The sequence below is a fragment of the Pantherophis guttatus genome, chromosome 8 (assembly GCF_059756535.1).
Source record: "Pantherophis guttatus breed Tessera chromosome 8, ASM5975653v1, whole genome shotgun sequence".
NCBI lineage: Eukaryota > Metazoa > Chordata > Lepidosauria > Squamata > Colubridae > Pantherophis > Pantherophis guttatus.
In genome coordinates this window covers 24323799-24445694 of record NC_142070.1, presented here as the reverse complement: position 1 = coordinate 24445694, position 121896 = coordinate 24323799, and the positions used below count along the sequence as shown (strand labels likewise).

The 121896-nt window shown below is 34.8% G+C and overlaps 1 protein-coding gene across 1 annotated transcript; it reads left to right on the top strand.

Annotated features, from left to right (window-relative positions):
* Positions 1-3065: 3065 nt before the first annotated feature.
* On the top strand, positions 3066-115751 carry COL25A1 (collagen type XXV alpha 1 chain). The gene is made up of 35 exons (XM_087875551.1): positions 3066-3079; positions 30615-30641; positions 30793-30819; positions 44916-44987; positions 46460-46567; positions 49100-49135; positions 51298-51324; positions 53275-53319; positions 59664-59708; positions 60106-60132; positions 61011-61055; positions 62828-62860; positions 62987-63022; positions 63584-63628; positions 71706-71768; positions 72452-72520; positions 74444-74488; positions 79344-79388; positions 80752-80829; positions 83614-83637; positions 86526-86570; positions 87242-87286; positions 88057-88137; positions 90779-90841; positions 91589-91639; positions 92188-92214; positions 94265-94345; positions 95923-95958; positions 96798-96851; positions 98577-98630; positions 101486-101512; positions 102432-102485; positions 108996-109082; positions 113405-113443; positions 113789-115751. The coding sequence occupies exons 4-35, from the start codon at positions 44916-44918 to the stop codon at positions 113789-113791; spliced, it is 1590 nt and encodes a 529-aa protein (XP_087731677.1). The 5' UTR covers positions 3066-3079; positions 30615-30641; positions 30793-30819; the 3' UTR covers positions 113792-115751.
* Positions 115752-121896: the final 6145 nt, after the last annotated feature.

The window sequence follows — 121896 nt, the reverse complement described above, 5'->3', positions numbered from 1 at the left end:
ATGTCTTTGGAGATTCTCAATTATCCAGGTCATAGTTATTCTATTTGTTTGGATTATTTATTTGCTCATTATTTCTTTTCAATACTTTCCAAATCATCGAGCTATTGGAGATTTACAATCATAACCAAAAATACATCAAAGTTAAAAAGTCCTAATACAAGTTCCTAATAAAATATTAATGTAAATAATTTTAAATAATGTACTACTGGAAAATATCAACTCTCTGGAGCTCTCTGGAATAGATTTAGTCCAGTCTGGTCTCCAAAGGAAGATTATTCTGTAAAATAGTGTCACCAGAAGAAAATATAGTCCTTGTTAACAACTATAATTGGGAATGATAATTAAGCAAAGTGGTCACTAAATGAAACTGTATCTGGGATTATGAGTAGTGAAAGCAGAAAATGCAAGCTTTGATTGTACAGTTACTTTTTTATCACCATCATAATTACAAAAAAATCACTTTATGTAATTAAGACAAGGCAATCCCTAAAAGAGGATAATCTCTACCACTTCTAAGCTCCCATATACCTCGTTTTTTGTAATTCAGAAACCCTTAACGTATTCAATGAAACAGGTAAACTATATGGGCTATTTCTATGTCAGGAATCAGTTCAGCGAATACCTAGGAAACTACCACATTGGACCTGGAAACCTATTGGAAGCCAGTGAGGTACTTTCAATGAGGGTGACGTGACTGAAGTGCTCTCACTTGCTAGCATACAGGAAACTTCCTTTTTATCAATTGCAGTCTCTGCGGGGTATTCAAAGATAAGCCAGTGTAGAACATGTTTTGAATGTGGCAGAAGAAATATTCATGAAAAGAAGTTAAATGCATATCCTGACTCCACAAAATTGTTTTTAAAGAATGTCAGTGAGGTCTTTGATGCAAAACAGTTACATGAATTTCTTGGCCTGAAAGTTTATTTTATTTATTTTATTTTATTTGTCAAACATGTATGAGAAAACAGGTATAAGTATTAACATGGACATGAACACAGGAAATGAGTACGAATAAATGGGGCCAGACAATGCCAATGTGTAAGACAGAGCATTTGTTGGTTGAGATTTGAAGTTGTCAATTGTTTGATCATTCTGACACATAGTCAAGGTCATTTTGTAGGGCAGCAGTATTGTCAGTGGTGTTAAATAGCTTTATGTCATCAGTGAAGAGGATGCAGCTGCTTATAATATGATCGCAAAGGTCATTTATGTAAATTAGAAAGAGAGTGGGTCCTAAAACGCTGCCTTGGGGGCCACCGTTGTTAACTGGTGCAGGATTTAACAGTAACAGGAAGGGACCTTGGAGGTCACCTAGTCCAACCCCCTGCTCACCCAGGAGACCTGTACTAGGGATTCGAACCACCGAACTACTGACTTTCTGATCAACAAGCTCAGTATCTTAGCCACTGAGCCACCTAGTCAAAGGCACTCCTTACTTTGACTACTTGTTGCCTGTTTGACAGGAATGCAGCTATCCAGAAATGCCATAAGAGCTTAGTTTTAACAGTAGTTTGCCGTGTACCACTGAATCAAAAGCTTTGCAGAAGTCTATGTAAATTGCATCTATTGCTTTACCCTGGTCGAATTGTGTAGTCCAAATGTTTCTGCAGTGTAGGAGCTGCAGATTACAGGAAATTTTTTTCCTGAAACCAAACTGTTTGTTAGAGAGTAGGTTGTTTGTCTCTAAGTGGAGGGTAATGGATTGGTTTATAATTGATTACATGACTTTGCAGGAATCAATTATAAACTCCTTTTATTATATTATAAATTAAAAATTCCTCTAATGCATTGATATTGCCATGTTTGGGAAAGTTGATGCAATTATGCAGATAGTTTCTTTCTACCTGAGCACTATGGTTAAAATCAAGGTAGAAACGGGCATCCATAGAAGGTAAAATATGTTCTTCATGATGCAAAATGTATGTCACTCTGCTCCTTACATACTTTCATAGAGCATTGTTAAAGGGCAGGGCTTCCTCATCCCACACATTTCATCATTTTAGTGTCATGGCGGTTAGAAATATTTGCTTATGTCTAGAAAGTGAGGTTTTTTTGTATTGAAAATAGCAATACATTTCAATTGCCATGCTCTGTACATTCCAACCATAGTCAACAATGCTTCCTGCGGATCTGAGCAAAAAATGAAAGAAACTAAGTAATGGAATCAACTAAGCCCATTTTGAAGAATGAGAAAAATGTGCAAAATTAAACTTCATTTTCAGAACTGAACTAATTTGAACATTGCAAGCGTCTTTGCTTTTTTTCCTGCTTTTGATACTTTCAAAGAAATGTATGATTGTCATAATATATTTGTATGCCCCTCAGATTGGAGCAGCCTATAGGTAACATAAATAAAATAAAAGTAACAGTATAGTATTCAAATTCAACAACATACTGTATGTAGTCATATTTTTAAAATTACAACATGAACTAATATGGAAAAAAACTATCACTTTAAAGAGACAATTTTGAAAGCAATGTATTTTGGATGGACAAAAATATTAACTGAAGGATGGAATAGCTGTTAAAAAAACTATTACCAGCAATTTGTTAGATCTGAAGAGTTGAAAAAGCCAATTAATATTTCTGCCCCCCCAAGGGCTGGAGTTTCTTTGAAGGTTAATTATTGTATTGTATTTGCAGTTAAGGATTTGGTGGTGGTTGTTTTTGGTTTTTGGATAAGGTTTATAGAGATTACTTTGAAGCTGGTCTACTGAAATCTAATTATCAAACAATAATGTTACTTTATTAATATGCTTCTATATAGATCATTAGCAGCACCTTGTGAAAATAACATGACCTTGTTCCTCCACACAGTACATTCCTAACTTGCACTAAAGAAGAAACTTAATTTGCTGAAATAATTTTGTCATTATGGTAGGGGATGTTTTACCTTTGATTAAATTTGCAATTGGAATTTCAACCAAATGTTTTTGAATAGACTCTCAAAATCATTGCATTGTCATCTTGTTAGAAAACTAAAACTCTTTATGCTTTTTTTTTTTTAAATGGGTTTGGTGTTTAAAATTGTTCTTTCTTTTTTTCTCTCTTTTCTACATAGGGTCAACCTGGTCCTCAAGTAAGTATCATCTTATGTTATTATTGTTAGTGAAAGAGAATGGAAAACAAAATAATGTAGAAAACTAGCACACGGGTATCAAACTCACCATGTCACGTTGCCGTCACGTAATGTATTGTGATAATTTTTCCCTTCGCAGAGCTGGATGGGCGTGGCCTGCATGTGATGCATCGGCCCGCTAGCTGCCAGTTTGACACCCCTGCAATTTCAAACTCTTTTTGAAAGATCCCATATCATTTTCTTTCCCCAACAGGTACAGTACGGGGGTGGGTTGCTATCAGTTTGTCCTGGTTTGGGTGAATGAATGTCGCCAGACATCATCAAAGACACTCTGCGCATGCACAGAAGTGCCATGCGCTCGCAAAGTGAGGGAGCGCACCCACACGCTCCCAATAGCAAACTGGTAGTGCCGGGATTTGAATCAGTAGTATGTGCATACATTGGAGTGCACTGGAATTCCATCTTCCCAACCATTTTCCCTATATTTATAGAATTTTAGGATTACCTACAGTTGCTTTTGTCTTTCTATTGTTTTCAATCATAAAATCCAACTAGGATAATTATTACAAAACCATGGAGCAGACAAATAAGCTCAATTGGGCTACATTTAGATTGCTGTTAACTGGCACAATAATAACATGACACAGTAAGCCATATTTATTTTCCAGAAGGAACAAATGGGCCCCCATATGTTTTGAATTCTATCAGCTGCTTGATGAGATAATACTTTTAAGAATGTATTGCTAAATGATAAATGCCTCTGAACTATGGTTTAAAACAATGTCACCTAACTTTGAACTAAGATAAAGTACCTTAACAAATGTATTACTAGAGCTGGTTTTCATTAACTGCTTATTAATCATATGTTAATAATGCTGCCATAAACCAGGAAACCTTTAGTTATTTAAGATAAAATTGGCCACTTTGATTAATTATTTGAAAGCATGAGAGTGATGTCTGCTTTATTTAAGAATAGCACAAGCCTAGGTCTTAATTAAATAAATGTGATCTCATCTGAAAGAGAACATATTTGAGGACATTCAAGAAAGGTGCAGAATTTGTAAAGCTTTTAGTAGAAAAACAGAACAGAGGAAGAAGTGATCACACCATACTGTTAAAAATTATTCATATAAGGTGTGACTTGTGATGATAACTGTACTGTTGAAACATGGCTATGGCTACTTCAGCTGCTTCACCAGCCTTGAGAATAAAATCATATATGAACATTTATTATGACGTGTAAGTTCCATTGTACTCAGTAACAAAGCTTGGTTAGTAACAAAGTAACAAAGGGAAAATGTTAGTACAGAATCAAAGGATCCTGAATTCAATTTTTTTAAATGTTGATATTTAAGTATCTGACCTTTTCTGATTTTTTTTAGCAATATGTTTTCTATTAAATATCTTTCTTTGTATAAAAAATTTCTTCTTGATTATATTCTTGGGGTTAAGCCATTTCACATTATTAGTGGGCAAAAGTTTGTGTTCTCTGGTTTATATTATGAGGTAGTTGAATGGAGAAACTTTATATAAACAACAACAAAAAGGAACTACAGTGTGTTAAATTAGTGCCAGAGCAAGGAATTCTGCAATTCTTCCAGTTTTCATTTAATTTTATGAAAGATAATGATCTTTTAAAACATTTCCAAGAGAACTTCTGATAAGCACTTAGAAGTGGAATGTATTCTTACACTTATATAGTTATGATATATTAATACCTTATCCTTCATTGTGAAATCATCTGTCCAATAGTTGAGATAACCATTGGTCTGTAGCCTCCTGGTTTTTCATATTTCCCAGGAGAAACCCTTATGAGAGAACTTCTCCTTTAGACATTTCAGTATTGATCTTTATACCAGTATGAAGGGATAATATTGCACTTGAGAATTTGTTGGGAGTTTTTACCTATGCTGAAAAATTCTGGGAAATCAACTATCTGATTTCTCTGTCCAAAATGTAGAGCAGAATTTTCGAAAGACATTTTGAATGGCTAAGTCAGTTTTAGGCATTTTCTCCTTTTCCTCTCTTTTCCTCTGCAAGTACTCCTTCCCAGAATTTCTGACATAATGAAGCCTTGGTACTGATATCAATCCCTTCCAACCAATCCTTTTCTTCTTAGAGCTTCCCTATAAGAAGCTAAATAAGGGACGTGGTAGCTCAGTGGTTAAGATGCTGAGCTTGTCTATCGAAAGGTTGGCAGTTTAGCGGTTCGAATCCATAGTGCCGCATGACGGGGTGAGCTCCCGTTACTTGTCCCAGCTTCTGTCAACCTAGCAGTTCGAAAGCACATAAAAAATGCAAGTAGAAAAATAGGGACCACCTTTGGTGGGAAGGTAACAGCATTCCGTGCACCTTTGGTGTTTAGTCATCCTGGTCACATGACCACGGAGACGTCTTCGGACAGCGCTGGCTCTTCGGCTTTGAAACAGAGATGAGCACCACCCCCTTGAATCGGGAACGACTAGCACATAGGTGTGAGGGGAACCTTCACCTTTACCTTATAAGAAGCTAAATTGAACTGTGCTCTTAGCTCCTTATCATCAAAGCAAGTATTAACTGTTATCTTTGGCTGCTTATGTGGATATATGAAGACAAAGCAAGATACTATAACTATGACATATTGGCTCATTTTAGAACTAATACTAAAGCTTTTATTCTAACACTAAGGAAGTTCTTATTTATCAAATCACTTTCTAATTTGCAATCATTTTGTCTCTTATATACGAGATTCTGCTGTTACTCTCAGTACTTTTTTTTTTAGATAGGTTAAGCCAACAAATATTGTTTGCTGCAAGATGTTCCAGTAATGGCCATGGTTAAAATGGCTTTAAATTTGGTTATCCAATCAAATTTATCCATATGTTGACACTGATCACTATGCTAAATCAGACATTATATGTTGCTCAATATTTATCTAAATATGTTTGTATATGCATTGACACTGTAACAATTCTGTATTTATTTATATATAAAGAAAGAGACAGTTAATAGAGTTAGATGAAAGATATATTAGAATTATAATAAATTAAAATTATGTCTAATATAATCTAACAATTCAAAAATTATAATGAAGGTTGGATTCTGTAAGGAAACCCTTTTGGAGCCAACATAATTTACTTCAAGGACTTACGAGGGCTGCATTTTATAAGGCGTTAAACTCTACATTTACATCATGAAGGAACTTTAGCTGCTAAAGTTTAGTGTAGTTGCTTAAGGACTTTCCAGATCTTTTGGATTTGTGTATTCTGGTATTTTTATGAACGCTCGGTCTTGGAAATCACTTCTGTCTAAAACTGGAGAACTGCTGGTGGGCATTTTAACTAACATAGCAATAACCTAGCTTAGACTAAGAACGTTTCATAATATGTGATACTTTGAAAGTACTGATAGATGTTGCAAAAATGTTACATTGAAAGATGGATGGGCAAAGTCTTCTGTTAATGGCAGAAACTTTTTCTCTAATCTTTTCTTTTTTTAATGAACCTGTCACATATCGATAAATTAATTAAAATAAGAGAAAGAAATAAAACAAAGGAAAACAAAATTTGGGAAAACTAGGGCATGGATATGTATAAATTTTTAAAGAGAAATACATCAAGATTTCTAAACATCAATATTCAGTATTTTCAGTCCCAAATCTCTCTTTATAAACTAAGATGGAAAAAGCTTATGAAAGATTTAAGACCAAATCTGAATAAAACAATCCTTCATTTAAGTGTTTTTCAATTCTCTTTTTTGGTCACATTAATTTTTCAGCCACACTTCTAAATAATTTTGAGCGAAAGACAAATATAGATAAGCTTTCCAGTATTTTGCTATGGTAAACCTAACAGAATCTACATTGAAGTTTTAACCACTTCTCTTGCAAAGTATATTGACCTAGATTTATTTCAATGATAAAATCTCTGATCCTAAAAAGCCTTCCATTTTCCCAGTCCTAGTCCCTCCCTAGTCCCATTATTGGTTGCCTTTACTTGCATATTCAAGTAATTTGGATCAGTAATTGTTTCCTCCTCTACCAAATATTTCAATGTAATTTTAGTTGTGAAATTATAATAGTAGATATTTATTGATTGAGAACAAAATTGATTTAATTTTTTCTTTTGCATTTGTGGATAAGACTTGGGAGATGCAGAAAATATACCTGCAGTAGGATTTATTCTAAGAAGCATTCCTTGAACAATTTGCCCCCTCCCCCCCAAAAAATTGATTACATTGAATAGCTAGCAGTCATTGCTTATGGCGATTGTCATACTGATGACAACGATCTTGTCTGCAGCTCTGAGAAATCTCGGTGATCTTGATTCAAGTCCTAACCAGACATTATCATTTTAGCATTTTGGGATTAGTTTGGGTAAGCTAGGGGTCAACTCTGAAGTGAACCTGGCTGAAGCCATCTTGTGCTGCCTCATAGTTGCCTGAGAGAGGGAAGGGAAGGAGGAAATAGATAGCCCAGTCTACAGTAAAAATGAAAAGTTTTCCTGTAGGAACCAAAGTCATCGTAACAGGTGGCTGGGGAAGGAGGAGAGGAGCCTGCCCTTTTTATTCATTGGACAATGTGACTGATGACACTGGGAAGGGAAAAATTTTTGCTCTTTTAATTAGGTGAAAACCACAGGAATTTTTAGAGTTAGTTTTCACTTGCTGTGCTGACATGATGTATCCAATAAAGATATTCTTTGAAGAATCTACCTGCCTTGGAGTCCTGCTTTCAATGGGTATGTTATTCGGAACACTGACACTAAGATTTATAAATGGTAATTTGATTTACTATATCTAAAAGTGTCTGCTCCTAAAAAGTCTTCTATGTTCCCATTATTGGCTACATTTAACTATATTTTCAAGAAATGTGAGAAAAAGGCAGGAATTCGAACCTTTCCAAATATTTTAATGTAATATGTAGTTATGGAATTCTAATGGATATTCATTCATTCATTCATTCATTCATTCGGAATAAATAGTACTCCCCTAACTAATGAAGAAGATTAAGATTTACAATTATAGTGTCATATTCTAACATGGTTTTGCTTATATTGTATGATTTGTTTGATGCTAGGTTTAATTGTTTCTGTATAAATGAAGAGAGAATTCTATGCTATAAGAGAACCAAGTGATAACAACAGGATTCAAAATGTTTTCAATGTTTTAGAGGTAGAATTTAAGAAAGAATATTTTTTTCCAAAGCAGCTCTTCTACCAAACAGTAATAAAGGAAGAAATTGCATTGCTCATAAATTACTGAGCAAATTACTGTGCACAAGAGGGGTGTATGATTTTATAAAGTATTTTCTGTATCTTCTGATACATTAAAAGTACTGAAAATAATGAACTATGATTTCCATTTGATTCTTTTTATTATACAGATTTTCTTACAAATGGCTTTAAAGAAAACCAGTATTAACAATAAAGTGAATATATAGATTATTCTAGACTTACTGGGTCTTTTAATTAACTTTTTGCTTCAAAGAAAATGACTTTTGTTTTTCAAATTATAGTCTTTTCAATAATCCAATTAAATTGCCGGAATTGTGAAGCAGAACACTACTATAGAAATTCTGCCAAAGTGTTCAAATAATGTAATACATTATTGTATGCTATGGCAGTAATAAAGATTGAGTTTTATTTGTCATTTGGAAAGGATTTATTTTTGATTCTTTGGGAATATTTTGTAAATGTAAAGATTTTCCCCGTTAATATGAAGCCAAGGCAAAATATTCCATATAGCATATGAGTTCACAAAATTGCATGTCAAAATAATTCTGATTCTAATTCAAACCACTCTATACTGCATACACATACCCATTCCAAATATATTGCTTGTGCTAAGTAGCTGGAAAATACAATTGAACAGCACAAATTAATTAAAAAATATGCACAAATTGAATTTTTTTATTTAGATTAACACTACAGTGCAGCAGTAAAATCAGAAAGAAATAAGAAACAAGTACATCTAACAAATTATTTCCTGAAATTTAAAGTAGAGATGCAGAATTTCCTTCAAATGATCTCACTGATCTTTGAATGGCAAATTTAGGGTGATATTCTACCCTGTTTTCCCCAAAATAAGACATCCCCTGATAATAAGCCCAATCGGGCTTTTGAGCGCATGGCAATAAGGCCAAGCACTTATTTTAGGGTTGAAAAAAATATAAAACAGGCTCTTATTTTCGGGAAAACACGGTAAAGGGGTTAGGATGGAATGCATTTTCTAAATGCTTATTTGCAGTTTCTTGTTTCTTGTTAACGGTTTGGTATTTTATTCAAACTGTAGTAACTAATAACTAAACTATTGTTAATTTAGCATGGATCTTCTGTATGGGAAAAGATAGCCCTTAAACCTCAGGAATCTCAGTGCTTTTCTGGTTAAAAAAAAATCACTTATGGAAAATAGAATTTCAACCAATGCAAAAACCAGTTTGAAAAACCTTTCACACAAGTTCATAGCAAGTTGTACATGATAATACATTTATCTGCACTACACTCAACAGCTAGAACTGAAAAATGCAGATGCTCATATGGTTTGTACAAACAAAAATAACCAGCCAGTTATCGGGGGTGGGGGGGAGGGGGGGAGGATTAACAGCAGCTTTTTCTAAACTTTAGTTATTCTGTCTTATTTCTACAGAAACCTTGTCATTAATTATACAAAGGTTCATTTCAGTAAAAAGGCTATATGGTCCCATCCCCCACCCATAGGCTGGCAAGACATAATTAGCAAGCAAGGAGATTCTTGTTTCAGTATGTGAAACCCTCTTTATCCATAACTCAAAGACAAAGGATAAGTATTGGATGCTTATAAATGTGCTAGCTCCAGATCACTACCATTGGCAGTCTTACAATTAAAGGGTCAATGTATACTAATTAAAGGACCTTCCCTTACAAAATAAGTCAACCTATGTCACCATGCACAATGCAGTTTGCAGAAAGACACCACATGCTTATGAAGTTAATGGGAAGCAAAAGAATTGCTCTCCTTTCTCCCTGTTGCTATTGCTATCATCATGTTTCTTCCTCCTTGCGGAGAAGAAGTAGGGCATACAACAAAAGCAACAGGATCTGAAGATAAATTTCTACAGCAGTACCCTTTGTTGTACAGGTAAGCACAGACTGACATACAGTATTATTTCTCTGCAAAGTAAATATTCCTATGGGGGACTGTCAGTTTGAGATGGAAAATTAACCTGAACATGCAGAATGGAAGAAAAGCTAAATCAACCTTTCTTAATTGTTTGGTATCACAGATCCAACCTAGGAACACTTATTTGCTAACCTTTGGCAATGACCGCAGGTTCATGTGGTTTTTAGTGACTAGACTTAACATTTTGAAGCATAGTCTGTGTAGAGAATTTGAGAACTTGATGTGGAATTTCATTGTTATGAAATTCCCTTATGCTTTTAACTGGCAGACAGTTAAAGTGAAAGGAAGTCAATAAGAGATGGAAAAGCAGAAAAATGAAAGGTTTCTCAGATAGGGAAGAAAACTTTTTAAAAGAAACAGTAGTGGCATTATTCTGGGACTTTTCAAATTCTGCAGAAACTTCTCATACTTGATACAGCAATTCTTCAATAAGAATTCTTATTGAAATAAAACTGCTATTAGGAGTGTAGAAAGACAGTGTAGTTTCTATTAAACGCACTACAGTTTAAAGGCAGTGCTTATTTTTCCTGATTTTCCCCTGGCTTAATACAATTTTAACCAACAGAAGAGAATATTTGTAGCTCAGGGTTGATCTATGAAGTTCTCGATGGTCTTTGAGTTTGGTTAAATGTCTGTGAAGATTCTCAATCTTCCAGGTCATGGCTGTCCCAAAGGTGATTTTTTTTGGGGGGGGGGTTATGTTTGGTTGTTTTCTTGCAAATGTTTCATTATCAAGTATTATCAGTGCTAGAACAGAGAAAGGTTTAAAAGTTTTAACTTTGAGCTTTTTTGCCATGAAATATTTGCTGTTAACACAACATCTGCTGTTCTGCTGTGAGAAACTTTGGCTCTTGATACAACTCTTATCCTAGACCTCTTTGGAAGAATTATTCATTGAAAGCCTGACAATTGAAACTATGGTGCCATATAATACCATCATTATGTGTTAAAGACTCCTTGGCTGGAGCAGAAAAAGAAGAATCCAATGGACTAGTAATATTCATGGGTAGCTATGAAGCAGTCAGCCATTTAGAGCAGTTCCTGTGTTACATAACTTTGACTCGGCACAGGTGGCTATTGACTCTGATACTGGACAGATGGAGCCCAGCCTTCCCTGTGCATAGCCCTAAGGCAGATATCAGTTAAAAACAGCAGCTAATTGTATAATTATTGTAAAGAAAAGGTTCAGCTCCATTAATGAGTTAAATATGAAGGCTCTTGGTGTAAAAAGAGATCTCTCAGGCTTCTATCTTTGTTGGAGATGGTTTCTTGTCATGCATTATACCAAGCTTCCTCTGGTTTTCTGTTCTGTAAACTATTGGACTGGTTCCTATGAATTCCACTGACTGGATTTTTTTGCCCAATAATTCGTGATACAGGTTTTCTTTTCTTGGCTGATACCATAAACTATCTTGCTGAGATTCCCATTTAAAGCTTTCAGAAACTTCATGAGCCATCTTCTGAGACTTTCAGTTGTTTACATATTATAGCAATATATGATTTACAATATACAGTGTGAGTATTATCTCTGTGCTGCTGTGTTATATTGATTTATGGGTAAGACAATAACCTCCAAGACTTCCAGTTACTGTTTAACTTTACCTGCTCTCATTTGTACCTTGAAACACCAGAGCTTTTAGGTTTCATCTAGCAATAAACCCTAATAAATCCCTTTATGGAAAGGAAATTATTAGTGTATTGGAAAGGGAACTCCCCGTCACCAGAATATAAGAATGTTTAATATAAAGGAACTCTCAAAATCTAAATTGCTTTATTGAAAATTTTAAAAGACATCCTTTTTCTAGCTTTCCCATTCACTCCACATACTGTAACATCATGCAATTCAAGTTAAGTATTTTGCAGTACCTTCAGTCTCGAGGGGGTATATGTAAGCACATGCTTATCTGTCTCGTTGAAATTAACAGGATTTCAGCATGTTTAACTTGGTTGAATTGAATTGTAGCCAGCATTTGTAAATGATTTGTAATTCATTTATATTGTATTTGAGACCTCAACGCAAGAAGGTGATAATATCACAGCTTGCAAATTTGCAAGATGAGAAAGAATATTGAATCCTTGGGGATAATTTAAAAACATATCACATTGCCTTACAGACTCCTAAATTTTGCATCTTTCCCCCTTCAAAATTCTGTGGGTGCTATTTTACCAACTAAAGTCCTTTATTAAATATTTCCAAGGAAAACAAAACATAACCTATATTTTGGAGAGAGAGCTTGGTTATGTTTTATATCACCACTACAGTAATTTTGGTGCCTTTGGGGAAATACCTTACACAACTATAGCTTTGTATCAACAGTTTACTACTACTTTTGCCTTGCAGACTATTTATGACTTTATAGAAACAATTTATCATGTCCTTTACAATCCGATTTTATAGTGGCATTTGTAGATACAGAAAGGGGAAACATAATTTTTTTAAAAAAAGCTTTGTAGCATATAGTGGGGTAATAAAAAAATAATAAATGGGAAGAATCTGCTCTGAAGTAGGAAATTGCACAGAGGAAAATTATCCTGTTTGGTGTACATGATAAATGCTTTCTATTTTAATATAGGGGCGACAAACCACAATACTAAAATTCATGTAATTAATTAAAGAAATTAAAATCCTCAAGCCTGTTAGGGTAAAAACGAGGAAGTTTTTTAAAAAAAGGAAAAAAGAAAAGGACAACTCACTTGTGCTGTTGAAAAACAAAACAAGACAAAAACCCTATCTGGCAATCCTTTTCGATTATTAAACACCAAGTTTGGAATGCAGGAGTCTTTATTTTTAATACAAAATAATAACAATATTTTATTTGGCACGCTCCAGTATTCAGAATACTTTCACACACTTGATGGAATCCAGTGTTGTGTGAATAGTTTTTCTCATACTTTCCTCCATTACCAATGTAGTGACAACATTTTCCTTGGCAGCCTGAATAAAACAATTCAGTTCTGTCTAGTTCATTTCCTGTGCCATTTCTCCTTATATTTATATATGAATTAGATGCTAAGCCTGAAAAAGAATGGCTTGAATCAGTGGGATATAGTAGCTACCTTGTTGGAATAGAACTGAGGAGAACCAGTTTCAAGTCCACTGTTAGACATGGAAATATATTGAATGTTAAGTCTCTTTCAGCCGACATATTACATAGATTTTTGTAAGTGTAATATAGATGTAATAAGTATATGGTGAATTCATCTATAAGTCAAATTCATAATAATTCATCTATAAGTCAAATTCATAAACGTGGACAAGATACTGGGCAGACTGAGCGCGGCCACATGTTTATTGGACCCGTGTCCCTCCTGGCTGGTGCTGGCCTCTCGGGAGGTTACACGAGGTTGGCTCCAGGGGATTATAAATGCTTCCTTGAGAGAGGGTGTCTTCCCTGCAGCCTTGAAGGAGGCGGTGGTGAGGCTTCGTTGCGAAGGTTGTTGAGAGTGTGGTAGCGCGACAGCTTCCTCAGTACTTGGATGAATCGGCTTATCTAGATCTGTTCCAGTCGGGCTTCAGGCCTGGATACAGCACGGAAACGGCATTGGTCGCATTGGTAGATGATCTCTGGAGGGCCTGGGACAGGGGTTGTTCCTCTGTCCTGGTCCTATTAGACCTCTCAGCGGCTTTTGATACCATCGACCATGGTATCATGCTGCACCGGTTGGAAGAGTTAGGAGTGGGGGGCACCGTGTTGCGGTGGTTCTCCTCCTTTCTCTCTGATCGGTCGCAGTCTGTGTTGACAGGGGGCAGAGGTCAACCCCGAGGCCCCTTGTATGTGGGGTGCCACAGGGGTCGGTTCTCTCACCCCTTCTGTTCAACATTTATGTGAAGCCGCTGGGTGAGATCATCCGTGGTTTTGGGGTGAAGTATCATCAGTATGCTGATGATACTCAGCTATACATCTCCACCCCGGACCACCCCAATGATGCCCTTAAAGTGATGTCCCAGTGCCTGGAGGCTGTAAGGATCTGGATGGGGAGGAACAGACTCAGGCTCAACCCATCCAAGACCGAGTGGCTGTGGTTTCCGATGTCCCGATATAGTCAATTGGTGCCATCACTGACTATTGGGGATGAGTCATTGTCCCCCACGGAGAGGGTTCGCAACTTAGGCGTCCTCTTGGACTCACGGCTGTCTTTAGAAGAACACTTGATGGCTGTGGCCGGGAGGTCTTTTTATCAGGTTCGCCTGATTCGCCAGTTGCGTCCCTTTCTGGATTGGGACTCGTTAAATACGGTCACTCATGCCCTCATCACTTCACGCCTGGACTACTGTAATGCTCTCTACATGGGGCTCCCCTTGAGGAGCACCCGGAGGCTCCAGCTGGTCCAGAATGCGGCCGCGCGGGTAGTTTTGGGAGCAGCATGGCGGTCCCATGTGGCTCCCCTCCTGCGCGAGCTGCACTGGCTCCCTGTGGTCTTCCGGGTACGCTTCAAAGTCTTAGTTACCACCTTTAGAGCGCTCCATGGCTTAGGACCGGGGTACTTACTAGACCGCTTCTGCCACCAATAGCCTCTCACCGCCCAGTACGCTCCCATAGAGAGGGGCTTCTCAGGGTGCCATCACCCAAACAGTGTCGACTGGTGGCCCCCAGGGGGAGAGCCTTTTCTGTGAGGGCACCCACCATCTGGAACGAGCTCCCCCCAGAGATACAGAAGATTCCGGATCTGCGCACTTTCCGCCGTGCCCTCAAAACATTCCTGTTTCAGCAGGCCGGCCTGGCCTAACTTTCCCTTTATATTGCTTTTTGATTTTATTTTAAACTGGGATGTTTTAAATTATCTAGGACCAGAGTGTTTAGTATATTTTAATTGGTTTTTTATTAACGTTTGTATTACATGTATTTTTATCGTTCGCTGTTCACCGCCCTGAGTCCCTTAGGAATAAGGCGCTATATAAATTTAATAAATAAATAAATAAATAAATAAATAAACTGCAAACAATTGTTTGTGGCATCCATGGCAGCAGTATTTAGATGGTCGTGCAAATTCAACATAGATGGCCAGTAGCCATACGGAGGAGCCTGGATCTGCGCACCTTCCGCTGCACTCTAAAGACCTTTTTATTTCACCAGGCGGGCCTGGCCTAACTTTCTCCCTCTTTTTAAACAATTTTAATATTTTAATATTTTTAATATCTTTTAATCTTCAAAGTTTAAATCTGTTTTAAATTGATTGGGGTTTTAATCTGTCTGGACCAAACTATTTAATTCGATTTTATTTCTGTTTTTTAAATTTTGTATGTATGTATTTTATTGTTGGCTGTTCACCGCCCTGAGTCCTTCGGGAGTAGGGCGGTATACAAATCAAATAAAAGTAAAAGTAAAGTAAAGTAGCAAAGGTTAGAATGTGACTGTTTCCTGGAAATCTTCACCTTTGACTACTTTGAGTAACCTGTGTTGATAATATTGCTGGGAATATATGCAGAAAGAGCAGGTATATGAAAATTTAGATATTTGATCATTTGGAGTGTACTTGACACAGACTGTAAATTTAATGGAACTTTGATCGAAAGACCAATCTCTTTCTTGAGTGCCAGGAGTTCCATGTGAGCATTGGCAGAAACTTTTCTGAGCATGAATGAAAAAATCTGGGATTTATTATCTTGGCTTCAGTCCAACTGAGAAGAGATTAGCATATCCAGAGGCTGGGGGCAGGGGGGGGGGAGGAATTCAAATGTCGTTTTCCTATACTTGGAAAATAAGACTTTGAAATACTTTTGCCATTGTGCAATATGTCCAGATTGATAATTGCTCTTCTTCAGTTAAGATTAAATAAGTGTTAAAGTCATCCCTGTTTCCCTCTTTTCTTTTTTCATTTTTATCAGTCTTTTATTTTTTGAAATAATCTTTGAAATTAACTTTACCTATTATACAGGTAGTCCTTCACTTGCGACCACAATTGAGCCCAAAATTTCTGTTGTTAAGTGAGATATTTGGTAAGACACTTTTGCCCTATTTTATGACATTTCTTGCCACAGTTGTTAAGTGAATCACTTCAACGGATAAGTTAGTGACATGGTTGTTAAGTGACTCTGGCTTCCCCATTGACTTTGCTCGTCAGAAGGTTGAAAGAGGGGATCACACAGGGGTGAAATGCTCCCGGTTCAGACCGGATTGCCCGATCCAGTAGCGATGGCAGCAGGTGGTTCAGAGAACCGGTAGCAAAAATCCCTGCACCCCACCCCCCACCACCATGCCAGCTGAGCTGCACGATCATCAGAGGCTTTTTTTTTTACTTTTAAAAGCATTTTTTCTACAACCTCTTCCAATGAAAAAATGCTTTTAAAAGTAAAAAAAAAGCCTCTGATGATCACGCGACTCAACTGGGATCGTCAGAGGCTTTTCAAAGCATTTTTTTCTGCAACCTCTTTCTTGGCTGAAGAGGTGGTAAAAAAAATGCTTTGAAAAGTCTCTGATGATCCCAGCTGAGTTGCCTGATCGTCAGAGAGGCTTTTCAAAGCATTAGAAAAAATTCTTTGAAAAGTTTTTTTTTAAAAAAAGTTGGCCACGCCCACCCAGTCACATCACCCCCCCTCACCAAGCCACGCCCACAGAACCAGTAGTAACAAATTTTACATTTCACCCCTGAGATCACATGACCCTGGGACATTGCAACCATAAGTATGAACCAGTTGGCAAGCATCTGAATTTTGATTGCATGATCATGGGAATGCTGCAAAGGTTGTAACTGAATAATGGTCATAAGTCACTTTTTCCAATGCCATTGTAACTTTGAATAGACACTAAAAGAATTGTTGTAAGTCAAGGACTATCTGTACTGATAACAGCATTCTTGGGGTAGTGATCAAAACAAGCTGTATAGCATTACTAATCATTTTTTCTCAGACTTAGGAACAAGACAGTAGCAAGCCACTTCTGAAAACCTTCCCAAGAAAAATGCAGAAACTTGCTAGGAGACAAGATGGACTTGAAAGCACATATACAGTATGCATAAAAATTATCCAATGTGCTTTTATGGTAAACTTTATTTGATTTTCCTTTTGTTGAGTCTATAAGAAGACATTAATATTTAGTTAAGATTTTGGATACAATTAAAAATAGGTTTGGCATTCCTTATCCTAGTGTTATATATGAAGAGGGACTGGAACATACCTGATGGAAAAGCCTCTCTTTTATGTTTTAAATATCTGAATCATCTCATACTGTAGTTGTTTAAACCGATGATATGTTTTTGCTGTTTGATCTTCATCCTGCAGCACAATACCCTGTGAAACTGCTTGGCCATAAATAATTGTACACTCCTAAGTTAAGAGCCATTCTTTGTTAGCTCATTAACACCATTAAAAACTTAGGACAAAATGAAAAAGACTTTGTGATGTCTCTCAGATGAGGCTATGCAGTGCAACCAGGCCAAAAGATACACAATGGGATATAATTAACACATGGCTGCAACTCCTTAACTAAAAGTGCCTTTTGTTGGATTCATTCTTTAGAAGCGGTGGGTGGATATGCAATCCTAAACCAAAATGCTTAGAAGTTGAAGGCAGGTTTAATGGAACCATCTCCACATTCCCAGAAGCTTCTTTTTACTTCAGATCTAAAGCACTGGGCACTCCTATTTTCAAGCATAATATAGGCTTTTTATATACTGTAGATGCTACTTCTCAGTTTGCTTTACAGGGAAGCCATTGATATATTATGGACTTCACTGAACTTTTTAAAGTTTCATTACTGCACAGGTGGAAGGCACAAGAAAAGAAATTCTTGCTTCATCAGGAAGTGACATAGAGAAGACTTAGTCTTCTAAATATATTAGCCATTCTATACTTTACTGGAACATGCTTGTGAATTTGAATCCAGGAGAAATATTTAACACTGGATATCCCTCTTTAATAGTCAGATGATTGTTATCTTATGTATGATTGCAATGTATTACAGCATCTAAAGAGAAGTCATACCAGTCATCAACTCAGAAAAGTCTTAAAATTGGATACAATAACAGGAATACACATCTTCAGATACAATAGTAAGGAAGTTATTAATCATATCCTTGTGACATTGAAATAGAATTGTGATCTTGGGCAAGTGACCAAGCCCCGAGCATCTGTTGATGCAAAAACTGCTTTTCTACTTTAGGCAAAAAATAATGAAAATTTCCAGTGTGATCTTAAGTTTTACTCAAAATAAATAAATAGAATATGACAATAAACAAAATGAAAATAGCATGGTAAGATCTATAACTGCAATGCTCTCTACATGGGGCTCCCCTTGAAGAGCACCCGGAGGCTCCAACTGGTCCAGAATGCAGCCGCACGGGTGATTGTGGGAGCGACATGGTGCTCCCATGTAACACCTCTCCTGCACGAGCTGCACTGGCTTCCGGTAGTCTTCCGGGTGCGATTCAAGGTGCTGGTTACCACCTTAAGAGCGCTCCAAGGCTTAGGACCCGGGTATCTTCGAAACCGCCTTCTGCCACCAAGAGCCTCCCGCCGGCCAATACGCTCCCACAGAGAGGGCCTCCTCAGGGTGCCGTCGGTCAAACAGTGTCGGCTGGCGGCCCCCAGGGGGAGAGCCTTCTCTATGGGGGCACCTGCCCTATGGAACGAATTGCCCCCGGAGATAAAGAGGATTCCAGATCTACGCACCTTCCGCTGCGCCCTCAAGACCTTTTTATTCCAACAAGCCGGGCTGCCCTAACTCTTTTAATTGAGTAATTTAGTTCTTAATTTGATTTTAAATTGGGGATGTTTTAATTGTCGTGAGCCAATACTATTTTATTTGTTTTAAAATATTTTTAAATTTTGTATTCTATGTATTTTTATCTTCGCTGTTCACTGCCCTGAGTCCTTCGGGAGAAGGGCGGTATATAAATTTGAACAATCAATCAATCAATAAATAAACATCCTTTCTGAGAATAGTGTTGCTGCTTTGATTGGCATAAGGGACTATTTTGTTATGCTTAACATTGCACGGCAAAGAATGCCAGTATTTTGGCAATCTTATAACCTTAAAAATCTGTTTGATTTAATCAGCCCTCCTTTTACACTTCCTCCCCTTCTTCCTTCTTTTTTGTTTTAGACTTGGACTACTTTAATTATTTCCACATGGCTAAATCTTGGGATTATCATCAAACTTCCCATACTCAATACCCTGATTTGCCCACATTTGCACTTATTGAAGAAAGCCCTCAGCGATAAAGATACCATCATAAAGTTTCTTCTAAAAAAGGAGAAAAGAAAGCAAACTTCTCCATGACTCTGACCTTCTGTGAAAGTACTGAGAGATTTGGCATTTTTGTATTTTTCCCCTCCCCCTCCCCCCTTCTTCCATTGCTTCACGGTCCCTTTAATATTCAGTGCAAAATGAAAGGCATGAAGTTATGAATCTGTTTATAGCTGTAACTCACTTCCTAAGCTTAGTAGACTTTGACATTATAATAAACACTGGTCTCTTGTAGAAATGTGGGACAGAAGAATCATCTCTAGCATCATCTCTAGTTCCATAATGACTGTTACAGGCAGACAGTTCTTTTCTCAGCCTCTTCCACATCATTTCTTACCCTGCAACTTTGAGGCTGGTGGTTGATTAATGGTTTTCCTTCCTGAATTTCAATTTCAATGTAGTCCTTTCTAGTGACTGCTATGAATATATATTAACAATAGTGCTGTATCCAAGTCAATTGCACTTCCTCCTGCGATCATATTGTATCAACATATTTTCTAATATCTAACAAAGACAAATAAGTGCCATTTTTAGGATTAAGAGTTTATATCTTAGCATTGAACTAGCTTACTGTATAGGTCACCTCATTGCTCTAGTAGCTGGCCTTGCCAAACATTTCACAAAGTATTATGAAGTTCGTGCCCACAGATTCAGTACGGAGTACTCAGTTATTCAGTAGCACATTTACATTTACATTCATGATAATATACTAGAAATAGCAGCTCTAAAATTCTTTGCTGCCAGAATTTTTAAAGATTCATCTATTTTATTTTATTTAAAACATTATTCAGTTCCATTTCCAATACTGTATTTACTTCCAATAATGTATCTTGGTTCCCTGTTGGACTCAATATAGTTTACCTAAAAAAAATATTTTCCTGCAAGTTGTATGTGTTTGTGGGTTTGTGTGTGTGATTCCCCTTTAAAGAGTGTATGTGTATATACTTGCTGTGTTGTGTGTTTCTGATGTTTGGATGTTTTCTCTGGTGTTTTGGGTAGGATTGATGCTCTAATTTCCTTGCTATTATTAAAATGAATAAATATTTTGACCTTGTATTTTTCTAATCAACTTTTTGCTTCCTCAGAGACTGGAGTTTTATTTTATGAGGCATATATCTGAATTGACATTTGGGATTTTAAATCTCCCCTCTGGGTTTAATTATTTATTAATGTTATTAATTATTGATTTCTTTTTTTATAGATCACCCATGAAATACTAGGTAGCTCTATACAATTAATTATTGGCCATGTTTTTAAAATCACTATAAAACAGCAGCTGAAACACAGCTGAAAGATATTTGAAATATTAAAAACATCAAGTAAATGTATATGAAATTTTATAGGCATTTCTAACATAGAAGATTTTTCCACTTGCCACTAAGTTGCTGCTAAGGAAGTGACTACTAATTATCTTCAACTGAGTTGCTTTTACAGTTATCAGAAAGTCCCTATCCCTAATGAATCCCACCAATTAGCTTAAATATTATCTTCATCATTTTCTGAATTTTTTTGCGAATGCTCCTTCTTTTTTGCCTGTTTTATCATTATCTCATATTATGGACTACTAAAAATAGTGAAAAGCTTCCATGATTAATGTGCTAAAGGTTATTTATTATTTAAAATGATCAAAATAGGCCATTTATTATATAAAGAAAATGGAAAGAAGCTGAGATTTCTCAAAAAATGCAATGCATAAAAAATAATAATTGCCCCTTCCAGACAATAAATTAAATTGGGAGCACAGCATTGTTTGTGGTTTGCAAAAGTTTTGGATGCAACCCTCAGAGTTAGATTATCCCCTGTAACATTTAGTATGATAGAATGTAGAAAACGGTCAAGAATATGAAGAAATAATGAAATGTACTCAGTTTAATTAAAACAAATCCAAGTTTTGTCATTTCCCCACCAGGTTTCTTACTATAGTCTGAAAGCAGCGACTTTTCTTTCTTTATGGACACCAGTCCACTGTTTTAAGGACTATCCAGTAGAAATGCAGAAGACATCCAAGATACATTGCTTTATCAACATTGGATTATGCCAGAATGAACTCTGGAATGCAATAAATATCACCAATGAAAAGATCCACTCCATAGATTTCCAAAGTAGAAATAGCCATTTGTTGGGAAAAAAATAATAATAATTCTGCTTTGTGATCTTTGGTGCTAGCTGAAGTTGGTTGATGCTTGCAGACATTGATGACTTGTTGTTCATTGCACTGAAGGTACTATCTAGTTTGGTAAGAAAATGTTTTCAAGCAGACAACCAAACTCAAAAAACACCAAGGGACTCCACAGCTACATATATTCTCTTATATTGAAATGTTGTTTCATTTTTGGCTCTGATAAACAAACGAGTTCAGAAACACTGAAAAATTATTAGTGTACATTTGGGAAAGTTGCATGGACTGAGATAGAAGAAGGTAATATTTAATAAATCAATTTATCTGCATAGTGCAGGTCTGCACAATATACAGTTTACAGTTTTTTTAAAAAAAAATAATCTCAAATGAATGCAAATATACATGTCTTAGACTTAGAATAACTTTACTGTCACTTTGAATCAGTGGTGGGTTGCCCCTGGTTCGGACCAGTTTACAAGAACCGGTAGTAAAACCGGCAAGAGGCTCCATCCACTTACCCAGATGTCATCATAAGTGATATGTGCATGCACAGAAGCTTCTGCGCATGTGCAGATGTGCGTGCACACGCACAAGCAAAGGAAGCTGGTAGTAAAGGTAAGTACAACCCACCCCTGCTTTGAATGTACACTTATTGGCATACATTAAAATGAAATTTTGTTATATACAGCTCTCAAAGTCTCAATGACTCAGGATAATGATGGAAGATTGAATTTGAGTCAGTCATCAAGACCAGACCTTTTTGTTCAACAGCCCAAAGCATGTATTACAGTAGAGAGAAGTTCTCTGAAGATGGGCTCCAGCATGAGTCCAAAAGCTCGGAAGAGTAAATCTGTGGTCCCAGTGACCGACCCAAATTTGATCTCGCAATAACTAATCTGTAGCTGCCAAATGTTTCTGCCACCAGGAAAAGCTGGTGCCACCGTCTCAGATTTACATGATCACTTCTGCCCTGAAAGATATGCTGCTGAGCATCTCCAATGCTTTACAGCTTTTACAATGCTTCAATATACTTCAAGATTATTCCATAAAAGGTATACAGAAAACTACATTTTTGGAGAAATATCTCCGAATGTGAATGTGTAATGTGATTACAAACTGTGGGTTTTCTGACTTTCTAAAAGAATTGTGGAAACAAATAGAATAAGAGTATGAATGTTTTGTCCTGAATCATAGCAGATTTACACCCTCCTGCCCAATCCATGTCTCGTTTCAACAGAAAGGGTCATCATAAACAGGAAGAGCAGAAGCCTTGCATGTTCATTGATCGTTAGCATTTAGGAATCAAAATGACTAGGCATACAAATCCTCCCTACTCTCCATGACAAGTTATTTTGTCATGGAACTGCACAGCAGCTGTTCAGATGAAAACTGAGACACTAATACAAACTTGTGTATATATAAATATATTTAATATTCCAATTACACCATGCTTTGTCATCATCCAGAAAGAAACAACACAAGATAGTCAGAAAGACAGGAACATCATGAGGTAATTTTTTACAGTGTAGAACACACTGAAGAAAACGGATGGAAAAGGGAACGCTCCCCTTTTTATACTTGGAGCAATTTGGAGCTTTTATACTTGGAGCAACTTGGAGCAACTTTTATACTTGGAGTAGATTGCATCATAGAGAATCAGCGCTCTCTAACTAATCACCTGCAACTGTGTCTTATGGCCTATTGTACACTTTACTGTTTATTTATTTATTGGTTCAATTTATATGCCGCCCTTTCTCCGGAGACTCAGGGTGGCTTACAATGTGTTAAGCAATAGCCTTCATACTTTTGTATATACCTGCTTAGTAGGGCTTTCGGCCACCCCTAAGTGGTGTTCTTTTTTTATACAAAGTCAGCTTATTGCCCCCACAATCCGGGTCCTCATTTTACCTACCTTGAAAGGATGGAAGGCTGAGTCAATCTTGAGCCTGGTGAGATTTGAACTTGCAGTAATTGCAGGCAGCTGGTGCTACTTAACAGTACTTTAGTTTGCTGTGCCACCAAGGCTATTAAATTCAATATTCTAACATATTGTAATTCTATTTACATTACAGTAACAATTTTATGCAAATGGCATATGTATATTGCATGCAAATTGTCACATGCACTTTTTTTGCACATCTGCAGTCTCTTGTTTGGTGTTAGGTTTCTTTCTGGAGAGGGATGCATTAGTGACTATCCTTTTTCTTTATCCATAATTTCTCAAATCCCAGTTGTTAACTTTCTGATCCTTTCTACCCTAACTTTATTCCTTTGATGATAATCCATTACACAATTAAATTTAGGGTCAGAATACTACTCTGAACACAATTTCGAAATGAATTATTTGCTCACGGGATTCAAGAAAAATATTTCTTTTTGAACATATATAATGGAATTATTAGACTCAAAGTTTTCTTGAGAATTTCAAGATCAATAAATAATCAATAACTCTTCTAAAAGAACTTGAGCATGGTGATTTAGATCACTAATTTTTCCACATTGTCCTTTAGGGAAAGGATCCTGAGACCTCTTTCAGATTACCAAACAGTGTTGGGCTATTATATGTTATTCTCATCCTGAACTGCCTTAATAGTACACTTTTGGGAAGATTTATTGAAGAAGATTTATTGTTCTTGGCAAACACATTCCTTTCAGAATTGATCTCTTGGTACCATTGGCCTAGTTTATTATTTTGCAATGTAGAATTGCTTCTTGCAGAGTTAGCTGTTTAGCAAGAAAACCCTGGGCAACATGGAGGAATGTTATAAGTAAAATCAGATAGAATCTTCTTTATTAAAGAGCTGCTTTGGTTTGAATTACACTAGTTCAATTTCTTGTTACAGCAGCCCTGCATTTCCCTCTGCTTTCTAACTTTTCCTGGCATTTCTCAACCAGCAGCAGAAGATTTGGGTAGATTGAGGTGCGTTAAGATGAAAAGTTATAAAACTATAAATGTCATAATTTGAGTCATACAATAACAAGCACTACTTCTTCATATTGATGTCTACTTCTCATTTGTAATGAAATTTTAGGAAAGAATTTTGCCTGAAAAGAATCTACATGCTGTTGCTTCTGAACAGAAGTCTAATTTTATACCCCAATAGCTCAGTTGTCTCAGTCCAAGAAGGAGAATTTTTATGTGGCTTACCTGTCTGTTACATTCTGCATGCACCGAAGCAAGGACTTCTAGCACTGGTTGAAGTTACTGAGAGCAATAGCTCAGAAACATCTAGGGAGCCATAATCCACATGAGGTAATTGAGAAAAAAACTATTATACATGGTAGTCCTGAATCTAAGATACAGTTGGCTGGTCAGTCCCCATCAGTCATGGCCAAATTTTCTTCTTTTGTCCTCTACCATAAAGTAATGGGGATTGTCACAAATGAAATTACCATCTGTTTTATGAAGCAGATCACTAAGTGCAACAGAACAGTAGATGTATAAACCACTTCTGCTCTTGAGAATCCTTGGAGCCATAAGATTTAAATCCAGGGATTTTGCATTTAATTGATTCCTTTGAGAAAAATGAAAATAGGATATGGATGAATAGCACAATACAATGTTGTATGCTCTCTTAGTGAACTAAATGGAAGAGTATTTTTAAATGCATGAAGATGAACAGGAATCAAAGCAGTCCAACTCTTATTTAAAATTATTTAATCTCAAAAGTAGCTTACTTCTGCTTTTAAAACCTTATTCATGTTTGAATAATAAACAAATAGGCTTAGGTAGTAAGATGTAAGATTGGGTCTGTGCATATGAACAAATGTGGATGTAAACAGATTTCGGGGTCTTCATTCCTAGGTGAAATATATTCATCTAGTTCATTTTTGATCATTTAAAATTACAGCTATTATATGAACCAGTTGGGTTTTATTCATAAGGTTTCTGTATGCAATAAAGAGTTTTATGTGTCTTAAGGGGAGGTCAGAGGAAGCAACTTAAGTACCTCTACTAGAACTGACAGCTATGGTTGGGATTTCTTCCTTTCAGTTACAGCATAATACTTTTACTGTTTGTATTGTTTATTGCAACAAGAAGAATATTATTCTTTTCAACCATATTGTGACTTTTTAGAGCAGGGGTGTCAAATTTGCGGCCCACGGGCCGGATGCAGCATATGCTGGCCCCAGCCCCACCCAGTTTAGCGAAGGGGAAAAAAGTCCTGATACGTCACGTGATGGCACCATGGCAATGTGAGTTTGACACCCCTATTTTAGAGGATCTAGAGACGGCATTAAAGCAGATGGTCTTTTACTGAAAATTCAAAACAGAATCAGTCCTACATCAGATTTTCACTCTTAACAATTAATTGCATCAAATCCTGAAAGTTACTGTCTCCTTATGTAGTCCACTCACCCTAATATATATAACTCAACCTAATCCCATAATATGAAATCAGGAGCAAATGTTACCAGGTAACATCATAGTTGTTAACTACTCAGGTCCTCACTGCAGTATTTAGCCTATCTCTGTTCGGTTTGGCCACGCCCTTTCAATCTTGGCTAAAGAAAATTAAAATGGGTCTGAGTAAATATTGGTTTATTTTTTTAAATGTCTCACATTGAGTTACAAAAGATAAATCAACTCTTTCCTGATACATTTGAGCACTGTTAGAAATACTACTAGATTTAAAACTTGGATTTTTATTTGTTCTTCATTTATACTGGACATCTTTCAAATCCCTTGAAATGAATATAAATATATAAATATAAACATAAGCATGGCACTGATAAGAAAATACATCCACCACAGTAGTGGGTTTCACTTGCCTTCGCTACTGGTTCGGAACTGTGAGCGCACATGTGTGCGTGCTTGCTTTGCTTGTGCGTGGTGCTTCTGCGCATGCATAGAGCATCCATGATGATGTCCGGGCCGGTCGGTGGAGCCTCCCGCCGCTGCTGCTGCTACTATAGGTTCGCCCAAACCGGGGCGAACCGGTAGAAACCCACCACTGATCCACCTTGGATGACTTCAAATTGCCAGGACCAGGTTTAGCATAACGAAGAGGAGGCTTATGGGTAACATGAAAGCTGCTTCCCAGTACTTGCCAGAGAAGAGGAAAAAGTGCTCTATTTATTTTCCAAAGCACCTGAGGCAAGACAAAAAGTAATGAATGGAAGCTCATGAGAGAAAGATCCAACCTGGAATTAAAAAGAAATTTCTTGACAATGAGAATAATTAATCAATGGAACAGTTGGCCTCCCGGAGTTGTGGGATCCCTTCACTGGAGATTTTCAAGGAAAGATTGTACAAGCATTTGTCTGGGATAGAATAAGTATTCCTGCTCTGGGCAAGAGATTGGACTAGAAGATTCCACAATCTCTTCCAGCCTTATGATTATAAGAAACATGCAAAATTATGATTTCAATGTAACCAGGAAGTGACCTAGTTAGATAGAATAGAATAGAATTCTTTATTGGCCAAGCGTGATTGGACACACAAGGATTTGTCTTTGGTGTATATGCTCTCAATGTACATAAAAAGACAAGATACATTAGTCAAGAATTATAAGGTATAACACTTAATGATAGTCATAGGGTACAAATAAGCAATCAAATCATACTAGGAAACAATCAATATAAATCGTAAGAATACAAGTAACAAAGCTACAGTCAGGCAGTCATAAGTGGGAGGAGATGGGTGATAGGAACGATGAGAAGATTAAATTGATTCATTTTATCTATTCCCTCTAATGCTTCTCTTCCTTCCTTCCCCTCTACTTTAACTCCTTGATTTTAACCTCGCTCATCCCTGAATTGACATTCCATGATATTCAATTTCTTTCTTATCTTTTGAAGTCCTAGAATTATTCCTATTCTGCTAATGCTTTCATTGGCTGCAAGTTTGTACATATCCCCAAGCATATCTTACATATGAATCAAATCTAATATTCAGCTAATAAAGTCTCTCCCTCTCTCTCTCTCTCTCTCCCTCTCTCTCTCTTCAAAATATGCCTCATGTAGTTATTATAAATGTGAATGAGCATATCTAAGAAAAAATATATACATAAAAACATGATTTCATAATAACCAGAAAAGGTTGATGTGATCACCAAATTAGTCACACTGGATTTTAGCAAGTGTGATTCAGAACTGAATTTCATGGTCGCCATGTTATGCCACTGATATGTAATGTTACATACAGCACATTTTGAATAAATGTTCTGAAAAGCAAACCTTAACATAAATATGAGATGCATAACTTAGTCCAGAATTATAATGGAGAAGAGACTTTTTAAAATAATTTGCATGTATTTTCAAACGTTGATATCTATCAGCCTCTTGCTAATCTTTGTACATGAAATGAAGCTTGACATGACTAACTTGCTGTGTCCTTTTTCTATATACATTGTGGTTACATGAATTAAACTTAGCCAGGATTGCATGATCTGAAATAAAAATTAAATCCCCAGGCAAAGCAAAACAGAAGTGGATCCCTAGACTTTTGTTTTTGGTACTGGAAAAATACAGAGCTTAAATAGACACAACTAGTTAGAATCTCAAGGGCTAATAATAGAATGGCCATTTTGCACTTTAAGCATAATTAAATTAGTCACTCTAGAGAGAATGTACAACCTAACCCCTTGTAAATGGGAATCAGTGGTAGTTTCATGGAAACCCTATGATTGTGTGATGGCAGTGCATGTATAGAAAGGATCAAAAAGTGATAATTTTATTTTTATTTATTTATTTTATTCGGCTTATATGCCGCCCTATCTCACAATGGACTCAGGGCGGCTCACAACAATAAATTAGTATCTTGATTTTTTTATATGCAGATGTAGCCTCACAAACATTACTGGTGGAACTGTTCTTTATTGATGTGCACAAGTTGAATATCACATTGAATATGACCATGACACTCACTATGGAAATATTTCAGGAGAAGATACTTAGAATTTCCTTTGTTATACTGTAGAAAAAATCTACAGTCAGAAATCACATCAAATTCATAAACTTGAATGTTTATTTGTTAAGACATGATATAGTTCAAGCATACACATCTATTGAACCCAGAAATTATTTCGGATAAAGAGCCAGAATGAAGTCAGTCATGGCTGTAAATCTTTACAGAATACTTTTTTTCTTATTATACTGGGATCTTGCTATCCTGGTTGCATCCATGCCCAGAGCTTCTAGCTCTAGTCAGCAACAACAAATATTTCTTTTGGTCTGTTTACGTTGCATTGTTTAACTTAAGTTATGTTGATTGCTTGTATTGCATTGTCTAATTTAAATTATCCAATTGAACATTATCTTGAACTCAGAATAGCCAAGGTATGCTATATAAAACCAAGCCTATAAATGATCAAATATTCATGTGTGGTATGGGCTATAGTGCTGGTTAAGGAAGCTGTATTCCTAAATTAATGCTAAGTGAAGCTCTCCCAGCATCTCTTAGCAATGTCTATCATGGCTGAATCTGCTTGAAGTTTTAATGCAACAATAGTAGAAGAGCCAAAATTCTAAATGCTGACTTTTCTATGGAGATTTTTTTTTAAAACCAAACTTAATGGTAGACATTTTTAACTTCTCACAGAACCCTTTTCAATGTTTTTTTTTTTAAAAAAAACAAGTTTTATTGGTTTTTTTCTTTTCTCCTCTTCCACTTTCACCCACATCTTTCTCTTTTTTTTGAACAGAGTGTTGGTCGTTTCTTATCTTATACAGTTAGTCAAATTCAAATACATTTTACTCAATTACAATTTTTGTCAATATCGTCTTCCCCCCTTTCCTTTTTTTGAATATACCTCAATATTTCTATACTTGCATATATAAACTCCTTCTTTATTTATCCCTAAATTCTAACTTTGCTAGTTGTACATATTTGTCCTCTTTTATTCTTTAACAATTCATTCTTTTTCCTAATATATTTATATTTGTTTGTTCAGAGCTGCCTTTCTTCCACTTCATCTTCCTTTTTTTTATTGTACAGCAGTCTTTCTCCTGAACCCTTTTCAATGCTTATCCTACTATTTTAATCTTGCAATTTTGGAATCAGATCTGATGTTTTCACAAAAGGCAATTCAAAACATAAACCAATGTCTGGGATAGTGTTCATAATACAGTAGTAAAATTGTGGGAACCTTTTGGGAAAAGTGTATTTTTGAGGTTTGATGGCTAATAACAACACTTTTGGGGTGAGTTTCAAGATAATCATATCCCACTGCTGGAATGGCCTGGGAATAGCCCAGACCTTAACCCAATTGAAAATCTATGGAGCCAAGTAAAGAAACATGTTAGTCAGAAGCGATCCAGCAATAAAACCCAGTTAATAGAAGCAATCAATCAATCTTGGTTTCACATTATAACAGCTGCAGAACTAAAAGATTTGGTTCACTCCGTGGGAAGAAATTGTAAAGCCTTTTTTTTTTTTTTAATTTGATTTATATGCTGCCCTTCTCCGGAGACTCAGGGCGGCTTACAATGCGTTAAGCAATAGCCTTCATACTTTTGTATATTTATACAAAGTCAGCTTATTGCCCCCACAAACTGGGTCCTCAATTTACCTACCTTAGAAAGGATGGAAGGCTGAGTCAACCTTGAGCCTGGCGGGATTCGATCTTACTTTAATTGCAGACAGCTGGTGTTAAATTACAGAGCTCTGTCTGTTGAGCTATTCAGCTATTCATGCTAAAGGTTACCCCAACTAAGTATTAACTGACATGGTGATACTTTTTGTATATCTCGTTTTTTCTACGTGTTTCACTTTTCTTCTTTATACTGTAACTGCTATTCTAATAGCGAATCCTTCATAAAAGTTATTGCATTACATTCTTGATTAAATTATCTTTCCATTGATATATAATTTTATGGTACTAGTCTCCCCAAAAAGTGGTGTTATTAGCTAATTTTAGAAAATACACTTTTCCCAAAAGGTTTCCACAATTTTGGCCACTACTGTATACTAGCTGTACATGTAAAGGATTGTTATCTTTGTTAGACATGGAGATATTCAGTCAAGCACCCCCAAACTGCAGCCTAAAGGGGTTATTCAAATTAGATACCGCTTCTGCTGCTTGTAAGCATCTGGCTGGTTTATCAAGCATGTTATGAAATGATTAATGAATATCCTTTCTGTTCCTTTCAGGGTCCACCTGGTCCAAAAGGTGAGAAGGTGAGTCAGCAAATCTCTGCTACTAACCAACTAAGCGGAAGTCCTCCTGATAGTAACTGGTGGCTATTGAAGCAGTTATGATATGAGATTATTTAAGAGAGCTGGGTTAGCACACACGCTGTGTTAAAACTATCATCTTTCCACTTTGCAGGGAGATCAAGGTGATCAGGGCCCTCGGGTAAGCATATTAACCAAAATGTTACACTTCCTCTTCCCTGACTAGGCAGTTAGTCCATAGCGCAAAACTAAATTGAGCTGAGTGTCGAGCTAATTATGCTTATTAGCTGCTTTTACCCTGCATGTTGTAGAAAGTGTCTGCAGGAGAGCCAAAGGCAAACATGATTTCACAGCCATTAAAATATGCAAGCAAAAAGAGTTCACGCTACACACATTACTGCACACACTAAAAATTCACAATCTCTGTGGTTCGATAGCCATATTCTATCTAGGGAATGATTGTGATGTGCTGCATTAGAAAACCATCTTGCCTAACTAAACTTCCAGCCTTCCCCACCTGTTTCTTTTGTCAAGATCTGCATGAGCTTCTAATAAAGCAAATGACAGTTGGATTTTTTTAGCAAATTGTACTTCTTTAGAAAGGAGTTTTGCATGCCTTTATAATTTGCTTTTTGGAAATAGCAATCTGTTCTGTCTATCTAGAACATAGTTTAGAATTAGCAACATAGCAGAAAAAACAGCTTTTGCTGGATTCGGTTGTGCTTGTTTTTTTAAAAAAGCTAAGATAATGAAACAGGAAAAGATACTGTTGCTCTGAGAATGCCAGTTGTTTCTCTTTACATCTGTGCATGGTAGTAAAAATAGAACAAACACCAGTTGGTGCCAGAAAACAATTGTCAGCAGAGGGAGAAATGTGTCCTTCCCTCACTCCTTTAGCTTTCCCAATGGACCTAGCAGTGGTGGCTCCGTATTTTGGACCCATTTAGTTGCCTGCCTCATTGGAATTGCTTTGCAGGATGCTCAGAAGGAAAGCACATGGGAAGGACTCTTTCTATGGTTTGTAATCTTGGATAGAGAAAATGAACATGCGACACAGTGGTGAAATTGAAATTTTTTTATTACCGGTTCTATGGGCGTGGCTTGGTGAGCGTGGTGTGGTTTGGTGGGCATGGCTTGGTGGGTGTAGCAGGGGAAGGATGCTGCAAAATCTCCATTTCCACCCCACTCCAGGGAAAGGATACTGCAAAATCTTCATTCCCATCCCACTCCGGGGGGAAGGATATTGCAAAAACTCCATTTCCACCCCACTCTGGGAACAGCCAGAGGTGGTATTTGCCAGTTCTCCGAACTACTCAAAATTTCTGCTACCGGTTCTCCAGAACTTGTCAGAACCTGCTGGATTTCACCCCTAATGTGACACCAGAAAGGAGAAAATGAAAGAATGAGAACCTGCAGTCATCAGCAACTCTTGGTAAACTTCAGTCTTGACAACAGGGCCAGTTCTAGATCCTGCCTAGCCCTGCTCAAGTTACTTTTGTCATCTTGCTACAGCAGTCTGGTCTCTTCACACAGCCTGGTGTGGTGATAGGAGACCAAAATGAATGCCTAAACAGCAGCAGAGCCAGTAAAACACTTTTTTCCCCTCTATGAAAACTTTTTTCTATTTGAGTGGAGCTTTTTGCAAAATATGTAGTCACAAGAACCAACCTCAAGATTATTTATTAGCTATCCCAACTTCAACACTCCAACAGGCCCACACAGCATTGACATCCATTTTGGATAACTCTTGTACAAAGTGTTGGGCTCTGAATGCTGGTGTTTTAAATTTTTCGGATAGCCTCACAGCAAGTCTTAAACAAACATTGAAAGATGCCATAGAACATGTTCAGTATTTATTTCTTAGCAGCATACTGCCTCTAATTACGTCCTTAGGCCAGGTTTCTAAACAGTCCTTGCAGGGAACGACTGCAACCTAATTGCAAACTCAGTTTACTACCAACCATTTAAACATATACTCTTTAAACTCCTGCATAGCTGCCTGGTTAGTTCAACATATCTGGAGGTTGGAGAACCCTCGTCTGCCAAATTGTTCATTATTTGTGTAATTTTCTCTGAGCTGTATGCTTTTCATGTGGGATTCCAAACGTGTTTGCCGTTTAGTATATATTTGTTTACACAGCTGAGAGAACCAATAATGAGTAAGCCTATCTGCGAATCTACAGCTTGTTAAGTTTGTTCCATATAGTAGTTCAAAAGAAATCTGGTAACTATGCTGGGCTACACCTGAATATAAGGATAGTTATCCTAATTGCTTTTTCTCTCCTTCCAACTTTTCTCCCAGGTACAGAGATGTTGAGCCAGATTCTTGCTGTGCATGTAGCTAGGAAACAATAATGGAAAAAGCTACTGCTAAGATATCTGTTATTCAGGGTAATGAGTAGAGAACAATTCAAAAGGTCATTATAGTTGTTTTGTACTTTTATAAGGCGTGGTGATCCAGGGAGTAGAAGCAAACTTTGTTGGCTTTGAATCAAATTGTAACATTCCAGAAAGTTGCTTCCTGTCTTATTCAGAGCATTGTTATTTAATATACTTACCTCTGGATGAAACCTACACCTGTGGATTGTTAGCCCTTGATGTACATACTTTTTCAAAATGTTTGAATAATACTAGGTTGAGTCTTGATACTGGATGGTGCCAGAGGGCTTTTTCTGTGTACTCTCCAATTCTGAATTTAAAAACACATACAATGGTATTCAGGTGGGATGGAAGAGACGTGATCATTCAGGTTGTTCACATCAGATTTTCATATCCAAGATTTTAGGTCATATGAAGTCTAAAATATGTAACATTTTTAATTTCCTTAAAAACAAGCAAGAATGCCTTGATCCAACTAAGGCAGGGGTCTGTAACCTTAAACACCCAAAGAGCCATTTGGACCCATTTCCCACAGAAAGAAAACAACGGGAGCCACAAAACCTGGGTAGGAGTGGCCAACTCGACGTCACTCACTTCCACCAGTCACATGACCACCACCCCTAGCTACGCCTACCCAGCAGGTCATTAGGGCATAGAACCATTGTTAAAAAACACCAGGAACCACAAAACCCTTTTGAGATATATATATATCTCCCTCCCTCCCTCCTCCCTCTCTCTTCCCCTCTCTCTGTCTCTGCCCTGGCCACTTCTCCATCCCCCACCATCGCCCTTACCTTCTCAGGCCAGGCGAGGAGTAACTGGGACAGGAGGGTGAGGGGCAGGGACAGCCAGTGATGGGATCACCTGGCAGGGAGTTACAGCATAGGGCCCAAAGAGCCGTATGCGGCTCCGGAGCCACAGGTTGCTGACACCTGAACTAAGACATCAGCTCTGAAGCAAGTTCGGAGTTCTGATTTTAGTGGATGCGTTACTTGGAACGCTGACATAATGATCCAATGCCCATGCATTGGCAGGAGAGGTTCAGTCACCTATGCCCAGCTTCTTCTGCAGATTGAACCTCTGGGTAGGATTTAATAGTGGTATAAATCCTTCATTAATGTTGTATAGATAAGATAATATACGATGTATTGTAACTGATATAGAAATAATTAGACTTCCCATCCAATGTCCCATTACAAGGATGACGAGAGTAGGCCTATGCAAAACTTTTGAACAGGTCATCTACTTTGAATTAATTAATCCCAAAGTCACGTCGCAAAGCAAAACAAGATCTTGCTTCTAACACCAAAATGATCACATCGCCTTATTTGACCTATTATTAAATCCCTCCCAGCTTTTTCTTTTTAGAGTTTGTACAATAGAACAAGCTGTACAATGGAGAAAACTGAAAGGAGTCTTCTGCAAGGCTGGTGATTGATTGATTTGTTGAATTTATGTGCTGTTCATCTCATCCAGAAGCAACTCTGAGAAGTTTACAAACATTAAAAACAGAAACATTTAAAAAAACCCTTAGTAATATCAGTAATCATAGTTACGCTAAAAAAAATGTTATTAAAAGATTACAAAGGGGGAGAAAGGAGCACAAAGACCATGAGGGAAGGAGGGTTTTTTTTCCTCAATCTACTAACCACCTCCAGAGTGATATTCCTCCTGTTGGAGTCCCAAGCCCACTGGCAGGGCCAGGACTTCAGGCTCTTACGGAAGGTCAGGAGGGTTGGTGCAGATCTCACCACTGTAGAGAAGGACCCTGCCCATCAAAATTCCTTGGTTGACAGAGCATGCCCTCTCTGCCAGCATTGGTGGGGGCAGACTGATTCTATTGGGGCGGGGTGGGCTTCAAAAATTTTAGCAAGGGGTTCTTTGCCCAGTTGCTGGGTGGGTGGGCGGGCATGGCCATGGTTGGCGTGGCCTAGTCGGCCTCCTGCACCATGGCAGGGGGGGGCATTTCTGCCCTTCCCTGGCTCCAGAGGCTTTCCTTGAGCCTCCGAGAGGGCGAAAACGGCCTCCCCAGGCTCTAGAGGCCTAGGCCCATTTTTGCCTCCCCCCAAGCCTCCATGATGCCTTGCATTTACCCGCATCCAAAACGGGCCACATGGGAACTCCTGGGAGGGGCGGGGGCAGGCAGGAGTGGAATTTGGGGGTTCTCCGAACTGCACAGAATCTTAGCTAGAGGTTCTCCCGAACCCCTATGAACCCCCAGCAGCCCACTCCTGTATTGGGGTAAGATGATTCCTGAGATAGCCTGGATCCATGCCATACATGTTATGGCAGATATCTAATGCAAAGTCCTCTGTTTAGCCCTTCCAGTCTGTGAAACCTTCAATTGTTTCTCAATTGGCATGCAGAACTCAACAACCAAACGGATTATTTATATGCCACCAACCTTTCTTATTTCTTATTGATTGCCAGGATATGGCAAGCTGCAGTTGCCTAGCTCAGAAGTCCTAAAGTGTACACTAAGAACATTTAAGGAAAGGAAAGGATTGTCATACTGAGAAAAACCTTCTTCTGCATTGTTGTACGCACATTGAAGTTCTTAAATGGACAGGTTAAAATTATTTCTGATCCCTTCTCAGGATAGCATGGCTACCATGAGCTTCAGGAAAAAATGTCTTTGGTATAAAAAGTGGAAGAGAAAGGGATAAGTTTATGTTTTCACACACTTCTAAACACCACTTTGTTTTTAAATCTATAGTTTTGCACAGTCTCTTTTTTTAAAGAGAAACCTTGATTTTGATTTTTACTTCAGTGGAAGACAGGCTCCACAATTTAATTTAATTTAATTTAATTAAATGGAAAGTTATGATGCAATTGGATTTCAAAGCCCCAGTTAAGGTTCTGAGGAGATGAAAAGCCATCAGTGAATGAAATAATGTGTGTGGTCTTCATGCTACCCTCCACATTGTTCAGATTCAGAAGCAAATTTTGGAAGCATGGAGCTGCAGAGCAAAGAATGATTAAAAATTCCTCCTGTAGCAATACTGTTGACAAATGCTGGATATATTTCTGCAGAGAATCGACAGCTGGATATCTCTACCAATGTGTTTTAGGAAGTATGTTTTACCATTAGGCTGTTAAAGTGTGTCTTTATTTTAGCTATAAAATGTTGCATGGTAGGTACTAAAGGTTTTAATAATCTAGCAATCTAATTTTCATATCTTAATTGGAAGTGTGCCTCTTGATTTGATGGGCAAGAATCCAAAACTCTAGCAGTCAGCCACTCATAGAAGCATCTCGTCAGTGTAAAAAGAAAAATGCACAACAATGCCTTTCCTAGAGATTTTTTCCCAATGTGCACATCAAAGAAATACTTACCTCTTTCAGTGGTTTCATTTCTTACTCTAGCTTTAGTATACGCTTACATGAAGCAATGTAGGTAAAAAAATCTCTTCTATCTTTTTTGGATCTTGACCACTATAATAGAAACGAACAAATTATTACAGCATATTTATAATTTTAGTAGATAGATTGAAATCTAAAGTACTCGCTTCTGTGTACATTAAAAATAACTAGAAACAGGCTCATTGAAGTTTTCAGTTCTAACAACAACTAGAAAAAGGGTTGTCATTAACTTCCCTATTTTAATCTTTCATTCATTTTTCTAAATGTACTAGATGAATATATGGAGGACTAAATTATAGAATAGAATAGAATAGAATAGAATAGAATAGAATAGAATAGAATAGAATAGAATAGAATAGAATAGAATTCTTTATTGGCCAAGTGTGATTGGACACCCAAGGAATTTGTCTTTGGTGTATATGCTCTCAGTGTACATAAGGAGAATAAAATACATTCATCAAGAATAAAAAGATACAACACTTAGTGATAGTCAAGGTTACTACCCTGTTTCCCCCAAAATAAGACATCCCCTGATAATAAGCCCAATCAGGCTTTTCAATGCATAGCAATAAGGCCAAGCGCTTATTTCAAGGTTCAAAAAAATATAAGACAGGGTCTTATTTTCGGGGAAACACGGTAATAAGCTACCAAATCATACTAGGAAACAAATAAAAACAATATAATTAAAATATGCAATTATGCTTTCCCCTCTATTATTTCATAATCCATAGATAATTTCTCTTGTTTTAAAATTAGTAGTAGTTCATCTCTTGTCCTCATATTGGAAAATGACTTTGAAATTATCACAATACAACCTTATACAGGAATGAGATTTAATATATTACAGTTTTTTGTTAACCTATTTTTTTTAATGCTTATGTCTGAAGATAATTCCAGTACTTTTTCTAAGGAGAAAAGAATTTTAAACCAAGTTTTCACTTTTGCTTACTTGAAACTATGGAGAAAAAACCCTGAGCAGGCCTTTGAAGATTGCAGAGTAACTTCTACTTAAAGAACATTGCCACGGGAGGATCATTCATGATTTATAGTCCAACTAGAACAGTAATTAATGAAAAAAGAAGTTGAGTGTGCATGAAATGGCTCTAATTGAATATGCTAATCTATTTTCTATCTTCTTTCTGTAAATGATTCATTCATTCCTAACACATAGAAGATTTATTGTTTATTAAGCTTCACAATCATCACCCAGCTGTTGATTCTTGATTAGTTTTGTGGTCTAGGTACAGCTCATAAAATTATTTTCTTCACATGGTGTTTTCTAAATATTTTTTTAATTAGTTGGGTCTGCATGCAACTAAAAGCATATTTCAGATGTCTTCATCTGGCGTTTTTAAGTTCCAGAAAGTGAAGGCATTCAGAATTTTCCTTTATTGTCTTCACCTGTCTTAATCTTGGTGATTGAACACATTGTTTTGCTATAGAAAATTCAGATTAAGATTCTTATTATTCTGTTTGTCTTTTATATTAGCTCTAATACATAAATTGTGCAGTAGTAAAAAAAAGAAGCAAACAATGCTATAGACCTCTTAGTAATAGGTTGAGATTAATGTCACATTCATTTTCATTATAGACCTGGGCCTTTTTTTGTGGATGGACTGAAGTTGCAATGCCAATAATCTTATATTGGATTAGACTATTAAACAACATCTCTGATGATAACTGAACTCTGAGAATGTGCTTTGTACCACACAGATTATTTATGTGCTATGCCATTTCTTCTTTAATACAACATCATTTCAGAGAATAATGTCGCTGGATTTGACTGGAAAGATGAGATTCAAAAAAATCAGATTAAAATTACTGTGAATTATCTGCCAAAGGGTCTGAGTTTATTGTCAAGCAGCATAATAACTCAAACAATTAATGGTTGAGATAGGTGAAGTTGAGCAGTGATTGTCAACAAAAGCATTAAAAAAATGTCTGTGTGTGGGTGGTATAAGATTTTCAGGTGATACCAAATGTGTACGTTTCCAATTTCTAATGGTGAAAATACCAATATCATTCCAAAATTCAATCTACCTAAAAGAATGCTACTATAAACTAATGAAGTTCATGGAATTTAAACTTTATTTACACAAACGGAGAAGATTTATCTTTTCAAAAACACCTCTTCTCCATTATATTTCTGTGCTAAAGAAACTTCTGCAGATCATAGAGTCAGCTGGCCATTTCAGATCTAATTCCAGTGCAAACTACTTAAAATGTCTGGTTAAGTTATCCCTCAGTATGACAATAGAGGCATCCTCTGATATTCAGGAAATGCTTAGAAGAAATGTAAACAAAAACTGAACAAACCCCAGAATTCAGAGAGCTTGAGACAGAACTACTACTAAAATTTTAAGTCCCTTTTCATTTATATAACTGACATAAGATTCACATCTATCAATAATCTATAGCATGACTGTCACACTGAAGGTTTGAAAGATTATTTTCTATAACAACGTATAACGAGATTGTAAATATATTTTAACAATATAACAATATGACATTTAACAATGTCATAACTGAGGACAAATGAAGAGTAGGCTATTATTTACTAAAAGGCACTGCCTTCACTCTGAATTAAAATTATTTTCTTCAGTAATGTAAATGTTTCTGCAGGCAGAGTAGTTGAATAAAAGCAAGCCTGTTAGGAATAATAGTACATAAATATACTATTTTTAAACAAAAATTGTAACATATAGTTACTCAATGAAATGAGAGGAAAAACCATCTGAATGGCAAAACATCAGGACATAACTACTAGCTTATCTGAATTCACAAAAATGTGAATTTTTGGATGCACCTTATTCCAAAATAGGTCACTTTTTAAATTCTTTGGTAAATCGGTTAGTAGATGTTGGAAAGTAACAAATTTATAAAATTAATATAATTATTAAAATATTTGCTATATGCAATAATGGAAAGTATAAAAAAGTATTAGAAGGATTCAGAAAGTATTGTTTATACATATCTTAGAAGACCTGAATGCTTTGTCTGATTCAGTTTAATACTAGTCTCAATTATTTAAGTGAAGAAGTTCCATTTTCCAAAATTAATAATCAGATTATAAATATGTGTGTGAAATAGAGATTATCGGGGCAATGGATGCAAATCAGTGATGGGTTGCCCCCGGTTCGCACCGGTTCTATAGAACCGATAGTAAAACCGACGGGAGCTCCGCCCACTGATCCCGATGTCATCAAAACACTTATGCGCATGCGCAGAAGAGCACACGAGCGAAGCGAGCGCACACATGCGCGGCCCCGCTGCGAACCAGTAGTAAAGGTAAGTAGAACCACCCCTGATGCAAATGTGTTTAAGGTTAAATTTGAGAGGGAAACATATTTGGAAAGTTTTTACAGGGAATATTACTACGCAATATTTATTAACTACAAACTCATATGTTTGCAAAGTTTGTCTATTAAAATAAAACTATGATTTGAATGAATGAAAACATTGTGAAGAATACCCTTTTGTTTTGTCAGCTTCCGAGTTGTGTCATTGTTTAAATTTAGCTTATTGAGGAAGCAGAAATTGCAATAAAAATATTTAATATAGAGAAGTTCCTTTTGTGAGTCTTTGAGACCCTATAAAGAACGATGCAAAACAATCTTGAATCAGGTAGAATAATAAGCAGAGATTAATTGGACCTTGAAGTATAGGATGGGGAAACCAACCTATAAACTGTCAGGATCATTTTAGTTAACAGTTAGAGTGATTAGATGTGAAATAGTAGCAGCTGGCAATGAATACATGAAGTGCAAATGGACAGCAGGTGGCAATTCTAGTTTTGTTTCATGAATCTTTGCAGTAATATGTATGTTTGTATAGCTAAGTCAAGGATAAACAAAAACTTCATCGCTCCTGCCAGGGAAGAAAAAAAGATCCTGAAATATTTGCACAAGCAGCTGTGTACTAGGGTTATTTAAGTAGGCAATATATAAATATGAAAACAAGTGAATAAAAATAACATTTTCTGAACTTTAATCAGTAATGATATTGAAGTGGGGTATTGAATTAAACAGTGATTGTATGTATTATAACCAGACTATAAGGATAGATGCTTTCCTCACCTGGTGCTTTGGTATAAAGTTCATTTCCTGATGCCAATGCTCAATCAAATATAGAAAAAAATGGAATCATAAGTATTTTCTCCAAACTCACAGAAGATACCCAAAGGACAATAGACACCTGATGACAAAACTATACAGATCTCTCCATAAAAATCATTAAGCAGAACAGTGGTCTATACTTACTTCATCTTTAGGCCAAGAATAAGAAATAGAACCCTGTATCAAATAAAAAAAACATGATGAAGGTATAGGTGAAAATCAAGTAAGCAAGGCAAAATTATTGGTTCCAGCCACAGAATGTAAGAGGGAATATTACCAAAATTGTCTCCAGTAATTATTTGGTTTTTGAAGCAGCCTTTTAAGGTCTTTTCCAGACTCATTAATGTCTCCACATCTTGAGCTACAGTGCACAAATTACTTCCAGAAAGCTTGGCTGTAGATCCTGATATTGCTACACGATTCAACTCTTTGATCTCAGTATGGAGGTAATGGCTTTCTTTGGAGATTAAAAGGGTATGGAATTGGATCAGGATCAGACACTAGAACTGCGGCTGTCTGTAAACATGCATCTTCTCCAACCTTCAGGCTGGATTTCAGGCAAAAATTGGCTTCACTTTCAGTGTTCTCCATGGCAGCTCACAGCATAAGCCAGGGAATAAAAGAATTACTCCTGAACCTGAATGTTTTGCCCTCACTAGTAATGTAAACAACTTTTCCTATCCATGAAAGTCCAGTGATCAGTCTTCACTGCTAAGAGTTTTATACTGCAGCTGCAATTATTCACAATAATATAGGAAAGCTGCAACAGAACTGAAAGTCTTCTATATTAGCTTCAGCTGCTCAATAGACCAGGAGAAAGTGGAGCAGAGGTAAGATAAGCAAAGTAGGTGTATTATGAAGGAAAAGTAGAAGGAAAATGTACATATTTAAGTTTTCTCATGTGGATTTTTCAACTATCAGGAAATGTAAAGGGAAAACAATTGTTAATTTAGTGTTTATAGCCAAGTATTCAATACTCTTTAATTGTTTATCAGCATGATATTCAACTCTATTTATTATATTACTTATATAGAGATTGTGTTTGTAAATTATTTTCCCATGCAGCTAAAATCTAGTGACTCAGCATATATACATTAGATCAGTTGTGAGAGTCTTCTTTGACTGACTCCAAAGAGGGAATTTGGAGCCTACAGAAAGCTAGCATATTTTAGTTTATGTTTGTTAAATGTTATACCCTGTATTTGCTCTGGGAAGTCCGGGATGGGTGGGTGGGGGGAGGGGAGTTGGAGGGAGAGGGGGGATGGGTGGAGGAGGGAAGGAGGGGGAGGAGGGAAAAATTGTTGTAATACCTGATAAAACTTTTTAATAAAAAAAAAAATTAACCAGAGGTTCCTGGCAACTCATAAACATGAAAGTGAAGTTTACTATCTGCTTGATAAAGTTGTGCTATTGAGGCAACACATGAATGGAATGATAGGACTGAAGAATGTAACTTATTCATAAGAAAAGACTGTAAAAAATAGGAGTGATGTGAATAAAGAATACATATTGTTTAAAATACAGGAGTTTGAACATGATGAATAGGAATGTAAAGAAGGACAAAAAAGAAACATTTCATTGTGAGGGCATACTATACATCATGCCTAACCGAGACAGAAGATAATGTCTTCCTGGACCAGATTACAGAACTTTCAGGAAGGAAAGATGTACTGTAGACTGGAAGACTTATAAGTACTCAACTGTCTGCTTTAAAACCAACTTGATCAAAACTGCAAGATCCCCAAACATCTCAGTGTTGAATGTTTAATTTTTCAGAAGTTTGAAAGCAGAGAAGGGGATTGGCTCTTTTAGACATCATCCTAGGACAAGAAGCTTGTTGAAGTAGGAAAAATGAAAGCCTTGGGAACAATGACCGTATGATCTTGAGATTCAGAATAATACAGAAAGAGAAATTGAAGCATTGACACATAAGTTGAGTTCAGGACTGACAATTTCAGCAAAGAAGTTGCTAGATGAAATCCCATGGACTGAAACCCAGAGGTCAAAGAGAATGCAGTAAAGCTAAGAACTTCTCAGAAATAATATATTGAAAGAAAAAAATCATATAATTCCCATGAGGAAAAATGAGAAATTTAGAAAATTACTGAGGATGATAAGGAGCTTTCAACTGAGCTATGTTTTAAAAAGGACATGTATAAGAAATGGAATATGCAGAAGAGAAGAATATGCAGAACATTAACAAAAAGTTCTTTTTTAAAAAAAAAGATCAGTAGTAAAACAAAGGATGAAAGAACAATGGACATCCTGCTAAAATAAAAACAAATGATATTGGGCAGGTATCAGCCTGATCATAACGGGAACTTAAACTAATTTAAGCAGTTAACAAGGAAGTAGCAATCGGGAAAATAAGAATGGGTTTATTTTTTAAGAAAGTCGATGTTATTTGGATATTAGAAACTAAAAATCCTAATGCTAAAAGCTGTTTAATGTTGCTATAGTCTGCTTCAGAAAGTGGTGGATTTTCCTTTGCTAGTTGTATTTCAGTAGAGGCAGGATTGCCATCTGTCAGGAATCCTCTAATAGTCGAGTCCTGCATTTGGCAAATATTTGGAGTAATTCTAGAAAATTTGTTGCGTTCTATGATTCTACAAGTGTCTGTTTAAATTTCTATTCCATAATATACAGATAGATAGAAGGTATAGTAGAAGCCATCCAAACTGAAAACAAATTCCTAATCATTTGAAAGTACCACAATGTATTTGGAAGGACTAATACTTTTTAAAACTGCTATACTTGGGTGTTAAATTCATACATTTCGTAGGAATTATTTCCACACTGATATGCATGGGATTTGTCTGTAAATGTACTGTATGTACATTTATTTGTTTGTTTTTCTCATGAATGGTTAGATGGTTTGTTTAAAAAAAAAAGTATACTCAACAAATAAGTGTGATTATTTATCCCTTTTTAAAATCTATTTATCCTTCCCCAATATCTTCAAAAACGTTACTGGAAAGTTGGAAGAAATCCAATGTAATCCAATCCAATATCTTCTCTTGCATCTGATAATATTCTCTTAGTTTGTAAGGATATTAAAATTTTTAATTCTGATTAATATGAAAGATACACCTTTAACTCTTTAAAGTAAAATGTTCAATTTAATGTACGTAATGTGTATGTTTGTGTGTCACTGATACTTTACGTGCTTTGTGTTGCATGGTAACAAAAAAACCCAATTCAACTTTAAAAGATACATCATTTCCGAGTTGTTGTTCACTTGTATATATAATTTAACATTACTAAATCCACAATATAATATTCTGAAAAAGGTGGCCTAGTTCCATAAAGGATAATAAATAAGACACTGATATTCAAATACTTACCTTTAATAGTTTATATTTCTTGTGACCTGTTTAATCCTGGCAGCCCTCCGTATTTGTTCAAAAGAAAATAACATATATAAGATGCCACCATCTATAACAAATCTGATCATAAACCTAATTTTGTGTCTGTTGTTAAATTGCCATTCTGTGTGTGACGTTTTGTGTCGTGTTATTTTGGTACTGTGTGTGTGTATGTTCCTAGGGTCTGCCAGGCTTCCCCACAGTTGCCGCCCTTCACAGTAATCAGATCCTCACCGTCAAGGTTTGTGGCCACTACGCATCAGCCAGCCAGTCTTTCCATATCAGCATAAAGATGTCACGGATAATGAATTTGCTTTCAGAAGCTGCTTAGCCCACCTGATCATCCCTTATGATCCCTTATTTCTTCAATGTTGTTGCATTGCAGAGGGATCAGTCAGAGCTGCATTGATAAAACCCAAACTTATATGTAAATAATTTTAATGGTCAAAACAGAAACACTCTACTTATAAAGGAACCAAAACGATTTTTAAAAACGTATAAAACCCTACTAATCATATTCACCACCATTTCTTGGTGGTGTTACAGTGACACGCCCTTGCATTCTTTAAACATTAATTATCATTTTAGCTACCTGGGGACCAGAAGGCAATTCTTATGCCTCCAGTATTTAAAGGTCCTGTTGCTCCTGGCATCCTATGCTATTTGGAAAGTCTGACTGAGTCTGAACTAGTGCTTTGTCTCTTGGAATCTTTGCTCATGATGTGAAATAAAAACATTCCCTTTTGATCTTCTGGATGCTGAAGAAATATTTTAAAATTGAAGTCCAACTAGGTGTTTTGAGAGCAAGTTTGTGTTACCACTTATCTCATAACAGGACAACACCGTGGAGGCTCTGCCTCTCACCTTGTGCATCTTTGCAATAATTCTAAAACAAAGCATAGATTCTTCCAAAGGCAGAAGCACCAGTTGGAAGTTATATTTGCTATGACAAGTCTAATGTATATCTTTCTATTTCTTCTTTGGTGCCTTCTGATGTCTGTTCTTCAACTCTTTCATCTCTGCACTTCAACCTTTGACCTCCCCTGCCTGATCAGATGGTGTTTCCTAAAATCAATCATGGGTTTCTTTCAGCTGATCAGCAGCTCATTAAACGCCGCCTCATTAAGGTAGTGCTTCATCTCTCTCTGAACTTTTTCCATTCTCTCGCTTGCAGCTGATTGCTGGGTTATAAGTATTGATGAAGCTTTTTTTGGAACTGTATTACTATTAATGAAATGGAGGTTTGGTTTTTTTTAAAAAAAACAACAACAGCAACCAAATAAAACTCATGGTGTTTCACTGTATAGTGCTAATTAATTTTATCAATTGTCTTGTGAGAGTTTTTCATTTTTTATTGGTAATTGAATAAAACAATATTGTTGAAGGAAGAGTAATTGTTAATTTAACAGTTAATTACTCAACATGATGCATTGTGAAGTGGATAGACTTATATACATCAAGTTGTTGTTCTTAATTGTATTTATGAAAAGGCTGCTTAAAAAATATATTAAATAAATATTTAACTGTTTGATTTAAAGCTTGAAAAAAAGATGTTCATATTTCAGCAAAAAGTCATACTATTTCACTAGCCCCTTAGATGTCAATCAGTGCTCACTTGCTGAATCTCATGCACTAATTTTGTAACCTATCATAAAAGCCCCCATCTAATTGCTCAACCTTTAATACAACATCCAAAGAAATGTTTTTCCCCCTGCAGAAATGTATAGTATGTGTCAAATTAGGGAGCAGTAAATCTGAAATAATCTTCTCGTGTATTCTTCAAATGCAGAACTTTCACAAGATCATTCTAGTTTGTGTCATGTACAAATGGAGAATATTTTTTCATGAACATTCTCTGTTGGGTTATTACTTGCATGTTAAAAGGGTGCTTACTTATGGTTTAAGAAGGCATTGCCTTATTATGTGTGTGCATTTTGTCACTTTCTAATCAAGATGACTGATACAGTTTGTAAAATCGCTTCAGAGGCCACAAAGAACAGACAGTCATAATCCAACAGAAATTTTAAAAAGGATAACTGAAGCCATGTTCTTGCCTAAAAAAGAGTAGCCATCAGCATAAAGTGATTATGCATAAAGTGATTAATGCCAATAAATTGTTTAGGAATTGCAGGCCTAAATCCAATTCCTTGTCTTCTCTGAGAAGTAACCAGTTTTTTGCTATTAAAAAAATATGGGAGGAAGGGAGGGAGCTGGAAGAAAGGAAGGGAGGGAGGGAGGGAGGGAGGGAGGGAGAGAGAGAGAGAGGGTTCAATGCTCCTTGCCAGCTTCCTACAAGGAAAGTCAACGGAGAAGCCAACAGAAAATCAAAAATCATCCCTACTCCTGCATCGACTGATGATCCCTCTGTTTCTCTGTTTAGGTAAGGTAATATCCTTGAAATGATGACTCAGCATGTCACAGGTTGTCCAGTATGTGATAAATATGAGAAGTTAGTTATGCACATAGACTGACTTGTCAGTCAATTATTGTATTTTGACCTTTTTTTGTATGCATGACTTTTTGAACATTCTTTTTTGTTGTTGTTGATATACTGGATTGTTTGAATATATTAACATTGGTCTTATTGGTGGGTGTTCAGGGTGATCAAGGGCAAGCTGGACCTCCTGGACCCCCTGGGCCCCCAGGACCAAGAGGCCCTCCTGGAGATACTGGCAAAGATGGCCCACGAGGAGTGCCTGGGGTGCCGGTGAGTCAGTCTTCATAGATATTACACAGCATATGCATCATACATTAACATCAGAGTTGTAGATAGACAGGGGATTAACTGACTTATTTTATTTCTGAATATCTATCTGAAAAGCAAGTATTGGACTTAGCAGAGATGATGAAGACTTTTTTTTACAAACCCCTTTGTGTTAATAACCTTTTGTTGAAAAAGGAAGAAATTGAATTTTGATATTATTTTTTTTTATCCAGCAAAAAATATTATAGCACAGTGATACAATAATAGAAAAATATATTAAATAATGGCAGGTTATTATATTAACATCGTTACTTTTTTTCCCTATTTTTTTTTATCACAGTTAACGGATTCTTTTGTTAATGAATAAGTTGCTTTATGGATGCATACATACATAGAAAAATAACTAAAAAAAAAACTATTCTGGTTATATTTTCTACAGATTATAATAGTTAATTAAAATTGTCAGAACCTTGTATGCCAGAAGCAACCTCATAAATTTATATTATATTGATATAATTTATAATAATTAATTTCCATATTAAATTCATATATTTAAGATATATCTGGAAATGTTTTTTCTGTGAAAAATTACATTGAGAATTTTAATATCTTTTACTAGGAAATTAGTGTTAAAGTAAATATTTATTTATTTATTTATTTATTTATTTATTTATTTATTTATTTGATTTTTATACTGCCCTTCTCCAGCAGGACTCAGGGCGGTGGACAGCCAAAGTAGTAGTAGTAGTAGTAGTAGTAGTAGTAGTAGTAGTAGTAGTAGTAGTAATAATAATAATAATAATAATAATAATAATAATAATAATAATAATAATTTTATTTCTATACCGCCCTTCTCCCGAAGGACTCAGGGCGGTGTACAGCCTATTAAAAACACAAAACAACATCAGTTAAAATAGTTTACAATTATTAAATAAATTCGGCTGAATTTTAAAACCCCAGAATTTTAAAACCCAATTTAAAATTGTTATGGTGATAGCCCGGCCTGGCGGAACAACAGGGTCTTGTTGTTCAAAAACATATGCTCAAAAACACAGCATACAAAAATTAAAACAGTTTAAAAGATATTAAATAATGTCAGTCCAACAATTTAAAACAACCCAGTTAAAATTAATTTCAAATTAAAACCAAAGGATGGGATCAGGCCAGCCCGACTAGATGAAATAAGTGAGTTTTAAGGGCTTGATGAAAAGTCTGGAGGCCCGGTATCATGCGTATCTCTGGGGGTAGGTCGTTCCAGAGGGCAGGTGCCACTACAGAGAAGGCTGTCCCCCTGGGGGTCGCCAGCCGACATTGTCTGGCCGAGGCACCCTGAGGAAGCCCTCTCTGTGTGAGTGTACTGGCTGGTGGGAGGCAATTGGTGGCAGCAGGCAGTCTCGTAAATATCCAGGCCCTAAACCATGGAGCGCTTTAAAGGTGGTCATCAACACATTGAAGCGCACCCGGAAGACCACCGGGAGCCAATGCAGCTCGTGCAGGAGAGGTGTCACATGGGAGCGCCATCTCGCTCCCATAATCTCCCACGTGGCCGCATACTGGACCAAATATATTATTTCTAGGAAATAGTATTCTGTTCTCCTGTTTTGTAAGAATAATATTCTAAGGGAATACATGAACTTAACTAGAATTATGTTAGGAGAAAGAACTTCTAGGAAACCATTCCTACCATATTTTTATTATAATTTTATAGTATAAGTAATTTTATGATTAGTAGACCATATCAAGAAATAATGGATGTCAACCACAATAAAATAAGATAGAATTTGATAAGACAAAATGAAATAAAATAAGATAAAATAAAATAAAATAGAATATGACAAGATAAAATAAAATAGAATATGACAAGATAAAATAAATTAAGATAAAAATAAAGTAAGGTGAATTATAGTATGTCTAGTTTCCATTTGAATGAAAAATTGGCTATTTAGCAAAACAGAAGCCAGACAATCAGGATGATTTTACTTTATCATTTAACACCTCATTAAAAATGTGGATGCAATTAGAACATAGCAAAATCCAATTAAACAGTATAAAAATTTGATTAAACAATCTCATCTATCAGTACCCTGGAAATGCGCCATTCCAAAGAGCCACAAAGACCTGGTTATTCTCCCATGCCCAGGACTAGGATAGTTGTGCTCTTTTCAATAAAATCTGCAACATCAAAAATTTGTGTCATTTCTAGGTGCACTTGAATTTCCAGGAAATTCAAGTAAGCTATAATAACTGATATTCCAAAAGTCATATGAATTATCATTTTTTCCTATATAATGAAGATGAAGTTGATGTTCAGTACATCCTGGATTAGATTATTCATTTACTCCAATGTTCTATAATATCTTTGGGTATATGTTTAGGACATATACAAAGAAGGCATGAGTGCAGTAACCGCCCACTTCTGCCATGAAAGCACCACATGGCCCTCACAGTTAATAGCCATTAATGGACCTATGCTGCGTAACATTTTTGTCTATTTGTCTTCTTTTTAATTGTATATATCATTATTTTGTGTTTAAGGGAGAACCTGGAAAACCAGGTGAACAAGGTTTGTTGGTAAGTATGTTTATATTTTCATTTTTCTATTTGGCAGAAGTTATATTCTTATTACTATGATCACTGTTCATTAAATATATTTGCTCTCAAATCATGTAGTTTCACAATGGCATACAATAACATGAAATAACATAAATATGGAAAAATCTGTTAATAACAGTAATAATAATAACAAATATCCATCCTCACTAATCTAACGATACAATACAAAAAACATTTATAATCAGGGTCCTCCAGAAATTTTAGAATACAACTCCCAGAATTCATCTGCTGTCTGGAATCCTGGAATTGGAGTTGTTGCCTAGCATGTTGTTAGGCACAAGAACCAGGCATAGGAGTTGAGTACAAAGCACTAAAAGTTTATTACATGCAACTTATATACCAGAATCTGATCTACTAACGATCAAGCCAAATTGGCTCTAAATAAGGGCAATGGAATGCATGGGTGGTGGGTGGGGGGGTGGACTTGGATTTCTTATGGGAATGTAGCTATTCCAAACTGATAACACATTTGATCCCGCCCTTGGGCTCAGCCTACTCATCTCCTACACATATCAAGAGGATGTTAAATTGTGGAAGGCATACAAGAACTGCTTCTGTTTTATTGTTTTTAACCTTTTTCTATGAAAGGGCTATCTCTTCTGCTACTTGATAAAAATGGAGAAAAACTGCTGATTTCCAACATAAAAGCAGAATTTTCAGTCATATGTTTATTAAGGGATGTTTAAATAACAGGCACTTGAAATTTGATAATAAAAGAGTTTTGTTTGATTATCCAACAAGTTTAAGATCTCACTTCTCACAGTGCTGAATCTGATTCCTTCAGGAGACTCAGAGCACTTACTTATAAAACAGAGAACAACTGTCCCTATTCGTGTAACATTGGATACCATTTCTTAACAGCATGTTAAATTGTTAGAACTATTATAAAATACTGCAAGATGTGCAGTATTGCAAGAAATGCAAGAACAAATGATGTAAAATGCTAACATACGTTCTTTTAAAATGTTCCTTCCACAAAAGCTGCAAGACAGCCATGCAGCATGCTTGCTAAAACTAGCATTATTCAGCTACCAGTTAAGTCAGTTTGCACATATATTAATAAATTGCATTCCTTTGTTCTCTCTAAGAGTGTATAGAAAAATAGGCAGGAGAGAAAGTTATACATAGACCATAAATAAATAAAATGCAAAGTCTTCATGACTTGAAGTACCAAACCTCTTTTATGGCCATCTAGAGAGCTTCTAGAATATAGCTAGTGTTTGACTCAACCCACTGAGCTTCTAGTTCACAGGGCAAGGAACACATGTCAGTATGAATAAATGGTGAAATGCATTCTGAGGGTGGTTTTAATTACAGTTGGCATATCCAGTCGCAACTGCTGCAGGCAGCCTTTTTGCTGAAGAAAGACTTTTTTTTAGTGTATATGATTCATTTCCCTCTGGGAACAGAAAGAAAGAAAAATATGTCACTATTATGTTATAATATTGTAATAAGAGAAAAGGTTATTTTTGGAAAGCCAACTGTATTCCAAACTCATACATGATTTATTTATTTATTTATTTATTTATTTATTTATTTATTTATTTATTTAACACATTTTTAATCTGGCTCCTCAGCTTGAAGAGCAATCACAACATCCTGATGTGCAGTTTTTCACAGCTAGAGGATGGAAATAGTTGGTAGCAGTGCTTAACACTGCAAAGTTTCTCTCTATAACCCTTCAATTCTACATACAATACTAAGGTCAACAGGGTCCTAATTCTGTATTTAATTGACAAAAGTTCCGTTTTCTTCACCTCTATCACCTCCATTATCATTTGATTATCAAGGGGTAAAATTTTCCTCCTCACTTTAACTATTCACTTTAATGGTTGAATCAAGTTTATAAATTGATTTTTGTTTGAACAGTGATTCTCTACACAGTAACACAAAGAATGGGTATAATATAGAAGATAACCAAAGGGGGTAAAAAGTCATAATTAATATTCAGGAAGAGAAAAATACCTATTGTATTTTTACAGAATGTTTTCCCTAATGTACAAAATGTCAATTGATTTTGACTCAAGATAAACAGTTGCACAATCGGGCATGCTTTTAATTAGTTATTTAAACTTAAACTGTCTACATTATTATGTTAATTCCATTGTTCTCCCTTTTAGGGACCTCAGGGGCCTCCAGGACAAAAGGTATAGTATACACAGTGATAAGAAAGATATTTTTCTGTCTAGTGCCAAGGTACAATCTACTGGCATGAAGAGCTTTCACTACGGTACCCACATACTATAGCAGCTGTTTAGTCTGTAAGCTCTATTTTCTCAAAATACACCACCTAAAACAGGGGTGTAAAACTCAATTTCATTGAGGGCCGCATCAGGGTTATGTTTGACCTTGGGAGGCTGGGGTGGGCGTGGCCAGTGTGGGCATGGCCAGCTAAATGTCACTCATGTCGTAGGCACCTGTGGTGGCCCGAGCGTGCTGCTGGTGAAAACAGGCTCCCGAGCTCTTTTTTTGCCTGCGATGGCTTCCTGCAACCCTCTGCCAGCGAAAACAGAGCAGCCCTCCCGAGCTCCATTTTTGCTGGCAGACGCACCACAAGCCGGTTCTTCACTCTTTCCAGGCGGCCCCATGGGCCAGCTCTAAGCACTCCAGGGCCAGATCTGGCTCCCAGGCCTTGACCTAAAGGAAGAAGAAAAATCTCAACTCCTCACCAACACAGCTTAGTTATAGAGATGAGGGCAATGTTTTTTTTCAGTCTGTCTGCTAAATTTACCAGTTAAAGAGTTATAATGTTCTGAAGACTGGTAAAATAATGAAACCAAACTCTAAACATAGTGGGAAATGCAGCTTGAATTTCATTTGGCCTTTGAATAGATTGCTGCCATATGATGTAAGAAAAAAAAGATTCTAGGTGTTGTTGAAATATGGATTTTTGATTGCTGGCCAGTATAATTTGATTTCTATCGTAACCAGAGAACTGACTTCCTGTGAATGTTTTCAATATTATTTACATTCATCAGGATTGACAATGAAAGAGTGAATTCACAATTTATGGACTGTAGCATTGCACCAGTACCAAATATGGCAGGAATAAAAAAAAAGCATTTCAAATGAATTTTCTGAGGCAGCTGCCTGACAACTTAACCCCCCCTCTCTCTATCCTCAACTCAAGACAAATTGTTTTGAGCACTGTTTCTTTAAAATAAAATGTTATATTGACATTTCATAAACATTTCATAAAGAAGGAATGAAAGGAAACTAAAATAATTGTTACTTATAAAATGTGCAAAACTTCTGTTTATAACTGGAAAGTGGTATTTTCTTTTTAAAAAGATACAAAATAAAGTCATAAACTACTATCACAATAGCATAATGTAATCAATGAGGTTTGTTTCTTTTTATTCTCTTTTCTTTCTTTAAGTTTAGTTTGTATTAGATTCTATTTATAATAAAATATTGTATAATTTTAATATATTAATTGTAATCATATAAAAATTATAATGAAAATTCTTAATGAAAATTATGCAGTAATGTCCACTTTTGGAGTGCACACTCTATAGCTGTTCAATTGCCATTGTAATTAAGCTAGGAATTATGGTCGTAAGTCATTGTGATTGTAAATTGAGGTAATTTGACCCAAATTTTCAATATGCATTCATAGGTGGGGTTTTTTTTGTTTAAGATTAGTCCTCAAAACCTTTCAATAAGTAGCAGGGAGAGATCAAATAAGCTTGCTTTCATATTATTGTTTAAAATGGGCATATGTGTTTGAGTTCAGTATTTTATTAAAAAAAAGGCAAGGAGTATATTGATAACATGTAGATGATAACTATATTCAAAATTAGGGGCATTTAGGTAATCTTTTAAGAATCAAATATGGAATATATTCTAAAACCTTGAGAAACTTTTAAATATTGAATTCATTTTTAGCACACAAACTTTGCTTCATAATTCTGAAACAGAATACACAACAATAATAAAAAAAGAATAATTCTTTATATTTAATTTGAAGAACAATGCCATTGAAAGCTGAATGTATGAATCAAGTCCCACAATTTACAAAAGATAAATATCTACAGTGAAGAACTGCATGATCTGTTTGATAATTTTGCTAAATTCAGATATATGATTCTATTCAGGGCTCATTTGGTGCACCTGGTATCCCAGGAACAGATGGACAACAGGTAAATTATTATTGTTTTAGATGTAATCCTAATCTATTCAGAAATTACTCTAACTGAATTCAATGGTTCTTACTCCCAGGATAGGATTGCTATTTTAAAATGTTATTTTTTGCAAATCCATGAAATTAAGATATTTTCTCTAACATAAAAGCAAAAAGGAAGGTCAGGTAGTTTGTCTTGGCCAGAAAAGTTTATACAAATTGTAAAAACACTATGGCACGAGAGACAATAAACAATGTACAATTAGAATGACTGCAATCCAACACAATGTTCCATGCAGTGGTGGAATGCTTCACGCTGAAAATGGAGCATTTAGAAGCTCAGCTGCTTACCTTCCAAGTCAGCAACGGTAAGTAGAACAGCAAGAGAGGGGGAAATCAGCTGTGCCGCGCAATTGAGATGAGCTAGAAAGCAGGAAATAAAGGACAGGATAGGATGGGGGTAGGTGGGCTGGGTCAGCTGATCGTCGGAGCTACCGGTTTGCCCGAACCAGTCTGAACCGGCTGATTTCCACCTCTGATTCCATGTGTATAAAATCAAATGAAATTAATTAATTAGAAAACACAGTGTTGTTCTGTGGTTTGAAGGTTTATTGATGACTGTAAGGTTAGAGAGCAAAGTAAGAAAGATGAAGAAAATTAAATCCCTCCTGTGGGGATGGCCATGAGAGGAGAGTAGAAATCAATGCATTTGGCAGAAAGCAAAACTAGAGATCATTTAAAATATAGCTCCATGAGAGGTCCTTGGTGCTTGATAATTCTCCTTTATCAAGAAAATAAGTGATATAGGCTTAGTGCCAATTCTTTAACCTGGCAGTTTACATTAAATTTTGTTGTCTCACAGCTCTTTGACTGGCAACTTGCGTTAAACCTTTAACTAAACCAAGATAAATATTTCAATCCAACACTATAAATGACTAGAAAAAAAATGTCCCTCCAGTATTTCTAGCAATTTTATGTTTTTTTAAATTTCCATAATAAAATTAAGTCATTATAACTTCCACAAGGACAATCTATCCCCAAGAACAATAGTTAAATAAATCCCTTAAAATGTGTATTAGAATTTACAGCAACTGGTGTGACATTCTTGGCTGATCAGGTTGCTATTTTAATAACTTGCATCTTAGATAAAATGATTTTTGAATCATGGGCCTCATAAAACTGTATTATTAAAGATTAATTTAGCATAAAGAAAAACATTTGGCACAGTAGAATTTATATAATAAATGCACAAACTGTTGCCTTCATAGATACTACTTTTCTTTTTTAAAATATTCATCAGTTTACATTAAAATACATAAAGTAGCCTAAATTTTGTTCCTTCTACTTTCTTGCCATGCAAAGACTTTTCACTGATTTAGCCCTATAATAAATCAACTCTGGGTGTTTCTAGAAAGCTGTGTTCTGATGTTGGACATATTGCCTAAGAGGCATGTTTCAGAAATAAGAATTTATTCAACTGTTCTTAACTATGATGAATGATGCCAAAATAATGAAATGCGCATTATGATACCATGATTTAAGTACTATTTTGCATACTTGCTTTGCAATATTGTAACACAATGTCATGATGCATGTCTCCCTTAATGAATACTTGCAGATAAAGAATCTATTATTTTCTTTGCTTATTCTGGGCATAGGCTGCTGGAAGGGATGCATTCTGATCTAGACAGACTCAGCCATACTTTCAACTGGCAAACTCCAAACCCAAAAATGCTAGAGAAAAAAACCAATCCAAAAATGCTAGAGAATTTCTGGAATCTTAGTATTCAAACAAATTAACCATCAACAGATACATAGAAATATACCATATTTACAAACCATTCAAAAGAGATAACAAAAGACTAAGGAGGAAACAAAAAGACTATAACACATCCCTCCCAGCAGCCAAAACCCACGTGAAGGGATTAACATTATGCAAACAATCAAACAGAAAATAATACCCCAATCAAGGAACTGCCATGAAGAAAACCACAGCCCAATCAACATTGGCAAGACAAGCTACTGTATAGTGTGGGGGAGCCCCACACTCATCAGCACTGATAATGTTATCTAGTTGGGTTATGAAATAGCTGCAAGCAAATATCTAAGCTCGGAGAGCATCAATGATTCAATGATTTATGGGCATTTTTCAGTGTTAATTCTGCTTTCTGTGACGTATAACTGGATTGCTATAGATAATATGAAACTTTAAGCTTTCTCAATTCAAATCTATTTTCCTTATGAGATTGTGTTTTAATATTAATTAGATGTTCAGAGGCATAGGAAGCATATATTAAAATCCTTTGGGGTTTGTTTTGTTTTGCTTTGGCTTGGGTTTTGTTTTGTTTTGCCAAGTAAGCTATTTCATTGCCACATTAGTTAAACTAAGGGAAAGCTTATACTGATAAACAGAAATAGTAACGCATTCATGCAGGTGCTCTTTTCAAATGTTAGACTTCTGTGTTTCGCAGCAGCTCTGCCTTTCTAAGGACAGTACTTTGCTGTTATTTAATCTTTCAGATAGGAAGGAAAGTTAAAGTTCTGCCAGTTTCATGACATATGTGAGGTTATTATGCAAGATGTAATGCCAGATGAAACTGCAATAAGTTTAGTTCCATTGTGCATTATGGATGCTTCTGCTGTGCTCTCTCACATTAGATCTAAGGCCTTCTGAAGAATCAGTAGTTCTTTCAAAATAAGATTCTGTAAACCAAAACAGAACAAAGCTCAGGAATGCTTGGTTCTGTATTTCTAAACCTCTCCATATATGTTCACCATAGACTAGAATACACAGAAATCGCACTTGGAAGATTAAATTAAAAATCTCAATATTTTTCAAGATTCTAGAGCATTCTTACGAAGTTTAACAAATTGATCTGTAATCAACAGTGGTTACTGAATTTATAACATGATTGAAAAGATGCCTTTATGTCAGTTAACTGAATGTTTCAGAGTATGTAGATTAAAATATTTTAGTACAGAAAAAGATATAGATATGAAAACAAAAATTACATTGTCTAATATAAAAAAATATTTGCATTGTTTTACATTTCATAGATACAGTTAAGTATGATACAACCTTAACTTGTTCTGTGTGTAACATAAATTTTGACTTACTATTAAAATGATGCACATTGGCAAGGCAAATTCTAAAATTGATGCACTTCACAATAAATCATTATGCTGATTAATGTAGCATGCTAGATTAATATGCTTTATTCAAATGAAGTTGGACCAATCGTTTTCTTGATGTCTTGATTATCTCATAAAACTGTTGTGAGAGAAAGATGAGCAGGTGTATCAATTAGTCATAAATAAATTCATGTATATGAAAGATATAGTTGCTACTGGGTTCCATCTATAATCATAGTTATTGTGTTCATATTATGCTCACATCCATTTGACAATTGCCCAGGAAAAGAATTGCTGCAGTCTTGTTTTGCCCTACAGTCATGGAACTAAATTCTATTAAGTTACATTGAAATGAAAGAGAGAAAAAAAGTCACAGCTAGAAAATGTTTAGTCATGTTAGTCATTTAGACATTATAATTAACTAAACCTACCTCCAACATATTGAATAAAAGCTTCCTGTGTGATATTCTTTTATATTAAATTAATAAATGGGATTGGGTCTCACTCCAGTGGAATTGGCCTGCCCCACACATGCCAGCCCAATGTGCATGCTGCGGACTTCATTGGCCAAAGAATTTCAGCTGTTTTGGTCCAGGAGAAGAGCCTTTTTTGCCATGGCTCCTGCCCTTTGGAAACCCCTCCCCCAGGTGAGATTCGCTCCCACCCTCTCCATAAGGCCTTGAAAACAACTACCCTAGGGCCCCAAAGAGGATGTGGTACTTTGGATGTAGCTAATGGAGTAGGTAGCTCCCCACCTCCCATTACACACATCTTGTTCCCTCCTTCCCCATTGTTTTAATTGAAAGTATAATTGTAGTTATATTTATTTTTTTATTGCTTCATTGGCTTTTATTGTTTGTAAGGCACCCAGAGTCACCTTGAGGTGAGATGGGTGGCAAATAAGTCTAATAAATAAAATAAGTAAATAAAAACCATGGCTATTTCCATTCTTTTGACTTAGATTTATAGGATTGTATTTTTTAGATCTGCTAATACTTTTCATTGTTTATTTCTTAATTTTTAGTAAAGAATATGTTTTTTTGTGGTGGGTTTTTTTTTTTTTGCACTAGACGTGATCTTTTTCTCCTTCCCTAGAAGGAATCTTCACTTTTTTTTCCTTTCAAATGAGTATTCACATAAAGCAGGTTCTTCATAAATTTGGTTATTGAACTTCAGATCCAAAGGTAGTAAACATCACTGTTTTTAGTTTGTACAGAAAGTTCCCAGGCAGGTTTTGTGAGCATTCAAAACATTGCTAAAATATGTATTATTTACTTAACCTTGCATGGCAGATGGATAGAAAAGCCGTAGAAAAAATAATTTAAGGTATCAGGGAGGTAATAAGAAAGAGGAAAAGTTTATTGAAAAGTTTTCATTCAGCTCTAGCTCAGAATGTTAGGAACATATCTAAAAGAACACTTTTCATTATCCCTGCCTTGGTCACAGAACCTAGGAGATGTCTGATTTCTTTTTTTAAGTTGTAATACAATTTACAAATAAATTGGCATAAATTAGTAGAATTCTATAAATTTTCCTTTTTACATCAAGAAAGCCTTCCTAGAAAATTGAACTAAGAAATATCTTCCAACTCTATTTGGAAACATGGTAAAATCCTGTTTTATCAAATGAAGAAGGGAAAATGTGCTTCAAATTGAGTTTGAAAGCTACAGACATATCCCCTGTACTGTATTTGTTATTTATGGCAATAGTACAGAAGTGGGTTGCCAATGCTTTTTTCGTTGATGTTTTCAAGATCTATAGTTTATTTATTTTCTGGGAATGGGATGAGGTGATAGTAGTTCTATCACAAAATTAGTTATTAGGCCCATTCTTGCTTAGCTTCTTTCTCCAAGCATGTTCCATCACATATGCCTATTACACAGTATTTTTCACAAGACTGATAAAAGCATATAAGAAGCTTTGCCTCTTAGCCTTTGGATGATTCTTTTGACTCTGAGCCAATTGATTTTGTAACACAGCAGGATTGTTATCAATTCTGGTAAGAGAAGTATCTTCCACTAAATCATATGGGATAAGTTCTCCTGCTGTTCTTTATGATATTTATAATCAACTTTGAAGTTGTTTTGTGACAAAAGAACTGCCACAAGAATTCACAATGTCTGTTTTACAGAAGTGTAGTTTTCCTGGGGTTTTAAATTTGTCTTGGGATAAATTGATTTAATTTGATTTTACTTTTGTTCTTAATTTTTGTATTTTACGTGTTTTATTCTGTGCCTGTTCACCGCCCTGAGTCCTTCGGGAGTAGGGCGGTATACAAATTAAATAAAACAAACAAAACAGACAAACAGATATCAGCACCTTCATTCAGGTTTACAGGCTTGAAAAAATCCTGTCCTGCCCAATATGACAGCTTCAAGTTAAAAAAAAGTTTTAAAAAGGTCTATGCTTTGGCAAAATAAAGTATTTTCAGAACCTTGGAAAGCTCCACACAGGAAGCTCAAAACTCAGTTAAATCTGAGATGATGACAGGACTACATTTTCATAGGGGAAATCATATTGAGGGTTTGCTTCAGTCAGGCTAAACTACTTCATCATACTCTGAATCCTTATCCTTTGTGGGAATATGACAAAGTTGAGTTTCAAGTATCTGGAAAATACCCGATTTGGGGAAGGCTGCTTTACTTGGGTATATCAAAAATATCTCAGAAGAGTAAACAATTTACATGCTGTTGTATGGAATTTTAATAATCCTAATAAAGATATTTTCCAGCTGTGGGTTTTGTACTTTAAAATGAGGTATTTCTGAGATATCAGCTCAGATACATTCAAGACTATGACATTTAATAAACCATATTAAAGTAAGCTTTTTTTAAAAAAAAAAAAATCTTGCTTAATGCAATTATTGTCCATGCTTACCTCCACTCTACTCTTAATGTAAAACGTTGTTGAGATTTGTATATTTAATGCTATTAGAAATACCTTTACCCTCTTTCCACTTAAAAGAGGTAGTTCACGATAGAGATGAAGCAAATATTAATAAAATAATTAATTACAGAACTTTATAAAAAATAGCAATTATCCTACGTACTAGTTTAATTCTTTATATTAATCAACCATTCTTTGAAAATAATAAAAGAGAATTATAAATGAAACATAAATTTTCATTTCTGTTTTTATTGCAACGCTTATAATACTTTAGAACTGATCACTTACGCATGAAATTTGCTGATCCAGTTCAATTCAATTTATTTTTTTATGTCATTATTTCAGGGAGAACCTGGTGTAATGGGAGAAAGAGGAGTCTCTGGGCTTAAGGTTAGTAGATAAAATTCTGGCTAGTTATTTTTCACATTCTATTTTTATACATGATCTTTCATGAACAGACTACAGCCTGGGGGTTAGGGACCCCTGTTCTATGTAGTCACAAGAAGTCCTCTTTGCTTTGTAATTTTTAAAATACTAAGTAAGCTGCACATGAATAAAAATTTCTCTAACCAATTAAAAAGTATATCTTGCATAAAAATATATTACAGTAATGTAGCCCAAATATAAGACACTTATTTCTATTGAATCAACATCAAAATTACTATTTTTATTCTTACATTTACATTTATTAAATAGGTGCAAGTGTCATAGATAAAGATCTGATAGATCTCCATGAATGTCCTTTGAGAACAATAAATGCATTATTTCTGTCTTCTCTTTCAATTAGGGTGATCCTGGACAACGGGGAGAAAAGGTAATGTATATACTTATTTATTCATACGAACAAATAATTTCAAAATTGAATTGTGAAGTGTTCAGCAACTTTTTTTACATTTCATTTTATGCAAGAACTTAGAAAATCAGCACCCAGATCAATGTTATGTATTCATAAGGTGCTGTAAAAAACTATAGAAAATCAGATTTTTCATTTTGAAAGGTTGTAGAAGTAGAAGAATTGAAACAAGGCATGCAATTTGGGAAGAAAAGACAACAAAAAAAAGGAGCTTGAACTTTGCACAATTAAGCATTTAATTGTAATGGTCTAGCTGATGCTATTGAGACCTAAAGTTTCCAGCTCAGCTTCTACATTCTTGGGAATTTATGAAATTCTGTAAAGAAAAATAATGTTGAAAAAATTTATCAGATTTTTTTTCTGATAAAAGACTATGTTTTATTATTTGTCAATAGAAAAAAAGATGAGATATGGGATAAAAAGAGTTTTTCTTGGAATATTAGAGAACATTCATTCATTCCTCCTTTCCCTTCCCATTCTTTCCCCTTTTTCACTTTCTATTTTTTTCTTATTTATATTAGTCTTGGTTTGTATTGGTTTTTTATCTTTGTAATTTTAAATTTCAATGAATATTATTGTAAAAAAAATATATTAAGCAACAACCAAGTTTGATGTGACAGGAAGACAGGCTATAGCCAAGACAGACTTAGACTGAAATATTGTTCGGTTTTTCTAATATATCATTTCTTTCTTCCATTACTCTCACTCTTTTGGCTCATTTCCTTGGCCTAGTTTTATAGCTTTCTTCAAAACTCTCAATAGAAATAAATTTAGGATGTTTTTAATAGGAAGCAACTGGTAAATGAAAAAAATGTAAAAGAACTTATTCTGATATTTAGGGTGATGCTGGAGAAAGTGGTCCCAAAGGTCACCCTGGAGAAAAGGTACAATTCATACAGGAAGTCACTGAGTACATTTAAATTTAGGTTAAAAACATTACAAATAAATACAATACAATACAAATAAATTTTTAATAATTTAATTATAATCTTAATGGTAAAATTTAATAAACTGTAATATATTCAAAATTATAATTTGTAGTTCCAATATATATTCATAAATGTTTATTTTTGTAGTGCTTGTAAGGCGTAGTCAAGAACATTTGTTTCATCAATAGGAATCATTTGGTTTTGTTTTTAGTAACTATAACCTTGGTATCATCATATTGTTTGTGATAACTAATTAGACTGATGTCACCCATATAAATCTGAGTATTCATTATAATATTGCTGAAAAGGGACAATTTATTAGGACTTTTTTCTGAGTGAGCTTTATTTTCACTCTTTATTACACAAAGACCGATTCCTATTGTGAGAGGCTTTTATTTTTTTAATATTTCTTCTGCAAAATGTCAGTAATTACCATGACATCTCCTGGCTTGTGGAATCTCCTCCCCAGATTTCTTGGTATTTCTTGTTATTATATTTAAATATTTCTTGTAAAATTAGCTCTGAGCTTCAGGCAACAGTTTCAAACTGAAATGGGACATTATGAGCTCAAAACAGTTTGAACACAAGACGTTTACCACATTTCTTTTTCCTTTCTCCTTCAGTCAACAGTATAAAAAATTGAGGGGGGAAAATCCCTTAAATCATATAGGATGGCTGAAGCCTGTTTTGTGTAACTGCTGAGTCCAGAATTTTCTCCTTTGGCTTTCCTGGTTTTCTTCTTCTGTTTCAGAAGACATATATGTGGACAGACACCACATATTACTCATGAATTCTAGTTGGACTTCATATATCTTTGGCCTGCATTTATAGAGCTTTCCTTCCCACACTTGAAATACTTGGTTTTAACCAAATACACAGGAGATTCAAAGGTGAAACTTAGTAGGAATACATTGCCAATTCTCACATAGGACATATTCCACCATGTGAGCTGGTAAAGCTTTGTAAATGGTAGATGATTCAACAAGTTCTTCCTCAATTAGAAACAGTTAAAGTAAGCATACATTGCTCCTATTCCTCCTTGATTTCATACCCACAAACATTTATAAAATAATAAACCAATTTAAAGTGTTTTCTTGGTATCTTACAGGCCAAGACTTTTTCAGTTTGTATTTTTATTTGGAAATCCCACAATATTTTAACCTGCTTAACTATATAGTATGTTCCCATCGATTTTTTTATTATTGGCACATCTTAATTTTTACAGATGTTATTTGGGTGACTGTGTTATGTTGCTGTTCATAATCAGTTTGTGCAATGTTTTTTGCACAAGTTGGGTATATGCTCTACTGCTCCTTCTGCTTTGCACAATTTGAACTTTGGATCATTGGATGATTTTTTCAACTCTGGCCTTGATTGCATTAGCTTGCTCTTGAGCAGCCAAAATCAAGCCTTCAGTTTCCAGTGTAAGTCATTGCCAGGTTTTATCTTTATCCATTTTCCCTCAATCTTTTATAGAAATTGACCATGTAATACTTTTCCTTGCCAGCATTCTGTTCTGGTTTTTGTTCCATTAGTTCAATATTCATGCTTTGTTTCTTTCACATCCAGTAAGTTCCAGTTTTTAATATCAATCAGTGATTGTTCTTAGCTGCCCTTTATGTAATTAGCCAATACATGCTTTTCTTCTTCATTAGGTTTTTTTTTTTTTTTTTGGTACTTGAAGTAAACCTCTGCCTCCATTAATTACTATTATTATTATTATCCAGGGTGATCCTGGATCTTCTGCTGCTGGAATTAAGGTAATGTGAATAACAAGAACTTTTTCACATGTACGCCAAAATTAAATTTTCTGTACTTTCTTTCTTATCTTGAAGTTGATGCTTTAATTTTAATTTTCTGCTTTATAATTTGTTCCTTTGTTTTAGGGAGAACCTGGACAATCGGGTAGACCAGGGCAAAAGGTAATGTGTTCAAATAAATAATTTTGGTTCCTATACCCTGTTTCCCCGAAAATAAGACATCTCCTGATAATAAGCCCAATCGGGCTTTTGAGCGCATGTGCTAAAATAACCTCCCCCCGAAAATAAGCCCTCCCCAAAAGTAAACCCTTCCCAAAACTATTTAAACACATGCACAGCTGGTCTCTGCCATTTCCTCTGGTTAGGGTTAGGGAGACAGAGCGGGAAATCAGGTAAGACGGCAAGAATAGCCCAGTCTTTCTCACATGCCCCAAAATAATAAGACCTTCCCGAAAATAAGGCCAAGCATCAGGGTTCAAAAAAAATATAAGACAGAGTCTTATTTTCAGGGAAACACGATATGTATTTGAACTTGATTTCTCAGAAATGCATTATATGAAAAATGACACTGTCTTTTCCAACTATATTAAATGGAAAGGTGTTTAAGTAGCAAATATAAAATAAGAAGTAACTTCAAAATACTGTATATATAGTTTGATTTGTGCAACATTTTCCTGTTATTAAAATAATGTAATATTCTATTACAATGTGATATAATTGCAGGGTGAACCTGGACTTCCTGGACTTCCTGGGTTACCTGGAATTAAGGTAAATATACATATATTATCTATTCCAGTGCTGGCCAGGAGTTGCAGTCCACCCATCTTAGAAGTTTCTAAGATTGAGAAACATTGAGCCATACAGTTTTATTATAAATATGGGACATGTATAATTAACAGGCAGCTTAGACCACTGTTAACATACCTGAAACTTTTCTTCTGTAAATTAAGATCATCACTTCATATCAACCATAATTGGAGAAGTGAAGGAATAGCTACATTTTTAATTTTGTGCAATCTATAGCCAGTGAGCTACATACAGCTCTCTCCCTTCTCCCCTTTTTTTAATAACCTATAGAGTTCTGCAAGATTGAAGCATTAAAATTTAACAGTACAATTTTATGTTCTTCAGTTGGAAAAAAAATGGGTGAATTATTTTCACCCCTATAAACTTTTTACAAGCACTCTTTTACAAAGGTGAAAAAACAGATAGCATCATAGCAAGTTTCTGAAAGAAAAATTGGTTAATAAAAGCATGGTCTCCAGATGCAAAATGAACTGCCTACTATATACCACAGAAAACTTTGCCAATACTAACAATAACAGACTGTATTGATTGACATTCTTATCTCCCTTGCATCCTGGTATTTGATGACAGAAAATACATCTATTAATTCTACAGGCTAGATAAAGATGCTGAGAAGATCTTTTCTGTATCCTTATTGATTATGCCTCTGCCATTGTTGAGATATAGAGAAATGATCTTCATTCAGAACTGAGCATATAAACAAATTGGCAAGCACTACTGGTTTTGTAGCATTAGTGTATGGTTGGTTGCAAGCAACCTACAAAAATCTTGCTTTTGATTTCTGGACCACCTCCAGTTTCCAACATAGCTGCATCCAGAGAACACTTCATCTTTATTGTGGTGAAACACCAGTACAAAATAAAACCTCGTAGTATGAAACAGGTTAATCTAGCAAAGCCCAGTTTTATTCCAAGCATGCTTGTGCTGTTCATGCTAGGCTCCAGCAAACTTGCTAGACTTTAGACTATTGTCTACATCCCATTAACTTGGAAATACATGCAACATACTAACACATTAGTCTATATACCCGTGATGGCGAACCTATGGCATGCGTGCCGGATGTGCAGTATCGCCTGTTCCTCTTCTGGGTTTCTGGCATGCATCACATGTGCATGCAATGATCTGGCCTTTGTGCGTGCAGCAGTGCTTGGAAACTGGAAGAGCTGGTTTTCCGTTTTCTGGCATGACCATGCACATCGGCCAGATGATCGGCACGTGCGCATGCACGGCAGTAACTGGAAGACTTGCTGGCCGCCCGCATGTACGTCCCGGAAACTGGAATTACCTTATCTGGCCCGTGCGTGCCCCCTGGAAGCCTCTCTTCCTGGTTGCGGTTCCGATGAGGGTGCGCACGCGCTATCACTGCTATATACCATCTATATACTGTTAGTTTCTGTCTTGCTCAACTACTCTTCCTACAAAAAAACACAAGTATGTGCACATAAATATCCACACGCTTTTCCTCTTTTTACTAGAAACAGCAACGAAGAAAGGAGGGAGGACCAAATAGGGCTGACAAAATTAAGAAAAGAGTAAGGAAGAAAGAAACCATGCTTAGACATTATAAAAATGATTACATTTAATTATAAAGCAGTTCCTTCCAAGTAGCTCATTTTCAAGGCATCCTCTTTCACCTAAAAAGTCTACAGTCTTTTCCATTTTGAGGCCATTCCTTCTTCTTTTTTCTATTCTTATCAGCTAATTTGAGATGATCCCCACAATTCATTAAAAATATTTATCCTGGTAAATATGCTGACAATTTACTCTGCACTAATACATATTCTGTCTTGAGTTGTGTAGGTTTGTTTTTGAGCTAGGCAGGTATGACACTGGCAAGAACATGGACATGCCCCTGTAGATTTTTAGGCAATATTTTTTAGAAATGATTTGCATTTGCCTTCTTCCTAAGACTAAGAGGAGCAATTGGCACAGTTGACTTCCATGCCTAAAGTAGGACTAGAAATCACGTTTATGTGCTTCTGGTCCAGAATTATTAATCAATAATCAACTATTAATCAATAGACCAAACCAGCTCAGTTGGAAGTATCTATTTCATCATAAAAGTTGAATAAAAATTTCTAATCTGAATAGTGAGAGAATAATTGGTTTCTTTGAGAAGGAAAGCAGAAATAATATTTAATTTGTGAATAATATGAGCTTCATAGATATTCTCTATTAAAAACTGAATCAGTAGGACTTGAAGAATATCTTCACTGTATTTGCCTGAGAAGAGGGTGACTTCTTTGAAAAATTCATACAATTACTCAGTAAAGAAATATAAAAACACACCTGCCTGCATTCTTGGCTTTTGAAGATTAAGGCACCATGGCCTCTGAATCTATAAAAGCACCTATCAAATCAAATTGAATATCTCGTTGTTTTCTCTTTGCTGCTGCATTGCAGACGAATGCCTTATTGAAATGGAATTACTTGTTTACTTGCCTTCACACGCCATTAAGAACACTAATCTAGATAGAATCTCATTTACTTTCTGTTTTCTCAGTGAAGTACCTGATGACGGCACACAACTCAAAAAAACAACCATTCTTTTTTAAAATATGCTTTTTATGTAGTGCAAAAGAATATAACAAGCTTGTACTGTTCCTTTTCAAAGAACAAAAAAAAAAACATCAGACAGTAGACAGAATGGCCAACTCAATGTTACATGTTGAAGTTCTGCAAAATCTTTTGCATAACTGCTTTAGCAAAATATCAATATGCTTTGAAACTATACTTATTCACTGTCTTCTTTTATAATTGAATTATAATTTGGATGCGATAGTTGGAAAAAAGTGGAGACCTTAACTTTCTGACTCACAACAGCTCCGTCAAATAATGCTGTATTTGATTAATATTATACAGAACAAGTCAACCTGATGGGTAGATCCATGATGCAGCTGAAGTAAGGAAGTAAAAAGATAGAAAAAAGATCTGTTCTTTACTGAAAAAAGCATTTGGTATGTCTAGCTTACTACTAGGTTTACCGTCCAATAGGTAAATGCAAAACCTGCATCAAAAATTATTTTCTTTGTTTCACCTCCTCTGCTTCTATCCTTCTATCTTTAGTTTAGTGTTTATGGGGGTTGTACTTTCCTATGCGAGGCTGGTGTACAGTCAAGGGTCTTCTTGGAATCACAGCTCATATTTGAACAAACGGCAGTTGTGGCCATGAGGGCCTTTGCACAAGTTCCTGGATTTGGAAGATCTTCTCAGAATCACTCATGTTTTGGTTACCTCTCAGTTGGGTTATGAAAATGTGCTCTAAGCAGGGTTGCTCTTGAAAATCATTAGCAAGCTACAATTGGTCTTGAACTGTAACATTGCAGCAAAGGCAATGATGGGTGTGTTGTGGGATGCGCATGTTTTCCCACTGCTTTTCCAGCTGCACTGGTTGCCATTTGGGTTCTGGGTGCAGTTCCAAGTGCTGGTTATCACCTAAAATGCTGTGCATGGCATAGGGCCTCATTATATTTCTCCATATATTTCCACCTGCCGGGTCTTATCAACTCAAGGAGACATGGTCAGATTTTCTATTGGGCAGTGCCATGCAGAGGTGGGTTTCACATAATTTTACCACTGGTTCACCGTACACTTAAAATGTGAGCTTGCACACATGCGTGCGGCTTAGAAAACGTGCCTAAATAAGACGGGATAGTGGCAGGACGGAGGGTGGCACCCGCAAGTCGCCACTACCAGTTTGTGCGGTCTGAACCAGCTGAATAATACCACTGCTGCCATGTTATAAAATTTAAGAGCCCTGCTTATATTCAAGTGCTCCTGGAGATCTGTATTGCTTTCACCTTTCTGACCTTTTGTACTGTAAATTGTTCAAAACCTGGCTGTTTTTTCAGGCCCTGAGCTAGTATAGGGGTTGAGTCCCTTTGGCTAGTTATTGGACATTTGGCTTTTTTGGTATGGGGTTTCTGATCATCTATCTTCTTTTACTTCTTGATATGTTTTTTTTTTCTTTTGATTTATTACTATATACTGCTCAGAATTGCTATGGAGCTGCACACCTTCCAAATTAAATAAATAAATAAGCAAACCAACAAACAAAGTTTGTCACTAAGGTGGAGGTATTGGTAGTTTCATAGCAATATGGTGATTCAGTGTGGCAACTTTGGTTATTGCTCTTGCATCCCTTCCACTATGGTGTTTCTGTGGTGTACTAGAAGCTAAACCTAAAGCCTGGTTTTGTCCAGAAGATATTTAAGGATTAACTATTTGTTTCAAGGATCATTTCAAATTTGCAAACTCTATCTTGGACAAATAGGATTGAAGTGATCTCACATTCCAAAAATATTACTGTTGTGAATATAATTGTCAGCTAACAAAATCAAACATTTCCCAATAAGTAACCCTTTGGACGGAATGAAGACTTAGAATCCCCATTCCCCATTTGAAGGCTCATGAATTTTTGACAGATAAACATATACCACAAAATATTTCAATCTTTCTGAGTCCTTCTATTCTGAGGATAGAAAATTTTAGACATTTTAAAAAACAAATTCAAAGGGCATAGAGAAAAAACCTGAGAAAAGATGCCACCTTTGATTAAAGTTCAAATTTGTCAGGAATCTATAGGATGCCCAAGTAAACTGAGACAGAGGGAACATATTTCTGAGGAAATTCTAGCTGGAGAAGATAGATGGAAAATATTTCTTCAAGAAAGTTAAACGTTTTCTTTATTATGTGGTGCTACAATATATATTTTTATTTCTATAAAGAAGACCAGAGATTTTTATGCATATCTTCAGGAAGGAAACAGTGTCTCTTTTGTGGTGGAACCAGTGACTGAAGGGCCTGGGGGAGTAAAAGACCCATTCCAGTTTAGTTAGTTTAACTATCAGGAAAAAACCCCTGATTGAATAAATACTATTGTAAAAGAGAACTAATTTTCCTTAGACATCATTCACAAATTACAAAATATTAAAAACACACTTTCAGTTTGATAGTATTCCATTCATAAGACTATGGACAGGTACAACAATCACACAACAACAACATATTTGGACAAGGTTTCCTAATATATTCAGGAATTTACTATATAGGACCCCACTGGTGTAAAGGAATAAAAATATGGCAGTAATATGTGCCAATCTTCATGCAGGGTATCCAGTAGATTACATTGGAAGTATCTCCCACCTCCAAACAATCTTTACAATGCAAAATTTGTCCTCATACTCTGGGCAGTGTGTGATGCCTACTTGCAGATATCGAAAGCTGTGTTCTACTGCTTCCAAAATATTTTTGATGTATGGCAGGGTGGGCCATATACAGTAGTTGGTCTTTTACCTTCTTTTTTCTTTTATCTCCTTTGCTTTTTGCACAGGCATCTTGTAATAAATGCTTGTGGGTACCCATTATGTTTGAATTGTTCATGTAGGTACCTTTTCTCCAGTTGTTTAGGTTTTGGGGAACCACACTGGGTTCTCAGTCTTCCATATAGCGTTCTGATGCAGCTCTTTTTGTGTGGTAGTGGATGGTTAACCATAAACCATTCAGAGGACCTGTTCTTAAGGATCGTTTCTAGATTAATATTATTATTATTATTATTTTTTAATTTGATTTATATGCCGCCCTTCTCCGGAGACTCAGGGTGGCTTACAATGTGCTCAGCAATAGCCTTCATCCTTTTGTATATTTATACAAAGTCAGCTTATTGCCCCCACAACTGGGTCCTCAATTTACGTACCTTAGAAAGGATGGAAGGCTGAGTCAACCTTGAGCCTTGGCGAGATTCGAACCTGCAGTAATTGCAGGCAGCTGGTCTCAATAACCAGCTTAATAACAGGGTGCCTTAGACCACTGTACTACCAAGGCTCTTATTATTTTATTAGGTAATCATATTACTCTAGACCATTTGATAAGAAGTTGAGGATTTTTAAAAATTTATCATAGTAACCTGAAGAAGGATATTGATAGCTTGGATTGAACTTTTGGTTAAAAAAAAAACAGTTTCCAATAAAATAAGGAATGAAGAGATATGTATATTTGCATGTATTGTAAGTTTACATAAACATAAATAGTATTCTATGGAAAGTTGGCAATGAGTATGGACTGCAACAGTAGTTGAGAATGAATATGGAGAATGAATGAAAATGGAACGTGATTTTTGATGTACTGGTATTTTGAGTGTGCATAGTATGCTTCTAAGGTATCGACTGGCTCATGGTATTCTGAAACTGAAGACATTTTCAAAGGCTCACAGTACAAAGTAGTTTTGATCACAATCCATTTTTATTTCTGATCCTTGAAATCATGATTAAACAGATTAGAGAACCAAGTAACCACTGAGTTGACTTTATGGTAGATTAAGTACTTTGAGTACTCATTTATTCAGCAAATAAATTGCTGAAGGCTTCATTATTCCTTCCATAAGAATGATTGTTGCTTCCATTAATGATTAAAAAAACATTACAAGGATACATTTGAAAACCGTTCACAGTTTTATACATAATTTGCAGTGTATACCATAATTATTTCTTCTCTTATCCCTTTGTTCTTTTTTTTTTTTTTTTTGCAGTTTATCTTTTTCAGGGATATGCCTGTATACCATGTCTGAATACAGTTTTTTATTTCTAGCTGTTGAAGAACTGTCATTGTAGTCATGTGGAGGAAATGGTTTTCATACTAATTTTATTTATGCAATGCTGTGAACAGCAAGAGGACAGGTTTATTTTTTCATTATGTAGTTTAATATAAATGATGATATCTCTTTTCTTAGTAATGCCAATGATTACATACAGTATATTACCAAACATTTATTTTAATTAAAAGGGAACTCTTCTTAAAATATATGTGGTAATGATTGTTTATTTTGATTTATCAGATATACTATAGGCAAATGAAATTCCTAATTGCCTGGTATTTACATTAAGAAAATAAAACTAGTGCACTAATTAATTCAACAGGTCTGATGAGGACATGCACCAGACAGTACTAATATCTGCAGAAGTAAATCAGGATAAGCAGAAAAGATCTTAGGGATGCAAGGAAACCTAAAAGCTACAAAAAGTGTATTGGGATTATGACAGTAGTAAAAATAAGATAAAGGATAGACAATGGGAAGAGAAAATGGTAAGCGAGTAACAGGGATGGGAAGAGAGCTGGAACTCCTAAACTTCTACTTTGGTTTAGTCTCCTCTCTAAGTGGGAATTCTTGAATGAACTTAATCAAAACAATTGACAAAAACAAGAGAAGGGCAATTTGAATTAAGAAAAGAAATTACAGGACACCAGCCTGAAGACTACGAGTGGGACCTCGTCGGAACATTGCCAAGATGCTTTCAATCTTACACGGGAAAAGACCCGAATACGTCAAGACTTGCATACTAACCAAATATATATATGTATTTGTGTATGTATGTATATATATATATATACATACATATATGTATGTGTGTTTGTGTATGTGTATACACACACACACACACACACATACATATATGTATGTATATATATATATACATACAGTATGTATATATATATATATACTGCTCAAAAAAATAAAGGGAAAACAAGCAGAAGACATCCGAGATCTGAATGAATGAAATAGCCTTATTAAATACTTTGTTCTTTGCAAACAGTAGTTTGTACACTGCTCAAACAACTAAAGGGAGCACAAAACTACTGCATGTAACGAACAAAGTATTTAATAAGGCTATTTCATTCATTCAGATCTTGGATGTCTTCTGCTTGTATTCCCTTTTTTTTTGAGCAGTGTACATATACATATACATACACACACACACACACACACACATGTGTATGTGTGTTTGTGTATAACAGGTTTTCATTTCATAAAGTCTTGTTCTATAAAAGCTTGTGGTTCACTTGCTTTTCTTAACTTAGGTGGGGGTTTTCTTGAAGAATTCCTTGCTGATGGAAATCAAATGTGATTAATTGTAGCTGTCTGTAGCTATTCGGTTACAGCTAGAAACGTGACTAGGGAAAACATAATTGCAAGAAAATTCATGTTTTCTATAATTATTCACAGTTAAATTAACAAAGTTTTAATATGCTCATTTATTAAAAGGGTGAACCGGGTTTCCTAGGTCCACAGGGAGAACCTGGATTGCCAGGATTGCCAGGGACAAAGGTATGATTTACATTTTTTCCTTATTACGCACAATTTGCTTTACATCAGATCAGTTGGAGCCTAATTGTTAGAATAGGCATTTCGCTCCACAGCCATTAAAGTCTTACTAAAGGGAAAGTTTATCAGATTGAGATCACAACTCATCTATTACAAATGTGTAATGTGTGTAAAATAAATTAATTAAATTAAACTGCTATCATCTCTATAGGAAATAATGCAGCTGTGATTATTTTATATATGTTCTTAATCGTACAGCTGAGACTTCATCTCACTCTTTTTAAAAAGAAGGTCAGCATTGTCTAAAGTTGCTTTTATTCTGTGAAACCAATTTGAGCCATCAACACCTAAAACTGATACCAATAAATGGACAATTAAATATGGGAAACATTCTCTGTTTTGCCTCTTGTTCCCACCTGTAATTATTCCTATTTTATCCACATGTTCAGGTATTATTTACTTTGGGCAAATCAAAAGGGGGGAAAAGGCATATACAATGATACTGTAATCTATTTACACTTCCCTCTCGGGAAGGTTTGGTATTAATGTATGTATGGATCAATTGCTATTTTGACATACTCTTTGATATTACTTCTCTTTGATGTTTCAACAGCAACTCTCATCAATACCAAAAGTTACTGATGTTCTGTGATGCTTCTGTGTATATCTGCTATTATTTTTAACAGGGTGAAAGAGGAGAAATAGGACCTCCTGGGAAAGGTGAACGAGGTGAGCCTGGAGTTCCAGGGCCAAAGGTCAGTTTAGTTTCACTTTGAAATATTTAATGTGCTTTTGAGAACTCTGTGTTTAGCATTTTCTTTAAAGACATCCTTTGTTTCGGGACGTTAAACAGAACCAGAAAAATCGATTTCATTGTGATTGAATATGTATTCCAAGTGATTTAAAAGCATGTCGTTCACTTTTACTGCATAGTCCAGTCAAAATTAATTAAACAAATGGAGAAGTTTCACATTAATAATCAAAAACTTCCACTATGCAAATATTACTTATATAATCATAGTTAATGGCAATTAAAGTGCTTTAGGCATAACAAAAACAATAAAAGTATAATAAAATTCTGATTTCTAACTATATGGGTAGAGTGGCCATAGAGGTCACTTTAAGTAGATTTTAAAGTAGATTTTTCAAAATTCTATATGGTTAGTAATTGTGTCTAAGACAGAGAAGGAAGGAAGGAAGGAAGGAAGGAAGGAAGGAAGGAAGGAAGGAAGGAAGGAAGGAAGGAAGGTCCTTTAAATTCAGACTTTGCAGTGCAACTCAATTGATTTTCTAGATTTTCATTAGCAATTTAAAACCTGTGCTTAATAATATCCTGCTTATATGAAATGATCATATACTGTATCATAGATAAGACCTAAGAGTTGGTAATAAAATGGGTGGGTATATAAATATTTTAAATAAATAAAAGTAAACAAGATGCTTTGGCATTATCTTAAGAACAAAACTGTAGTGAAAAAAGAATCTGTTGAATTGTACTCATCTTCTAGTGACTGCATGGATACTTCCATGCAATCTTCTTGACAACAATATGGAAGTGGTCTGTCATTACTTTCTTCCAGGATGATTTTCCAATTCCTAATTCATCTAATAGATTTGGAATTAATGGTGATCTCCTATCTATCTACTAAACAGATCCAACCCTGTCTAGGTGCTTTGTTGTTGTTGTTGTTATTGTTGTTAAGATTAGCCAAAGTAAAGGCAAGGTGCAGGGATGTAATAGGTACAGGATTTCTGCAGGATTTGCCCCTTTCATCAGAATGATACAATTTCCTCTCCTTTTGTACATGAATATGATGTCGCAACCTGTGAACACAAGGAACAGAGGTTGCATTGTATCAACACAATGCTGTTTTCAGCATTTGTTCCCTTTGACCCCATCAAGCCAAATGCTTTTGACTAGGTGTCAAATTCTGTGTGCTTCAATGAATTCTCCCCAGTGTTTTACCAAGAAAATCAGATTTAGGGACTATTTTAATTTTAAAGGGAATAGGAACAGAAAATGGAGACTTAACAAATATGATTTCATGCAGCATAGCTAAACATTTTACAAAATACTTCACAGTGTCTTTTTATTTGATTTCTATTATTTGTGACATTTGTTTCTATAATTGCGCATATCTCTGTATGTAAGTTGATTCAATTACATTCAGAAATTCTATTGATATTTTTATTAATTTTTTTGCATGATCTGGAAGAAAGCCACTTTTGTTTAAGAACATAATTTAGTGATAAGAAAGAGCATTAAGTTATTGGTCTGGAAGTTGCCAGAGATGAATTCTCATTTCTAAGGCACTGTAGGAAGGAAAATGATTGAATCGAACAAATATTTTCAGCTTACAAATTGTATAACTGACATTTTCACTTAGAAGTGATAGGATGTTTTTCAGGGAGTTGAGGAAATAATATTTCCTGGAACATGTACAAAACACATTTAGATTTTCTTCTACTAATCTTCTTATGTTAAATCATTATAACATGCATGATTACTTAACTTTCTTATATATACATTTGTGTCTATAATGTAACTTTATAATAGCAACTGTTTTAATATGCATAGTTTCTCCTACATATTTACTTCCTGTAGACAAAACTAATTCTTCATATTTCTCTTTACTTTTTCTTTCTCGACTCCATTTTGTATGTGTTCCAACATGCAGGGAAGGTCAGGTGAATCTGGAACTAGAGGCCCTAAAGGGTCAAAGGTCAGTTATTAGCAACATCTGGTTTTATTGGTTAAATACACTAAACCAACACAGTTATTTCTTTACTGCCATTTTTGCATGTGTGAATTCTATATGTGGATGGGGTGTTATGTATGGTAAGCACACATCGTTATCTGTTTCTTTTAGTAGAGTGTTCAAATATTATCAATTTAAAAAGTAGTACAATATTTTCAGTAACTGAAAAGATGAAGTGTATATAGCCCTTAACTTTTCTTAGTAAAAGTTTTCATTCCCCAGTTAATTCCCCCATTTCTGTTCTTTCTATATAAGGTCATCTCTTTTTTTCCAGTTCATTGATTAGTACCACATTTTAGTGCAGTATTTAGGTTCACACTAAAATTAAATAAGACATTACATACTATTTGACATTAGACATTAAGGCTAGCAGTTAGAGGCAGAGCATGTTCTGAATGAAAAATGAAAATGTTAGAAGTATGGAATACTGTAACTGAATCTTTTTTGACCTGAGGCAATTTCTGATAATTCTGAGGCAATTTCTTTCATGAAGCCAGGTTTCTGTTCCCCAAAAAGATGCTTCTGGTACCGTTAGATAAAGAACAGCTTTCTCTGATTATTTGAATTTCAAATGTGGGAAGGTTTCCATTGTGCTTGGAAATAACTGGCTATTGGCATTTTTCTAAAAGAGATGCAAAATCCTTATTTTTAACAATTATATATAGTCAATTAGTAAAATTTTGAGGTAATTTTTGAATTTATCTCCATAGATAATGCATTGCAAAAGTCAATTTCATCATAAGCATGGAAATTCAGTTTTGTCTAGAAATTTGTATATCTGGTGACTCTAGAGTTATGTTATTACAATGAACAATTTTCTGAATTGGCCTTGTTCTTTCAAACTGATGGTTGCAACTTTCTTGACAGTAAGGTGACCAATCGTCCTCCTTTAGGGAGGACAGTCCTTCTTTTGTAAGTTCTGTTCTCTCTTGAAAAGTGTCCCCCTACATGTCCTCCTTTTTGATATTTGAAGACTAATCTGTAAATCTCTATATTCGATCGATGCCGATCCGATCCGTTGCGTGTGATGTGACGTATTTGTTTTTGACATGACGATTCGTCAAGGCTTGGTACAGTATGGCAAGACATGATTATGAGACACATGCGCTCCACACAGGAGAATTGTTTTGAGAGAGTGCGCCGCGTGCAAGAGTGCACCACACGCAAGTGGCTTTGTTTATTTCTTACCGAAACACAACACAGCACACACACACGCATTAGACTCACTTCTTTCTCAGTGAATATTCAATCATACATAGGTGAGCACAATAATTCATGTTTTATTAATTCATTATCTATTTAATAATTTAAATTGTGCTGCCCTGGAACTAATGCAGCAGTTGAAAGGGTTTTTTTCAATTGCTAATGATTTTTGGAAAAGTGAGAAATCGAGATTGAATGCTGATACTCTAGCTGCAGCACTTGCCATAAAATTCAATATGAAGGATATTTCTTGTTCAGATATTTCCAATATATTGTTAGAAGATGATACATTGACAAAAAATATTCATTCAATGGAAAAGTACTCATTTAAATAATAATTAATAGGCGTGTAAGCATAATTATAATATAAAATGTTATTGTTACAAATGTTTTTTATTATGCATTTATCATATTATAGTGTATTCTGTATTGTTGCAATGAATAAAATGTTTCTTTTATTTATGATATTGATAATATTGATGAAACACAACAACCATTGTTTAATAACACAGTTAAGAAAAACATTCAGCAGAAATCAAATTTTCCTCATATGATTGTGAGCTTCATTGTTCTCTTGGGAGTAGTTTAAATGATTTCCTTTTATGGAGACCTTGACTCTTGCTTTGTTCTGACTGAAGAAACTTGAAGCCAACATTTTGGCTGTAAATTCTAAGTTGACCATTACTCCAGGTATGGTTTTTGCTACCTATTGAAGAATAAGACAGATATATTTCAGTATTTTGTTCAGTGGATCAAGTTTGTCAAGAGAAAAACAAAGCAAAAAATAGTTACCATTGTAACTGATAATGATACCGAGTTTGTAAACATGAGATTTAAATCAATGTTGGACAATGCTGGTATAAAACATAAATGTTCAGCTCCATATAGACCACAACGTAACTCATATGTTGAAAGGAGAGGACAAACTTTACAAGCAATGATGAGAACAATGTTAGCTGATGCAGGTTTACCGGCCAGTCTATGGGGAGAAGCCATAATGTGTGCAAATACACTCTTGAACAATGTCGTAAATACCACCACTAAGAAAATTTCCCATACTGTATGGCATGGAAAGAAGCCGGATTTGAGTTACATTCACACATTCGGGTCACCTGCATGGGTACATATTCCATCACAGTTAAGACGTAAGGGCCAGAGTAGGACACAACAATTAATATTTGTTGGTTATAATTCAAACCACAGGTCCTATAGATTTTGGCCAAAAGGAACAACAACGGTAGTTAACAGTGTGAATGCAAAGTTTATGGAGCATGTAGGGTGGAATAAATTGGGGACTGAGAATGAGGTTATAATTGAAACTCAGACTGAAGCTACTAATGAAATGCCAGAAAACCAGAACAAAGAGGTAGAGGAGGACGTCGTACAGGAACAGGTGAAGGTGGAGAGACCATCTGTAAGTCCTGATCTTCCAAGAAGGTCGAATAGCGTATCTGTGTGTTTAACCAGCAACGTATCTCTTTGCTGTCCGGTCCATTGCCTACTATGCAGAGGGAAGTTTTACCCTCAACATAAAGTATAAGAAGAAATTCCATGGTGTATAAGATTGTGGTCTGTCCAGCCCAGTCAATTTTGATTAACATTTGTGCTGGACAAAGAGTTAAGATTCTGAAAAGCTTTGGATACTTTACAGTACTCTTTCACTTTTTTTTTATTGCATCCTATAGCAGGGTAATTTATTTCTTCATCTTTTATGTCTATTGAAGTCAGTGCCTTTGCAGATAGGAGTGTCTGTGCAAATGCAAAATACGGAAATAATTTTGCTATTACACTTTATTAATTAATTTGTTGTACTATTATTTATTTAAAACACTAACACATAATTTGGCTGAAGTTATTTGAAATTTGTTCCCCATCTCAAAGGTAGGGGAAATGATTTCTTTACCTGCTGCTGGAAATAAAATTATTTCTAGTGTGTCCCAATGAACACAATCACCTACTTATTCCTGTGCTTGTCAGCCAAGTCCCTAGTGAATATTCCTTCTGTCTCGATTCTCAGGACAGAACACAATATTGTCAGATCTATTTCTTTCTGCATTTTCAATTTTTCTTCTCTCAAGTATTCTGTATGGAAGGAGGAGGTTTAGAATCATATCCGTGACTGATAACCATAAAGCCTTTGTTTTAACAACTCTGAAGCAGAGTATATCATTTCTCCACTTAGACTTTTCTAGTGATATATAGTAATTACTATTTTTCCCCTAATGTTCCATTAAAAACATTTTATTTGTACACCACCTAAAACTCCTTTGTGAGGGAGATGGGCAGTTTCAAAATTTGATAAATAAATAAAAATGTTCTTATCTTTTGGAAAATCTGAAGAATTCTGCTTTGTTTCTACATTACAGTATTTTAGAAATTTGAAGAGAGCTCTCATATTTTCCTATAATTTTCTCTTCTACAAACACTTCCAACATTGTCATTGGCTTTTCCTTCCAGATTGCTTATGACTTGGATTGGTGTACTCTGAACACATTTCAATTTATCAATGTCTTTCCTAAACTGTGATATTATGAATATGGATTGACCAATGCAGAACAGAGAGGAATAGAATACACCATTTCCTAGATCTTAAACACAATTCTTTCTTGATGCACCTATAATTGAATTTGCTTTCTCTTCTGCTGCCATTACACACTGTTGGTTCCTGTTCATCTTTGATGCTGTAGGCACCTGGATCCTTTTGGCAAGTGCTGCTGTCCAGCATTGTCCATCTTGTCATGCACCCAAGACTTTGGTTATTCCTACCCAAGTGCAAACTTTACATTTGTTCCTGTTAGGATTCATGTTGCTGATTTTTCCAGCAGATTTTTCTGAACCATGATGTTAAACCTCTAAGATGTTTCTTCTCTCCAACTATCTTTGTTTCATGTACTATTTGTTAATTGCATTTTCTAATCTCACATCAAGTAATTTAAAACTGTTCAACAGTACAGAGCTTACAACAGAGCTCTGCAGTTATGCCATCCAGTGCTCCAGACTGATACACAGCTATTGATGTATTACTTTTGGGTTCCTGTTGTTCAACTCATCATATTTATAAAGGAAAATATTTGTAGCTCAGAAAAAGCTATTTCTTTCTCTCTCATTCATCCCCAGTTATAAAATATCTGCTCTGCAACCATCATCGTAGCTCTTGAAGAAAACAGCTACCCATAATATTGCAGTCATGCCATCTTCAGAGCTTCATTGAAAATTTATAGGCAAGAAAGATGCCATGTTGATAACAAGACAGTTATCTCCTCATAACAATCTCTTGTAATTATTGCATAATGATCAAATGTATTCAAAATTTATTGAAAACAGGGGAGGCTATTCCCCTGTTTTGTTTAAAAGGAATGAGGGAGTGAGAAGCCTTTTGGTTATTCCCTGGAGCAAAGCAGTTACTAAATTATTACTTTGCATTCTTTATTGATTAAGCTGTTGCAAGGACATATTCCTTCTGCAGCCTTCTCTCAGTGCTTTCATCTTGTAAAGAATGAAGATAATTGTGGCACCCCTTCAAAATTCTGTAGAGAAATTGGAAGGTTTTGGTGACTTTAGTTTTCTACTGTAACAGCAAACTTAAAATATTGATGCTTATTATTTTTCCCCCTAGGGTGATCCAGGAAATAACGGTGATTTGGGAGCAATGGGACCAAGGGTAAGTGACCTGAAATATGTTCCTTAATTGATAGTATATAAAATGGCTCCCTTGAGGCAAAGGGACACAATCATTATTTTCAGGTTTGATTGTATAATCTATATCAGTGTTCCTCAATGTTAGCAGATGTGTGGATTTCAATTCTAAGAATTCCTCAGCCTTTATACTTTGCTTTATACAATGCTGGCTGGGGAGTTCTGAGAGTTGAAGTTCAGTCATCTGCTAACATGGAGAAACACGAGAAATTATCTAGAACGATAAGATCCACTTCAATAATGTATTGAAAAAAGTGAGTAGCTATAAAATGCCTTCTAATGGCACTGAAGTATTAATGTTCATCCTCGAATAGGCAATCCTTTTTCACACAATATGTAATCAATCATTCATTAACATATAGCACATAGATATACTGATTCTCACAAATAGTTGTCTACTATTATTAATAATTTTTTAAATGAATGTTGTCTGACTCTAAATGATTTTGTGTATGTTTTCAAACATAGCACCTACTACAATTTACACATCTACAACCTTGTGCATTAAATAACTGATAAATGAAACTAAGTCACATGAAACTAACTCACAGACTATAAAATGGATTGGAGATTTCTCTCTCTCAAAAAACAAGAAAAAAAGAAATGCTGAATAGATGTAACTGGAGTTGCATTCTAGAGTTTGAAAAAGTAATATTGATATAATTGGGATTAGGTTTAGCAAGTGCGAATAATCCAATAAATATCAATAATCTGCGCCTTGCTAATGACACTATATTGTAGCTGTGAAAATACACAGCAGTTGAGACAACCAAGGTTGTTACTGGTGATCCCCTTTTTCCCTCATTTCACCTTTCCAAGCATTATAGATTCCTCAAGAAAGCTACAGTAGGTAATTGCATAATGCATTCAAAGTATACAATACAAATTACAAAGAAAGTCACTGTAAATATAGATCAGACTAAGCCAATGACAACAGATACAGCAACCATATTTAGAGCTGATAATAAAGACATTGAAGTAGCTGATAACTTCTACTGTTTTGGATAGACAACCAACAAAAATGAAATCAGTTATCAAAAAATGTGTTTGAACACATTGTGCAAAGATCCAATCTCTGCTGGGACAAAAAAAAATTTCCCCAATCTCTGTGAGCCTTTCCTTAACTTCCTTAACTTAGGAAATAGGTGGTATTAGGAATATTTTAATGTTCACAAATACTAGTGGAACGATATGTACTGTAATTAGTTTTACTTGCAAAATGAGCCTAGGAAAATGAAATTGTTTTTATTGCATTCATTAACACAATTTGTAATGTGGGCTTGTGACAAATGCGACCTGTTTGTACATTTCCAGTGCTTTTTTTATAGGGTCCACCTGGAGAAAAAGGTGACCAAGGTGCCACAGAAATCATTGACTTCAATGGAAATATCCATGAAGCATTACAGGTTTGTGATCAGTACACAATAAACATAAGGCACCGTTGTTCATAGATTACCAGTATAACTGAGTAATAAAGCTTATAATTTTCATGTATATTATCCCTGTTTTAATTCCACCATAACAGAACTTGAAAATAAGTTGATCGTAAAATAGTGTTATTTAATGGGTAAAAGACAGTTTCATATATTTTTAGAAAACGCCAGGTGCAATGATTATCTGGAACAAATTATCCCTAATTTGTTGTTCCTTGAATGTACATCAACATGTACATTTTCTAGGTAGCATTGCTTCTAGCTTTATTGGCTGGGAGTTCTAGTTCCAGTTTTTGGGAAGGTACCAAATTAGGGAAGCCTGATATGGAATCTTAATTGTTAGCATTCTTCCATGATAGCATTAAATAAATTATTGCTTTTGCATCTCCAGATCTTTGCTTACAATTTATGGTTAATAAGATGTTAGAATATATTTCAATATTAAATATTTGTACTGAGTTCATTCAAAATGCCTTAACAGGGAGCAGCAGCTATTTAACCGTATATTGGTTTGGGAAAAGCTAAATAGGGTCAGATTTGGTTAGTATTTAGATGGGAAACAACTAAGAAATCCTAGGGCTATAAACTAGACTGGGAAGTTGGGGGGGGGGAAAACCAAAATAGTTCACAAAAAATGTATATTTCAAATGAAGTTATTTTAATATAGGATAAATGACTACGTGGGACAATTAGTTGTAAAGAATTTTATTCTGGCTGCTTATTGTTACCTTTACCCATAGTTAGGTAATGGACAGGAAAGTCTTGTGTAAATTACATATCTTGTAAATCTTTTCTGAAAATATATTGCTATTAATTTATGTCCAAAGTTGTCTTCTTTTTTAAAGTCAATTTGATGTAACTGAAATCACTGGAGTTTATTTCATAACAGTGACTTATTTGCTTATATGAAGACTTGAGAGTCAGCTAAGATGTAATATTTGTAGAAAACACAGACGCTAAATATGAGAAATGATTAGAATAATCCATATATAAGTGTCCAGTCCCGTTAGTAGTCCCTCAGAATAATCAAAGATTCTTCATGAAATGAAGCTTTTTAATCTAGGTATCACTCAAGGGATTTTGTATATGGAATAACAATGATTCTTACAATTTAGTCATATATCTATCTACTCAGAAAACTGTCTCATTATATAGATATATGTTTGCAAACTTAGTTGCTTTTGCCAATATAAGATTCAGCCATATCCCTTCTCAAGGACTTTTTCAAAGAACTTTTCAAGCTATATAGAATTTAATTTTGATGCCTGTGGTTGTTGCTTAGCACAGTAAACAAAAGACTCACTATAGAGATCAATCACTAACTTTCCTTTCTGAAGATGAAGGTTATAAGTTACAGCAAGATTTTGTTGCATGAAAGCTACATTCCATAATCTTTACGGAATAGAAAACTTTCATCATTGAAAAGTAGTAAGTGTCTAATGTCTACATACAAAATATGAGATAAATGTATAAGCAGCAATCAAAATACTGAAGGAATAAACATTTAAAAACAATATCCTTACTGGATTCTCCAATAACCTTCAAAATACTGAAAAAGTAAACATTTCAAAAATAAATCCTTTTATTGGTGAAAAAATACCCTGTTTCCCCAAAATAAGACATCCTCTGATAATAAGCCCAATCAGGCTTTTGAGCGCATGGCAATAAGGCCAAGCGCTTATTTCAGGGTTCAAAAAAATATAGACAGGGTCCTATTTTCGGGGAAACACGGTATATAACTATAAATAGGATTTTCATCCAAAATGTAGGAATTAATGTAATCTATCTATATAAGGGAAATAACTTTTTATTCATGTTAATTGTTTAGACAAAATTATAAATGATTAAATCTAAGCATTTAATCTACTTTAAATTTAAAGTAAATTAAAATTTTTACTAAATGCTAAAACCAGTTCTGCACATCTTTTGGAAGTCACACAAGTTATTTTATTTGAAAAACATATGTCGTGGTCAAATATTAAGAAATATTTCTTTTTAGTTAAATTTTGTTCATAATTCTTGTATTTATTTGTATTTTATTTGATCTTGCTCTATTGAGATCATTATTATTTTATATATTTCAGCACTGTACAATTTATTCATATAAATTAATTTCATCCAGTTTAAGTCACACATAATTAAATATAAATAATTATAGTTACCTAATGATTTATGCCGCGTAATAACGGGGTGAGCTCCTGTTACTTGCCCCAGCTTCTGCCAACCTAGCAGTTCGAAAGCACATAAAAATGCAAGTAGAAAAATAGGGACCACCTTTGGTGGGAAAGTAACAGTGTTCCATGCGCCTTTGGTGTTGAGTCATGCCGGCCACATGACCACGGAAACATCTTCAGACAGCACTGGCTCTTATGTGCGAGGGGAACCTTTACCTTTTACCTTTAATGATTTATAATCCCACAGATGCATTCCTTCAAGACCATTATTTGTGAGTTTACAAAAATTGATCTTAAAATTATTATAATATAATAGGAAATTGACAGTACTTTTTCTTTTTGAAAGCAAACAAAGTAATTCATAGTAAATACTTCAATAAATACATGGATCGTTACATGTAGATACTTAGATGTAAAAATGTAAGAGTGGTACTTAGACAATCTTTTATTTTTGGGGAGCTAGTCAGATGCTTCTCTCAAACTTTTCTCAATTCTGTGAAATCTGTTCTTAAACAAGCAAAGTATTCTGTTTCAAACTGAACATCTGGTAACATTATTTTCTGCTAATATATTTTGCCAACAGAGGATTACCACCTTAACTGTCACGGTAATTCCTATTGCATGACGTATTTTGTAGCTGTTTTCTTGTGTGGCGTTGCATGTTTACACTTACATTCTGATTTATAAATGTCTTTTTGTCCATCAGATATTAACTGTGCATTAACACCGCCTCTATTTTCTGCATCAGGTGTATCAGTGGATGCATTGTGGAAAGCTAGTTTTAGTACTTGTGGTAATTAATAGCAGCAGTATGGCCATTTCAGCAAAGAAAGTAGGGATTCAAGTTTTCATTAGCATTGTAAGATCTGTTTAACCATGTTTATTTAAACCAGGCATTAATGCAATTTTCAGTGGCAATTTTAAAATGCAATAACTTAAAAAGGGATTGATTTTTCCTATAATTTACTTTTCTGAATTAATTGTTTTTTTTAAAAAAATCATACTGGTTGTGTTAAAAGATACAGCACATGCTTGCTTCAAAATTGTATTTATTTCATTCAGTACAATTGATATGAATTTAATTGCCATAATAAGTACTTTTGGAACAGAGTCGCTTGAAATTTCAATGCAACCACTGTCCATTAGAAATGTTCCTTTTCTATTCAGAATCAATAATGACTAAAAGAGAATATTTGTATTATTTAAAAATGTGTAAAATAATATTAACAGAAATTTCAAGTAACTAATTGAAAACATCCCCAAGCCTCAACTTTTGTACTTTTGTATTGGTTTTCTTCTATTTTCATTAACTTACAGGTAAAACAAGTTAACATCAAAGTCAGCTAAATATAGATAAACAATGATATTTCCACGAAATATAGAGCCATTTTAGTATATTGACTAAGGTGCTGAACTAGAACACTGGAAAATCATGAATTATAGTCATTCTTAGGTATGAAACTCATCTGGATGACTTTCGGTTTCTCTCAGCCCAACTCCCCTTAAAGAGTTTTAATGAAATAGAAAGTGGGAGTATTATCTACAACACCTAGAGTTGTACAAAATAAATGCAGGTTATTGTTATTATGATGATAATGATAATATTTAAGTGGGTTTTGGCTTTTATAATTCATGTAAGATAATTGGGTGTTAGTAGTATTTCAATGAAACTTTGGCTTTATTTTATTTATTATAGATCAAAGTTTTTATATAAATAGATTTTTCTTTATTATTTCATTGCTGTATAGCACTCAGCATAAAATGCTAAATTAGTATTGAAAGAAAAAAAAGCTAAATGACAGCTTGTATTATTGATTTACTGTATACTTACATTAGATTGTGTGGCATAATGTGTCAAGAGCAATTCTTAATCTTCTGGTCTTTAGTGCTTACCACATAGCACAATAGAGACGGTTTCTGACTAAAATCATGTAGAGCAGTGATTGGCAGCATCATAATGTCTGCATGCCCCAACTTTGCCCCAAATATGTTAATTGTTGCAATCAGGCCTCCATAAAAAAAACAAGCTAGATCTTTGTCTTGTCTTTCCTATTTTGGAAAGTTTAGCTCCCTGGCAATGCCACTCATTCCAGCTCTTGGCAGGAAATTGAGATGTGTGACATTTTAAAAATAAAAAAAAATTAAAAAAACAAACTTTTTGAATAGATGCTATTAAAACTCTGTAAAGACTGGGCAATTCATTTTGCAGTTATGTTTCAGAAAGTAGTTATGATCCTACCATTAACAGCCATATTTTATCCTGCTATATGGCAGTCAAATAACCAAACCTTTTCTAATGGAATTCCATACGGATTTGTTTTATTCAAGACTTATTTACAGGATTTACAATTACACAAATTTACTAATTAGAAGTATGCAGAGAAGAGGACAATAGTCTTGTAGTTTTCCTTTCTCAGTACTTTTTGGATAATTTTCTGGTCCTAGGGAGTCAGTCATTTTTGAAATGAGATTATAGTCTTTTCAACTGGGATTCCATGAATCCCTAAACTCCACAAAAGGTCTGCAAGAGATCATGATTGAGAAAAAGATAAATATTTTTTTAACATTGCATGCCATGTAATTCTAGTGCTCACAGTGATTGGAATTTTTATGTGCTGGCCTGTTGCTTTGCTAGTGTTGTACATGTTGTAAAACATTGTATAGGTTTCATATTTTTTGTGATTTTTATGCAGGGGTAATCTGAAACCTGAATATTATTTCAAGGGTTCCTCTAGGGCAAAAGGTTGAAAAAGGCTGTTTTAATCTGAGCCAGGCATGATTTGTCATACATATCCTAACCCCACCACTATTTTTTTTTCTTTTTTGGTCCTTTGATCATGTCAGCTGCTTATTTAATCCATAGAACTGATAAATTCTTAATAATTCTTAGATACCGTAATATAGACTATATCAGACTTAACCCCATCTTTACCTTGTCTTGATCTCTTTGGCAAGGTTGTAAATGAAAATTAATGTACATTTTTAAAATCTTGCTAAGCATCAGCTTTTCCTATTCTCCTGATATAATCCAAAAAGGAATTTAATAAACAAAATCCTGGAAGCCTTTAAAATTAATTCTATTTAATTCTTCCTGCAAGCATTATGTTAAGTAGTATATATTACAGGATGGCTAGTCTTTAACTGGGAATAGGCAGCCTTTTAAGTGGCCATACCTATCTAGCAATCAAGTAAATTGGCTATTATTCTACAATCAGATTGCATATCTGTCTTTGTGTACCAAAAACTGTTTAGTTTGTTAGAGTCAGATTTCATCACTACTGTTTAATACAGTCATTCTGATATTTAACACATTTTGTCTGTCTATCTGTATATGGTCATCAATTGTCATTGCTGTTGTTAGTCCTTGTTAGTTTAATGCAGTTTTCTTGTTGTGATGTTTATTTTGCATAACATATTAGAATATGTTTCAGAGAAAAGTTTGATGAATATATGGGTAGTGTATACTGCAATAAAGGGAATTAATTTTATATTTAGGGTCCTCCAGGCCCACCTGGACCCCAAGGATTGAAAGGATCAAAGGTGAGCATATCAATTGTATTTGTGTGCTTATCAGTACATTATGTATTTGGTATAATTAATAATGACATGTGACATCTGTACCACTGTGTGCTTTGAAGATCTTACAAGACACTAGGATGATTTAAAAAAAATATTTAGTTCAACAATAGCCAATTTTTGCATAACAGCTAAGTTTGAACAACAAATTTGAATGATCATTTAATTTTCTTATGCTATTTTTGAAGTGCATTAAAATAATTTAAATACCAAGCATTTGTAAAGCAAGATTATATAGTCAATTATTCATGGGAATACTATTTATGAAAGAATTTCATGGTATCCCAAAGATTATAGACCTGTCCATTTATTCCTGGTATTTTGTGAAGCATTGGATAGAGAAACTTTGTTGAACCACATCAAGAACCACCGATGGGTTTTTATTATTATTATTCTTCCTTGTTTCAATAAAGCATATTTTGGAAGTGAATCAGAATTTCTAATTCAATCTAAATGACAAACATTGGTTAGTTCAAAAGTTGAAGTAGGTGCCTTTGATTTCTTCCTTGTAGGAAGAAACAGGAAGGAGAAAGCACATTGATCAAGCAGACTTATTTATTTAGTATTAAATTACATTATATTCCAGATAATAATACCACCGTGGAATTGAGTTGGAGTTGGATTTTATTTTGCAGGGTGAATCTGGATCACCAGGATTACCTGGTGCTGATGGGGAGCAGGTATTTGAACATCTTTCTGATATTACTATTGATAAAGGAATATCATATGATAATGGTTCAGTAAAAACTGAATATAATTGCTACTAATCTGCCTTCCATTGAGGACCTGTATACTGCACGAGTCAAAAAGACCCCTCACATCCTGGACATAAACTGTTTCAACACCTACCCTCAAAATGACGCTATAGAGCAATGCACATCAGAACAACTAGACACAAGAACAGTTTTTTCCCGAACGCTATCACTCTGCTAAACAAATAATTCCCTCAACACTGTCAAACTATTTACTAAGTCTGCACTACTATTAATCTTCTCACCATTCCCACCACCCATCTCCTTCCATTTATGACTGTATGACCGTAACTTTGTTGCTTGTATCCTTAATATCCTTATATTGATATTGTTTCCTCATTGCTTATTTATACCCTATGACTACCATTAAGTGTTGTACCTTATGATTCTTGATGAACATATTTTTTCTTTTATGTACATTGAGAGCATATGCACCAAGACAAATTCCTTGTGTGTCCAATTACACTTGGCCAATAAAAAAATTCTATTCTATTCTATTCTATAAAGGAAGAGAGGGAGAGAGGAAGAGAGGAGGAAGGAAATATTTTGTGCAGAACATTTTTCACTATCTTTGAAAAATAAAAAATACTGTCAGTTATTAATGTAATTACATTTTCTACTTCTGAAGTTAATACAGTTAAATTGATTTACATTGTTAGTATAATGCACAGTTCATTGTCATAAATATGCCATTCCAGGGGTTCAAAGGTTCAAAAGGTGATCTGGGTGATGCTGGAATACCAGGAGAAAAAGGAGGTATTGGACTTCCAGGTTTGCCAGTAAGTTTGTTTAAAATTGTATTTGATAGCATCATTTCTCACTACTGCTTCAGTATCTTTTTCTCAAAGACAATCATATTGTTTTTATTTTATAACATGTTACTTGGTACTATGCAAAAAGATTTACATAAAGGAAGGACAACAAAGGAAGACGGGGAGAAAAGAATGGTAGTTTTAATTAATTTCAGATTAGTGGAATCAAAAAAATGTCAGCTTTGAAGAAAGCTTTGAAAGAAGAGAAGAAATAGTAATTTTTTGTGGAAGGAATTCCAAGTGTATGGGCAGTGTAAATGCACTGAACATATAAATACCCTGAACATGCATGTGTTTGTATATGTGTAAATAAAAATCAGAATGGTATAGAAATAATAAATCATTCTTGATTTATCTTCCTTTGGAAACATTTAAATCAACTACTTTGATGGTAAATCAATTAATTATGTTTTAATTCCAAGATGTGACAAAGCTAACTAGCAAAATTGCAAATAAATATGTTAATTAAACTTAGTGGGAGATGAACTGTTTATAAGATAAAGCAGTATATACTGTATAACAGAGTATTTAAAGTTATTTCCCTCCCTCCTCTCTCCCTCCCTCTCTCTCTCTCTCTCTCTCTTTCTCTCCCTCCCTCCCTCCCTCCCTCCCTCCCTCCCTTCTTACTTATAGTGCATTATTAATAGCCTGTAGAGGTCTCCTGCATTACAGGAGATAGCATTCCTGTGAAAACATTTCCATATTATCAGGCATCTTTAGACACTTACTGTATATGTAAAATGAAAGCAGCTATATATAGAATCCCATTGAGGAGATAAAGAACTGAAAATCCTGCTGGTTTGTTGGGGCACTTATTATTCTTCCCAAGTGCACTGCTCTCACAAGGGTGATGATACATTTCATACATTTAAAGTTCATATGAAGCGCAGGAAATCAGCAATTGAGGTTTAAATGAATATTGATGTATTGCATGCTAACACTCTTTATAAGAATCTGAACTACTAATGGTGAAAACAAATTGGCAGTAGATAAGAGTCAATAGAATTCAAGCTAGGATGGATTTATATCTTGTGAGTATGAAGGGATTCAAAACTGATGACACGCTTGAGCCCTCCCTTGGTCAGCTTGGTCATCTCCTACAATTCAATGTTAAACTCAATTCAAACAAAAAAATTTTTTTGAATTAATCTGATAATATTGTTCTTGTAGCTAAACTTCTTTAACATAATATGTGTGTTTAAAGTTTCCACAAGTTAGCTTGCAATACTACAGCAGAATAGAATACGAGGATTGCATCCACATTCAGTTCCTGCTATCTCCAAAGGGTATGGAGGGACCTAGTCTAAGGCTCTGGACAGGCATTATTGGTCACTGTAGAATCATTTTCCCAACCTAATGCCTTTGTTGACAAAGGTCCTACATTAAACGGCATGTTCTGAATATCGGAATTGCTTTGAACATCAAAATATAAAGGTCAGCCTAATCACAAATCTGATTATTGTAGATGTGCCAGACATAATCAAAGTTGGGCATACTGAGGATAGTTGTAACTAATTTTCAAAATATCAAATCCTGTAGGAAGACCTAAAAAAAAGTTTCTGATTACATCACTTGAGTTCCACCCGACATCTTGAAATAACTGAAGCCGGTACCTAGCATAGATTCAGCCAGCCTAATGATCTTTCAATTTATTTGTTTATTTATTTATTGGTTTGATTTATATGCCGCCCTTCTCCAGAGACTCAGGGCAGCTTACAATGCGTTAAGTAATAGCCTTAATACTTTTTGTATATACCTGCTAAGTAGGGCTTTCGGGGGCCCCTAAGCGGTATTCTTTTTTATACAAAGTCATCTTATTGCCCCCACAATCCAGGTCCTCATTTTACCTACCTCGGAACGATGGGTCAACCTTGAGCCTGGTGAGATTTGAACTTGCAGTAATTGCAGGCAGCTGGCAGCTAAGTGCTACTTAACAGCCCTTTAGTCTGCTGCGCCACCAAGGCTCCTGTGCCACTAATGGCTTTGGACTGAATTTATCTGCATGGAGTATTTATTTTTTATTTATTTTTATTTTATATCGAATTTATATACCGCCCTTCTCCCTGAGGACTCAGGGCGGTGTACAGCCAAAGTAAAAACATAAACTACAAACATTAAAATACAATTAAAAAGATATATATATATTTGGCCTCATAATTAAAAGCAATGACAAACCAATTAAAAACATTTTAAAAAGTGTTAGGCCAGCCCGGCTTCTGAAAAAAGAAAGTTTTAAGGGCACAGCGGAAGGCACCGAGGACTTGGACTCTCCTTATCTCTGGGGGCAGCTGGTTCCAGACGGGTAGGTGCCCCCAGAGAGAAGGCCCTCCCCCTGGGGGTCACCAGCCTACACTGTTTGGCTGATGGCATCCCGAGGAGGCCCTCTCTGTGGGAGCGCACAGGTCGATGGGAGGCCGTCGGTAGCAGCAGGCGGTCTTGAAGATATCTAGGTCCTATGCCATGGAGTATGAGGCTAGATAAAAGTTTAAGACAAATTATGTCTTAAATATTAAATAGTAAAGTGTAACATAAGTCATGTTTTACTGCAGAAAAATTCATCAGTTGATAAGATGACAGTATGTATGATAATTCCATAACATTTTTTTAGGGATCCAATGGAATGAAAGGAGAAAAAGGAGATGTTGGATTACCAGGTCCTCAAGGTCCTTCTGTGAGTCTTGCTATATTCTTTCAGTGTTGCTGTAAATATAGTCTTTTGGTTTTCTAACTACAGGTAGTTTTTGCTTAATGACTGCCCTGTTTAGTGACCATTGGAAGTTATGACCAAGTTATGAAAAAGCCAATTTTTTCATTTATGATCATTGCAGCATTCCCACTATCCTGTGATCGAGATTTGGCTGCTTCATAATCAGCAGGCATTTACAACCACAGCATAACCCTACAATCACATGATTTATTTATTATTGATTATTTATTTAAAACATTTAAACAGCCACCTGTTTTTTAACCAGCTCCAAGTAGCTCCCAGTCAGAAATTAAAACAACATAATATCATATTAAAACTATGAAACTAAACAGATCAAAACATTAAAAACAACATGATTGCCATTTATGGACTTCACAGCCAACTCACAGAATCAATGGAGAAAGGTGCAGTAAAAATGAGAAATCATGGTCACATGAAGTCTTCCTTAATGACCATGGGCAATTCGCTTCATGATTGTGGTGCAAGGGACATAGGTTTTGCTTAATGATTTTCATTTTAATTTACAAACTGCCCTGGGCTTTAGGAAAGGTGAAATAAAAAACAACCACAACATGGTCTAACAAAGGATTGCATAGCTAGCACATCCAAAGCATTACAGCTAATTGCATGGTCCCAGCAGATCAATGAGCTCCTGTCTGTTGAAATGATAAACTTATTTTCTAACTATATACATGCATATATTTTACACAGATCGTAGGACCTCCAGGTTCCCCTGGTCCACATGGTCCACCAGGACCTATGGTAAGCATTTTTAGCCATTTATCTATTGTGTAGTTCATGAATTAAAGCAATCCATCAGCATTTCCTGTCCTTGAAAACCTAGATGTTCAAATAACAAATAACTAATATTTGCAGGGGCTCCTAGTAGTAGAAGAGATTGGGGGAAAAGAAAAAAAAGTGGTGTCAAATGTTTTTTTTAATGAAATGTAATATAGACAGATATATGAAAGGAGTAATTTTGCAAAGATGCAAAATAACTTTTATATAAATGTAAGCAGCAAGTTCCTATTGATTCTGCTTCTGATAATTATTTTTCACATATTTTCAAAATCTTTAGAAAACACTTTGGAGCTGAAAATTGATAGAGGTTTTTAATTTGTTAGACTTGGCTTGGCTTTTATTAAATAATTAAGAGTTATTACTTAATGCAGTTTTGTTCAGCCATCCCTTCATAAGTTGCACACATGGACACATTCACATGCATACATATAGAGAGCCCCTCCAATATAAATATATGGAAATAATAGAGAAGTGCATCCTTTAAATTGTTATTTTTTATTTATTTTTAGGGACCTCATGGACTCCCAGGGCCAAAGGTAAAGAATTTAGTCCACAACTAAAAACATTTTTCCAATTTGTTATGCTGTCATTCTCATTAATCATGTTGAGGCATGCACTTAAAATTTTGTCCTTGTCTCATTTTTCTGTGAATTTTAAAAAATATTCGTAAACCTTTAAGCAGCTGCTTAAAATAAAATGTCAAAACATATATAAGGATTTATGGCAATTTCCTGTGTCTGTTCCACATCAATGTAACCTAAATTAGCCTTCTATAATGTTAATTATGGAGAGCCAGTATTAATATTTAGTTGTCTAGTGATAATTTCAAACTATGACATTTGAAGCTACCTTACAGAAAAGTTTAGGAAAACAGAGGACGAGTGTTTATGTACTTAAGAAGTTTTTTTAAAAAAATATTTTATTCTTTACTATTGTCTTTCAGTCTTCTAATCAAGCTCATTTTTCTCTTAACTTAATATGTCCTTTTGAATTATTTTGCCCATATCTTTGTATCTGAAAATCCATGTTCCTAACAATACTAGTCAAAAATCCACCATTGCAGTTCAAAATATTATATAAAATATATGGGAATTAAATGTGCATGCAAACATATTTTTCATGCAAACACATTTAGCCACTTCAAAAAGAATAATTTAAGCCCTAATACACTTTAATGCTATTTGCATTTATTTCATATTTCAGTCTTTTTTTTGAGAATGCAACTTTGTAATTACTATAACTTTTTATTTAAAAATTTATACTTTATTTTAAAAAGAATTAACTATGCCACGGTTTATTCACATCGGTTCTAAGTTCCCTTCTTCCTCCTTAATGAAATCATTCATATCTTTCTAGGAATTTCCAAATAGTTGTTGCTTTTATAGCTTTAGTAGCATATATATATATATATATATATATATATATATATATATATATATATATATATATATATATTTCCCTACGTAACCAAAGGAAAACCTGGCTAGAAGAAAAACACACATAAACCCTACGAAGAAGTAAGAAAATATATATATATATATATGTGTGTGTGTGTGTGTGTGTGTGTGTGTGTGTATGTATATATATATAAATTTATATTTTGCTGATAAAGAAATAAAGGGAGACTATACAAATGTACATACACATACACACACACTAAAAAAAGAAAAGATAAATTATATGCTACTTTTTTTAGAATCTGGAAACCATAAAATTCTATGGTGAAAGGCTATAAATTAAACAAAAATAAATGTACACATGGTTGCTCTTTAGAAATGTCATGGAATTCTATTTAGCAGAGGTAGTGAATTATTTTTACATATCAATTCTTTGTAAAATGGGTAGATTCACTGGTAATTATCATAGGTTTTTTAAATTATAAATATTGATTCAATTAGAAACACCTAGATTATTTTTTTTCAGAGCAAAAGAGTTCCCTTATCAGAGAATTTCAGAAACTTGAAATTTTAATAACTTTGGTTATCAGTAAGCATTTAATTACTTTTGGGGTAACTGTTATATTGTGGTCATTAGAAAGGATAAGCCAATGTATCACAGTCTTCCTCTGTTTAACTGATAATAGCCATGCTTAAAGGTTTGGAATATATTTTCATGAAATAATGCATATTTTAGTTTGCTATCTGAAGAAAAAGCCAGTTAAGGCAATGTAGAAAAAAATACTTTGTGATTCTGATTGATCAAATCACATTCACATTTTTTCTGGCTTCATTAATTTTGTTGAAAGCCTGCAAGATTATGAATGGGTTTGGAATACATTTGCCATAAGCAAAATAACAGTAAAACCATATCCAAATTATTCAGAAACATTCCAAGATGTATGATTCAAACATGCAAGTTTATGTAGATAGTTTCATGCCACCTACTTTAATAGGAGTCATGATTATTGCCGTAAGAAAAAAATGTTATATTCTAGCAGCAAGATGATCTATTTTGATAAACATAACCACTTGTGTTAAAAAAAAAAAACTGGATTTATATTCATATCCTTCACTGGCTCTCTTCTGTCCCAGCTTGAGTATCCCTGTCAGCATCTTCACAAAATAGCATTTATACTTTTATATTTAGGGTGAACCAGGGTTAAATGGTCTTAAAGGATTGAAGGGTGAACCAGGTCACAAGGGTGACAGAGGGCCCCTTGGTCTCCCAGTAAGTAAAATACTTCCATTTCAGTGCAAATTACAAGCTTCTCATTCTACTTTCAGCCCAAAACTCTGGTTTACTCAATAGCAAATATAAAGCTATCTCATGCTGAAGTGGTGTCTTTTTCTTAATCGAGTCTAATCTTGTATCATCCCATAGTATACAGTTTTGTTATTTGTTGCTTTTATATTGTTATTTGTCAGTTGGCAACATTACTTAAAAACATGACTTTCTACCATTAATTATGCCATTATTTAAATGTTGTGCAATGTTTTGTTTAAATATTAACCATTGTCCACACAAAGATTGTCCATATGCTAACTGTAGATTTTTGTTTAAGCAGAGTGGCTGTAATTATAATATAAATATTTTAGGAGGCAATTATGGTTAGTATCCTAATGAACAAGTTTATGTAACAAAGTTATTTTTCATTTGCTTGTAGAAGTATATCTTCTATGATTTAACATTTTTGGGGAATTTTCTCCTTTGTATATTACTAATTCATTGGTAGTCAGTGAAGATCAATAAAATCCGTATTTTGCTTTCTGGAAGTGTTAAGATTTTCTAAATACAAACAAAGTCATATCAGTGCAAAGTTCCCTTCCTGAAATGAAAAACATACAAAAGTAAAATAACTGAGCAAATCTGTTCAGAAGGGGCATTCATCCAAAGATAAGTCCTTTTAAATCCATTATAGAAATTCAGCAAGAGCTTACCTCTGTTCTGATAAAATTAATGGAAATATAATACATAACTTTGCTTGATCAAGGTGTGAAAATTCTCAAGGGCCACCATATACATAAAGTCTACCAAATAAAGCTAACTGACATCTTTAATTCACTTGGTATGTGTGTGACAGCACTGCATTGATCTTGTTCATATAATATCCACAGGGATCATATAACTCTCAGCAATACCAAATTGAGAGTTGCAAATTTGACAGATATTTCAGACATGATGGCTAAACTTATTGAAATAATTGGTAAAGTAGCTCTAATTTTAATATTCTTCCTATATTAATCATGACTACAAGTCACTACTACAAATCACTGAACTAGCTTGGAATTTATTACAGATTATCATTCAATTAAAAAAAAAACAGAAATATTTTAAAATATTTTATGGTTTTAAATCTGTTATCGTCAGACTATATATTTAATTTTTATTGCACTACTGCTTTCTTAGTGTTTTAGTTCTGGTTATGAAAATATACTTATATCTTTGTTTTGCTTGAGTATCTCTTACTAACTTTTAAATAATGATGTGTTTATTAAAGATCAACAAACACTATAGCAAGCAAACTTTGTAGCACTAATGCATCTAAGGACTAATTCTGATCTCATTAAGCAATTCCACTAGTTAATAAGATTACTGTTACATAGCCTCTAGTAAAATCATAAACTTGTTGTGTTGTGTATGAATTTATAACTTATCTAATGTAGTAGTGTGGTAGTCATTCCTGTTACACTGTGTAATCTGTGTATTAAAAAGAAGTTGTACTTGTTTCTCACCACAGTTACTAATCTAATGTTCTTGTCATTCGTTGTTATCCCTGTCATCTGTGCTTCCGCTTAACTATATAGGGAGCATCTGGCTTAGATGGAAAGCCAGGAGCCCGGGTGAGTCTTTCCTGTTCCTATGTCCTTCTGCACAAATTGTTTCTCAGTGAACACATCAGCTGATTTACCATGTAATGCTGCCTGCTTATGTTGCAATAGAACTGACTAGGTTATTTATATACTGATATTTAGCGGAGGAGTTCTTGATAATGATAGACTAGCAACCTTGGTAGTGATTACTTAGCAATATTGTATCCTAATTTTTTCCCAGAGGGAAATGTTGGATTCAACTAAATTTATAATCTTATATATATATATCAGGTTATAGATTGATAGCCCCTATGCTCATGTCCATGACAAATGACGTGACATAACATCAAGCTATAATATATAAGTTTAAAGAAGTCCACCTTTCTCTTTGTTATTGACGTCAATCCAGCCACTCTGGCTTGGCTGGAAAATTGTTGGAAAATTGGAGAGTGATGGAATAGTTTAATTGACCATAGAAAATGTCCTTTTTCAATGTGTCACCTGTCCCAACTATCTTTGTGAGTCTTTTTTGTGAATTCAGCATGGGATTTTCTTGTGTTATCTCCCTTTGTTTAACCTTTTAACTCTTCTTAGAAAAAGATCCCTCTACGTTTTAAATCTTACATAAATCTAAACAAGCAAGTAAACATTCAAGAGATAGAAAGAAGCACCACAGAGCTTTAAGGAATACAAGTGGGATTTCTGAGTCTACAAAAGCAACCAAGAGATTTGGAATCTCAACAACTAAACCATCATTCTAATCCATGTTCTTAATTGTTGACATCAAGCTTGATTCTATATGGATTCAATATAAAGCTTAATTTAGGTATTTCCAACCTTTTTCAGATCATGTTTTATTCTTCTTCTAGGGTATGGATGGTCCCGTTGGTCCACATGGCCCTGCAGGTCCAAAGGGAGACAGAGTGAGTCCATGTCTGAGATGTTCAAATATACCTTAATAATATTTATTTATTTATTTATTTTTATTAGATTTTTATATTGCCCTTCTCCTACGGGACTCAGGGTGTAAACAGCCAAGAATAAAAACATCACATGCAAAATTTAAGATTAATTTTAAAAGAATTAAACAAGTTTTGGCCCAATATAAAATTTAAAACACCCCAACTAAAATCAATTTATAATTAAAATATCTAAAAATATCTAAGAGGGGGGTTCAAGCCAGCCCAGCTTGATGAAATAAAAAAGTTTTAAGGGCATGGCAAAAAGCACGGAGATCTGGGATCCTACGTATCTCTGGGGGCAGGTTGTTCCAAAGGACAGGTCCTGCCACAGAGAAGGCCCTCCCCCTGGGGGTCGCCAGCCGACATTGCCTGCCCGACAGCACCCTGAGGAGTCCCTCTCTGTAGGAGCGTACTGGCCGGTGGGAGGCTATCGGTGGCAGAAGGCGGTCCCGTAAGTACCCAGGCCCTAAACCATGGAGCGCTTTAAAGGTGGTAACCAACACCTTGGTTGTATATATTGTGTGTGTGTGTGTGTGTATGATTTATATGCCGCGTTAAGCAATAGGCTTCATACTTTTGTATATTTATACAAAGTCAGTTTATTGCCCCCACAATCCGGGTCCCCATTTACCTACCTTAGAAAGGATGGAAAGCTGAGTCAACCTTGAGCCTGGTGAGATTTGAACTTGCAGTAATTGCAGGCAGCTGATGTTAATAACAGTGCTTTAGTCTGCTGCACCACCAGGGCTCAGACATATTTGTGTGTTCTGTTCAAATTACTAATTAAAATATGCAGTGGTTGCATTAATACAAAATCCCTAACCTGATTACTGAATTTTCCCATACTTTAGAGTTACATAATACTTCCAGCAATAAACCAGCTAAAAGCACTGGGTTTTCACAACATATCAAGACTTACAGAGATAATTATCATGGTCATGATGATGACAGTGGTTACAAAAATCTACATTCCACCTAATATTATAATTCTTATACAAATGCAAAAGCACCAGACTGTCTTCAAAGATGTTAATAGGAAACTGTTTTATTTGCTGCACAATTCAAGGCTGCATTTATTTATAAATTTTGTTTCAACAGAGAAAATTTTATTGTCGTTCTGGTGCTAAGAGCTTCCTCATCAGAAAGAGTAGTATGCTAATAAAACACGTTATGAATAATGTAAATACTTGAGGTTTTTATGATATTCATACAAAATCATACAAAAGGCAGCTTTGCTTTTAGAAATGAATAACAGGAAGTTAGCATAGACCTATCACTATCTCTCATCTTGACTTATCTAAGGCTTCTTTTTAATAGCAATTTAATTAAAAATTAGAACCATAATAATAAAAAAACTAATACAAACTAAAAAAGGAAAAAAAGAAAAATAGATATAGAACAGAAAGCAAAAAGAAGAATATTGTAAAGAAAAAAGAAAACAAATATATAGAGAAATGACTTTCCCTTCATCACAAGTATAAACAATTTTAATAACTTATCACCTTCTCTTAAAATGCAACAAATGATTTCTTCTTCCAAAGAAATCCTTAAATGTCTCTTTGGGCTGCCAAAGGCTTGTTCTGAAAGCAAACATGGATCTTTCGTGAAGGGTAGAAATATGTGAAATATATTGCATAATAAAATCTCTTTACTTTATATAAGCAGCATTGAATTATTATATTTTAGGGTGAAAAAGGAATTGCAGGAGATCCTGGGCCCAGAGGACCATATGGTTTGCCTGTAAGTTATATGATTTTTCAGAACTGCAGTATTTGTAAAACCCTTCATTAAATCTTGGTACATTTAATAACTGTTCATCACAAAGAAATGCAATTAGTTTAAGTAGCAAGTCATGGCTCATGAGACTATCTACTTATTTCAGGTTTAGACACAGAGTCATCCTCTCAGCACACTTTGCAAAAATAATGAAGTAGGTTTGACAAAATAAGAAAAGCCAATATTGAATATCAACTCTTTTGTATTGCTCCTGCCATTTTTATAATTTTGTGAAGGTGTCCTTAGGCACCAAAATATACTAGTATGAATTTGTGTCAATAAAATATTAGATTATTTTTTAAAAAAAACCTTACACATCTCTCTGGAGGAAAGAGCAATCAGGTCTTAATTATGCAAACCATTTTATGCTGTTATGTTTTAATTTGCATTTGAAGCAAATTTGGTAAGAGTTGTTTCTGTTGTTGTTTTAAATGTTACATAATTATGTTATTGTCTTGTTTCATTAAATGTCTTAGGCAAAGTATCTTTGCTCATGAAAGATTGATATAAGTAACTGCTTGAATATTGCAATATATTGGAAAAAATTATTAAACTTTGCTGACATTGCAGGTATTTATAATGTGCAGATATTAAATTTTGTTTGATGTATATTTTATAAGAGGTATATTTATATGTAGATATGTATAAAATGAGGTGACATCTCCATATCAGTATAATTTTAGGATAAATATTTTGACAGAAATATTTTTCTATAGGTTGAATACTAAAGAATCATATATTTATACGTATAATCTGAACTTGATGTTGTTTATTTGAAAACATTAGAATGTTTGAAAGTAATTATTTTGTGGGAAATTTTAAATATTGAAATGTACTTAATTTTTCTTTGTGTCATGCACGATATCATTTATTCAAACTGCAAATGAAACTATTTGTGTATAAGCACACATGAAAGGGAGAGAAGGATAGAAGGAAACCACCCAAAGAGCACCTAAGCCAAAAATCATGCAATTTTAGATGTGAAAACTATGATATATAAAAAAATAATTGTATAAATTTATTTAACACATATTATTTTTAAAAAATATCTGATTAAACAGTATCAGATTGGAATAAATCAGTCTTACCCATTCCTCCATCAGATTTCTATCTATCTATCTATCTATCTATCTATCTATCTATCTATCTATCTATCTATCTATCATCTATCTATCTATCTGTCTATCTATCATCTATCTATCTATCTATCTATCTATCTATCTATCATCGATCAATCATATTTTTGAACCACCCAGCTCCCTTAGATAAATAGCTTTATTTAATATCAGAAAATGTTTTGCAAATGGAAGAGCGGGAAATAAATGCATATCCATTGACAGTGTCTGTCAACTAAGTGCTGTATTCATTCAAAAGGACTCCAAACATGGCAGTGGTGGCTTCTGTATCAATTACTGAGAATCACTATGTGTTATGGAGGAATTTACTAAGCCGAAGAATGGCCATAGTTCCTTGGTAAAGCAAAATTGAGCCAATTGAGGCAAAAAGACTTGTCTGAAAACCTGAAGAACTGTTGCCAAGCATTTTAGCCACTCAGATTAACATTAAGACTGCTCGCAGTGCTCTGGAAATATCTGTCTCAGATTTCAAACCACACTGTTCTTCTGCCAGCTTCCTTTGTGACTTCATAATATTTTTTCAGCAATTCAGATGAATATTTCAGTAGAAATGTTTCAGCAAAAGTATTTATTGAAAATAGTTATGTAGGATAATTCCCCACTTTTTAGCATTCTCTATCTCTCCATGTGTCATATGGATAAATATTCATTCCTACTAACTATTGTTTAATTCAGGATACTCAGAAAGTGTCCACTCTAACAGATCCTTCAAGATTGGAAGATATGACTGAATAAAAGTGATCATATTCATAATCAGCTCCCTCAGTTCATATTCTCCAGAAAACTAGATATTAGAGGAAAAGTACTGTATTAGTCTCTGGTGACAAAAAAATCAGAGTCAGATAGCACCTTTTCTGATTAATAAATGTTATTTAAAGGTATAAGCTTTTGTGACCCTCTTAATAGCATTTGTTAGTTAGGAAAGATTCTAGCAGATTCCCAATTTATACAAAATTAGAGGTCCTTAATTTGTACTAGAAGTCCTTGATTAACATTCTTTTAGGCACTTCTGAGCATTCTTGCAGTGGTTCGATTGCTACTAAAATGACTTCACCCAATAGTAGACATGTTCAGAGGTTTCCCAATATCCTAAGAATCAATAAGACAGAGTCTACTCAAATGACATTTTGTCTCATCCAAACTCATTATTGCAAAGTAACCTGAGTAGGAGTTCCAATGTAATAATCAACATACATATATTGCATTCCCTGACATTTAAATTGCTTGATATTAATTGGTCATTGAATATATTCAGTGCCATGGATTTCCACTTCCTTTCCTGTGCTCCATCGGAACTCGGAATAAGAGTTTAGAAGATTTTATTTTCATGTTTTGCTTAACATGTTGTCTAAACTAACAAACAGTTAACTTTGGTTTGCCATAATATATAGCACACTATTTCATGCTATTTTGCTTCAACAAAAGCATATTTAACAATAAAAATAATAACCCTAAGTGATACCTAAATACTTTCTCATGTTTAAGAGAGTACTCAGTATAAAAAGGGTAAATGCACGGTACGTGATTCTTCTTCATTCAGAGAGCTTTTTCTTAAATCAGTTTTGGATTCAAAATTGTGTTTTGTACACAGCGCGTATCTGAATAATCCAGGCAAATATTTAAGCCCACTCAAGTTTTATAACAGCCTGAAAGCTTAACAAAACTATTATGGTTATTTAATAGGGCAAAGATGGTGAACCTGGCCTTGATGTAAGTAATAATTGATCACATATTTGTCTGTGTGGTAGGTAAACATTTGTTTTTAGTAAATAGTCGCATGCTTACAGCATGTTGAAGATTATCCCATTTCCTATGCACGACAATCATGCAGAGATTATACTCAACATTGTACTGCCGTTTGTCTTAAAGTAACACTAGAGAAAAAAATAATAATACCGCCATAAATAGTACCCCTAATCGTTTTGCAGCAATTGATGCTAACTAGAGCACGGATAAATGACCACGGAATGACAAATGTTCGTACAATTCTGTATTGTTATAAGCATAATACTAAGTGCATCAAATCTTACAAATGCAGTCAGTGGTGCTTGAAAATGCAGTCACATCAAAACATCACCACAAGGCAACTCCTATTTGCAGTAACAGGTCCTCCAAGGTTTGGGGTGTTTTAATCATGTTATTATAAACCACACATTAAAAAAAAAAAAAACCTGCCACTGCATTCTAAAACAGCGAAAACCTCATGGGAAGTTGTTCCCACAAGAAACTAGTGTTTCCAGGTTGCTACAGCATCTTTGATTGCACATGCTGACTGCAATTGAGTTATATCTTATCAGAATTAAATTAGAAGTTGTGGTTAGATGTTCCAGTTTGTGCAAATTCTGTGGAACGGAGAGAAGTTAATTAGAATGCTGTTGCCCATTTGTTCAGTACCACTAAACCTCTATGAAGCATTTGTCCTTGAACATTGCCAGCACTAATTTGCATGTAGGAAAACAAAGGTAATTTTCTATCAATTCTTTTTTAGTTTCAAACTGCTCGATGCAGTATTCTTGGGAGTGGGGCTGCTGGGGGACATCTCATATAGCTCTACAGTAAAAAAAATAAAAATAAACCCACATATCAATATACAGAAGCCAATAGAGATATTTTTGTTCATTTTTTATAGGGATTCCCTGGTCCACGTGGAGAAAAGGGTGATGTAGGAGAAAAGGGAGAAAAGGTGACCTCAATGCTATTAACTGTTGTTTGATTACTTAGCTTAGTCAGTTGCTCTCTCTCCCAGACTTACAATTTGTCCCGTTAAGTTTTACTTTCTGCCTTCTGTGTGCCAAAAGGCTTATCACTGCTTTACTAGACAAAGTCATTTGTCAGAATGTGAAACCAAGCTTCTACTCAGATCCAAAAGAACAGCATATTCCATAATGGGAGAAAGTTTTTTTTTCCCTCCAAGACTCCTTGCAGTCTGTATTTGTTTATACTGTAGTTACTGACAAGAGACATTGGAGTAGCAATAGGACAGGAGACCCTGGTCCAGAGTGACAGCTTTTGTAAATCGATATACTGGTAGGGCTACAAACTTCAATTAAATGTGCTCTGTATTTATACTTTGTAAGCACCTGGCTTTATTGCTGAGAAGATGAAAACTAAGCTAGGAGCACTTTGGACTAATTCCGAAAAAGTTAATTGCATCAGATTCCTCCTGCAAGTGATAGCTAAACATCTAATTAAAGCACTTAGTCCTACTGAGACAGCTTCAATATGCTTGTCATTGGATTGTCCTCACATACAATCATTGAATTTTTACTAGAATATGCAGTGTGGAAGCTCTGAAACACATGTATATATCCAGCCCATGCATGGATAAATCTCTCCAGTTCTTTATGTTTATTTTCACTGTGAGGCAAACTATGCACTCATACATACCCCAAACATTTATACATGTAAATGTAAACATCTTTTTTAGTTCAGTGGGTGGTATTTAAGACATCCCAGCAGTTGAAGGATTTCCAATGTATTCTCTTTAGGTTTCTGTGAAAATTCAAATGACTTTCGATTCTGAATAGCAAAAGCAAGAAATGACAGGAATTCACATCAAACTGCTCAAAGCAGAAGTCCAAATTATCTGTAGGCTGGCTGTATCAGATTGCTAATAAACAAAGAAAGAAGCTTGCAGTAATAGTTATTTCCCACATTATAAAGACGAAACTTCTGCCAACCTAGCAGTTCGAAAGCGGGTAAAAAATGCAAGTAGAAAAATAGGGACCACCTTTGGTGGGAAGGTAACAGCGTTCTGTGTGCCTTTGGTGTTTAGTCATGCCGGTCACATGACCACGGAGACATCTTCGGACAGCGCTGGCTATTCGGATTTGAAACAGAGATGAGCACCGCCTCCTAGAGTCAGGAACGACTAGCACATATGTGCGAGGGAAACCTTTACCTTTACCTAAAGATGAAAGAATGTCTTTATTGTGGCAGGAGATTACACTGCAGTCTATGCCCTTGAAGTGGTAGCTTCTTCTAGTCCCAATTCTGATGACCAAGCATTAGGCATGATTTTTTTGCTGGAGAAAGCCTATATTGTATATTCCTCTTCACCAGCCAGAATGGAAATCAATGTTCATACAGCCTACATATATGCAATGTTATCTTGAGCCTTTCTTCTTTGACTCATCCTAAAGCCTAGCCATAGAAGATGAAGAAGTCAAACAACTTTGGATGTGATGAAAGCAGCATAACTTTCCTATTCAGTTGTGTAATTCATAAAAGAGTTGAAAGATCAAACAGATGTCATTTTATAGAATAAACAATATTGTAATATTTCATGGGGTTTGGGCAGAAAATGAAACCTAAATTGGGAAATCTGCTTTGGAATAGCCTGATGAGCTTCATACTGAATAAGCTTTGTTTAGGCTTATTCCTTCCTTTAGTTCATTTTCCAAAGTTTTCATGTTTTCTCTGTTGACTATGTTGGGGAAATAAATTCCCTGGAACAATTTCTAATTAACAGAATTGGGTGAAATATAACAGGGCTGCAGCACCACCTTCTGTAACAATGAAGTATAGCATAGAGAGCAGGGATTAAACTATGTCTGATTGGAAAAACTAAACTGGCCACCTTCAGCACCAATCTCTGTCACTTTCTAGAAACTGTATTTGGTCCAACCTTAGCTTGGAAATGTACCTGTTCAATCTTTTTTAATTGTGCTTGCCAAACTGGTTTAGGACAAAGCAGTAATGCTTCCAAAGTGTAGTATTTTTAGGAATAAAAAGAATATAGCAGGGACATTCAGGGAGAAAAAATTTAAGTGCGGTAAATTTTAATAATAATGGTAACTTCCATTTTTCCCCCAAGCTATTTTGTGAGTTTCTTCCAATTTACTTTGCTATACAAATGTATGCTTCCATGTGAGATCATAAACATAATTGCAGACCCTATACCTCTATCAAATGTACTAGATTTAGAGTTGAATAAGAAGTGGAAGGGACACGGTGGCTCAGTGGCTAAGACGCTGAGCTTGTCGATCGGCAGTTCAGTAGTTCAAATCCCTAGTGCTGCGTAATGGGGTGAGCTCCTGTTACTTGTCCCAGCTTCTGCCAACCTAGCAGTTTGAAAGCACTTAAAAAATGCAAGTAGAAAAATAGGGACCACCTTTGGCGGGAAGGTAACAGCATTCCGTGCACCTTTGGCATTTAGTTATGCCGGCTACATGACCATGGAGACGTCTTTGGACACCGCTGGCTCTTCGGCTTTGAAACAGAGATGAGCACTGCCCCCTAGAGTCAGAAACGAATAGCACATATGTGCGAGAGAAACCTTTACCTTTACCTTACTAAGAAGTGAATGAAAAAAAGACACTTTTTATAATAACTAATAGGCTATTCACACTTTATTTGTACTGTGTCACAGATTAGACCAGTGTTTTCAAACGCTTTCCTTCATTACCCAAAACCGTTTATCAAAAAGTTCTTGTTATTGCTTATATGAAAGTCCTTATTTAAATGTCCCTGTCATGATTGGGTAATGGGTTCATCAGTCATTACCCAAGAAAAAAAACACTTGTATCCAATTTGGGGTAATTTACCCAGGTTTGGAAAGCACTAGATTAGACACTAAACTCCAGACTGCTGTGTGCCTCCTACCTGTGTGGTTAATTATCGATTCTGTGTAATGTACAAATATTAAGGCAATTTAGGCAGCCAGAATTTTAACTTAAATGTCAGTAAGCATATTATGTGATCATAACCACAGAGTCACTTGGTTCAGAGATAATTGGAAGATCTCCAAAATCAGCTTGAGAAAAATAAGATGCAGTCCATAGAATAACAAAATATTGCTTTGAAGGCTAAACTATATTCTTACATGTTCAAAGAACAGCTGTTTAAAGAAGAGCTGGCAGAGTTTAGAGAAGTAGGATATCAATCCTGAAAGAGTAGTATTGCATCATAGTATACAATATCATTACCTGGTGTTTGTTTTTCCTGGACATCATTTATTTGCTGGCTGAGTTAATTGTAAAAGAATGCCGAACTGGCTCAGTCAGGTCAAAATTTGTCTTATGGAGTCAATTGTGCCGAAGTGCAAAATGAAATTGCTTTTGAAACTAAATAATTTGCCCTAGATATTCTAGATGCAAATAGGGAAGTAATATTTAAACTAATTTTTCCCTTAAAATTTATTAATATGGTAATTTAGTATACTATTTAAAACTTATAAACATTAGGCCAAATTCTAAATCTTGTATCAATAAAAAAGTGCCACATAATTATTCCCTGTCAAATTTGAAAAGTGTGGGAAGCCATATTTTTGCATAAGCAAGATTAAAAGGCCCAATTTATTTTCCATTTATTGTTCCCTCAAGTTATTCTAATCCATTTTTGTTGGCTCGTCTGATTCATGGTTTGATCAGAATCTACAGTCAGGGTTTGTTTATTTCCTTTTCTGAAAACTTTTGTTTATAGAATAGAATAGAATAGAATTTTTTTATTGGCCAAGTGTGATTGGACACACAAGGAATTTGTCTTGGTGCATATCCTCTCAGTGTACATAAAAGAAAAGATATGTTCATCAAGAATCATAAGGTACAACACTTAATGATAGTCATAAGTTACAAATAAACAATCAGGAAACAACATCAATATAAATCGTAAGGATACAAGCAACAAAGTTACAGTCATACAGTCATAAGTCGAAGGAGATGGGTGATGGGAACGATGAGAAGATTAATAGTAGTGCAGACTTAGTAAATAGTTTGACAGTTTGAGAGACAGTTCTATGTACTGTAACATCTTTATTCACCCATGCCTCCCTTCCAGCTTAAAGTGGCATCAAAGCACTTTTTTGTCTGATTTTTCCCTGGGCTCAGAGTTAGCCCCATTTGTAACTCATATTTGGAAAAATGACTTTTTAATGTAGAACTTAAATTATCAATATTAAAGATAAAGTCTATCAGGTAGATCTAACCTAAATGGAAATGCAGTTTTTCATAGTTAATTCCTTTGACTAATAGTTTCTGAGTTATATCTTCAATTGTTCAGTTACTGCTAAGAGCTCCCCTCACCATTTTAAAGTCCTTCATATTTTGGCTTACTGCTGAAACTGATGAATAAATATTAGTTGTAGGATATAATACAGTATATCTCTCCATGAAATTGTGTTTGACACTCATTAGATGTTTTGTCTTATGCCATAGTACATTGTGCATTTTGTACCACTTTTAAAATATATGTTAGCACAATAATTGGATATGTTAATTTAATTTTGGAGGGGGGGTTCATTGAGTGACTTTAAGAATGCACTGCTTTAGGCACTGAAGTGTTAAATATTATATCATTACAAAGCAATTGTTCTAAATATTTATTTTCTGCTGTAAATGGATGCATATTTTTGATTTGAAAATGAGTGACTGTCTATTCCTTATACACCATCCTAATCTTCTCTGCCTTTTCCGAGGTGCATTTCTCCCTTCTCCTCTTACCTTGTTTCCTTAAAATTCATCTGGTCTTTTTTACCCTTTTCCTTGCAAATTAAATCCTTCCTTCAGCTTAGACCTTGACAATCATTCCTTAGTTCTGCAGTACTAACTGTCTTTCTGTTGTATCTCCATTACACTAATATTCTTAATTTGTGTGTGTCTATGTGTTTAAATAGAGTTACTTTTGGTTTTGTTAAGGACTGTGAGCCTGAAACTCATTTACCATTGTAACTGATCAGGTGTGAAAACAATTCTAAATTAGTTGTCAAAGGTGCCCTCTATTGCCTTCTGATAAAGCCATTTTTCTCAGGTAGCTGTTCTTGTCTTCAAGTATTGCATTTGTGTAGTGAAATCTGTTTACAGAAATCTCTCAAGTTCTCAAACTAAATATTGCATATTTTCTTTGAAAGAATGTCTATTTTCAGACAAAAAAAAATTCTAATTTAGTCACATGAATATTTTAATCCAGGAAGGATGCCAATGAATGTACATTTGAATATAGAGCTCTAATGTAGAAACGCATCAGAATACTAGATTGAGACACATGGGTCTTCAGAATCCTTTCGCAGGTTTGGACAAGGAATTTGAACTTTATCACTTAATTTTCTTGATTGGCTTTTCCAACCTAATGCCTTTCAGTTGTGTTAAACAGGATTTTATCTTCTATTATGGTTTTATTTGCAGGGCTGTCAAATTCATGGCCCATGGGCCAGATCGTCATGCACTGGCCACACCCATGCCCACATGACGTCATGACTTTGACACCCCTGTATTAGGAGGAAAGCTGATCCCTAACCCAAGCCCTTTACCTGAATATTTTAAAAAGGAATTATCCTAACATGTTTGGTTAAGATCTTAATAGAATTCCTAAAGAAAAATCAAGTGGTACAACTTGCAACAAACTGAATACATTAAAATTTGTCCCTTTAAGTCCAACTTTTTTTTCTTATTGTGAAGCCAACTCTGAGATTCTAACAGTGCATCCAGTTTAGAAAAACTGAGATGTAACATTTTTGCAACCTTATCAGGCCATCTGTCTTCTGAGAAAGAAACCTCATCACCAGATTGGAAAAAGCTGACCGAGCTCTAAAACTGATGCCTCGGTGTATATTGAGATTATTCTGAACTGGGATTGTGCCCATGTGCACAGATGTAGTTTCTGTAAGGATGAGCAGTTTGATATAAGCAAAGAATTTTCTCTTTCCATTGGAAAAAGAGGAAGTCCTTGTGGACAGGGTCTTACTATTTAATGCCCGTGATATTGAGAGACACTTGCCTCTAAAAAGATGATTGTGCATATAATAAGCAGAATGTTCTTCCCCATAAAATGTAAATCTATCCAAGGAAAACAGTGATCTTTTTGCAAAAAATCAAGCCCAGGAAAGCAGACCCAACACAACTGTTAGGAAAAGTATCGCAAACCCTTGTTTTTTAAATGACTGGCAAGTTTTTGATGACCCCTTAGGATGAAAAAAAAATCAAGCTAATTCACAATTCCAAGTCCTGCTTTAGGATTCAAAGTGCCTGTCATTGTTGCATTAACGCAGAAGAGCAATATAACCAAACTGATGCAGTTAATGCTTCTGATCATCATATAACTTATTTTTCTACCTAATGCATCCTGCAAACTAGAACACAGTGGTAAGTGTCCTTTCAGCCCTCCATTGGCTAATAAACAACAAACTTTTAAAACAGATCTTTTTGATTCCCTGAAAAAGAATAAAACATGTGTTTTATCCAAACCATTGTGTCCACAGGGGGAAAAGGGAAAGAAAGGCAAAAAGGGGCCTAAAGGGGAGAAAGGAGAACAGGGTGCCCCTGGATTAGATGCACCTTGTCCATTGGTATGTCTCACTCATCTATTGGAAATGTCTCCTCTTACAGTAGATAATATAGCAAGATGTCATACTGCCAAGAGGAGCAAGCTACAGTTTGAGCAAAGTTGTTATTCATTTAAAGACTTAATGCACTTTAAACATAATCATGATCTGGCCTGTTTCCATGTAAAATATCATTTGAAGTTTTTCAAATTGTAATTAATGGAAGAGTCTTCCATAATTTGCGGTGCAGTGGCTCATGTGCGACCTCATGTTTGCCATATAGATCATCTGTTTAGCTACAAATCTAAGAAGGGAAGGACCCACATTCTTCTGTGGGTCTTCTTCTGGTCAGCTTGCTCCTCTTTTTTCTATTTGCTTGTTCCAGCAAAGTTGATGTAAAAGACATTTCTTAGTAACGTTGCAAGTTAATCTTTACAAACAGGGATTCCGTGGAATTAAGGGGGAAAAAGGGGAGCCAGGCCAGCCTGGTCTGGATGGGCTGGATGCCCCTTGCCAATTGGTACAGTATTGCTCTTTCCTTCCAACCCTGCATGTGATTCCTATATTTCTAATCAGCTGTTTCCAATGTAAAGTTCACAGTAACCAGACTTTACATTATATGTGCCCATACATGCATGTGCATGATCAAAGTGGCCTGCCTTGGTGATGATAACAGTATCCAGAGATCACTCCACCTCTCAGCATCAGCAGTATAATACTGGCAAGTCATATTTGCATTGCACAGTGGTTCTGAAGTTATTTTACTCCAACATCTGTAGTGAAATGCAATTTTCTATTTAAGATAGTTATCTTTCTTCCCATCCTTCCCATCACCAATAAAACATGTTCTGCCATACTTAATATTAATGAAAATGCCCTCTTCGCTGATACAGAATAGATCCACAGAATCCCATGACTGAACTACTGATATCACACATCACATTAATACTTGCCCTTCCCATAAGTGTGAATTTCATCTGACCTCACTCATAAATGGGTTTTATGATTTTGAATCATAACTATATTTGCATGTTCTTTATTTTTAAAAAAAATGGCACTGGAGTAATAAAGTATATGCTTCCAATAGAAGAGAACTTCCTCAAGGTTAAACTGGGGAGCTCCCTGAGTTTGGTTTTTTGCTTGCAGACATTTTGTTATCCAACTAGGTAACCTCACCTATTAAGTGTGGGGCTTGTTCTCAACTCCCACCATCAGTGACAGGATAAGCTACTGTATATAAACAGGGAAGAAACCATACACTTACTAGCACTGATTATGTAATGAAGTGTCTGCAAACAAACAACCAAGCTCAGGAACCACCAAGGACTCCAGAGTATATGTGCCTAAGAAAAGAAGAGAAATTCTCAATCAAAGCACATAAGTGTAAAACCGGTGATACTTTCCTGGGTATGGCTTCCCTGGGAATACATATGTCTCAAGCAAAATAATATCTCTTACATGTCTATTCCTGTTAACTTTTGCAGGGTGGCATGAACAGCCAACCTATGCAAGGAACTCTTAATGTCCACACACTAATCCTTTGACAACCTCTGGGGTTCCTGTTCCTGATATTCCATTTATTTGCTTTGACTATCATCTGTTCTCATTAAGCAAATGAGGAAATTGAGAACTTGGTTTGCTCTTTGCTTTTGAGCAAGTGTACAGAAGGAAGCTAAAGAGAGTGAGTGAACAAGTGGAAGGTATGATCTGGAGTTAGCATTATCTCCATGCTTGACCTTCTACTTATCTAATAGATAGATGACAGGGAGACAGACTCACTGTGTGCTTCAGGATCAGTGCAAACAGTTCCAAAGAGTGCAGAATTTACTTACATTAATGGAGGGGATATAATGATATAATATATTACAATAGGCAGTTTAACTGGAATGCTCAGTTTAGTTTTTGTTCTGCGATTTCTGGATTAGATTTATACTTAGTTATGGGACACACCAACTAAAGGATACATTGAGCACAAGATTGTTAAGATTAGGTTATAAATATTCTTACTTAGAATTATATAGTTATGTAGGTTATTTTGACAGGGAAATATTCTTGAATAGATTTACCTGTCTGCTATTCCCGTGATCACACCTACTACAGATTGCAATGTTATGTTCACTTCAAAATAAGCTTTATGAATCCTTCATAAGGAATTAATGGCCTGCAGCCCAAGCACTTATTGTCTGTTTCTTAAATGTTTCCAGCATAACAGTCTTTCCTTTGGATCTTAATTTCCCACAATACATACAACAGTCCCTTACTCTTTGTTAGCATGAATTCAAGCACCTGCCTATACTAAAATTCTACTTGTTGATCCCTTTCCCTTGTACCAATCTGGCAAACATTTCAATATTATGAAAATATGTTTTTTTTAATAAAAATCATCATCTACACATTTCTAGAAAATGCCAAAAACATTTTAAAGGGTAGATATATTTGATCTGCATGTTTTGATACTGTGTGTATAGTTTAAGCACGATTCTCTAAAAATGAATGGAAAAGTTTAGTGGATTTTTTAAAGCCTATCTATAATCTAAATTGTCAGGAAAGTCTTTAAGTATAAAGTCCATGTTTTATTTTGTTTGTCATTGTTTAACAATAACCTATTGTTATATATTTGATTGCAAATAAATAAAGCATGCCATCATAATTCTTTAAAGTATATTTGACAGTATTGGTTCTGTCTGGAAATCAATGAAAACTGTCCTCTAAAGGCACCTGTTAGCAACTTTTTGCTTAGCTGTTTTTGATGTTCATTCAAGTTTATTTCCCCCCTCTTCTACTCAGTCATGTCCAATGGACAAGTCCCTGCAGGATTCTTGCAAAGGTTTTTCAGAAGTGGTTTACCATTGCCTCCTTCTTAGGGCTGAGAGAAAGTAACTAGTCTAAGATCATACAGCTGACTTTGTGCCTGTGGCAGCACTAGAACTCACTCTTTCCTCACTAGAACTCACAGCTCTCCCAGTTTCCAACCTGATGCCATAACCACTACTCTAAACTGTCTCTCTTTATTCAAATTATCAAATTATAAACTAAGGAGGGAGAATGTTATCCTAACATTCAAGTAAATGTTTTACTAGACATTGCAAATATGTTTCATTTTCTTATAATTTTCAAGCAAATTCTGTAACATAAAGGCTCCCCATATATTTAAGTAGTGATCGAAACTTCCCAATGAGAAATACATAATTATCAGAATCCAAATTCTTAGAATTAATAGTACCTGATAACATACTACAGTATCTTATAATTGGAATAACATTTGGTCTCTTATCTTTCAGAACAAAGATATGCCATTGTTTGCAATATTGCACAAATACACTATGTTGACTCAACCTGATATAATTGATCTGAAGTTAATAGGAATGAAGTCTCTCTATTTAAAATAAGAATACAGTTAAGACAATAGAACTAAACTTATTTGAACAAAATTTCTGATTTTAGTCAAAGATAGATACCATAGATTTAACCGATAGCAACTTAAAATTAAGTTACTCTGTCTTATTAACAATATCCAGTATTGTTCAAACAGCAAAGAGACAAAGTAGTCCACAGGCCCCCTCTTACCTACTAGCTGAAGCAGACTTTATAGAGTAGTTTCCCAAGTAGAAAATGGATGATTTTTAGCATTCATAAGAACCTGAACATTTACTTTATAAATGTAAATCCATCAAATTAACCAGATTCAATAGTCTAATGCTTCTATATTAGCTTAATAATGTCTATCAGCATCAGTTATGGACACTACCTTTTCATAATTTCTGAGAAGTTATATTTATTTGGTTTTCCTTCATATATTTTTAATTTCAAACATTGCATATTGAAAATGTGCCATCATATTTGAGTGTAGCTAAATTATATTATTTTGTGAAAATAATTTCAGTACATTCCAGACAGAAACGATGCTTGCTTATGGAAGGTTGTTTTGGTTATTTTATATTTTTCCAAGTCTATCTAATTTTCTTGAGAAGGACTAACTAATCCTACTCAAAACCAAAAGATCTATAACATGCTTGGGATTTTAACTGTCATCCATTATCACTATTATATATGGATCAAAGCCATAAATATGTTTGCATGGAATAAGGCATTTGTTAATGTATGGTGTTCCTCTGAATTGACTTCAACTATTTGTACAGTCGTATGGCTGCAGTTAATTGTTCTTCTGCAAGCATGGGGAACATATGATTATATACATAAGAATTTCAAAAATTGCCATGTACTACATCTGTTATATTGTTTGAATTTTGCTCATTTTCCTAAGTACAATTGAGGCATGGAATGATGTTAGCATTGGTGTGGTGTATTAACTTAACAGTATACTTTGATTTTCCTTATTCCAACAGGGGCCAGATGGGTTACCAATGCCTGGTTGCTGGCAAAAGGTGAGATCACTCAATTACTCTTATGCTTACCATTTTAATCTCTCAATATTATATATATACCATCAAGAATCAGTAGGCAAAATGACATCTGTCACCCCAAGGAAAGAATATAAACAAATGAAGAAAAAAGCATTGCTGATATCCCTTTACTAACCAGTTTTTAGGAAGAAGGAAGAAAAACCTTTCTTCCTCCTTTAACTTCTATAAATTGAGAGTACTTTACTCTGTGGAAAGAACTCCACTTACATATCTCTTTATCCAGCTTGGTATTATTTATATAATTGAAACATATCTTTGAACAATACTACTAATATTGCTAAAATGTTTTTCTTTGTTTCTTTGCAGTGATGAATCTAACTTGCAAGCATGAAGTTGTGTATATAATACATCACCTCCAGTATTTATAATTGAAAATGGAAGCATTGGTTTTACAAGTTTGAAATATGTTTACATAGCACTGCTTCTATTTGTTTGTAGTAGTCATGTGTATATATGGCTGCAATCTGGCAAATATAAACTGTGCAATAAATGTACAGAATCCAAATATTCTGTCTACAGAGCTAATCCCAATAGAGTGATCATTCATAGATATTTGAATTGTTTCTGTAGTTTTCCTTTTTTACATTTTGGGATTTTTTTTTTATTTTTTGGTTGCAGTCTTGTTTTATTTGGCTTGTGGACAAGCTTGGAGAAGTGCCATGAATTAGGTTACATTAATTTGTGACCACAAATGAACTTGATAATAGACTGCCATTGGAATATAATAATTCTGTTGCCATGTTCACCCTCATAAACTCTTATCCATTGCCCCAAACTTGCTTGTGCAAAAGCATGATTTGTGTGCTAAAACAGCTTGTTGTGCTACAATGGTTGCTTGCTGTCATATGCTACAATGGCTGCTTGCTGTCAATTTCACTTGACACATTGAATTGTTCTTTCTGTCATCTCAAGGGAGTCACACCATGGCTTATTGCAAAAAAATGATACGAAGAGATTAAGACAAAGCTCTTGAATTTGGAGGGAACTTCGGTTCCTTCTGACGGTGGATGGCCTTCAGTCTTCTGGGTTATGAAACCATCTTTGTGAAAAAGAAGGATGATATCTGTTCATCAGCCTCTGTTTGCTTGCATTGCTCACAGTCAAGAAGCATGGATTTCCACACATGTTGGATAGTTTTACCAAGAATGAAAGAAGATGAAGATCATGCTTTATGAGTAAGATGATTGAGTTGCAGAGACATCAAATGGAACATTCAATGATAGGTCTTAGTATCAACTGGTGGACAATGTAATCTTCAAAGACTGCTACAATATGTGTTTCACATGTTGTATTTTCAAGGTGATAGAGGAAGTGCTTTGACAAAAGTCACCATAAAATGCCTTCCTCTCATATAATGAAATGCGGTTGACTTTTCATGGTTTACCATTTGGATTTTAGAAATTCCTGTGCAATGGCATATGCATGTACAGGCTTGGAGAATATATTTAATTATAATTGATCAATGATTAAAGCAAATAGCCTCCTTTGCTTTCATGCTTATAAACATTCAAGTTTTGAAGAACAAACATATTTGTGTTTAATTTTTTTCAGCATTTTTTTTTTAGGCATATACTGTATAAGGACTTCTTCAAAAGTAACGTTTTTTTAACTCGTTCACCTATTCATTTTTAAAAAATTATTCTACATCACTGTTGGGGTTCCAGGACCCAAATAATATGGAATTGGTAGGAGCTACAGTATAGGCTACTTTGTATCTCAAATATATTGCTATTTTCATTATTTTTAAAAAAATATTTCATGTCTCTGTTTTGAACCGTTCTATTTAATATGTTTATATTTAAGCTTATATTCAAATGTATGCTTGTAGGCATTCTAAGAAGCTAATTAATGTTGCTAATTATTTTGCTGGGGGAGGGGAAAATACTGTTATTGTTCATATGGTCATTACATTTAATGAATGTTCTGTAACTTTTTAAAGGTCTGACCAAATAAGAAATTCCATACACTTTCAAAAAAAGTCAGAGGGATATTTTAAAATTAGATTATCAAATAAATATTCATTGCTGAAAAAGTCATTTTTATCAGCTTAAAAATGGAATTATATTTATCACCGTACCAAATATTAGTTAAATCTCAGTACTATTTTATACCCTTAGTATATCCCTTACTTTCTTTTTTAATTTATTTTTTTGTTTACAGACCATAGTGTTTCAGTAATAACCTCTCAACAGCAGTGGGAAAAAAATTTAGTGCTCAGGAAATTCAGAGAAATGAATGCCTGCTTTTAATAAATATTTTCTTGATGTTTTATTATATTTTTATCAAAATTTGTCCTGTCTGCATGAAAAGGTAGAATTAAATTTTTTGAAATGCAAAAATAGGAGAAATTAGTTTGTGTATGCATGTATGATTGTGTACACACACATAAATACATGTATTTCAGTATATATTAACAGATATTTTCTCCATGTAATGAAGATATTTGTTTGTAAGATAGAAATCCTTTTCTCTTTTTGAGGAGAATATCTCCTCCTCAAACATTTTCCCAAATCTACTCTGAAGAGTCCTCCAGGGAAAAACATTATGTCTGTACAGCCAATGGTAGTGAGAGAAACAATTGTCTCCATTTTTTCTGGCTGATGGATAATGTTGAATTCCATCCATAGGCTTCCTGTATATTAATCTTTGTCAGGTGTGTAAAATCAGGACCATACATGAAGTTCCAATTAAACTAATTTATCACTACTCATTCCTATTGCACAGGAATCTGCTCAACTAATGATTAGCATTATTTTGTCATTAGATAAGAGTCAACTGAATTCAAGAGGGATTAGACTTAGTCTATTTATGGATATATAGAAACTATAAGCTGATTCCTCTTTTGACTCTGCCACTCCTTTTCCTACAATCTTTTATGCATTTCTCTGTAATGTAAACTATTTATTACTCTATCTTCTCAAACCCTAATCATTTAATTTTAAATCTGATCAGATATTACTTATATATAAGCATAATGCCCAAACACTGGGCTGCACATTCCTAACAGATTGTTTATGAGGGTCATTACAGTCTGAATGGCCCCCGTAAGAATAAATTTAGGTGTTCAGATGTGCCATTTACAAAGTATTTTTTAAGGTTTTTTTCCTCCACTTCATAGGAGTTTACATATAAAATAAAATACCTGGGACTATGAGTGTTCCTTATATTCTCATTAAACATTACCTTTCTTTTTATGTTTTTAAAGCTAGTAATAATAGCTCTATGAATACAAGATGAGGGAGCAGAATAGTTAGGCTGCATGGAAATATCAAACATGTGGCTTTACCCTATGGCTAAGCATACTGATCAAAAATAGAAAATGGTTGTGGAGACCCCTTCACAAATCAGGCCTATGACCCTGGTTTGTTTGTTAGTTTATTTTTCAGTTGATATTTAAATGAGTTAATGATAGGATATCAATCACTAAGTTTAAAGTGAAATTGTACACTTGCAAATGTTTATCAATTTGTGTGCAGGTTGATGGAAAGGAATCTAGTCTCTACAGAAATTAACAATATATGAACTGAGAATATGAGCATGTAGCCATAAATTAACAGAAGCAGCAATTTGTCTTACGACAACTGTAATTTTCTAGCTATAGCAATCATTGGAAATGTTTGCTGATTTTTTAAAAAAACACTTGCTGTTCCAGGCTATTCATAGATTAATTCTTATTTATATTGTTAAAATCAGGTCCATTATATTGATATCATTGTGATAAATCTACATCTACTAGATCTACTAGATCTACAATCTAGTTAGATTAGCATAGCATACTTTATTGCGGTCATAGACCAAAAAACGAAAACATCCAAGGCACATAGCTGGCACACGACCAGACTGAAGTGCAAAACGACAAGATCAGTGGTCTAGTTAGATTTTGAAGAGAAGTAAAAGGAGATAACACAATGGTGCCTGGTTCTTAAAAATTCCTGTTAAAAACAAAAATGTGCTTAGTCTGGCTATGTAGTTGTTTTCTGAAGACTTGTAGTGCCTTTATGTTGATATTTTAAGAATTAGTTTGGTGCTAAAATGTTTTCTATTCTTCTTGCAAAGCTCCTCCAAATTAGTAATTTACGCAAGTATATTACAGTTTAAATTGCATTTTTTCCTTTTATTTTTAAACTTGCAAATTTTTATCTTACAATGATATAGATTTTTGTTGCCTATTTTTGTTTTTATATCCTGACTGGAAACAATATATATTTGTTTACTTCACGTTTCTAACTTTCCTAATTATTTCATCTTTGGAAGTTTTCCCTCCCAGCAACATTTTTTGGGTACTGTTTTTCATAGGTACAAAGAAATAACATATTTTTGATGAATCTTTCCTGAAATCCCTTAAGGTGTTTCATTTTCAAGTCCACAAAGTGAAGTATTATGTGTAGAAGACATAATAGTAGGGATAAAGTGTCAACCATAGCTCATAATATCCAAAGCTAAATATTTCCTTTCCTGATTTTATCTCATGGTTAATTTAGAAAAATAGACTAATATATTGCCCTCCACTATATAAATAAAAAGTATAACAATATCAATATCAATCTTATCAAGTATACCAAAAACTCTCCCAGCAACTTGTTTAATGTATGCAGTTAAATAGAAGGATAAGAAGAGAACTATATGTAATGTAGTGGACTTGCAGAGATATTCTCTTGTGATGAGGTTAATTACCTCAAGGAAACTTGGCCTATGCTCTGAAGTGATAGTATGTACTCTATTCTTTACTATTTATAAACTATTTAAAAGAGAAGCACTGAAAAAGGTAACTTCCTGTTTATCTTTATATCTGTCATTAAAAACTTGAATAATGTCCTCTCCAGACAGTATTACATAGAGTGCTGAAAATCTGTGTGAATGCTTCACTTTTGCTGAAATAAAAAGTGCCAAAATATTAAGACACTTTAAGAAATAGGCCAGAGACAATCTAGGAATCACGTTGGACATCCCTGATGGCCAGTTGGAATGCCTGGATGGAAGCCTTGTTTTTATAGGGTATTGTTAGCCATAAGAATATGTTATTCGAGTTGTTTGTATAACAGAACTGTTTTGTATCATAATTTTAAATGGAAATGGAATTACGGACATCTTCAGATAGATAAGGTTAAGATTATACATTTTTTGCAAGCTTCCTAATTATCATTACTATTTTATTATGTGATTTTTAGCTGTACATCTGTATCTTTTTGTCTGTTAATGATTTACAATTTTCATACAATAAGCTATACTGTACCTTAGAAAAAAATATATTACGAGAAGTTAGCAGGCTCTTTATTCTGGAATTTCAGCTATTAATATTGCTATTAAGTGCTGAAGGGTTTTTGTTTTTTTTCTTACCCTTTTTCCCCCCCCCATATGGTAAGAATCATATAGCAAAAATCCACCAAAACCTTTTGGATCATGGTGGTTTAAAACAACAACTAATAAATAACTGGTTCATTCATATTGATTTGAATTGTAAATTTGAAATGGTTTTTTTCAGCCTGTCCGAGGGCTGGCTAGATATAGAGAGATGATTTCCCAATACAGCTGTCCAAACATAAGACAGCTAATAGTTTTCAAAACTATTAAACAATGGACAGGGCCGAACATTTATTTTTTAAAAAAATTACTATTGAAAGGCATCTTTCTTTTTCTTTAGCGAACAGGGGCCTTATTCAGTCTTACTATATATGTTTAATGGAGTTAAATGAAACTTCAGCAGTTTCCACAGTTGTATTTGGTACTGGTGATATTTTAAAAACATTTCATATGGGGGTAAATGTATGGTTTTTTTTTTAACATATTCTTAATGTTGTCCGAGCTTGTCCTGGGCTACTATCTTGAACAAGTGAAATGGAACAAATGAGAATCTTCTCTAATGTTCATACATGTCAATAGATTGGGCTTGTTCATTGTGGATATTATGACATTGTACATGTTGGGAAACTATAATAATTTACAACCTATTTTTAAAAGTGTATGTATCTGGTTTGGGCTTGGGTTGTTTTTGTTTATTTGTTTGCTTGTTTTGGAAAATATTATATTTTATTTGCTTTTTTACTTTTTTATAATGAATCTGTATGTGCAGGTATTTCCATATTTCATAATGATATCTGTTAAAAGCAGAAATCTGCCATTTGGGGAAAATTATTCCTGCTTGGAATAAATCATTAATACTGTAAGCCATTTCATATCACATTCTAAGTATAATATCATGGTAAAAACAATGTTTGTTTTTAAGCCACCATTTTTATTTGATATTAATTTTTGTATTGTTGTAGCCTCTGGTTAAGAATTAAAACAAGACTGAGCTTTGTCAAATAGGATGAATCATTTTCTTTAAAAAAAAAAATTTCTGGTTCTTCTTATGCTTATAAATGTTTTAATTGCTCCTGTTTTAGTTTTGTATTTGGTTTTTGTCCCAACTTTGTGAGAAGTTGAACTTCAGAATTATTTTTACACTATTTATGACTTATTTTCATAATGTAAAAAGTGTGTATTATTAAACTCTTAATCTTATCGCTGAGATTGGTTTTCCATGTTGTAAACATTATTTGCTTGCCTTTGGTTGTAAAAATATTCAATACTTTAAAAAAAAAGTTTTCCTGAACTATATTTCTTTGATAGTCTCCTGTGAAATGTATTAATCTGAAAAGTTTTTGACTTAAAACCAGTGGTGGGTTGCTATCGGTTTGCCCTGAATCGGGTAAACCGATAGCGGTGGCGGCAGGAGGCTATGCCCATCTGCCCAGACACTTCTTTTTTTTTTTAATTAAATGAATTTTTATTTGTTTAAAAGTACAAACAAAACAGAACTAATGACAACAAAACATACAGAACAAAACATGTAAATGTCACGCATGCATGCGAGCAAACCGGTAGCAAACTAAATTGAAACCCACTACTGCTTAAAACCTATTTTGTTTCAAAATTCTCTTACATAGACCTGACTATTTTGCCACTTTCAGTATGTAATGTAAAGAATTATTTGCACTGGATAATGAAGACATAATTCATATAACATTGGGATGATTTTATTAAAGGGCGAATTCACAATGGTTTTAATCACTCAGCTCTGATGTAAGGAATCTCAGGAGAAATAATGACTAAAAGAATGTCCTACAAAGTCCTACTAGAATTGGGCCTAACGGTCCTCCATCTAACAGTTGGAGGACAATGTATGCATGTTCCAAGAAATTCTTAGCAGCCAGGCAGATGCCAAATGTACATCCGATGTATAAACGGCTTCCTCTTATTCCAGGAAATATTAATTCATGCATTATTGAGGCATTGCAGAAGTTATAAAGAATACCACTACCAGAAATAAAAATATTTCTGACATTTTACAAGATAATAAGAAATGCTATCTTTTAAATGCATACAGGATTCGATATACAGCTCAATATTTGCATAATAATTCTCCACAATAAAGTTCTTTATTTTCCACAATCAGGACAAATAAATAATTCATAACATATCACATGAAGTCTTTGGGAAACTAATGACTACCTACAGTAAGGCAGTCCATGAGAGTATGGGTAGAAAAAGTTATGATAGTGGCCATAACTACATGATTGAATCCTGCTTTTTTGCTTTCTTTGACACACATGAAAAGGGGAAACAATGATTTGAAATGATGATGTCTGTTCCAGCTTATCCATATCCTGTAACTGAAATGTGTCTTGAGGAAACAGCATTTCATTATCTGACAGACTCTTTTCTATCCAGGAATATTATGCTACTTTGCCTCAGATAAACAAGAATGGCTCGAGAATAAAATGTTTTTAAATAGTGGCAGTTAATGCTTGCCATAATTTAGATCCAGTCCTTTTAAGTATCTTGCTTGCCTATCCTGATGTACAATTGACATGATTTGGATTGAAATTTAATTTTCTGTTTCATTTAAAGAGATGAAAGCATTTAATATTTCATAAAGTAACCCATATGTTTTAGATAAATCAATGGGAGCAGGAGAATCTGGAATCCACATATCTGTTTGTCCTAGCCTAATCCAAATACAACCTTGAATATAGAAAAGAAATATGGAAAATTGAAACCACCAATTCACTGTTCAAGATGCATATATTGTCTCATAATGTACATATTCTGTATATTATACATAATGCATATATGGATGCATAAGTGCTGATTTAATATGAAGAGGAAAACAAAACAAAATCAGTTTATACAGATTTTTTTATTTTTATTTTTTATTTTTACAGAATAGACTATTCCAGTTATTTCTGGATATTAGGACTTTGTTGTGAGTAGCTTTTTCATTATATTGTCTTGTGTTGATGAATGACACAGGGGGAGAGGCATGGAGAAAAGAGAGAAAGACAAGGAGAATGTGCTATCTTATTCTGCTTCATTACAGGTAGTCCTCAACTTACGACCACAATTGAACCCAAAATTTCTGTTGCTAAGTGGGA

What these genes read in the sequence shown, in the direction of transcription:
- COL25A1 (XM_087875551.1), top strand. Translation starts at nt 44,916, where the DNA reads ATGGTGTTTCCTAAAATCAATCATGGGTTTCTTTCAGCTGATCAGCAG. An exon ending in GAGGAGTGCCTGGGGTGCCG is followed by an intron (nt 46,568 to 49,099) that starts GTGAGTCAGTCT and finishes TTTGTGTTTAAG; the next exon opens with GGAGAACCTGGAAAACCAGG. An exon ending in TTGGACTTCCAGGTTTGCCA is followed by an intron (nt 88,138 to 90,778) that starts GTAAGTTTGTTT and finishes ACATTTTTTTAG; the next exon opens with GGATCCAATGGAATGAAAGG.